The following is a 144,179-nucleotide window of genomic DNA, read 5'->3' as shown; positions in this document are numbered from 1 at the left end:
TCATCACCCCCGACCCGAATTCCTGCCGACACTGAGAAGTTAATGGCTTCTACATGGCGTGTCGCGGCCTCTTCCATCAACCTCTTCATTCCGTCCTGCCCTGTATTCAGTTCTAGGGCTCTCCGGGTCTCGCTCGCGTGCACCCGCCCGTTCCAGAGGTACACCACGTTGGTCCTGAGCACGTCAGCGAAATTCGCGCAATCCTTCCGAATGTGACCGATCGTGTCACACCACATGCACCGCTGCCCAGTCGGCGGCCTCCGGTCGCGAGGTTGTTCGCCGCTGTCTCTCCAGGCCTGTGCGATCTGTAGGTCGCACACCATTTGTGTCAGCTCCTCCAGAGTCGCTCCTCCGGATGGGCCTCTGACCACGTCGGCCAGATTCGGGTCTCTTCCTTCCTACCGGCCGGCACCGATACCGGCTCCTCCAGCCTCCTCCCCGGGACCGGCCTCGACCCCGACGAGCTTCCGTCGCTCCAATCGCGTCGTTTGTCGAAACGACTGCAGACCCGTTTTACCACGGCCCAGTCTTCCATGAGCCCTTCGTCTGTTTCCAATAGGGGACCCACCTTTTCCCTGTCGAGCGCGTCCACCGACTTGACAAACAGTAGCACTCAACTTGTTTCGAGCACCGTCCGGTCCAGTGTCGATAGCCGCGCGAACCGTTTTTCGAACTCCTAGAGGAGCACCGACGTGTTCCTCCCCTTTCCGGGGCTTTCCACCCACGCCATGAAGTCCCGCCTCGACAGCCGAAGCGAGTCGTCAAACCCGTACTTCTCGAGGAGCTGCAGCTCGAACTCCTCCCAAGTCTGGCATCCGGTCAGCACCTCGAGCACCTTTGCGTGGATGCCCGGCGTCACCACCCGAGGGAATCCGAACAGCCGCCTGTCCACCGGGATATCCCTCATGATCATTCCGGCCCGGTAAGCCTCCAAATAACTTGTGGCGTCTTTCCCTCCGAAATGGCCTATAGAGCCGACGATCGATTCAATGGCTCTGTCGAGGGTACCCGTCCCCTCACGAGCGCTCACCAGCCGGTCGACGGCCACCGCCATTGCCTCTGCTAGCTCCGAACCCCTCATCTTTCGACTCCTTTGCCGCCCTTTCACGTCGGGTTCACCAAATATGTCGCGTCGTTACGCGAGTACGTGTAGAAAGGGGCGGGACCACAAGGGTCTTGGACCAAGGAGCGAGAGAGAGAGAGAGAGAGAGAGAGAGAGAGAGAGAGGTTCACAGGCACGTAGAAGCGAGAAGGAGAGATATAGAACATAACACTTAATTACAATGACAAGAGATTACAAACTCCGACGGTTACAACCGACAAGGCGGCGATGGACCCGACACGGGGACCCTACTCACGCACACCGACGACAGTCACACGACTCGAAGAAACAAAAGGGGAAAGGGAGAGACTCTGCTGGAAGCACACGGGCTGTCCACGAAGCAGAGGCAGCGAACTCCCGACACCCGCAGAGAACGACGATCCGAGGAGAGAGAGAGCTCGACCCTCGGTTCTACAGCAACACTTCCTCTTCTTCTTTTTCCAACGCCCCTCCCCTTCTTCCTTTTTATATCCCCATCCTCTTGTCAATTCGCTTTATTCCCTGTCCCTCCTGACAGAGATACACACAATCCCCTGATAAATGTGTGCTTCTTAGTATTTTCACCCACCGATCCATTTATGAATCGGGTACAAAATATCAAGTCATGCGTCCATACGTGTAAGAGCCGATTCATGCGCTTTTCTCTCCGATTCCGCCTATGGCCGGTTTTCTTCACGACAACGCTTTGGTGCCGGAGTTTGCATCTAGTTTGAGATTGCGATCGAGCGGGGTTGCCGCAGATTTGCACTCAGCCATACCGAACTTGTATAACAAGTTGAGGATGTAGTGCCGTTGAGAGATCATGATTCCGGCCGGAGTCCGAATTACCTCGATGCCTAGGAAGTAGTGGAGCTCCTTCATGTCCGTCATCTCGAACTTGTCGGAAAGGAGGGATTTGACCTTATTGATGTCGACGAGATGCTCACCGCCAATTACTAGGTCATCCACATATAAGATGATGTTGATCGGACTTGCAAAATCGCTTCGTATGTAGAGGGAGTTGTCTGATTTTGACATACGGAAGCCGATTTGATGAAGATATTGTGTTATCTTCGAATGCCAAGCACACGGTGCTTTCTTGAGGCCGTAGAGTGGCTTCTTGAGTTGGCATACAACTTTCAGATGGGTGCTCGAGTTGAAGCCGGGCGGTTGTATCATGTACACCTCCTCTTCTAATTCGCCTTGTAGAAAGGCGTTCTTGATGTCCATTTGATGGAGATGCCACCCTTTCGCCGCAGCAAGCGCAATTACGGTTCGTACCGTCGTTATCTTTGCCACCGGGGCAAAGGTCTCCTCGTAGTCAACTCCGTGCGTTTGGGTGTAGCCTTTCGCTACGAGTCGCGTTTTGTAGTGGTTGACGAAACCGTCAGCGTTGTACTTCACTTTGTAAATCCATCTACAACCGATCTCCTTTTTGTGTGGTGAGGTGGAAAGGAGATCCCACGTCTCATTCTTGCGTAGTGCCTGCATCTCCTCGTTCATGGCTTCTATCCATCACGGATCCTTGGCTGCTTCGGAAAATGTTTCTCGACTATTGTACATGGCTTCTATTGTACATGTCGGCCCGTGGCTTTCTCGACTTCATTCTTGAATGTTTGGAAGTGTCCGAACACTTTGCTCTTTTGTCACATCAAGTTGATCCAAGTGTGCCTAGAGAAGTCGTCGATGAAGAGCACGTAATATCGACATCCGCCGAATGTAGCCGTCTACGCCGGTTCCCATGCGTCGGAATGGACTACGTCGAGTAGACCTTTGCTCACGTTCCGCTCTTTTGGGAATGGGTGTCGGTGTTGCTTGCCGAATTGGCACGCTTTGCATATACCTTCAATCTCCTTCTCTTTGAACGTCAGGAGTCCGATGACGACTCCTTTCGATTTCATTGCTTTGAGCTTTTGGAGATTTATATGGTCAATCCGCTTGTGCCATAACTCTATGTCGGAGTCAGCTTTCATGCCCTTTGCGAACATGGCCGATTTCATCTCATGTGAGTCGAGAATGAACGTTCGGCCCTCTCTTCGTCCGCATGCGATGAGTCGACCGTCTTTTTCGATGAAGCAACCACCTTGATTAAATCGAACTTGCATCCCTTGCTCTACAATTTGGCCAACGGAGACCAAATTCTTTTCCTTGCAAGACATTTTTAATGTAATTTTGCTTACCTTCTTTTCCGAACGGAACATTGCCGATGTGCCGAATCGGGTGCGTAGTGTCGTCTCCGGTTTCGACATAGTCGGGTCAGTCCGGCTCTCGAAGTTCTCGGAACCATTCTTGATGCGATGTCATATGGTTCGAGGCACCAGAATCGACGAACCATACGTCTTCCGGACCAGTGGCACTAGTTGAGGTAGAGGCCAACATAGAGTTTGCTCTATGTTTCATCATGAACATTCCGCCACGGTCGGAGTAGCGGAATAGATGTGTGTTATGTGTGTATGTGTGTGTGTGTGTGTGTGTGTGAGAGAGAAAGAGACACAGAGTATACGCAAGGTAGATTGTATTAATAAAGGAGAAAGACTCAACTCATACAAGGTGCGAGGAGGGTGCTTTATATAGTCACCCTCTCTCTTCATTAACTACAAGACTCATGGAGCATGGGGAATGTGAAAGCTCATAAGTTATGTGTCATAGAATATGATTCTATGACTCATACTAAATGCTAGAATACACAGTGGTGACATAATGGTGACTCTTGACCGTTGGAGTGTCTATTCACTCTCAAGGTGAGTTCACACACTAGACCAAGTTGAGCTTGATTCTCAACAGGGGGAACAAATTGTAAGGGGTTGTTGTCGATTTTTGTTGGGTTTCTAAACATTGATTGAATTGATTATACTTGTGTGATTCACAATTTTCTATCTCTCTTTTCCAATATTTTTTAATTTGTTATTAGGGTTTTAAATACTAATAAACCTAATACAATACACTCGTGAGATTCACAAGGTTCTATATCTCTTTATTACAACCTATTCACATTCCTATTTGCCTTAAATTCCTCCTCTTTCTAGTCCATAACCTCAACGGTTTCCGCTCGACTCACGCAACAATCCGACGCCGAAAGGCACGACAACGTTTCCATCATTTCTTCGGTCATATTCTTTGTGTTGTTTGCAGAGCACATAACCTACAGTCCTTACTTACTTCCGCGCATTCATTCCATCAAGTGGTATCTAACAATTCGCAACGGTTCAGTTTGAACCGAATCGAACCGCATAACTGCGACTTAACGGTTTAAACAGTTAGAAGCCATGGAGGAAGACAGGTATTGAACCCAAGACCTCATGGTCTCTATTTAGCAACCCTATCCAACTTCATGTAGTATAGATTGAACATTGGAAGTTTCTAGCTTGCACACATTCTCATGCATTCTCTATTGCATGCATCCTCATGCATATTCTATTTCTAGCTGGCTTACATAGCCCCACCTTCTTGTATAAATACTCAGGTGCACCTACGATTGCCCAATCAAACTCCACGCCAGTGAGCATCCCCTATTCGGTCCTGTCTATGGGTAATCTGAACCCAAACTTGAGGCTCTTCGCACATATCTAGTTAAGAATCTCGTGAAGGGCTTCATTCAACCCTCCAAATCACCGGCTGGGGCACCAATCTTATTTGTCAAAAAAAAGGACGGCTCCTTATGCTTATGTGTGGATTATCGGGGTCTCAACAAAGTTACGATGTGTAATAGTTACCCCCTGCCCTTAATTCCAACGCTCCTCGATCGACTCCGAACTGGGCATATCTTCTTCAAAATCGAGCTTCGGGGTGCTGAAAAGAATGGCGTGCGGAAGCAATCTAGAAAAAACGAACAACAGAAAACGCAAGTTTAATGGAAAGCTTAGGTTTGCACAGTATGCACGGGAGAGACAAAGAGAGAGTAAACACAAGAACTTAATTCAAAAATAATGCTCAATCTGTACATAGGATGTGCTCAGTGAGCACTTTTATACAAGCCCTGACAATCAAGCTGGCACAAGTACTGACAATACTTGACTGCTCATAAATGAGCCTCGATTCTTACTCCCAAAACTATTCCTTATGAGGAATATCTTTCTAACGGCCTTTCAGTTTACGCACCGATACGTCCTTCCTACACACCGGTTGCGTACCGTTTTACGCATCCGTTTTACGCACCGGTCCGGCCTAACCGATCGACACCAACCGATCCGGTCCTCGGCTTGCTCAGCCGATCCGGCCGATGTTGAGCTTGTCTCTCAACACTCCCCCTCAAGCTCAACTTGAGGCTCTTTGGGATCTTCCGTATCACCGCTCCGGTTCCTCCTGGCTCCACGCCTCGCTCGCGCTCCTCAGTCTTTTCGACTCCGTGCACTTCGACCCTTCCGGTCGGTACAACCCTTCACAACTCCCTTGTTGTCGTAGTGTTGGCGCTTCTCCTGCTGCCTTCTTTTCCAATTGGCCCTCGGTTGATTCAGTGTATCCGAATCAAACACTCGAACCGACTCGGCTACCTCCGATCAGTTTCGCTCTCGTCCGAGTTGGTTGTCTCCAACTCGTCTTCAGTCTTCTCGCCCTTGACGGCATCATCTCCCCCATGCTTGGTTGGCTTTGGCTCTTTCTTTCGGCTGCTCCCCTTAAACCGCTTTCGGACTCTTCCCCGGATCCGCCCTCGGCTTCTTCAGCCGATCCGAAATCGAATTTGTCATCCGACTCGGCGCTACGGTCTTTTCCGCTCCTTTCCTGCTCCCTTCTGTGGTCATCTGGGGCGTCTCTCCCCCTCAAGTTCGGCACGTCAAGGTGACGCAACCCAAGCGCACCCGAGAATTGCCGCAACTTGTCCAGACCAAGAGGCTTGGTGAAGATGTCGGTGGTCTGACGATCCGTCGGAACATACTGAAGTTTGACTTCACCAAAAAGGACACGCTCACGGACAAAATGGTAGTGCACCTCAATGTGCTTGGTCCATGCGTGGAAGACAGGGTTCTTCGCGAGCTGGATACTGCTGAGGTTGTCGCAATAGATCGTCGTCGGATCAGACACCTCCACCTACAGATCCTTAAGTAGCTGCTTCAACCATATGGCTTCGCATGTCACGACAACCGCTCCTCTATACACGGCTTCGGTGCTCGACAGTGCAACTGTCGGCTGTTTCTTGCTAACTCCACGCTATCGCGACACTCCCAAGAGAGAACACGTATCCGGACGTGGATCGGCGATCGGCGGCGTTGCCAGCCCAATCAGCATCGATGTAGCCAACCAACTGCGGGGCTAGACCGGTCCGAAATAGCAGTCCGCGGTCCTTAGTGCTGCTTACGTACCGCAGTATGCGTTGCGCACACTGAAGGTGCTCCTTGGTAGGTCGCGCCATAAACTGACTGATCACCCCGATCGGATAACTAAGATCGAGTCGGGTGATTGTCAAGTAAATAAGGCTTCCAACAATTTGTTGGAACCTCGTCGGGTCGCACACCTTTCCGGAATTGGGGTGGAGCTTGACAGTTCTATCAAGAGGAGTCGAGACGGACTTACAGTCTGCCATCCCGAATTTGAAGAGCATATTCAGCGCGTAATGATGTTGGCTGATCAGTATGCCTTCGGGGGTGCGGACCACTTCGATCCCAAGGAAGTAATGAAGGTCCCCCAGATCCTTCATGTCGAATGATGCCGCAAGCTGGAGCTTCACGTGGTCGATTTCACCTAGGTCAACGTCGGTGATGACCAAGTCATCAACATATAGTAAAATACTAACCGGCCCGAGTCGACCTTTCCGAATGAACAGGGAAGAGTCTAATTTTGACGTTGCAAAGCCCATCCGACACAGTTGCTGCGTGATCTTCGCGTTCTAGGCATGTGGGGCTTGCTTCAGTCCATAAAGGGACTGCTTCAATCGGCATACCGCCGAGGTGTTCGTTCCGTAGTGAAATCCGGGGGGTTGTACCATGTACACCTGTTCCTCAAGCTCACCTTGTAGGAACACATTCTTTACATCCATCTGATGTAAGTGCCACCCCTTTGCCGCAGCTACCGCGAGCAAACCACGAACGGTTGTCATCTTCACGATCGAAGCAAACGTCTCATCATAGTCAATGTCGTGTTTCTGCGCGTAGCCTTTTGCTACTAACCGGACCTTGTATCGGTTGACCGAGCCGTCGGTGTTATACTTGACCTTGTACACCCACCTACATCTGATCGGCTTCACACCCTTTGGTGCGTCAACCAGGTCCAGGTCTCGTTTTCCGCCAATGCGTGCATATCTTCCTTCATCACGGCGCGCCAGTTCGCGTCCTTAGCCGCTTCTACGTAGCTCTCCGGCTCACGCACTTCCGCTACACGGGTCATGTATGCATAATGATGCGCCATGTACTCGTTGTATCCGAACCACACAACTGGGTTCTTCTGGTGGGTAGATCGGCGTAATCGGTCTTTAGCCGATGTCGAGGTCTTCTCGACCGACGCGGACTTCGCTCTTGAAGACCCGTCACCGCTTTCCTCGAAGTCGGACTCGCGTCGGTCTGACTCGTTTCTATACGTGTCGGAATCCGACAGCTTTTTCTTCCCTTTCTCTTTGCACGTAAGCTGTCTCCTCGGCTTCCTGCGCGGGGAGTGTACGGCCAAGTCTCCACTACTCGCTAGCTCTTCATCGGACTAGTCGAAACGACTCAGTCATCCATTCGGTCCACTTAACCGAAACGAAATCGGACTCTCTTCGTGGGTCCCAATTTCAGGCTCATTCGGAGGCATCTCAGTCTTGCTGACCTCATCGTCAGAACCCGGATTGGAGGTGAGGTCCGGAGTCGGGGGCAAGTACCAGGATGCGGACTCATCAAACACAATGTCGCGGCTCACGCGCGTTTGTTTGGTACACGGGTTATAGCACTTATAACCCTTCTGCTCATCCGAATAGCCGACCAAGATACACTTCTCGGCTTTCGCGTCCAACTTCCTCCTTTTCTCCTTCGGCACATGCACATACGCAATGCTACCAAAAACTCGTAAGTGTCGCAAGTTCGGCTTCATTCCGAAATATAGCTTGTGCGCCGACACTTTATCTCCGATCCGATTTTGGATGTATACCGCGGTCCTTACCGCCTCGGCCCAGTAGAACTTGGGCAAGCTCTTCTCTTCCAGCATTGCCCATGCCGCTTCCACAACCGACCGATTTTTCCTCTCGGCCATGCCGTTTTGCTCCGGCGTGTATCTGCAACTAAATTCGCGTCGAATTCCCATTTGTTGTAGATAACTGTTGAATTGACCGTAAAAGTATTCTTTTCCGCCATCCGACCGCAAGCACTTGATCTGTCTTCCTGTTTCCATTTCCACGAACCCTTTGAGGTCTCGGAAACAGTTGAAGACTTCGCTCTTCCTCTCGATGAGGTAGATCCATGTGTGTTGTGTGTAGTCGTCGATGAAGGAGACAAAATATCGGCTCCCACCAAGACTAACATTTTGTGTCAGTCCCCACACATCGGAGTGTATCACGTCGAGCTTGTTCTGGCTCCGGTTACGCTCGTTGGGGAAGGGAAGTCAGTGTTGCTTCCCAAGCTGGCAGGCTTCACAAATTTGTGTCTTCCGGCCACTAAATTTGGGCAATCCGAACACCACTTGTTTCGATTGCAGGTTTTGAAGCCGCTGGTAGTTGATGTGGCCTATCCGCTTGTGCCATAAGTCGATGTCCGACTCGACTTTCTGTCCCTTCGCAAACATTGTGGTGCCACCATCAATAGAGTCAAGGATGAACATCCTCCCATCTCTGCGCCCTTGCGCAATAATACGGCCTTCTTCATCAATGAAGCACCCGAGGTGTGTAAACCGAACTTGCATCCCCTGGTCGACGATCTGCCCGACTGACACCAAATTCTTCGTGATGGTCGGGACGTGTAACACGTTCATAAGTTTCCCTTTCTGCCCAACATGGCTCAAGGGAACTTCACCGACATTCGCGATTGGATGCGGAGTGTCGTCTCCGGTTGCGACTACTCCTGGTTGCGTCGGTTTCTCAAGGTATGAGAACCACTCCTCGTGGCACGTCATGTGGTTTGACACGCTGGAGTCGACGTACCACACCTCCTCCGACTTCGGGGTGATCTTCTTCATTGAGTTTGCTTCGTGTCTCGTCACGAAGACTGACCCTTTTCCGGCTTTTCTGGATCCTTCGGCGTAGTGTGATCCCTGCCAGTTTCCTTTGTCGGTATGTCCGGAACCAGATCCGGACCCGGTCCCCTCCGACTCGGCGCGCTTTTTCCAACACTTGCTCTCCCTATGGCCTTTCTTGCCACAATACCAGCATTCCGCGGCGGATTTCCCTTGCCGGTTCTTGTCGCCTCGACTCTCCCTGTTTCCGGAGGGTCCGGAATTGCTGTCGGCATCACTTCGGTGCCTTCTTCCTTGATCCCGTCGGCCGCCTCCATTGCGTACCGACTCGCCTCGTCCGCCACGACCACGGAGCCTATCTCCCTCCGTGTACAACATCTTGCTATCGGTGTGCATGCTCGTTGACGCACCCGCGTGGTTCTCCTCTACCAAGAGCATCGATTGTAAGTCGAAAAAGGACGGTGTATTCTCCCGGGTACACACACCAGTTCGGAACGCACCGAACTTTGACGCCAAACCCCCGAGACAGACTTGGACCATCTCGCTTTCCTCGATGTTCACATCGATGGAAGCTAAGGAGTCGCATATGTCCTTGATCTTCGAGGTATAGTCAGCCACCGACAAATCGTGTTGTCGTAGGTTGCTCAACCCTTGTCGGAGCTGAAGCTTCCTAGTTGTGGTGCTTGCGGCGAAAATCTTCTTTAGATTTTCCCATGCACCCTTCGGCGTTTTTGCATCCCGAACGTAGCTTAACAGTTGTTCACCCACACAAGACGCGAAGCAGTACAACACTCTGCTCGCCGATTATTCCCACACCGGGAAGTCTTTGTGTGTCGAATCGGGTACTGTGTCATTTGCACCATTGACATAGCTCCAGTAACCGTGTCCAAGCATGTACTGGTGCATCTTGTAAGACCAAGACGCGTAGTTGTTTCTGTCGAGCTTCTCCGTCGGAAGCAAGCTAGCCATTCCTCTGTCCATCGGTTTTCTTGTTCTTCTTCATTGGTTTTTCCTTCAAGCAAAGTCGATTGCAGAGGTTCTCAACACTCGCGCTCTGATACCATGAAAGGAATGGCGTGCGGAAGCAATATAGAAAAAACGAACAACAGAAAACGCAGGTTTAATGGAAAGCTTAGGTTTGCACAGTACACACGGGAGAGACAAAGAGAGAGTAAACACAAGAACTTAATTAAAAAATAATGCTCAATCTGTACATAGGATGTGCTCAATGAGCACTTTTATACAAGCCCTGACAATCGGGCTGGCACAAGTACTGACAATACTTGACTGCTCATAAATGAGCCTTGACTCTTACTCCCAAAACTATTCCTTACGAGGAATATCTTTCTAACGGCCTTTCGGTTTACGCACCGATACGTCCTTCCTACGCACCGGTTTGCGTACCGGTTTACGCATCTGTTTTACGCACCGGTCTGGCCTAACCGATCGGTCTCAATCGATCCAGTCCTCGGCTTGCTCAGCCGATCTGGCCGATGTTGAGCTTGTCTCTCAACAGGTGCCTACAATTTGTTGCGCATCAAGCCTGGGGACGAGTGGAAAATGACCTTTCGGACGCGCTATGGACATTTCGAGTACAAAGTGATGTCATTCGGCCTTACGAACGCTTCAGCCGTCTTCCATCACATGATGAACGATATTTTTCGAGAGTATCTTGATCATTTCGTGGTCATCTACCTTGACGACATCCTAGTTTTTTCTTCCAACTGGGAGGAGCACACACACCACGTCTGGCTAGTTCACCAAACTCTGGGAATATGGGCTCTTCACCAAAAGTGAGAAATGCGAATTCGATAGGACCTCTGTCAAATTCCTAGGTTACATGATCTCACATACCGGGATCACAATGGATGAACGCAAGGTAGCCGCAATCACTGATTAGCCTCTCCCGACTCGGCTGAAACAGGTACAATCGTTTCTTGGTTTTGCAAATTTTTATAGACGATTTATAGAGGGGTTCTCTTCCCTAGTCCAACCTCTCATCCAGCTTACCCAAAAAGATACTCCATTTCTTTGGACTCCCGCGGCACACAATGCTTTTAATGCCCTCAAAGCAGATTTTCTCTCCGCGCCCGTGTTAGTCCACGCCGACTCCACCCTCCCTTTCTAGGTTGAAACCAACGCCTCTGACTTTGCCATAGGTGCGGTCTTGTCTCAACCTGACGATGATGGCCCCCTGCATTTGGTCGCCTTCTACTCTTGGAAGTTTACAGCCTTGGAAATCAATTATCCGGTCTACAACAAGGATCTTGCAGCTATCATCTCTATTAGAGACATGAACTAATGTAAGCATTAGATAAGGATAGAATATAGATCTAGATAGAAAGGAGAGAGAGAGAGAGAAAGAAGGGTGCCGATCCACCCGACCACCCCCAAGCGAAGGGATCGAGACAGACTCAAGCCTCGATCGGATTGCTGCTCTAGGCGATCACGATGCTTCCAAGTGAAAAGGCAAAGCCCAATGTAGACCTGCGATCATTGGCATTTCCAACCCAATTGGAATCCGTGTAATTGACTAATTTTTCGGGTACACCAGTCTGATATAGCAACCCCCTATCCTTAGTGGCGCTCACATACTGGAGTATTCGTTGCGCGCACTAAAGATGTTCTGTGGTCAGCTGAGACATGAATTGACTGATCAAGTTGACTGAGTAGCTAAGGTCTGGTTGGGTGATGGTCAAGTATATAAGGTTTCCAACTATTTTTCGGAACCATTTGGGGTCGCATGTCGTTCCAGATTTGGGGCAAAGCTTCAAACTCCTATCCAGAGGAGTTGAGACGGATTTGCACTCTGTCATTCAAAACTTGAAGAGCATACTCAAGACGTAATGTCGGTGGCTGATCAATATGCCTTCGGGGGTACGGATCACTTCGATCCTGAGGAAGTAATGAAGGTCCCCTAGGTTCTTCATGTCGAACTATGCAACTAACTCGGACTTAACGCTTCCGATTTCATCTGAATCAGCGTGGGTGATGACTAGATCATCAACATAGAGTAAAATACTTACCGGCCCATTCCGACCTTGTTGGATGAAGAGTGAAGAGTCTGACATGGATGTAGCCAACACCATCTGGTGCAGTCACTTCGTGTTCCAAGTACGCGGGGCTTGCTTTCATCCGTAAAGGAATTTATTCAATCGGCAAACAGCTGACGTGTTCAATCTAGACTGAAATCTGGGTGGTTGCACCATGTACTACTCTTCATCAAGTTCTCCTTGCATGAACGCGTTCTTCACATCCATCGGCTGCAAATGTCATCCCTTTGTCGCGGTTACCACAAGCAAGACACGAACGGTCGTCATCTTCGCAACCGACGCAAACGTGTCATCGTAGTCGATGCGGTGTTGTTGCACATAGCCCTTCGCCACTAACCGGGCCTTGTATCAGTTGACGGAGTCGTCGGTGTTGTACTTGACCTTGTACACCCATATGCACCCGATCGGCTTTACTCCCTTCAAAACGTCAACCATATCCCATGTTTCGTTCTCTGCGAGAGCGTGCATCTCTTCCTCCATAGCGGCATGCCAGTTTGCGTCCTTTGTCGCTTATGCATAGCTCTCCAGCCCACGCACTTCCGCCACCTTTGTCATGTATGCATAGTGATGCGCCATATAGTCGTTATATACGTATCGAACTACAGGGTGCTTCTGACGGGTAGATCCACGCAATTTCTGCTCTACCGATTTGATTGCCCTCTTGGCCAACTTTGACCTCTTCTTCAGAGGTCCATCTTCATGCTTTCTGGAGTTGGATTCACTCCGATCCGACTTTACCTTGTCTATGTCGTACTCCAGCATCTTCATCTTTCCTTTATCCTTGTGCGTAAGCCGTCTCCTTGGCTTCCGACGTGGGGACAGCACGGTCGAGTCTCCACTACTCACCGGCTCCTCATCCGACTGATCATTCCGACTTAGTCTCTCATTTGACCCACCGGAATGAGATAACACTCTCTTCTAGAGCTCCAAATTCTTCTTCTTCTAGAGGCATTTCGGTCTCACTGACCTCATCCTCAGAGATCAGAATGGAGTTGTCTAGGGTTGGAGACAAAGGCAAGTACCATGATGTTGACTCATGAAACATGACATCTCGACTGACCCAAACCTGTTTGGTTTGGGGGTTATAACATTTATAACCCTTCTAGTCGTCCGAGTAGCCGACGAGAATGCACTTCTCAGCTTTCGTGTCTTGCTTGTTCTGCTTCTCCTTCGGCACATGCACATAGGCAATGTTGTTGAACACCCTCAAGTGTCCCAGATTCGGGTTCTTCCCAAAATACAGTTCATGTGGTGACACTCCACCACTTACAGAAGTCTGATTCTGTAGGTAAGCAACCGTCTAGACTGAACTTAGCCGCTAACATGGAGTATTCCCTTCCGGAATACACATCCAAAGGGGTGGTCGGAGATATGGATGATGATTCAACACTCATACACTTAACACTATCCGGTTACTTTCTGGAACACATACAACGTATCTGACACTTAATCACACGCATAAGATCACTAGTTATCGCACAGACAACAAGTATACAAGAGAACATACAGATAGACAATGGAGTAGCAAAATTAATACTTAGCTTACATTACTTCCATAAAGATACATTGGTCCGGATCCTTTATATAGGCATCGGGTAGAACGATACGAAACGGTGCTTATCCGGCAATCAGCTACAAAATGGTGCGGATCCGGATCGGTACAACTATCGGGATCCATCATTTCCTTAATAATAATTATCGATATTAATATTATCCATCCAGCCTTAACTTTTTCCAGTCCACACCTCCGCCTCTGGCGCATACTCTTATAGGCCAACACATGGCACACCCGTGGGACAGTGCATTGCACGTCGAACCCATGGGTCAGCTCCTTCATTCTTCGTCGAGTATGTCCAGGATGCTTTGGTCAAGTGGCTCAAGTGGCTCTTCTTCCGTTTCCTTTTGTTGCGTCTATGGCTCCAGTTGCTTCTCTTTTGGCTCCGACCCAGGTCCCATTCTCTCCGTCTCTGTTTGTTGCTCTAGTTGTTGATCTGGTCGTTGAACTTGTGAGTCTGGTTGTTGTTGTGTGGAAATCCCCCATCGCCAAGAAGCCATCAATGTGTTAACAACAAAAGAATTGGTCTCATCCATACATTCACTCTGGTCAAGGATCAAGAAGTGATCATGGAGAAGAAGGTGATGCAAAGAAGAATATGGATGATGCAAGGTTGTCTCAAGAAACAACAATTTATGCATTGTCCATCCAATTAACCTGACAATTCTTCCACCCTCTCTGAATGATCATCCATTATCATTTTTGACAAATCCTCCTCTATGCTTGCGGCTATGCACACGGTGGCGACCTACAACAGGTCGGATGTCATCAGCAGCATTGTTCTGTCGGCAACAAAAGACAATGGCGACGGTGGCGACGGCGTTGGAAGATGATGAACAATGGAAGGAATGGGCCAGACAGAGAGACAAATGAGGAACACACGACATACGATTATCGATATGACGGCACAACAACAACAACCGGAGCAACAACAACAACATGAGATAGAGAAGGAACTGCTCGAACCATTGGATCAAAGTATATTGGACATACTCGATGAAGACTGAAGGAGCTAACCCGTGGGTTCAACGTGCAATGCACTGTCCCACCGGACGTGCCAAAATAGTGTTATATGTTTTAGGGTTAGGGTTAAGTATTACGATAATGATGATGATTGATGATGAAGATAGACATGGTGGGTGTGATGACGAGCGACGATAGAAATGATAGTTATTGCGGGGTGATAACATGATGTGCATTGAGAAGCATTGTGGGTGGGGGCTGGTGCCTAGAATGGCTCCACCCCCCTCCCAAGGGAGGTTCAATGTGAGAGAGGGAGAGAGAAGAGAAAAGGTGTCAAAGAGAGAGAGAGAGAGAGAGAGAGAGAGAGAGAGAGAGAGAGAGAGAGAGATTATATTATCGTCTTCGGAGGTCAAATATGACCTATGAGACCAAAAATATTACATTTCACGTGATACGTGTGAAGGTGAATAGCGACTCTCGATGTTCAAGAACCTTACCAATGAATGTTGCAATCGAGAGTGCACATCGTGGTTTGAGAGAAATTCATGCAAGGATTGGGCTCGATCGAAGAGATGTGGAAAGCATGGTCGAATATGATCAAAGGCAGAGCATTGTATCAAAGTGTGATACTCAGACTCTCAAACTTGTTTAGGGCAAAGTGTGCATAGTCGGCCACTCTTATCATTTGTGCCCCAACGCCCCGTCTCACATCATAATGCGTGCGAGCAAAGTCACATGGAAGCAATGGTTTGAATGGCAGATATCGGGATGGGCTCTAACATGAGAGAGAGAGAGAGAGAGAGAGAGAGAGATTAAGAGAGAACGTTGTCGTGAAGAAAACCGTCCATAGGCGGAATCGGCGCACCAAGGCGTGGGAACCGGTTCTTCACGCGCGCACGCTCCAAGTTGTACATAGAAGTTAATTGGGAGGATAATCGGCAGGAACGGGCCCTAACTCAAGTGGAGACAAAGACCGCGCGAACAGTCTTTTCGGTCGCGCGCGCGAACTGTACGAGTCGGCGGCGTAACTACGCGGATGCGTGAAAAACGGAGTGGATCCCTGTCCAAAAGGGACAGGGAATAAAGCTGACATGACGGCCTGCTCGTCGGGCTATAAAAAGAGGAGGAAAGAGCTGTTGCAGGCATCTCGCGGGGAGAGGACGAAGTGCTGTCGGACCGTTTCTGGACGCTTCTCTCTCTGTTTTCCTTCCTTCTCGAGCTCCATAGTTTTCTGTGCAGGGTTCCGAGGAGGCTCGCGCTGTTTCGAGGAACGCCCGAGTGCTTCCGGCAGCCCCTTTGAGCGTCGAAGTGAACAGGCATCGGCATCTGTTCGCCGGCCTGTTCGGTTGTAACCAACCTGTGCCCCGTCGAGGGTTGTAGTCGTGATTAGCCATTTTCTTAATATACATATTAAGTCATTCACATCTGTCTGTGTCGGTCTCTGTCCGCGTTCTCCGTGCTGAAGGGCCGTGTCCCTGTGTATCCCCGGTCCTGCGTAGCCGGTTCTCTCTCTTTCTCCTCCCTTGCTTGCTCTTTGGTCCGAGACCCCCGCGGTCCCGCCTCGATTCCACACGCACTTGCATAATATCTCGACAACGTATTTCTTTTTCATTCATTCCCCATAAGGGGGTTAAATAGTTGCAAGAGGGGTAGATACATAGGGATGCAGGCCCCCTTGGCCATTCACACTAATCATTCACTCACACATCTTCTTATCTGTCCACTCACACTCACACTTACATTCACACTCATAATCATACATACAACAATAGTAAGTTTCTTCACCCTCACTCAACTCTTTGTACATCGCGTACAATAACAAACGGAAGCCGGTGTTGCTTCCCGAGTTGGCAAGCTTCACAAATTTGGGCCTTCCGGTTACTGAATTTCGGCAATCTGAAAACCACCTATTTTGATTGCAGATCTTGAAGCCTTTGATAATTGACGTGGTCGATCCGCTTGTGCCACAAATCAATATCTGACTCGACTTTCTATCCTTTTGCGAACAAGGCGGTGGCTACTTCGTTGGTGTCGAGGATGAACATCCTCCCGTCCCGGCGCCCTTACGCAATGATATGGCCCTCTTCCTCGATGAAGCACCCACAATTTGTCCGACCACACCAGGCTCTTCGTAATTGTTGGAACATGTAGTACGTTCATCAGCTTTCCCTTTTGTCCGACATGGCTTAAAGGGACTTCTTCGACATGCTCGATCGGGTGAGGAGTGTCGTCTCCGGTTTTGACAACTCCCGGTTGCTCTGGTTTTTCTAGATATGAGAACCACTCTTAGTGGTTCGTCATCTGGTTAGACGCTCCGGAGTCAACATACCACACTTCCTCCGATCCGGAAGTTGTCTTCTTCATCGAGTTCGCCTTGTGTTTCATCACAAAGGTTAGCCCTTTTCCGGTTTTTCCGGTTCCGGATCCTTCTGCGTACTAGTGCGAGTTGTGTTGATTTCCTTGTCTGACCTTACCAGATCCAGATTTATCTGAATCAGCGTGCTTCTTCCAGCACTCGCTCTCCCGGTGGCCTTTCTTGCCATAGTACCAACATTCTATGTCAGCTTTCGATTGCCGATTTTCGGCGCTGCCTTGACTCTCCCTGCTTGTGGAGGGTCTGGAACTATTGTCGACACAATCTCTGTGCCTCTGATTCTGTTGTTGCCGGTCGTCGCTATTGCATGCCAACCCACCTCGTCCTGCACACCCATGGGGCCGATCCACCTCCATGTACAGCATTCAGTTGTCTGATTGAGTGGTCCTCGACCCACTCACATGGTTTTCTTCGACCATCAGCATCGATTGCAAGTCGAAGAAGGACGGTGGTTTCTCCTGGATGCAAATCATCATCCGGATTGGCCCGTACCGTTGTGCTAGACCACCAAGGTAGATCTGAACCATATCATCTTCATCCACCATCACGTTGATGGAACCGAGCACGTCTCAGATCTCCTTTATCTTGGTGGTGTAGTCGGTAACCGACATGTCCCTTTGCCGGATATTGTTGACCTCTTGCTGGAGCTACAACTTCCGAGTTGTGCTGTTGGCGGCAAAATCTTCTTCAGATTTTTCTAGGCTTCTTTCGGTGAATTCGTGTCACTAATGTAGCTGAGCATCTGATTGTGCACACAGGACGCAGGGCAGTACAACACTCTGCTCACTTCTTGCTCCCATGTCGGGAAGTCCTTGTGTGCCGACTCCGACGCTACTTCATTCACCCCCTCGACATAGCTCCAGTATCCGTGTCCGAGCAAGTACTAGTGCATCTTGTAAGACCAAGATGCCTAATTTCTTTTGTCGAGCTTTTCCGTCAGAAGCGAACTTGCCATCCCTCTATCCTTTCTTTTGTTCAGTCCGTTCTCTTTTCCGGAAGTTAGGTTTTCTTGTCTACTTAGCGCTTTTTGTCGACAGCTGAGGATTTTCAACCCTTGCGCTCTGATACCATGAAAAGAATTGTGTGCAGAAGCTTGTAGACGAAATCGGCTTCACCGGATAGCAATAGAAAATATATACAGGTTTAATGGAAAGCTTAATCACACACAGAGAGTGTACGTGGGAGAGAGACAGAGAGAGCAGAACAACTTAAACTCAATTTCAAAATATCACTCTGTACATACAATGTGCTTAGTGAGCACTTTTATACAAGTCCTTAAAGGGATTGACAGAAGTACTGACATGTACTTCAATGCTCATACGAGTGACTGACACTAACACCAAGAAATATGCCTACATCCTAGGCTAAGATCATGGGCCTCTAATAGCCTACCAGTTTACAATTTGATCCGTCTCTCCGATCCAGCTCTTGGTTCCGGATACCGATCCGGATCTGGTTTAGCTTATCCGCTCAACACTTACATTTGGGCAAGCACCATGCAGCTTTTCAGTCGCTCAGTCGTTGCACTTATTTTTTGGGATTTTAACTGAATTAATTCCTCTAGCTTCATCTGCCACTTGCCTCTTTCTTCACAATTCCTAATTGTTTTTTGAGAGTAAGGTCTACTTTACTATCAATGATCCTAGTTTCTAAAATCTCCAATATGTCTAAGGCTAACTTGAATGTCAAGATTGTTTTTTGCTTTGATTTTTCTTCTACAATTAATTTCTCTATTTCTCTTCTTTTCTGCTCCATGGTTTGGGACATTTGAGAAGTCCCAACTTCCTTCGTTCTTTTTCTCTTCGCTTCTACTAGAACTTCATGGGAATTCACCCCAACAAGTTTTGCAAATGTTGTTAATGTACCCATTGGGTCGTTCCACCTAGTACTAGTTCAAATCACATCATCAATGTTTTTTAAGTTCTATGGTCGGACCTTTCCTTTACTTGCATTATTAATCACCAATATCCAATATCCAATATCCAAAAGCCAATACCAATATGAATATCACCTACCTTTAACCGGGACATTGTCAAATAGTAAATAGATTGTATCCTCTTGGCTTAAATATCCTCCATTAACTTCTTCAATTTTGCATTTTCCTGAGTTGAATCTAAGAGGTTGTTGAGTTTCCGACAGATGAATCTTCCTACAAAGAGCCTCTTCATAACTCGTGTGGTCCATCTTCTCCTATTTAGTGTTATCGCACCATATTCATCGACATGTGAAATTTTCTTTTTGTCCTTCCTTAGGCTTTCGTTGACTCGATCTTTCAATTTTCTCTAACTTGGTGAACCTCAACTACAAATCCTTCATGCCTTTGATTAGCTAGTCAATTAGTGATTCTAATTCTTTTCCTTTTTCTCCTCTCACTTGAGTAGTTGATTCATGTGTTGGGCAATCTCTTGTAATAACCTTCTTTGAGCTTTTCGCAATGCCCTTCTTTGAAGTGTATGACAAGCCTCTAGGACCTTGGCCCAATTGGACACAAATCCAATTGTGCTTGTTCAATCCTCTAGAAAGATTGCTAGATCTTTTCTGAATGATTTGTTTGTTGTCCAAAGAAACAAATGTACCTTCTCTGACTGGAGAAGCGTTTGATCCCTCACCAAGAACTGGTTGTACTTATCCTCAAACTCTCTTAATAATTATAAATACTAAGATACTTTTCCATCCTTTCTTGGTCCATTCAAGAAATGTTAGTCACACTTTTTTTGTACCATTCGACTCATCACAATCATTATGAAGTTGACCATGTTCGAATTAAAACCACTCTCAGACATTTCCACTATCAAAGACTCCCCTTAGCCAATGCTTCACATCAGGTACCCTAAATTTTGTTGTGCAATTTACAAGTGAAGATCAATCGACTTGTCCTAAATTGCACATTATTTTGAGATGAGACAAATTACACAATTTTGGACCCGTAATTTACATATGGTAAAAAGAAAATAGGTAAGAAGAGCTTGGGGGGGTTATCTTATCGTTGATTTGATGTAACCGATTTATGATCATCAATAACATTGTCTTGGCCTCCCATGAACCCTTGTGATTCTTCCCTATCCAAAACCTCCCTACAAAGCAAAGCTCAAAAATCAAGTGACTAAAAACTTGCAAATCAGACTATGAGTGATCCCTTGTACTTTCATGAACACCTCATTACTTCAACAACGTTTTGCACTTCCCCCCTTGCCACACATTGTCTCATCATCGTATGGTTATAGTTCATCTTTCTTCTCTCCAAAGACATTAAGTTCATTTTAAACCCTTGCCCTTATTATCAAGGGTGCTTAACACTTACCATTAAGCTACCCTTTGTTGTTGACTTGATCTTTTTTCCATTTCTACTTCTTTTGGTGATTCTTTCACATAATTCCAAGATTTTTGTAAATCTTGCCTTGAATGTGTTTTTTTACCCTTTGAACGCGCCACAACAAAGACAATGTGATTATGTAATAGAGGAATGTGTAGATTGCTCGTTGCGAGAAAGAAAAATAATAAGGCTCAAGATGGAATATAATCTAAGTCTCACATGTTGTGATACCAAGAGGGAACCAACCATATGCATTGAATTGCAAATGCAATCGATTAACCTAATGTTCTAGCCTATTCATCTTTGGGAAGAACTTGTCATCAATCAAATGCAATTGTGATTCAATAATATAATTTTGTGAATCTATTAATAGTGATTAGTTACATCACATTGTTCCTTTTCACATACAATGTATTGTTTCTTTTATGCTAATTGAATGAAATTATTAAACATGGTTATTACATTCCTATTATATCCTCTGATGTATCTTGCTTTCACGTGATGGGTTTTACATCATGCTTTCACGTGCGTTATCTTGTTTCTATATTATGTCGAGTACACATTAAAGGGAAAATATTTGTGCCAAGATTAACAATAACACAACAATACAATAGTTCTCAATGAAGCATGAAACTCTGTAGGTTAAGAAACACAAGTTTAGGATGTGAATGCACAAAGAACAGCTATTAATTACAAGTGATAAGTGCATTGTGTTAGGTAGTATCATGAGCTTGACAAATGCAAGTCACACGATGAAGGTAATGATCATTTCATGATGTTCATGCAAGATGCAACATTGATGACATCATGAGATGTTTTTGGCTTTGGTCCATATGTAATGTTTCTATGAATATGAAACTAGTGGATTATTTCTCACCATGTGTCAACTACAAACACAAGAGATAAAACTAAATGAAGACAATCCACCATTCATGTTAAGTTATAATAAGGCGGTCTTCTACTTTCAAAGCAATCCAAGTAAAAAAGAATAAGTCACTTAAAGTTAATGGTATAATTGGAAGGATTCTGTGGATTAACAACGGAGGTTATACATGTCCATCAGTGTGGATAAAACTCACAAAATATATAACATGTACAAATTTCATAACCACAACATGGATGCTTAATATCAATAAATACAATATAAGGTTTGTTATATCATGAAAGGCACTAGAACATGAGGTAAATATAGGATAATATTACACAATTACATATATATCCATGAATCGAGCATGTCAATACCACTCCCTAGTTGAGGTAGCTCACCCAATTAGATGGCCTAGGAAAAGTTGTTATGCTTATGTGGTGCATATGTTACCTTTATCTATATCTTTAAGCCAACATCATGAAAACATATCCACACCCACCCACAATATCCAATATTGGAACTATACACCATTTAATGGTCATAAAAATTTCATATGATTGGGGTGAACTTCACATTTGAATATTTAACAATTGCATAAATCAACATGTATGTAAAGAAAACCCTTTAATCATACACTTTTCCCCACATCATCATACATCTTAACCAAAAGGTTAATATATCCACACTATATGCCATTGACTTATTCTAAAGGATCTACACTATTTCGTGAGCATATAGTTTGTCTTGTTGCACTATCTTACTTGCAATAGGTATACATTGCAAAATCGTGTGTGTAATGTGTGTGTTTCATTTTCGTTGGAAGGTATGGTAAGAAATAAACGTGATATTGTCTTTTCTAATGCTATTCTTGTATATTTTTCATGCATAACGTTTTGGTCTCAATGAGTGAATGTCGAGTGATTGATGCATGTCATCTTGTTCTCTTATCTTATCACACATTTGATTCCTTAAATCGATAAATAACTTTTACACAAACTTTTATTATGGGTTATGAATGGTATGGAAATGCTCCAAAACAAACGTGCATGTGGAGGAACATGGACTATGTTTCTTAGGTTGTTTGAATCGTTATACTTATCAGACTATTTAACCTTAATGTAGAAAGCAAAGATTCTTTGGTGTCTAATGTTTATTGATCTAAGCACCACAGAACATGTTTCTCAGCTTTCTTCTAATTTATTACTTATTTACATCTCTTAACTTGCAAGTGCATTTTTAAGGTTATTTTACCTTAACGTAAAGAATAAGGATACTTTTAGTGCATGGCATGTCTTTTGACACATGCACCAGAAAACACAGTTGTCGACTTCCTTCCCATTCACGAATCATATCAATGTGACCATCTAGAGGCGACCTTTGATATGCAAAAGGTTGTTTTGAAACCAATCTTGTGTTTTACTTATAATGGAAGGATTATTTGTGTGCCATGCCTTCCAATTCCATCGCCTTCATGTAAATAAATGCACGGAGATGGGACATGGATATAGAGATATAAAGATGGTGTCATAACTCAATGTAATGGATAACAATATGCTATCAATTATGATAGCAAAATCAATATTGACCGGCATCTTTATTATTGTGACGGGGGTGGGCACAAAGAGAGCAAGACGAGAGACCATGCAAATGTTTTTCTCCCATTTTGGACACAAATTATTGTTATGCGTTTTTTTGCATTGTAAATTTATCAATGGGAAGTAATAATATAGCTTTTGTGATTCTTTTTAGCTCCATATTACATGCCCATTTCATAGAATTAAATTGCACACCTTGTCAAATAAAAAGAGAGGAGTGATGATTATTATGTAGGCTAGGAGACATGGAATGGTATAACTTATAACATTGATTATAATAGGCTTTATTTGATCAACGAGGCAAACAAATTGAAGAGGCTTGCATGTGAACAAGTTTTCTCCATGCCTTTTTACAGACTTTTGCAATAGAAAATGAGTCATTTGCTACTCTTCATATCATCATTGGAATATGTTAAAAGATACATATCACATTCAAGAATTTTCTTTGTTATTTTGTCAGCGAAAAGAGAAAAAAGGTGGCATAAGATCCATCCTTCGAAACCCCATGACTTTTTATTTGTTTCAAAATTTGCTTGTGATTAGTGTCTGATTCATTTTGATTCAAGTTGCTTACAAAAAAACTTAATTTTCACTACCAGATAGACCAACTTACAACAAGAAATGTGATTTTTTTCCCCACATTTGATTGGGGTAATTGGTTGTTACACCAAACTACAACTCGAAAAGTATGTTGAATGCAACAAGGTATTGCCACTTTATCGTCCAACATAAGCAATATAATAAACCTTTTGTTTTAATTATGTCATAAACCAAACTATTTTCTACTATAAGATAGCATGATATGTGTTTGGTTGGGCCCTCTCTTTCTCTCTAACTTTGACCAAATTCCTTAACATGAACTTAACATGAATACATACGTACAACTTTATAGCCATGTGAGGAAGAGGTGGCAAAGTTGGTGAGCCGAGGTTACTTTGCTTGTCTAAACATGAAATATCAAGAAATCCAGAAATGGCCTAAAAGAAATGTGCATCATCATCATGCATGTATTAATAAATATAGAGCACAACCACCATCTACGCATTTGAAAACAAGAATAAAGTTCATCTTTGCTACCCAATTTGTATAGATTTTTAATGCGAAACATTAAAGATTATGTGAAAGATGAAGATGTGACCTAATCTATTGTTGTATTTTAATAGTTGGATTATGAGCAAAGCTGAAATGCAATGATAAAGCCTTGGGTTTGTGGCACTTGATGATGTCCTAAAACCAATTGATGTCTTTTGGTCATCAAGCCCATATAAACAAACAACTCTTTGCTTCAAAGTGTATTGGCATTTAAGTTAACATATCCATTCTTCGTTAATTGGGGAATCCATACAAAAAGAATGTTTGAAATTTATTAAGCCAAAACTAAACTTCTAAAATTTGTAAAACAAAAAAGATTACATGAATTTATGTTTGGGCGAGTTCGTCCAAAGTATTTTGACCTTTCGATTTTATGAAGCTCTAGTGTAGGCCACACACCTTTCACCTTCAAAGCATTCTACACATTGAATATGTAAAGTATTGATGAATACACGCGATTGGTTAATAACCTTTGTGTAAAAAGATTGTAAGTAAAGTATGCTCGTTATGTCGAGCATACTCTTATAGCTTTGCCTACATATAAATATGCACTTATATAACATGCACGTAAAGGTCATCAAAACTTTTGCAAGCAATGATCCACTCCGATTTCCCTCTCAGATTACAGTCATCAAGGAAGGAAATATTCACCTCGCATTTATAAAGTCGCCACCTATCTAGCTACTTTGTTTATGATTAGTTAAGTTGCAAACAAACCCGAAATTTCTCTATTGTATCGACTGAAAAAAAACATATTGATTTGTGTATTCTTTTGCATGAATATAAAGCAAAGGGGGAAAAGGAGGAACACGTGTCAAAAGAAATGGCCGAACAACATTTTAAAACAACAGACATGCGATGCTCACGAAATGCTTCAGAAGGGTTTGTGAAACAATGTTATGAAACGTCATGAACAAATTATAAATAAAACGAATATGCATATACACACTTCCGAAAAGGAATTTAAATCAATCTTATAAAACATTACAAACAAAGTATAAATGAATCAAACATGTGCATGTCTGCATACGAGGTGGCTTTCAAATATATTCGCATCTAGCAAAGCTTAATGCAGAAAGTCTCGAAGAGAGCTTGCACATCTTCTTGTAGATCGAGCATGTGCATGTGTTTCCAAGTTTTAATTCCTTTTAAGGATGTGTCACATACAATACAACGCTAACTGCAAAGAATACGGTGCTATAGTAACTCAAGTCCACAAACAATTGTCCGAAGTAGTGGACACAATTTGTGGCGCAAAATTATGCTACCCTTCATTGTTCCTCAAGTACTGGCCTTTTATGCGTAATGTGATGTGTGTTTACATGAATTGTTAATAGGCATTGTCATCCACAATGAAAGTGTCTTCTTTGGCATATAGTTCATGGTAACTATATTGTTTGGTAATAAGAAATAAACAATTAAGTCGCTATCAATGAGTTACAAACTTGTTTTTTGCACCTAACTTTTCTTTAAGCAAATGAATGATGGGATGAACTATTCCACATAATAATAAGAAAACATCCAACGTTATAAATCGGGCTTTTACTCCAACAATGTTGTACTTCTCGTGGTATCCATCTATATGAACCCTAACATCAAGCAACATTCTCATCACTGACATAAAGTGTATGCACGATAAATAGAACGTCATGAGTAGGAGACCCAAACATTTCGTCAATTCAAGGACACACTACACAATTCCTAGATGGTTTGCTCGTTATCGAACCAATCTTTTACGTAGGATTCAATTCCTTGATGGTTGCACATTATTGGTTCGAACTTTCACGCTAAGAAACAAATGTGGATGTCTTGATTTTTATAACATATACCATTGTCGGTATTAAAGAACCCTTTTTTTTAATTGTATACCCGAGTTAGTGGCCCACCAATTCTTTGGCGAGCTTATCACTTGCCCGAGAGTAAATGCTTATTGGGAAAAACAAAGCTTAAAAGGGTCAAAGTAAAAAGTACCATAAAATTCGATGCATTTCTCATAGTTGAAAGTAGAGGAAGCAAATGTGAGCTAGTTTTACCCTCCTCATAAGAGTGCTTTTACATGAGACTTTAATGAAAAAAATAATGTTTCATTGAAATATGAGAGAGAATCCATGTGAGAAGTTGTTGAAAATTAGCGTGGATTCTAGTGAAATGGGAGAGGGCTAGCTTCGTGGATAATAAGAAAAAAAACGGTACACAAATGCGGACAATTGTTTTCCCCAATCGACACGAAACGAGAGGCTTGTTTAAAGTAGTAATGTGAAGCAGCTCGATAATCGCACCCATAAGCAAAATCTCGACACAATTTATAAAATATATGGATACGACTTTGCAGTGTACTTCAAGGTTATGAATGACAAAAGAAAAAGAATCATGGATGGGATGTGTGAGTTGTTGAAATGCTTATTGCATGTTTGGTTTGGTTGAAAAGGAAAGAAAGTAGGGACATTGCTACGTCAAGATGGATAGGCTTTATGCCCCCAGATCTTAGGTCTGATGAACATATGGTTGAATTTCAATAACAGGTTGCATTACCACAAACAAAGGGATGTGCACACCAAGCAAGTGAGCAATAGGACAACATACCTAGGCATATCAATGATCATTTGTATATTTGATCCACCCATAAATAAAAAAGGAAGTGCTGAACATTGGGAAATAAGTAAACAATGTCTACATGTTAGACTTGCTTGGTAAATTGTCCCAAGGGAATAAAAAGATCTGAATTGGACCATGTTCACAAGAGGTGAAAGATATTCCAAAAGTTACAAGGAGTGGATACTGACGCATTGTATCGGAAGCATGCGAATTGAGGCGGAATAATCAACAGGGAGGCTAATGGTGAATTGAATCGAATATTTTACCAAACGGGAAGAAAACAAGAAAATGGGTGTGCCTAGTGAGCATAGGGCTTCTTATATGCCTATGTACACAAAAGTTCAGATATTTTTGAGTTTCCCTAAAAAAAAAAAGCTCAACATTATCATTCCTCAATATGTTAGGATGAGTTTCGGGCATTTTTCTAATCACATGGAAAAAGGGAGACTTCCGACATTCATTTCTTCTTACAAGCTCAAGCATCGTGAGTTAATGGGATGGGCGAGGTTCCACAAACCAATAAACGCGACAAGGTTCTTGCATGCAAAATTGATCCCTGGCATGGTGTTGGGCGTTTAAAGTTGGTCCTATAGACCGATTTCTCTAAGAGCAAAATCTATATTGCCATTTGCGTGTGCTGGTCGTGCAATGGTTCAACGCATCGAGATATTCTACAAGAGAGGATCCACATAGCTCTCTAGCCAAGGGTGCGGGCCTCTTGAAAGAAGCTCCGATTTCTACTACATTGGGCAAGTGCGGTTTTGCGCTCTATTGGCACATACACATACATACATACATACATACATACCTAACAGCATAAATGAAGGAGGAGGAGAAGAAGAAGAAGCAGCTCAATCCAAGGGCATACACATACACATACACATACACATGCACATGCACATGCACATACACATACACATACACATACACATGCACATACACATGCACATGCACATGCACATACATACATGCACATACACATACACATACATACATACATACATACATACATACCTAACAGCATAAATGAAGGAGGAGGAGAAGAAGAAGAAGCAGCTCAATCCAAGGGAAGGAAAAATATTAAAAAATAAAAATGGAGAATAAAAGGAGAGGGAAAAAGGAGTAGGGTTTGAAGGAGGAGCAGGGGAGGTCAGAGACAGAGAAGAGAGAGAGAGACAGAGAAGAGAGAGAGAGACAGAGGAGAGAGAAGAGAGAGAAGAGAGAGAAGAGAGAGAAGAGCAGGGGAAGGGAGGGAAGTCTTAGAGAGGGAGGGAGTGGCAGGGGAGGTCCAATCAGAGGAAGAGAGAGAATGAGAGAGAGATAGAACTGAGAGGAGAGGAGGAGGAGAGAGAGAGAGAGAGAGAGAGAGAGAGAGAGAGAGATGGGAGGGAACAGAGCACAGACTGTGTTATGAGAGAGAGAGAGAGAGAGAGAGAGAGATGGGAGGGAACAGAGCACAGACTGTGTTATGAGAGAGAGAGAGAGAGAGAGAGAGAGAGAGAGAGAGAGAGAGAACACAGAGACACAGAGACAGAGACAGAGAAGAGAAGAGTTCAGAAAGAGCGCTCTTATTTTTTTTGTTTTGTTTTTGTCATCTGTTCTGTACAGATTCACTTACTCACACTCACACTCACACAGAGAGACTGATCGAGTGTGCACTGTGGGCATCATCATCATCATCATCATCATCTTCTTCTTCTTCTTCCAGTCCAAATGGCTATGGCGTTTCTAGACCTGCTTTTTGATCCACATTCTCCCTCTCTTCATCTGTTCTTCTTCTTCTTCTTCTTCAGTTCCATATGGCTATGGCGTTTCTAGACCTGCTTTTTGATCCACATTCTCCCTCTCTTCATCTGTTTACAGATCTGTCACACATTTTTTAGGGTTTTTGTTTCTCCTCCCCCCTCCCCCCAAAATTGTTTTTTTTGAACAGTGTTTTTGTTAGCCTTCTTCCCTTCATTATTTATCTGAGAAATGCAGTTCCGCATTTCTCTCTCTCTTTTTAGCTTCCTAAACGCTAAACGTAAACACATGATATAATCATTCATTCCTTTAACCTATAGCTACAATTTCTTCCTCGACAATCCTAAGCTCCTCTTCATCTCTCCGCAACCCACAAAAAAGGGAGAGTCTTTCTCTCACTTCTAAGCTTAATTTTTGCAGTTTAGAGAAGAAAGATAGACTTTGTTATTCCTCTTCTGGTGGTTTGCTCACAGCTTTCTGTACCTCTCCCTCACAGCACCATTCCATCTGTTTCTCTCTCTTACGGTATATCATATGTATGTATGTATGTATGTATATCCTCCCTTTTTTTCTTACTTAATTAAGCTCTGTATTTGAACCCATGAACAATGGGTATTCTCAGAGAAGAAACATTCTTCTGGGGCTTTCCTGAACATTTTCCTTCCGCACATTGCCTTATTCCGAGCTTAAGTCCAAGAAAATTTCACATGAGCTCAACTGTAGATTCGTCAGTGCAGATCCTGTCCAAGTATTTTATGTGATAACTACCATGGATATAACCACCTGCATTTTTCGTGTTTGGGGAATGAACGGAGAACAAAATTTCATCCGGGTATGTCTGCTTATATACCTCTGGACTAGTTTATGCTTTATGCTGAGGAATGCTATTGGTATTATTTGGAGGAATGTGATTGTTAGTGGGCTATGGTTATGCTCTGGAATTGTGATAGATGGAATTGACATGGGGCATGCCTATGCTCAGGAATTTGATTGTTGTGGTTTATGTGTATTGTGCTCAGGAGTTTGATTCCATGGAATTATACTGAGGAATGTTTTGTGGTGGAATATTTTTTGTATGGTGGAGAATGTATGCTACATTGATCAATATCTAGAATGTTAATGGGGTGGAGGACATTGATTGATATAGAGAACGTCTATGGGGCGAAATGTGATTGTTGAGGACTGTGTATGCTGAGGAATATGATGTAGATTGATTGATTAGTTCCTGTTTATGTTCAGGAACGTACTGTAGATTGATTGACATGGGTTATAATTGCGGTGAGGAATGTGTGCTTTATTGATTGAAATGGGATATGCTTCTTCTAGTGAATGTATGTGGTGTATGCTGAGAAATTTTTGCTATATTGATAACATGGGCCATGCTTATGTCAACGAATCTGTAGTTTATATATTGATTGATATGGCCATTATCACAGGTCTTTCTCTTTTCCCTCTGTTGTTGCATTGCTGCCATAGGATGCGATTCTCATGTCATTAATAAACACCGTCATTATCATTCCGTGATAGCTAAGGAGGATAAAGCTCCTACATCTCATTCTTGTATACATGATGTGATTTCTGCCAAACGGCACTACTCCATCTCACCACAAATTTATGAAGACAATAGAAAAGGAAGAGCATTATTAGCGTTGTCTGAAGAGGAGGACACAAGACAACCAATTAGGATCTACTTGAATTATGATGCTGTGGGACTATCTCCAGATAGAGATTGCCATGCTCCTGGACAGATAGTAAAAGTGAGTACTTCTGTATGCTCAGGATCTATATTCTAGTTAAATAGGATTGCTTAAGCTCACTTGGTTTTCTGAAATTCCAGCTAGGAGAACCAGCCCTTCATGTTGAAAGTGGCTTTCCTGTATGTCATGCCCATGGAGATTCCCCTGTCTACGGTGATTGCTGGTATAATTGCACAGCAGAAGACATATCAGGAAATGATAAAAAGAAACGGCTTCATGAGGTAGAAATTTGAAGAACTCCCCATCAATACTACACATTTTCTTTCAAAGTGCAATTGCGTATGTTGTTTTCTTCTCGATTGGAGAAATAATATTGCAAGGGGCACAAGGGATGTATTAACGGCGTTTGATCACTACAGGCGCTGGGTGAAACAGCATCTTGGTTCAAGAGGGCATTGGCAGTAGAGCCTGTAAAGGGCCGATTGAGACTTAGTGGGTATTCAGCTTGTGGTCAAGATGGAGGTGTGCAACTACCTCGTCTATATGTGGATGGTGAGTCAACTGGCATTTTAAATTCAAGCTTTTCCTGTTTGTGAGTGCTCATGTGTCACAATCTTTATTATGCAACACCTATGCCGATGTTTGTTAAAACAAAGACAAAGTACAGAAAGACCAAGATTCAAAGTGATATTGTTTGTGATGTAGATGGAATTGAGAATGCAGACCTTGTTCTTTTGGTTACAACAAGACCTACAACTGGAAATACACTTGCATGGGCAGTAGCATGTGAGAGAGACCAGTGGGGGCGAGCGATTGCAGGTGAAATAAGCAGTTTCTTTCCCTAATGCTAATAATCATATTTCTTGTAAAATAAGAGGTTAGGTAGTTTATTGTGCTCCAAAAATCACTATATTTTGATGGATTTTCTGCTGTTCTAGGACATGTCAATGTAGCCCCTCGCCATTTGACTGCAGAAGCTGAGACTCTGTTGCTAGCTACACTTATTCATGAGGTGTTTAGTAAAGAATTTAGTCTATTCAATATGATAGTCCAGTTTTTATCGTTAATATATATGTGCCAAGTACCATTGTACTAGTGATTGGTATATAATGAAACTAAGTTGGCATTTCCTTCACAGGTCATGCATGTCTTGGGATTTGATCCACATGCATTTACACATTTCCGTGATGAGCGGAAACGGAGACGAAATGAGGTTTATATTTTTATACCCTACAGTTTTTTCCCTAAAGAATGTTTTGATTTTTATTATGTGGTACTGAAGTTCGTTCTGTATAGGTGCTTGTGCAGTCTTTTGACTCGAAACTCGGAAGATCAGTAAGAAGGGTCACACTTCCACGAGTAATGATGCATGCAAGAAAACATTATGGGGTATAATAAACCTTGTTTTAAAAATTTCACCGATGTATAATGGACCAAACCATATAAAGATGCCGAAGAGAGTTAGGGATAAGTGCATTTTATCTTAATGTTGTGAAGTAATGGATGAATTGTAAGAGTGTTTTGTTCTTTACACTGTTGTAGAATTTTGGGTGTAACTATCTTTTCTGTCCTGATTTCCAGGCATACTCGAAGGACTTTTCGGGTCTTGAATTAGAGGATGGTGGAGGAAGGGGTACAGCAGGTTATGTTATGAAGTCCCAAATTTCTGAAGCATACACATATAAAAAGAAGATTTTTTGGAAAAGCTTTGAGTGATTTAGTTCTGAAACATGCATGAAAATGAATGGAACAGGGTCTCATTGGGAGAAGAGACTTCTAATGAATGAAATTATGACTGGATCTGTGGATACACGGTCTGTTGTATCACCAATGACACTTGCCTTACTAGAAGACAGCGGATGGTATCGTGCAAATATGAGCATGGCAGAGCAGCTTGATTGGGGTAAAAACCAGGGTGTAGAATTTGTGACTAATCCTTGCAATCTGTGGAAGGGTTCTTATCATTGTAATTCTACACATTCTTCTGGATGTACTTACAATCGAGAAGCAGAGGGATACTGTCCTATCGTAAGATACCCCGATGAACTTCCAGAGTGGGCGCAATACTTTCCTGAGTCAAACAAAGGTAAGTGCATACTTTCTGAATAAATAACCTAGGAAGTATATGAAATTCAGAAGATTCCTGTTAAAACATTTTTTTTATATCAACCTATCTATATGTATGTAATCATATATTTACGTGCATATGTATAGTCACACACGTTATGTGTATAGAGTGATTGTCACAAAACACACCTCACACATATAGAGTGATATGTATAGTTCTGGTCAAGGTAATGTACTATATATACAATCATGCTCATGGTGATGTATTTTTAGGCTTTTATGTTCTATCGGTTTTAGATGCCTATGTTACCTTTGCACTGGATTAGCTTGCATACCCATGCTTGATTCTCCTTAGAGATTGTTACCACAATCTCATCTCCAATCCCTTCAAGGCCATTCTCTTTTCTATGGTTGTAATCTGGGTTTCATAATAATGTCAAGTTTCCCCTTTTGTTCTCAATGTGTCGCAAATAGAACACTGGTATGAATAATACTGGTTCTCTGTCTGGGTTGAATCAATGTTGGCAGGATAGGAAACATGTTTTGTCTCAGTCCGCAGAGTGTGCGTAGGTTATCTATTGTGATAATCCTATACAGTTCTTTTTCTCATCATCATTTGGTGTGTGCCTCTGTATGACATGCAAGGTCTTGGAAATGGTATGACAGAAACCTGTATTCTGTGTAGGAGAGACGGACAAAGAGAGATATGGAAACATTTGGCAATGTTTTAATTTGAATAGGTGGACAGTCGTCACTAGCAGACTACTGTGCATATTATGTTGCATATTCAGATGGATCGTGCACAGACCTGAATGGTGCCCGTGCACCTGATCAAATGCTAGGGGAGGTTCGGGGTTCAGAGTCAAGGTAAATTTTGCTTTTTTTTTGCAGGTTGGCATTTCACCAGTAAGTGAAGTGTTTGGATTCATTTAGTAAGTGAACAAGCTCCGCTCCCTTGATTTCATGCAGATGCATGTCTTCTTCTTTGATAAGAAAAGGATTTGTCCGTGGGGCTTTGACTCAAGGAAGTGGGTGTTATCAGCATAGATGCCATAATAGAACACTTGAGGTTTGTTCCTACATTTAAATCACAAGATTATTGTCATAAAGTTTTTCTTTCTATTGAAAGAGGGACATCTTTTTTTATCGAGCTTCAGGTTTCTGTTGATGGGCTTTGGATTACATGCCCGGTGAAAGGTGGTCCAATCCAGTTTCCTGGCTTTAATGGTATGTTGATATTTCAAGGGCTTTCCTCTTTTAATCTTCCAGAAGAGTCAAGTTTCGCTTGAATGCAGTATTAATTTTGTTGATTCAGGGGAACTGGTTTGTCCAACTTACAAGGAGCTTTGTGGTGAGGCTGAGCTAGTGATGCCAGGCCAATGTTTGAATGGATGTAATCTAAATGGGGAATGTGTCGATGGTGTATGCAAGTGTTTATATGGATTTAGTGGCAAGGACTGCGGAATACGTGAGCAAACCTTGCACATTTCATCTTACAATAATATTATTGTAGATATAGGACTGTTGCTTAATTCAGATTTCCATTGCATTTTGTTCAGGAAAATGCCCAGGAGACTGTAGCAGACATGGACTTTGTACATCAAGAGGCAGCTGTGAATGTGAAAGTGGCTATACTGGGGTTGACTGCTCAACTGGTAAAAATATGGCGGTTTAATATCGAAATGTTATTTTTCTGCTTAATTACGGCTTGGTTGTCGTTTATGGTATATGATAACCGAGACAGTGAGTCTAAATTGAACTCCTGACCTGTGGCATAGAAGGCAATGACCCAAAACCATGAGACCAAACCTCCTCTACATGGATTTTGAAGAACGAAAAAATAGTTTTTTGCTTGCTTTCTTGCTATGCATTATAACTGATAAATATGATGAAATTCTGGGCAGCTGTATGCGATGAACAATGCAGCTTGCATGGTGGTGTGTGTGACAATGGGGTTTGTGAGTTCCGATGTTCAGACTATGCTGGCTACACATGTCAAAACAATAGTGCATTATTATCAAGCTTGTCGATGTGCAGTGATGTACTAGTAAAAGGTCAAGGAGGTCAGCATTGTGCTCCTAGTGAACCAAGTATTTTGCAGCAATTAGAAGCTGCGGTAGTTGTACCTAATTTTAACCGACTTCTACCTGATGCAAGAAGTCTCTGGAGATTTCTAGATAATGGAAACTGTGCCAAAACTGCCAAACAACTTGCATGCTGGGTTAGCTTTCCATCCGAAAGTTTTGCTTATTTCTTTGGCTCATCGAATTTTTGCCTATCTTGAGTTTGTTTGCTTGCTGACCAATTGTTTTCCTGATGGTATCAGATATCAATACAGAGGTGTGACCAGGATGGAGACAACCGTCTGCGGGTATGCCATTCAGCATGTATGTCATATAATTCGGCTTGTGGAGCTCGGCTTGATTGCTCGGATCGTACACTTTTCAGTGGTTTAGATGAGGAAGGCTCCATGTGTACTGGCGATAGTGGGGTGCAGTCATGGTTGCAACATAATGTCCGGATAAGTGCCATTTTGCTATTTGGGATGATTGTGCTTTCACTCTTGATATGGGCATTAAGGCTGGCTCATACATACCTTCTCACAGTTAGGCAGGCCAATGACTGGCGAACTAGCTATTTGCCTTTACTAGATCAGAGACCAACATAAGTCAATACAGAAAAAACAGGGGTATATGTCAAATACCAGGAGGTTCTCATAGTGGGTGGACTGTTACTCTGCATACAGAGTGGGTCAAGTAAAGGCTTCTTTGAAAAACAGATACCTCAAAATTTTGCCCTAACCTTTTTGCCTTGCACCCCAGCCTCACTTGGAAAACAACACAAAAATGTGTTCATTCCTTAATACCGCAGTGATGGCCTTGATAGGAATGTGGTGCCAGAAAACCTTAAAACCACAGAAGAGGCCAACTAAATAGGAATGTAATTTTTGCTGTATCAGTCTTGTAATATAATGTTGGTGTTTCCCACCTTTCAAAATCTTCTATAAATATGCACATTTCCTAGCGTAAACATGCCCTAGTTGCATCTTGCGAAGCATGATACATCATAGAATGGCCTTCCATATGGTCATTCCCGGCTGTTGAGGAGTTATTAACTACAAAATCCCTTGTTTTGGCTAAAGGTATGACATATCAGCTATTTTTGCTACAATCTTTGTGCCACATCAGCCATTCTGGCTAAGAAGCTGGATCAGATATTATGGCTAGAACTTGAACGTGTTCATTTTGGCCAAAAGAGCATAAATAAATGACATTAACCATGGATGGTACAAAGATGTGCTGTGCAGCTTAGAATGCTCCCAAACAAGGGTACAGATTCATTTAGCATACATGGGGATTGGAAGTATTCTGATGTAAAATCCATGGATAACTTTTCCATGTGTTGTAAACTTAAATTGCACATTGCATGGGCCTTGACAGTAAGCATAATGGTGTTTTTGACATGTGACTGGGGATGAAGCATAAGAATAGTTTCACCCAAAGGCAATTTGATGGATGTCATGGATGGTTGATTTTACTTGGTGAAAGTTTGACTAGATTTTGTGGCTACACTTAAGGAAAGGAAAGCTCAGCCAGATATATTCTAAAGGAAGTGATGGGAAAAGTGTATGTAATTATAAGACTAACAAAATAGCCACCATTAGCCACCACGCAGTGGCACAAGGCAAAACACTCCTAGAATATATGATAGTGGGCAATAGAGTTATCATCCACTTGATTGCCTATTCACATCTTGCTTGTACTACTCCCCATAAAGTTATTTCAGCCTTACAATCTATCTCTGTTAACAAAGATCAAACCTCAAGAAAGTTGATAGGTTTCTTCCATCTCCAAAAGGTAAATTGCTTTTCGATGAGTACAAAAGGTAAAACTGCCTTTATACAATCCTTAAGAGCAAAATTTCTTCATTTTATATATGAATCAGATACGAAGAAATACACACGATTGTGATGGTACCCATATTGCTCTCCTCTCTTTTCTTCTTCTTTGTCATCCTCTTTAAAGTAGAATATATGTGAAAATAACACAAAAAGAACTAAGTTTACTTAATATTGAGGATATAATGGCAATGTATCAGTCGAATGTGCCATTTCTAACTAGTTGACATAAATGCAACTCCTTTAGGGGCGGAACAAAGTGGCCGAAGAGTTTTCTTGTTACAAGGACTATCAAATCAAATTTCCACTCCTTTCTCTCTACTTGTTTTTTTTTGTCTTTTGTCTCTCTTACTTTATTCTTCTTTGACTTCCCCTCAGACTTTTCTGTTCCTCTCTCTTACTTTCCTCTCCTCTAATGACATTATTAAATTGGTGCAGAGCAGTGCTTTACCTGTCCTGTCTTTTTTCACACCGTTTGCTTCTTCATCCTCATCTCCAGTTTCTCAAAATTTTAAATACCCCTCTTTTATTTTATATGAAAAGGCTCTCTTTCCACACGGTTTCTCAATTCAATGGCTTATGCCATCTTTCTAGAATAGATGGGACATTTCTCTTCAACAAGGTTACCAATAGTAAATATTTTTGCATCGAATTATCAGCCAGCGAAAATCTTGAGCTATAGGATGATGTTTGTGTACCAAGTACCAACTCAAAATTCATATGTTAAGGTTTATAGTTTTGAAGTTTGAATATCAAAAAGTCCACTATGCTTTGACTCTAGCAAGGACCTTCCTTTCTACAAAACTTGTTTGCATCAATCTTCCATTAAAACATATTAGGGCATTGACAATTTTGATAATTAGGATCATGTGGCCATGTTTTTATGATGAGAATCATGCATTTAATTAACTAGTTAATTGTGATTAACAATATAATTAGGAAACAATTAGGAGAAAGAGAAGGTGCACACAAGTGATACCCCTGGTTAAAGACCATAACTTACCTACATGAATGTTTCACCTACTGTTACTTGCATTTATTTACATTGTTTTTTGAAGTACATATCTAGTGATCATTTTTCTACGAGCTAAGACATGGATTAACACATATATAGCCCGAAATCTTCCGTGGTCTTTATTGTTGATTATATAGTAAATCCACCAATTTGACACCCTTCAACATTACTTCATTAGATGAAATAGTTTTGTATGAAAGCAACTAAAATGCTATTGTAATTTTCAAATTCAAAAGCTTTTGTTGTCCAGATTCTTGTATTCGTGGATAAAACTCAAAGGTTGCATTACACAATTTTCATACTAGGGAGATGGTTAGTAATAAACTCTCATGCAAGACCTTAGGTTACAAAGGGACGAGGAAGAAGAATGTGTTTGCTCCCCATCGCAAGATATCCACAAACTTAATACCCTCAAGTGTCAATGTACGGAACCACAAATAGAATGTAATTTACATTTGAATGCATAATCAATAATATGATCCCCAAAGTAGCTATAATAAATAGTGCCAATTTACATATTATACACAAGCAAGGCGATCAACTGTTGTCAATGATTACTCCCAAGAATTAATTCATATCGACTATCGTATTAAGTGCCTCATCTCTTTTGACGGTTTCATCAATGACATCATTATCCGTTGAGTAAGAAGATAATTATAGAGGGGTAATCAACATAGTGCTTCATTTGTGCTCTACAAAGGAGACATTTTTCTCACCCACAAATATATGACACATTTGCAATATAGCCTAAACTCCCATACAACATTATTAAAATCAAACACAACCAAACAACGGTAATGTTTTCAGCAGGATGATCATAATTTAATATGTAAATTTGCTCCACATTTGTGATATGGCTATGGACAAGTGATTCACCAGTCTTGGAGATGGATCAAAAAATTAAGTCCATTTCCGAGGCCATGCAAAACATTTGAATAAAAAAACCTTGTTGACAAGACTTTATTGGCTGAGATCTTCAACCAAGGTTGTGATACTAGAGAGAAATGGGGCCATTACAATGAAATAGAATTCATCCTGTTGATGAATATTACGCTTCTTAACAATGTAGTGCCAAGGGCATATGATAAGCATTGCAACTTGATGTTTGCAATGTTGCCACTCTTTTTGACTCTTGTGAGGTCTCAATTCTCCACTGTAAAAATGCAACATACTGCTATGACCTTTTGACGGCTACTCCATTTTTGTATAATTTCTCGGAGATTTGCAATAGATAATAGTGTATCTTTCAGAAATGCATCCATATGAAGCAGTGATCCAGAAAATTCAGCCTTTGCAGCTTGCTTGTATTCAGGATTTCATGAATTCATACTGACTTGCCTGAGTAATTTCTGGAATTCAGGAAGACTTATCTTGCCATCTTTATCAGTGTCAGCTTCGTCAAGTAAGTGTAGGATAGAACCTTTCAATCCAGTGAACTGATGGCAAAAGAAAAGCAACTTAAATAAAACATTCATGAAGGCTTCATGCAACAGAGTTACAACTCATTAAGACAACAGAAGATATACTTAATATATTCAATTTGACAATGAAAACATCCCAAAGGGAACCCTTATTAAGTTCAACCATTAACCATCCAAAATGCATGTTGAGAACAGAAACACAGACATATAAAATTGTATATAGAAAAAACACACCATCACCAAGGTGATAATCCTAACACACTGCCATAACGATATTCTAGCCATGCTAACTCCATTCATGCATTAGTGTGAATATAAATCCATATTTGACTAAGAATGCAAAAAACTTACGACTTCTAGTTCTTCGGGTGTTATAAATCCATCTCTGTCTGTGTCAAACATTTGAAAGGCTGTAAGGGTACGTTGGTTCCACTTGTCTGCATCGTTCTCTTCCAGCTGATGCACATGAAGTGCTCCAGCCAAAAATTCATTGAAGTCCACAAGTCCATCCCTATTACTGTCCATCTATATGAAGGCATAATGAGAGAGTTAAGCTCTGAAAGTTACCAATATGTCATACTATGATCGATTTGAAAGCGAAATTTTGAAAATGGACAAGAAAATCGATGCACTTGAAAATGAATTAATACTAGTTTTTTTTACCGCTTGCAGAATCTCCAAAACCTTAGAGTCTTTCAAAACCCAGGGCTGGTCTTTGTTTAATGCCTGCATCCATTCTGTTATGAATTAAAGAATCGAAATATGTCGTAGAGAACAATGCATGGCATGTTTACATGACTGCTTGTTGATGCTTAGCATTTTTTATAGGTTTGTCATGTGAAAGAAACAATGATAGTGGCTTATTTTAGGCACTATCATTGCTATGGTTATATAGATATAAAGTTATAAATCACCTTGAGAATCAACTTATGTTGTACTGACATTCATCTAAAACAAAACATATGTACCTGTCTCATTTCCTCCAATGTAATAGTTCCATTTTTGTCGATATCAATGGCATCAAATTGGTCACGGAGATAAGTGATTTCATCCTTATCAAGTGTACTTGCCAATGCCTATACATGATTCTAATTACTAGAGAACCAAAAACTAAGAAATGAAACAAAAAGGAATATCATGCACTGAACTGTTTCAGAACCCTGATCAGATTCATTTACCCTTAGAGCAATTTGTTTAAGTCGACTATACTTGACAAACTCACGCATATTTGAGAGAACGGATATATCCAGTGGTATGTCTGTTGCATCTCCACCCTCTCGCACCCAGGGATGTGCTGCAAACGTTAGGAAATGGTTACTATATGTTTCCTTTAAACAGTGGAAAGGCAGAATACACCATGACAAAATGGAAGAGAACCTACACAATGCTTGAGCAGCAGTAAGCCTTGCTTTTGGATCTTTGACAAGTAGTTTCTTAACAAAGTCCTTAGCACTGGGGCTTATGTTTTGCCAAGAAGTTGAATGGAATTCTGGTTTCTTTCTTAAGACCTGGAAAAATGAGAGAATTGGAAAAAGCATAGAATTGTTCCAATGTTGGAGTAATCATAAAGCTTGCCTCTCTAAAAATTCCATTCTCTGTTTTATCCCAAAAGGGTCGCCTGCCACATAGCAATATATATGAGATAACTCCAATGCTCCAAACATCGGACTCTGGGCCAGACTTTCTCTTCAGAACTTCAGGTGCAACATAATATGCACTTCCAACAACATCGCTGAATGTTTTACCTAGAACATATGTGAGACATTTTTTAATATCATGATTCACTATTCATCTTTCTATTGGTTCACCATTCATGTTTCCATTGGATCATGTGTCAAATGAATCACAACTTATTAGAAAAGAAGGGTAATTGCCTGGTTGAATGAAGTCTGACAACCCAAAATCTGTGGCCTTCAATGAGGAATCTTCAGATTGGGATTTGAAAAGAAAATTCTGTAAAGCAAAACATAACCTGTGAAGAAACTAAAAATCATTCAGCAATGAAGACGTAAAATCCAGATTTTGTTTTTCTCACTTCCGGCTTAAGATCTCGATGTACGATCCCATTTAGATGGCAGCACGCAGCAACCTTCAGCATCTGTCTCACAATTTTAGCTGCATCCTTTTCACTATATCGTACATTCTTCCTATACATAAACAAAAAATGCTAAAATCAATCGCATTTGCACATTTTTTCTTCAAGACATTACAACGCTAAATAATAAGCATGGATCATCATGGTCACTACTACAAGCTAGACAGCACTATACGGTATCCTTCTTGTTATTCACAAGTAAAATCATGCCCGATCCCATGCTTTACGCATTGGTTTCACACTATAATGAAATAATGCAAAAAAAATAAATCAACCCTCTGATTGATATTCTGACAAAGTCTAACCTCATCAACCGTCTGAGATTCTGGTATGATAAAATGCCTAAAGCCTCATTAACTAAATATTTCAGGGTAACATTCAATTTTCACACATAATGCATAAATATTAAAGACTTGGTGGCAGTATGTACTTGGCAAGTATACGATCAAGAAGCTCTCCACCTTCGCATAACCTGCAGATTATTCAAAAAGGAAGAAAAATTAAGCTCAAACAAATAATGAAATGCCATACTGTGTTTGATCTAAAAAATGTGATGGCAAACAAGATAAACGTACTCCATGACTATATAAACATAGTCATCATCCTCAAATGCCTCATAGAATTGTACCACATTCTCATTCCCAGATAACAAAGCCATAATCTTCACTTCTCTTTTCACATCCTCCACAGCAATAGGTAGAAGCATCTAATGGTATGCAAAATTAAGAAGGGTCAGAATAAAATATTATGGTATAGATTCACATGATGAGTAGCATTAGAATCAACAATGATCATGCAGCATATCATTCATTCTCACGTGACTCATAATATCCAAGGTGGAGTCATTGCTGGCAATGGGTGAGAGGAATTCAAATGGTAATACATATAAAGGTTCTTAATTATGAAAAATCTACCATAAGAACTTTTTGAGGGGTCAGATGGTCATATAGCATATTCAATGAAGACTTTCATTCCTTTCTCTCTATCATGATTCATCCTCAGAAAATCATATACCACACTCCTACCAGACCAATTCTGTAGAAACAATAAATTTTCTTCTTCTGATTTTGACATGCTTTTTCAATCACATTCAATCTATAATGGGATTTCATTGTCTCTCTATTTCATTAGTCATCATATGAAACTGTCAAGAACATGCTACTGAAAATCCTACGTCATATGGAAAAGAGCATTCTCAAAGAGGAAAAACCCTTTCTATTTTACATGTTCTTTAATCACTGGTATGCAGAATACAGAATGCCTTTACAATCTAGGATGAACCACTCACAACCACTGGTATATAATAATCAAATCCCCATGAACATCTTCACAAAGTTCTAAGAAAATCGACATATTAACAAAGAGGCAGAGGAAACACGCCTTCTTCTTTTCAATGATTTTGACAGCTACTTGTTGACTCGTAGAAATCTCGGTGGCAACATAGGTATATCCAAACTGTCCATGTCCAAGGAGTTTTCCTTGCTTGAATCTTTGCTTATAATCTGTGGAGTACCCAAAAGTGGTGGTTTTCCCCAGTGGGAGAACGCCATGGCTCTTTATCTTCAATTTCGCGGAAGGAGACAGGGAGGATTCAGGATTGGAGTTTGCGGCATTGTTGCCCTGTTGCGGAGATGATACACAAGCTCCCATGGCCAAACAATGCGTGCGCGCGTGAGTGTGTCTTTACAAAATCTGGGTGGGGATAAGACAGGGATGGGCTAATCTCTGGTGCAGAAGGTGGGTAGTGGTGTCAAATTGAAGAAGAAGAAGAAGATGAAGATGAAGAGATGCCATAGCCTGCAGAGCTTTCTTTCTTCTTCAGCTTCCAAGGAGGCCACATTGATCAGAAGCCTATTTCTGTAATTTCTCCTAAAAAACAAACATTCAAAATCCAAATTTTGGTTTTTCTGTTTTTTTTTTTTTTAGGGGGGGGAGAGATTTATGATTCTCATTCTATTTTCTTTTGATTCTTGTTTTATTTTAGATTTCTGATTCCTTAATTAATCAATTAATCAAAGACTCTTTTTCCTCTTAACTTGATCTCATTCTCTTTTCCTTCAAATGCTTGTTTAATTTGGGATTATTTATTTATTTATTCCTTAATTGAGTAATTAGCCAATTAATTAATCAAATCCAATCAAGTAATTAATCAATTAGATTTAGGTTTAGGTTTAGATTTAGATTTAGATAGATGGATGGAGAGAGACGGAGACTCTTATATAAAGTTTATTAAGAAAGCAAGACGTTTTATTTACGTGCAGAGCACACGATGAGTTCTGTTCGTCTGTCTGGTCGCCTCGTCTCCCCATCCGGACACTAAACTATGAATATCGCAATTGGCACGACTAAAATAACGAAGAACGAAAAAATAACCTAGTTCGTGGACGTAAAAAGAACAGGTAAAAAAAGAAGAAGACCAGTAAGCCTCGAGTCTAATTATATGTTCTAGTTTCATTGTTTACACAATGAAGACATTATCACACGACTTAGTTAGTTAGTTTCTCATCCTCTGCAAGCAAAACACGTCGTGCACACACTTTACATTGAAGGATCCAAGACTATGCTTTCAAATCGTTCGCATCGCATTAGAGTGCCTTTTCGGACAGTGCAAAAGAGAGGAAAGCAAAAGCAACAACAAACTACATTCTCAACATGGTTGGGTTTTTTTTTTTCTCTGCTTACGTGTCTCACATGATATGTGGTGATGTTTTCATGACTATATCACATCTTCCCACGCATTGTATTGTAGGGTCTGTCAATAGGAATGAGACCTGGGAATGTTTGAAGCAAGTTCTAAAGTAATTTATGTATCTAAACAATAGAACAACGAAAAGGACCCTTATCAACTAGCCTAACAATCAACTCTTTCTGAAGGGGTTGTAAGATCTAGGCCCCATTGATCATATTTCTTGGCTCTCGACAAATGGAAATATCATTCCCATAATAACCCCTCCTGTTTGGGCACACAACCTACAAAGCAAACGGTTTAAGACATGTAACGTGGACTTGTTACTTGAGCTACCCACACAATATGTGCTCATGGTAATAAAGTTTGAATCACAACCTTACAAATGTACTCACAACCAACGTAGAATGAGGATGCCAAAAATAATAACTTTCATATCAGCCCAAGACTTTGGCACGTCATGTCACGAGGTCCCTCTCTCTCTCAATGCCTGACCTTTCATAAAGGTTTTGTTTTTTTAATCCTTCATTCATAGGAAAAGATTGGTCTTGTTAAGGATGCGGGTGGTAGAGAATTTAATGATACATGACAAAATCAAACCAAAAAGTTACGAAGCTCATAGATTATTTTTCATAATAAAGAGTTATGTTTGTGAAAGATGTGCATACAATATTGTTTGAAGAACTAATATCCTTCTAGTCACAAGGGATATAATATTTCTTGTCAAAACAAGTTGAAGCTCCGATTTCTCAAAAGTTGTTCCTGCTTTCACTTCAATCTTTCTCTCTTGCGAATGTGCACACACAAACCAACAATCGAATATATAAATGTATTAAGTCTAGGGTATCAACAATAAGTGCATGCAAGTAATTCCCCACTATCATTCCCTTTGGCGACTACTCGATCATCTCCCATTTGTTTAAGATGATTATGAGTTGTCATCCAAAATCTATGGCTTAATGGATGCGAGTGCATAAAATTTGTCCTTGGATGAAGAAAGAAACGTGCATATAGATACTCAATAATGAAATGAATTTATCGATTGGATGACGTTGGTTGGTTCTAATATATTTTAGCACTAGCTTTTTAAGTGTGATATTATCATTTTAGTCATTATTATGAAAGCTAGTTTTCGGAGCAACCTCATTAGTGTATCCTACTTCCGATTATACGAAACGTGCATCGTGATATAAAAAAACATTGCTTTAGACAAGCCCACAATCCAAAAAGTTAGAAAATATGCTTTACCGATACACCGTAATGTGTTATGCACTTGAGTAGTAGTATTTCAACCAATGTAAACGCAAAGTCATTTTCCCAACAAGTTATTCTAACGACAACTATAAACAATGTATGTGAAACAACATCAAACCCATTGATTTATAGGAGCCCTCGACCAGAATGTGGTAAAATCATTGTGGATAATGTGAGCACTAATTTTTATGGCCATTCACAATCCTCGTAACCACGGTTTCATGTTGTACTTTGCTACTAGCACATAAAGCCTAAGCCTTGAGCAACTAAACAAAGAGAGAGATAGATATTTTTTAGTATTCATAGAGAATCCAATATTGACACACGGGACTTGAGTACACAATCTCTATTGTATGTGTTTCTCATTCCTAATTGACATTTGTATATTTTTCTTTATTCGTTGTCGGGTTTCACCTCACTTTGAGGTTTCCCACTAGTAATAAAAGTGTTACTAAAAAAAAAAGATATGCTTCTCATTCCTAAGAAGGGATATTCATACTTTGAAGCGCAAAGTCTTAATGCATGAATATGGCATACACATATGAGCTCAATCTTCTAGGTGTTCTATTTAGTGTGATGCTCAAGTCATCACCCCCTCGTAGTATGTCATCATAGCTTTCACGAATTACAGTATATGTTGAGCATGTAAAAAGCAAGGGATATTCACCCTCTACTAGCCTTTCCTTGCATACCTTGCATGCCCTTTATGCTTGACATATTGTGACACCATAATGCAACTTCAATACTTAGGTTGTGTGATTGAGTGAAAAGGAGTGTACATGAGTTATACTCATTTTAGTAATGAGACAAGGTTGAATGAAATCAACAAGCATTTTTGCCTTATATTGAACCCAACATTCAAGGTTGATGTTTGCCATGCAATATTCTATTTTGTCCTTTTTGCATCTCTCGTTTATTCCATAGTGGTTCCACTAAGCTTTCCTCAATAAATATATATTGCATACCATTGCTTGAAAGCTCTAATAGATCTTCCACACCTCATCTTTTGAACCATTTTTTGATTTTGATTACCCAAATAGATGAGATCATTTTGTTCTTTGTGGTTCTTTTGGTAGTTTACATCCAATAGTCTTAGCAAGACGTGGAAATCTATGATTTGGCATTTTCTAGACTATTGTAATATATCTATATACTATCCACACTGTCAACATCTCCATGGTTTAAAAACACTCGTTTCCAACAACATAACTTGGAGGGAGGTGGTGGATATAACCCCCAATCTTCTCCTGTTAAGCGTTGGAATAACAACACAACCAATCATGAATAAGAACGCATCAACAAGGACATAGTACGAAGAGGAAACGACAAGAGGAAAGGAAAGCAAAGAGACGGTCAAGTGTGAAAGGCCCATACCCTAAACTTGAAAGCTATATAAACCACATAGTAGTGGCTTTGTGGGGGTTCTCCCATTTGTAAAGATCTCCTATTGATTAGAGCTAGAGCTTCCTCTCCTCCTTCTTGTAACCTTTGAGCTTAAGAGAGATTAGTGAAGTGTTTAGTTAGAGAACACTAATCTCTCTCCTTGTTGGTGCTAGACCTCTTAACAAAGAGGGTTAATAATAGACATACTCTTCTTTCTTATTGTCTATATCTATTAATATATTGTCTATGAGAGAGAGCTTGAGAGAGTGAGAAAGAAAGAAAGAAAGAAAGAAAGAAAGAAAGATATATTAACGTCTTCTAAGGCCAAATTTGGCCCATGAGACAATTGGTTTACAACAAAAGGGTATTTATCCAGTCATCATAACTAAAATAAAATTAAGTAAAAAATAGAACTTAAACTAAAAGAGTTCTAGTAGTGTACAATACGTAGTATACTCGAAAACGACTATACATTAAGCCTAATTTTATTTCCACCCAAGCCTCTCGAAAAGAAGTGGGGGGTCAAAGGGTCTTGATGTGGGTGTGACCCGTGGTTCCAATGTAGAGAGTGCCCTAGCCATGGCTTCTAGGCGGTGTAGCTCACGTTCCCTTATTTTCAATATTGCTTCCACATCACATCGAGTTGCTTTGAAACCCGGCACCCGAGGACGTCTGGTTCTTCTCTGGTTTTCTGCCTTATCAATGGAAAGGCCGAGTGGTGCAAGTGTGTCGGCATTCGTTGTCTCCTCCTGTTCCTGAAAAACTTCATTTGTTACATGTTCGTGATCATTAGCAACATTATTGTCAACATTTTGTAACTTATTCTCTCTGTGTTGTTTTAGCTCTAGAATGTATTTGCCTAATTTCTTTATATCTAGAGTATCTAATAGTTTGGGGAGGGTGGGAGACGAACCAAGTATGTCTTGGTATTTTGCCCTTATCTCGGCATAGGTTTGTTGGGATTACGGTCCCTCCGGATGGGATGGTCAGATGTCCGGGAATCGGGAATGAAGACCCGAATGAGAAGACCCGGATTCGGATCCGGATGATGAAGACCCCGGCTACGGAGACGGATGACGAAGACCCGGTTTCGGATCCGGATGATGAAGACCCCGGCTACGGAGCCGGATGACGAAGACCCGGTTTCGGATCCGGATGATGAAGACCCCGGCTACGGAGATGGATGACGAAGACCCGGTTTCGGATCCGGATGATGAAGACCCCGGCTACGGAGCCGGATGACGAAGACCCGGTTTCGGATCCGGATGATGAAGACCCCGGCTACGGAGCCGGATGACGAATGTACCCGGAGAGAGATCCGAATGCGGGGACATATTTGTGAATATGTTTGCCAAAGGCCCTCGAGGCTATATTTGTAAATAGCCCGAAAGTCATATGTGTATAAATATGACTTAGGGCAAACAGTTTTTGTTGTTGCTCATTTTCTGTTTTCCACTTAGAGGGAGCGAAGTGAGAGCAGCCGAGAGAGAGAGTGAGAGAGAGAGAAAGGAAGAGGTCGACGCCTCTGTGTAATACCGCCGCCTGTGGTGAGGACAGCGAGCTCAAGGTCGTCGCCTTGCAGCTCGCCATTGTACATTCCCTGTGTATATTGATAGTTGGAGTCTTGCACTCCCGTGGTTTTTCCCGTCTAGGGTTTTCCACGCTAAACCCTGTGCATTCGAGTCTCTCTCTGTGTTTTGATTTACTTCTGCATTGATTCGTGTATCCTCGGTTGTGGCCGAGAGGTGAAGGTTTTGAAAGCGTCCATTTCCTAACAGTTGGACACTTGCATGTAAAGTGGTACTCATCCTCTATCTCTATGTGACATAACCTACATATCCTTTCCTCCCTAGGGACTCCACTAGTACGGCCATTCTCAATCTCAAGTTGGTGAGATGATATTCTAAGTTGTCCAATGGCAACCCTTAGTGCATGTGGTAAGAATACATCTAGATATTTTGGCCGTGTGATAAAACCTAACTCAGAGAAGTGCATGAAGTGTTTCTTATAGTACAACATTTTAGATGGGAGTGGCTCTAGTGGGGTGATCCATTTACACCGAGTGTAAATTTGCCATATTTCTTGGCGTATTACTTTATTGCGGTCCTCATGAGAGATTAAAGTGTTATCACTCGTGTGGTTGTACCTAAGGGGAGGTAGGTTATTAATGTCTAGACCATTCGCAAGAAGCCAACTCACCATCATGCCATACCATGAGCTAGTATAGCCGGACTCATACAATGATCGAGAGGCCTTAAAGGCTTGATGAGATATTCTATCATGTGGTTGGCTATGTATCCTGTGAATGAAGACTACAAGTTGAAAAAGTGCCTCTACTAACATTGGGGGTAACATGAACTCAGCCCTAATAATGTCATGTGGTACAGTCGATTTGCTTCGGAGTTGGCGTGATAGCATCATCACCAATGGTCTCTCTAATTGCGTCCACATGAAAGATGGTAATCCTGGAGCCCAAACTGCTGATGCATACATGAGGGAGGGGGTCACTAATGAGTCAAAGAGCCACCCTTTAATCCGTGGCTCTTGAAAGTGTGCTTGGTGGCATTGTCTCTTTAGGAGTGAGAGGGATGCATGTCCTCTCGTGAGTCTATCCTTCGCTGCCTGTGTCATCGAAAATTTACCTGAGCGGGCACTAAAAGTGACTCCGAGATAGACGTATGATCCAACCACCTCGACTGGGCTATGGGAGATAGTTAGGTGACACTTAGCTCTAACTTGGGCCGATGTGTGGAAGATAAGGACTTTCGTTTTCCCTAGATTCACTACCAATCCTCGTTGTACACAAAAGTCATCTAAGGCATTAAGGTGCCTTTGTAGGTCGTGTTCGGATTCAAAGAGCAAAACTATGTCATCCGCATAGAGCAAGATACGAACTTGCGTATCCCCAAGGACCACTCCGGTGCCTCCCTCACGAGCAATAAAATCTGTGATCTCATCAATGTAGATCCCAAAAAGTGTCGGTGATAGGGGGCAACCTTGTTTTACACCAATAGTGCTAGTGAAACGATTAGATAGGCCACCTAGGCATCAGACACACCCGGACACTTGTTCATATAGTGCGTAGATGGCCCATACCATATCATCTGGTATCCTCAAGCTTTTAAGTCTATCAAACAACCGTTCTCTAGGGACTGTGTCAAAGGCTTTGCGGAAGTCCACAAAACAACAATATAATTTCTTCTTACGAGCCTTAGTTTGGTCAATTAGGCATCTAAGTGTGAAGATATGATCAATAGTGGAGAAGGCTCGTCTAAAGCCAGCTTGTTCAGGTGCACGAAGTTTTAGGGTCTCCATATAGTCGCTAAGCTCTGCTTCCATTACTACACCATATAACTTAGCAAGGGTATGGCCTATCATAATGGTCCTATATGTATTTGGGTCCATGGGGTCCCCCCCTTTATGTATGGGGGCCACTGTATTCATAGTCCACTATGGTGGAAAACCCTCCGCAAGGGCACGATTGAAGATTAGAGTTAGCAAGGGAGCTAGGGACTCTCTCGCATATATAATGGTAAAGTCTCTCTATATATGTGTGCCAAGTTTCGGGATCTTCGATGGGTGTTTGTGGTCTTGGCTCCCGTAGTCTCTTCCATGCCATGGCGCAATCGCTACTCATGAGCATATGGTAGAGTTCCCAATATTGGGATGCCTCCCACGCTCGTCTCTTACGACGTGTCATCTTGCACATTTCTTTGCGAGCTTGTATGGAGGTAATACTACCATTGAGTTGTGATACTGTAAGTTGTCTATGTAAGTCCCTACAATCCTCGTCATACCATTTATTTTGTGGCATTGATCCTGATCTACCTTGATTTGAGTGTTTTGTATATGGGAAACTGCTAGCTGTTGCGGAGTGAAGGATGTGTGTGAGTTTTGTACTAAGGCTTTCTAACGGTAGGGAGGGATCAAGGGAGGGGGGATGGGCCTGAACATGTTGAGAGTATATGTCAGAGAGCTCATGTGTGAAATGTATTGTGGTGTGATGGCATGGTTAGAGATATCACATTTTAGCTCGAAGTATAAGAAACTATGGTCTGTGCCAATAGGGCATGGGGCCACTCGGAAGGAGTTAATCATGTGGGTAGCTTCAGGGCGCCCTATTAGATAGTCAACAGTTATTGTGCTTTCCCCTCCTCCATGTGGGAAACATGTGAGCTCTTCCGAGCCCGGCCACTTAGCTAAACCATTATATATGACCATCCGGTGCCGACTGCCAAGTTCGAGCAGATGATGGCCAAAGCTCGTGGCATCCGCACCTTGATCCTTTGATCTACGTGTGGTGCCTATGTCTAAAGGATCAACATTTACCATTTCTAGGTTTCTATTCATCTGAAATACTGTGCATTGTCGGGATTGGGTTCTCGCATTGAAGTCTCCTACAAGAAATACTTCTCCTTGGGAAGAATATCGGATTATGTCATCCGATAGGGGTTCGTATGGAGAAGGCCCATGTGGTATTCCTTCATCGACTAATCTCGCCAAGCCACCAATATTATAACGGGATCCTTTTGGGGGAAAGTAACAAATGGCGAAAAATACTGCCTGGTCTTTGCTTGTGGAGACTTTCACCCACATAAAACGAGCTTCTGGGTCTATCTTCATTATTTCTATCCTATTATGTAGCTCTCTACGAAACAGTATCGCGACACCTCCAGATCCCCTAGTAGTGTGTCGACGTGAGGTTTGTCTAAAAGCGGACTCCCAACGGAATCCTTCGACCTATGGGAGTCCTCTATTTGGGCTCTGATGTGTTTCTACCAAGAAAAGTATATCAGATACCTTTAGTATCTCCTCTAGGTGGCCGGGGTGTGCCCAGAGTGCGCCATTACAATTCCATAGGGTCATCCTAAGTGCACTTTCTGTCACATGGGCCACACGCCGCCAATTAGTAGCGCGATCATTTATGATCACTCGCCCGTCTCGGTAAAAGGTGCGATGGCCTTCTTTGTGCTCGATCATTTGCTAATCGTTGAGTGAGTGTGAGGCTCGGAGGTATTCGACAACCATCTTTGCTCGATTCGCCATCAAGAGGGTATACGTCGGTCCGAATCCCGCCACGATATCGAGGAGCTTACTCCATCGATACATAGATTCTTAACATCTATTTGGCGCCGCTGCCGGGGATACGACCGACACTTGAAGCCTATTTTTGAGTAGTCAAAAACTCGGAGGCAAACCACTCAACAAAGGAAGAAATCGCAAGAGAACCACCATTTTCTGTTTTTCTCATCATTTCATAGTTTAATTAAGTCCATTTTCTGTTTTTCTCATCATTTCATAGTTTAATTAAGTCCATTTTTTGTTTTTCTCATCATTTCATAGTTTAATTAAGTCCATTTTCTGTTTTTTTTCATCATTTCATAGTTTAATTAAGTCCATTTTCTATTTTTTTTCATTTTTCCATAGGTTAATTAAGTCGATTTTTTGTTTATTCGCTCGGTTAACATTAAACATTGTGGAGATTGGGCCGTTATAGGGCAAGTATAATCACCGCGAGTCTCGCGGCTTACGATCACTCCGCGGGTCACGAAACGACCGTTGGCGCCAAAAAGTTTGAATTTCCCATGCAAAGTTCGTCGAAAGAACAACCTTCGACAAAGATTAAGCCTTCGACGAAGATTCAACCTTCGACGGATATACAATCTTCGACGCATCTTCATCCTTCGACGAAGATTCAACCTTCGACGAATATACAATCTTCGACGAAGGTTCAACATTCGACTAATATTCATCCTTCGACGAACCTATAAAAGCTTGACCAGAAAACATGGCCGGATCCTCATGGACAGAGATGTTCAAAATCTGACCTGCACGCCCGGAGGAGTCCATGCAAACCAACCAGACCCACGATGTTGTCCCACCTAACCTAACTCAGTACCACGGAGGGTGGCTAACTCCGGGGATACTACCAAACATGAACCTCCCATTGAGCCCAGGAACTAAAGCAGTTCTCAACACACCCCCACTATAGGAGAGCCTAATGGCAGACCCACTCAGTGTAGAACGACATATACGAGAGACAACGCAAGAGTTACGGGTGATAGAACACGAAATCAATCAATGGACGACACAACTTGCGAAAGGAGGACAATTGGAAAGCACCACTTGAGATATCGAAGCCGCTTTGGCAGAAAGGAAGGATAGATTCGCACGAGTGCAACAAAAACTTCACCTCCTAGAAACATCATCGCACATGCACCGCCGAAGTCAGGAACACAGCCTCGTACCATGTTCGAGCACAACGGGCGATAGCCCGAACGAAGCCCGCGCACAACGACACCCGACACCACCACGCATGGGCGCAATCCCTACACCTGACCAAGCTACCCCTACACCTCCAAACGTCGAACTCGCACTAGCGCTACAATCCATCCAAAATCTCGTAGCATTGATGGAAAAAGAGCAAGCACCCACAAACCATCCGAGAAACCTCCCAAATGACAGTGGGAAGAGTGCTTCCATTTCTAAACTAGTACCCCGTTTCCTCGGTTTCGGCAATGCCTATGACCATGTCGAGAGGTTCAAATAGATTTGTCACGCTTATGAACCCCTCACAGAGATCACCAAGGTAGTCGGGTTTGGACTTGCACTTGATGACCAAGCCGGAATTTGGTTTCGAACCTTGAATGAAGACATCGTCGCTGATTTCGAGTACGTCATCGAGGATTTCTTGATAAACTTCACTCGCAGAGGGAATAAATGGAACCCGATTGACCAACTTTTTGCCCTCAAGCAAGAAGCAAACAAAACGGTCAGGGACTACATACGTCGCACGAAAAGCTTGCATCATTGTTGTAGTCTGAGCGACAAGATGTCGGATGACAAGTTGATGAGCCGTTTCATTAATGGGTTGTTCAATCCGACACTCCAAAATTTCCTAATTGCCAGGATGTGTCGATCGTTTGCTGAAGCCTGCACAATAGTGATGACCTTTGAAGATTCGATGAGCGGGTTACAAATACCCACTCACGCACCTACGAACAACCGCGAGAAATCCTCCAACTCCACCCCTGCACTACCCACACCACCGCAAACACCCCGTATAGAAAGACCCCAAGCATACGCCCAACGAGAAAATGTAAGGTGCACGATATGTCACGGCCACCACACGGGACATGAGTGTCACCTCCTTCATCAACGACGACGCAATACTGTAAGTGGTGCAAAGCTTTCGTGATGCATACGCAAGAGAACTGCTGGCAAGCTCCCACTGGAAGGTACGGCCAAACGCCAATGGTGGAACACCCACGCTCACCTCCACCACTTAGCCGCCCACCACTACCAACGATACTCGCTCAACAACCCCCACTACTACGCATCGGCGCTCGCCTTGCCGAACTGGAATATACCACAGATAACCAAACCTAGGTCGAGGTGAGCACCCCCAAATATGAAGACTCGTACCGGGAGTATGGCATTGAAGAAGAGGTGTTTTCCCATTTCGTGGACTTTGAAGGCGACCAAATACCAGTGTACGTCATGAGAGGGGAACAACGTGGACTCCCTATGGGATACCGCAACAACAATGGTCTAAGGAGGTCAGAATTGAAATGCTTCAACTGCCAAGGCTCACATATGGTTAGTGAGTGCCCAACCAAACATGAATACTACAACCGGATGGCCCAACGACCACGACACCTCCCACTCGACACGCCCCCGCAACCACTGGCGCAAGGTCTCACCCAATAGTCGCAAGACCTTATCGAATGGTTCCAAAGAGAAGCATCATGCCCAGGGTGCGGTAAAGAACACCTAGTACCTGATTGCCCAGAAAAGAAGAAAAGGGTCGGCACAAATATGTTGTCCATTCTACCATCCACGATCGGTGCCAATGTCATCACACGAGCCCAACGAGTAGCGTGCAATTTAAAATACCAAGATCAAGGTCTCCCCGTGACCGCACGTAAGAGATGCAAATCTAGAAAGCATAATTCCACACAGACCTCAAAACAAGATCAAGAACCGGAGGGAGACACAGAAACATTACTGTCAACCCGAATCAAGAACTACTGGCACACCTAGCGGCATACCCAAACGCAGTAGCTGAGAAACAAAAGGTAGAAGAATACATCAAGCTCATACACCACGAACAGTTTGAAAAATCACTTAGCCTCCCCAGCTTAAAATTTGACCAACTCGAAGAATGGGTAAACCCCTCACCTCCCCCCGTCGTCACACCAACCGACACCCCCACTTGCCATCCTACCCTGATCAAAGAGGTCAACACATCCGACCAATTTAAGATTGCGACTTACATTACGCGAAGTGCAGAGCTACATTGGCACCTTCACCACCGACTATCCCCTGCTACGACCTCTACTCGCCAAGGAAATAGAGTTCACGCTCGAAGAACTACTCAAACTCGACATTCAACCGTGGCACGACGTCCTCCGACGCCTCAATGGTGGCCTATCGGCAGGATATGGCGAAGGGATACACATCCACACTCCTCACACGTCCACACTCCTCAAACAACCCGAAGGACCGCCAATCGACGTCCACGAAGTTCACTTCAAGAGTGATGACACTAGTTTCACTCTACCAGTTTGCATCAATGGTAAGACGTGTGACGCCATCATTGACACTGGAGCAGGGGTAAGTATCGTCAGTTACGAATGTTGGTGTAAGTGGGGGAGCCCAAGAATGCTTCCTTCCGATGTCAAACTACGAATGGCAGATGGGTCCATCCAAAGACCGGAAGGCATGATTCCTATGCATCACTTCACTATCCACGGAGTGGAGTTCAATCTCACCTTCGTCGTCACAAGATCGTCCAACCATGTAGCCTACGAGTGCTTACTAGGAAGGTCATTCCTACGTATAAGCCGCCTGGTAATTGTCAGAAGTCTTGCCATATCATGACAGTAATGGATCTCGGGAACGATATAATCTATATGCGTAAGGACAACAAAACCTTCTGCATCAAAGCATACACGCAAAAAGTGCATGAACAAGAAGGCAGCCCTCTCGTAGACGATTAGTTAGAAACCACTGAGTTCGAGACCAACCTCCTAGCGTGCAACCCCACAAAGACAGTTCAACTCTTGACCAGAGGCCAACACTTTCCTCAAAGCCTCACCACTTCCAAAGAGGAGAACACACGTGAGAGAGACGACCAATCCGTCGCTTCCGAGACGTCAGAGATGAACTAGGTGCATGCTCTCACCACAACCGATGCAATGTACCCTATAGGTACAAAGTGTTGTGAAGAGGACGGAGAAACAATCTCGTGCTTCAACGTCACCACCCTGGGACCCCGATGAAAAGAAGTAGACGTAAAGGACGAAGAACTGGTACAACGGGTCACCCATCCAGGTGAGGTCACGACCACTCAGAAGACTGTGACGGAAGCGGACTTCCCAGAGCATTTCAAACTCTATGAACAAGGGAGTAGGGCAGTGGCTTGTAAGATACCACAACGTACCCCCCAAGGCCTAGGAGAAGTCTATGATGGACCAGCAAGGGTAAAAGAAATCAACCTCGGGAAAGGGATAGACTCCAAACCGGTGTTCATAGCCGTAGATCTCCAGCCTGACGAGGAGGCGTCGTTGATCACCCTCCTCACGGAATTTAGCGACGTGTTTGCATGGTTGTACGTCGACATGAAGGGAGTCCCAGCTGAGGTGTTCACCCATAGTATCCCCATGCGAGCCGACGCCCGCCCAATCCAGCAAAGGCCACGTCCAATGAACCCTAACTACGCCCAACAAGTGAAAGCCGAAATCAACAAAATGTTGGCTGCAAGCATTATCTACCCAATCGAACGAACTACTTGGGTCTCCCCGATTGTAGTCGTCCCAAAGAAAAACGGCAAGATCCGCATATGTGTCGACTACCGCCAAGTTAACGAAGCCACTATCAAGGACAATTACCTGGTACCCTACATTGAACATCTACTCAAAAGAACCGCGGGAGCGGAAGCTTATAGCTTCATCGACGGGTTCTCCGGGTACAACCAAATCTCGGTGGTCCCTGAGGATCAACACAAGACAGCTTTCGCCATGGAATTTGGTACGTGGCGAATTTGATCACGAGTGCCTTGAGCACCTACCAAAGAGCGGCGGACCATATCTTTGCAGCAAGGTTACGACAAGGGGTGAAGTCTTATGTTGATGACTTATGTTGCAATTTGAAATGGCATGACCACTTGGGGCTACTCCGTTTGACGTTCGAAAAATGCAGGACCTATCAACTCTCTCTCAACCCACTCAAGTGTCAATTCTGGGTCAAGCACGGAATAATATTAGGACACGTCGTGTCTGGCCACGGGATCTCGACCGATGAGGCAAAAGTAAAACTCATCCTCGACATGCCACCCCTCACGAACGAGAAACAACTACAAGGGTTCATGGGATACGCAGGTTACTATAGACGCTTCATTAAGATGTTCGTGGACAAGGCTAGACCACTCTACACCCTATTAAAGCAGTTCGTGTGGACAGAAGAATGCACACACTCCTTCAAGCTCTTGAAAGAGGGCCTAACTAAGGCCCCCATCCTCTGGCCTCCCGATTGGACCAAAGAATTCCACGTTCACACTAACGCTTCCGCCTTCGTGATTGGTGCAGTGCTAGCTCAACCCGGTGAAGGGGCACTTTACCTACCGGTCACCTTCGCTAGTCGCCAACTAAATGCCGCGAAACGAAATTACTCCACGACGGAATGGGAGGCTTTGGCCATGGTTTATAGCATAAAGAAATTCCGCCACTACCTTTTGGTGTCCCGGTTCTCGGTTTTTGTAGATCAACTGGCCCTACTCTACTTAGTAAACAAAACTCACGCCACCGGACGCATCTCACGATGGATCGTAACGTTACTCGAGATCGACTTCAAGGTGGTAGTGAGAAAAGGGAAAGACCATGTACTCGCTGATCATTTCTCCCGGATTCCCAACGGAGAAGAAGCCATTGGGGTCGACGATGAAACACCAGATGCAACATTATTCGTGATCGACACCGTACCAACATGGGCATCAGACATCGTTCGCGTCCTAACTGAAGGAGCGTCCTTCCTAAAACAAATACCACGGACACATGCGCGTGTCTTGCTAAAGAAATGTGGCCCCTTCACGATGCTTCGTGGCAATTTGTACCGTCAGGGTAACGACGATCTACTTTGGAGGTGTGTAACAGACCATGACGTCGTCACCACCCTCGAACAAGCTCATTGCGGGAGTGGAAGTGGTCATTTCAATCACGAGACCACTGCGCGCAAGATCCTCCAGTTTGGCCTATGGTGGCCAACACTCTTCAAAGACGCATACGCGTACGTACGCCGCTGTGACGAGTGCCAACGTTTCAAACACCCGCTAAAAGCGGATTTTAATATGTTAAACTCGGTGGTGGCATGGCAACCATTCGAGAAATGGGGTATCGACTTTATCGGCCCAATCAACCCAGCTTCCAACCTCAACCGATACATAATAACCGCCACCGACTACGTCACCAAGTGGGTCGAAGCTAAAGCTTGCGTTAACGCCGACTCGCGCAGTACTGCCAAATTCTTATATGAAAATGTCATCGTACGGTTTGGATGTCCGCTTGAAGTCATTAGTGACCAAGGCTCGCATTTCCTAAACGAGGTGATAGCACATTTACTAGGCGAATTTATGATGACACACCGCAAAAGTTCTCCTTATTACCCTCGATGCAACGGACAAGCGGAAAGCACGAATAAGGTGCTATCTGCAGTGCTCACAAAGATAGTCGCCGCCTCACGATCTGATTGGAGCACCAAACTCCAAGCAGCATTATGGGCTTTCCGTACTTCCTACGAAGTCACAACTCGCCACACACCATTCAAACTAATGTACGGGCAAGAAGCAGTATTACCCATCGAGTTCCTTGTCCCCAGCCTCAAGATCGTCGTACAAGAACGATGGGATGGGGACCCCCTCCCGTCACACCTAGAGAACCTAGAACGACTGACAGAAACCCGCCTTCTCGCATTCCAGGCACTCTTGGCAGAGAAAGCCAATAGAAAGGTTTGGCACGACAATAAAGTCAAGAACAAAGACCTCGCTGAAGGCGACATGGCCCTCAGATTCTCCTCTCAACGACACAAGAAGAAGCTTAAGTTACGGGGTGAAGGCCCGTATGTGGTTTCGGAGATTACCAAGATAGGAGCATGTTGCCTACACACGCTCGAAGGTTTTGACATCCCCAGGTTCATTAATGGGAGCAAGCTCAAACGTTACTATGGACCCCTCACACTCGAGGCTCTACTCACGGCTCGGCAACGAGAGGTAGAGGCCAAACTTAAAGCCTCTAAAGGCCGAATGGCCCGGCTCGAAACCGACTTGCGCAATACGCAAGAGAAATTGAAGCGATAGGGACACGCCCATCTGATAGCCATGGCTCAGGCAACCAACCCTAATGACAAAACAATACAACTATGATGTTGTGTCAACGACATGCCTTTGACGGTGGTAATCGACACCGGAGCATCGCTAACCCTTCTCTCCTTCGAAACATGGAGACGTCTAGGTTGCCCAGACCTCTAAGTGTGCAACGACAACTTCCGTGGCTTCGATGGGTCCACGTCATGCTGCCTGGGAACTTTCGGGTGTAGCATCAAGACAGAATACAACGCGCACTCAATCCAAGTTCGGGTACTCCCACCCGGAGTGATGTACACACAATGCCTCCTCGGTTTAGATTGGTGTCGCACAAGCGAATGTCTCTTATCACCCAGCAAACACATCGTCTCTTTCCAAATAGGAGATGAACTGAAGTCCGAGGACCTCATCGCAACAACACTCGAATCACATCCCGTTGTCCTCACTGATCCCCAAAGCGTGGAGTTACCCAAACAAGCAACACACCAACACCCACGGGTTGTCCATGGCCAATGCGACACCAACATTAGAACACAGACACCCAAACCACAAGAATGGGTGAATGTCCACGCAATTTTCGCTGAAGGCCCACGTTGCGGAGAACGTGCGGTGTGGCGAGTCAGAAAAATACTCACAACCACACAAGGTTGGCACAATGGCGCCACTACCTTCTGGGTTCCGAAACGAAATCGACTCCCCGCTCGCGATCGAAACACCCCTGCATGGGACATTGATGAACCCCTAGGCGCGGAGTCGCTCAACCAAACCGAATGCCAACATCCATTGGCCACCCAAGACCAGCGCGACGCTAATGTCAGAACACAGACGCCCAAACCATAGGAATGGGTTAACGTTCACGCTGTTTTTGCGGACTGACAACGTTGCGGAGAATCTGCCATTTGGCGAGTCAAAAAGACAGTCACAACCGCACAAGGTTGGCACAAAGGCGCCACTAGCTTCTGGGTCCCGAAACAAAGTTGGCTCCCTAGTCACAATCATACCACACCTATATGGAACACCTGAAAATCACGCACATCAGTCTAGTATCCTGCCCAGGCTAAAGCCACAGGAATCGACAAGCCTAAACAACTGAGAGACCGAACACCCCGTAGAAAGGTTTCACAAATCCTCCCCATCCCCTTAACAAACATACCGCAGGTTTGGATCCTTAAAAGTCACGGACCCGGAACCTCACACGATACCCGAGTGACACTCCCTCCACAGTCGCACCCTCAAGGTTTCTCAAAAGCTCTTAATTTCTCCAATCCCCTACCACATTCCCCGTAGACCCCCGTTCAGACCTCCCGCCCGTATGCCAACCTAGCCACCCCGCAGTTTCTTAGTCATCATCGATATCCGAATCTTTTCCATCGATTCCTCCTTGCCCTTCCGACCTCGCATCCCCATTGGTTGTCCCTCGTTGCCGTGGTTTATGTTTTATTATTTGTATTTTTTATTTTTTTTATTTTTTTATTTTTTTATTTTTTATTTTTTATGATCTTTATTATCATTTTATTGATTTAATTTATTTTTAATGACTATTATTTTCATTTTTATTTTTATTTATCGGTTTTTTTTATATTTTATTTTTATGATTTTTATTATTTTATTTTCTATAACGATTATAATTTTTATATTTTTATATATTATATATATATATATATATTTTTATTTTATTTTATTTTATTTTATTTTATTTTTCGTGGTTTTGTTGTTTTATTTTATTCTTTGTATTATTTTTACTCTTTCTTCTTTCTTTTTTCTTTCTCCTTTTTCTTCTTCTTCTTTGCTCTAACACGTTGTTCGAGGAGCCCAACCCCTCGAACCACATAGTGTTTGAAAGGCCCAACCCCTTGAACCACACAGTGTTCGAGGGGCCCAACTCCTCAAACCACACGTTGTTCGAGGAGCCCAACCCCTCAAACACGTAACTCTTCGTTGTTGAGTTACTACGTAGTTAGGACTCCACATCCCGCTCTGTTAAAATAAATAAATAAATAAATAAACAGTGTCTGAGGGGCCCAACCCCTCGAATGTAGTTCGAGGAGCCCTACCCCTCGAACCACACCCAGCCCAACTCCTCGAACCACACGTTGTTCGAGGAGCCCAACCCCTCGAACACGTAACTCTTCGTTGTTGAGTTACTACGTAGTTAGAACTCCACATCCCGCTCTGTTAAAAAAAAAAGATAAAAAAAAGAGGAATCTATTGAAACTACCCGAACTTACTGATTCGTCACCAAATTTAACTATACTAATAATTTTCCTCGCAAGTTGCAAACGATGACGTCTCCCCAATTCATCAAACTCCTCCACGCATACTACCCCGACGCAGGGTGCGGTTCCTTAGTCATTCTAGCGGTGTTCAACAACACCCGAAGTACTTACCGGGTCCCCACAGCCGCCACGCAGCTTAAGTACCTCGAACCCGACGTGTTCGCCACCCTCTCACGACTTGGCCTCAAGTTCTTCCTTGGGATCAGGCCGTGGGGCGTCCTACCCGAACTGGTCAATCGTTTCCTCATCGGGTACAACCCCGATACGAACCACGTCGATATGCAGCCTTTCGCGGACTCCCCCCCCGTCGCATTCCAGTTCACCGCGGCCGACGTTTGTGCTACGTTGCATTTACCACTCGAGGGCGCCCCCTTCCGCACCACGAGGACCCCTGGGGTTGTCCCTGGCATCATTCCTACCACCTACGCTGAATATTCTAGACGCGAAGGTTGGCATTACACTGAAATCCCTCTCCATCTCCACGACCGTTGTAGCACAATTGCCCAATTCGGCGACACCGCATCTACCAATGCCACCGCTCGTATCACCGGCGAGTACCTCAAGTGGGCACATGAGCCGCAACCAGTCCAGTGGGCTCACGAGCTTGTCCACCGGGTTCGAGAATAGCACACACGGCCCAAATCGACTGTCAATTTCGCGTGGTTCCTCACCCGCTACTTGTGCGCAAAGTTCAGCATCAGACCCCCCGCCCCTCCCTTCGTACGCTGCCAAGAACACTTCCGCAAGATCACTATTCCAGGCCAACTCGAGCGCCTTCACCTCCCCGAACGCAACTTTTTACGACAGGTACACCAAGGCGAACATGCACGACCACCGGTGCACAAACAACCCCCGATCACCCACGTGTCAGCCGAAGATAACCTCAACACCCCCGAGGATATCACAAATCGTGTCAAGGAATTCCAGACACACGAGTTCACCCCCACGAAATCCAGGCCTTGTCCACTACCTTCCATTATGTGTCACATCAGAACACAACCACGACTCCGCGTACCCGCAGCTGCACCATTGAGTCAATCTTGCGTGACCAACGGAACCCGCTAGCCCCGCCTCCCCCCACCTCGCCAACCCCTCTACCCCACGCATCCTCTCCGCCCGCCTCGGCCACAACTACCCTGCCTTTCCCGTCCACCACCACCGACGACACCCCGCAACCTCAACCCCATAAACTCGCCCGCCACACTGCTCCTGACACTGAAACCCCCGACTGGCCCTCGGCCACAACCCCAACAGTTCCCCTCCAACCCACCCTCGCCCCCACCCAGATGGCAACCCCGCCACCGCCACCGCCACCCCCACTCCCGACCCCCCCTGCCCAGCTCGACCTCACGCACTGCAGTTAGTACTCACCCTACCCCCTCCCTCGCCGTCCCCCCCAAACCCTTAACCAACATGGTGACCGACCTCCTCAAGATGAATGCCGTCGTTACTTCAAGTTCATGCACATGCCCAACAGACCGCCACCGACCAACACGAGACCTCTACACGGAACGAGATCTTGGCCGTCGAGGTACGGAGCGCCCTCCATACCAACGCGTGCCAAGCAGCCGCCCACGACCTCCTCAAGCAAGAACTCTTGACAACGCAAACCCGCCACCAACAACTCGCTGACGAATTCCAACAAGCTCAGACAACCTGGCACCACGACCAGGAACGCGCAGCGCAAACACATGCCGAACTTTCGGCCGAGTACGTCCGCCTCACCACCCAACACCAACTGACCGAGGCCCGCCTCGTAGCCATGACGGTTTATCTCTCCGAACGATTCGAGGCCTTGGCCGCCGCCATGGCCACCACTCACCAACTCACGAGCGAGATCACCACCCTCAAGGCTGAATGAGACGCCATGGTCCACCAAGTCGAAGTTGCCAATGAACAGAACCGATGTCTCCTCATCAAACACCGCCGCCAATGCGCCGACCTCGAAAAGGACATCCTCCAACTCCACACATCCAAAGCCGCCCTTGAACACGCCCTCACCCCCGGCGTGACAGACCCCTCCACCGTTCAGACCCCTCTCCTCCCCCCAACTGGCTCTCTGAATATGATCCAGGCACTCTCGGTGTACGTGACCTCGACCTCCCTGTTCTCTGAACTTTTCACTGCACCACGCACCCTCCCCATCCAAGCAACGTGCGTCCTTCGGTCGTTAGCCGCCACACGTCGCGTATTCTTTGACGACACCACACCCCCAGACCGGCAAACCTTCATCCGAGTACTCCCCAAAGACAATCGGGCCCTTGCCCTCTTCATGTTGTACCAGGAAGCCACCGAAGAACCTGACCCCCCAGCCAGCAACCTCTTCCCCCAACACCTCCCCATTTTGTTCCTTGAAGGTATGGCCTACCTTCACACCGCCCTCACCCCTGACTTAGACATCTCCGACCTGATCTATTTCACCTACCCTTCTGATGTCACGAAGCAAGTCACTGAAGACCAACTAGCCCACCTCTTCGCAACATTGGTGCGCTTACACCACATCGTCGACACCCTCACCCGCACCCTGTTGGAAAACACAACGACCTCTGTACCCCCTTTCGGTTTCCTCTGGCTAATACGCGCTTGGCAAACCGCCTGGGACATCAGGGTTCGTACCCACATATTCAGCATCAAATATGCCACGTTCAACTGGCCCACCGACCTCGAGGCTAACGATATCAACTCATGACGTTCGATGAGGCTCATGCTCGTGCCCTCCTACCCCTGCACCCCCCTTCTCCCCCCGCACCCCCTCCGAAGATCGGACTTGGAGTGGGATCCACGACTCACCTGATGAACCCGACACCCAGCCGCCTCCTCGCCCTCACCCTCCCTCCTCCCCGCCTCCGGGTCATGCGAAAGATTCCTACATACATACCTCAACGTCTCGGACCCCGACATTCAAGCCAGCTTCGTTTTCTACAACTTCTACTCATTTTCCTTGACTCTGGCCCATACGAAGCCCCCCCTTCCAACGGCACAACCACCCAATGTGGGGCCTCACCTTCGATTTGAACAAAGGTCCAACTCGCCGCCAACTAGTCGGCCTTTGGACCGTGTCAACATACTCCCTGCCACCTACAAACGGATTTTGAAACCATGATCGAAACGCGTTTTTTCCCTGCTTACATAAGCTTTAGTCGAAACCCCCCTTCTCCCTTCACTCACCACAACACCTGCACTTGACTCACCGGCCCCAAGAAAGATTTCTTCACAACAACCGACCAACTGCAAGAAATCCGGCTACCACCACTGAAACATCCGCCGTCTTCGCCATCATCTCCGCGCCACCCACCCCCGACGAACCCCCTACTCAATCTACTCACCCCCGACGCCCGAAGCTCCCACTCCCACAGTGCACCCGGGAGTGTGCACTCATTAGGTTGGGGGGGATGTTAAGTGTTGGAATAACAACACAACCAGTCACGAATAAGAACGCATCAACAAGGACATAGTACGAAGAGGAAAACGGCAAGAGGAAAGAAAAGCAAAGAGACAGTCAAGTGTGAAAGGCCCATACCCTAAACGTGAAAGCTATATAAACCACATAGTAGTGGCTTTGTGGGGGTTCTCCCATTTGTAAAGATCTCCTATTGATTAGAGCTAGAGCTTCCTCTCCTCCTTCTTGTAACCTTTGAGCTTAAGAGAGATTACTAAAGTGTTTAGTTAGAGAACACTAATCTCTCTCCTTGTTAGTGGTAGACCTCTTAGCAAAGAGAGGTTAATAATAGACATACTCTTCTTTTTTATTGTCTATATCTATTAATCTATTGTCTATGAGAGAGAGCTTGAGAGAGTGAGAGAGATATCGTGCACGATCATTTGCTAATCGTTGAGTGAGTGTGAGGCTCGAAGGTATCTGACAACCATCTCCGCCCGATTGGCCATCAAGAGGGTATACGTCGGTCCAAGTCCCGCCACGATTATCGAGGAGCTTACTCCATCGATACATAGATTCTTAACATCTCCCTTAAAAACATATTTTGAATCTTCTCAATCTCATTCTACATGAAGAGGGATAGTACCTCACCCCAAACATCTATTCCATAAAGCAAGACTCGAAGGTGACTTACAATGGCATTAAATAACACTAGTTTTAGTTCCCATCCATCAATATCGCTTTAGTTGCATTGATTCTCCAACACATAATAACTTTTCCGGCAAGTTTGAAGCCTAGACTCAAAGCATAACGCCAACAAAGCACATAACGCCAACAAACGACCCAATAAAAGACTACGAGCTTCTATAAATTCCCCTACTCGACGTCGTATTCTCCGAATCCGACGAAGCGCCAACAAACGGCCCTAGCAAAAGACCAAGGGCGCCTTTAATATCTCCAAAACTCTTGTACTCAAATAAAGACAAGGTAACTTTGTCGGATGCCACTCTTTATTCTAAACATTTTAATGATTATAAAGTTAAAATCATAGCCGAGTTTAAATCCCTTTATCGACGCTCTAAGAAAACCAAAACTACTTATACTCGTATTTTAAACCTAAATGAACACGATCTTACACCTCCTAGCTTAAGAACCAAACCACCTAACTTGAATATAGAACATGAGGAGTTAAATATTAGTATGCATAATGAGTTTTAACTACTATCACTAAACAATATAATAAAGAACTAACTCGATGTTATATTAAACATCTAGACTTACTCGCTCATAGCTATGCTAAAGACTTGGATGATTTTCCTAATAAAGTTATATTAGATATAAGTAGATGATCGTTGAAGTCATTCAAGAGCCCTTATATTCGCAATCAATATCTTCTAATACTAATAGTAATACTTTTAAAGAAAACCTTAGCATTTATGGCAACAAACCTTTGCTATAGAAATTTTACAAGCATGTGATGATTTTGCAATGAATCACACAATCGAAACTGCCATACATTTAAATGCTACTAAATATAAAGAAAAATCACTCACAAACAATGAACTCTTAGAAAAAACACACATAAGTATTGCAGATACGTCAAAGAAGTTAAACATTAGAAAATAGATATAGAGATGAGTGAAGAGAATGACTATGAAGATTATTATAACAGTCCATCACACTTTACAACTCTCTGATAACACTAGTAGTGCTAAACATAACAGTGATGTGCATGTCCGACCATTTGGTCCTAAAAAGATACATCCTAATACTAATCATAAGCTTAAAACCAACCCTATTACTAACCCTAACAATAACCCTAAAAATAACACCAACCATAAGCCTAACCCTAAAAATAACACCAACCATAAACCTAACCCTAAACCTTTGCAACAAAAGCCTCTCCGGACCAACCAATCATCACTCCCTCCCCCGATTTACCTGCAATATTGCCACAAACGAAGTCAGTAAGAACTTCGGTCCCCCCCCTTTAACCTTAATGGCCCGAGGGTTACATTTATTAACCAAAATAAACTTCCCTCACATCCCTATACCACAACCAACGTCGGCGACACCATCCACCATATATGTCGGATCCACATACTCGAGTACCGACATTCGACAGGAACCAGCCACCCACTCACAAACGAACGCCAACACGACCGGTACCATTCACAATACAAGCATGGCCGCCACTCCATCTTCGACCCGGTAACGACCATATCTATGGAAATGGAAACGGAAACCATCATACGTACCCGTTCTCCCCCTCCAATGTAAGGCTCCGGACTGTGTATGACAGTCGGCCTATAGGATCTACAACCTCCCCTCCATGGCATGATGCACGGGACTGCACAAGGCAGCGGCATGGATACATGCCCCCTTCTCCTCCCAACCCCACACATGTATTATGAAGAAAACAATGTCTCCCACCTACGTAACCCTAATCTTCCCCACTCCTCTCGCCCCCCACGCAACCTCTCTGCACAAACAGCTCCCTCCTCCTCCTCCCCCCCCCCCCCCCCCCCTCTCCCCCTCCCCTCTTCCTCTACACACGTTCCCCATCCTCCTCCTCCTACCCCCTTTTTACTTTCTAAATATTACATTGGATACCCCCTCCCCCTTTTTTGTCTAATTCTTACTCTACCACCCACCCCTTATGTTGAAGAATTCCATTCAAACCCCCCCACAATTTTCTTCCATTTATCACTCTACACCTCCCCCCATTATCATCTAATTTTCATAATGCCCTTCCCCACCTTTTTTCAAATCCTTACCCTACCCATACCCCTTTAATTAGTCCACATCACTCTCATTATACTTATCATTCCCCCACAACACATCCTCCATATTCAACTCATCTCCCCCCTACACATCCTCCATATTACACTAACCCCCCCCCCCTTTCTTCCTAATACAAAAACCCCCAACTTTTATTCTCACACCCCCTTTCTTCCTAACACAAAAACCCCCAACTTTTCTTCTAACACTCCCTCACATAAAAACTATAAACACTATAAAAATACATCAAAACCTTGTCCTCCCCCAAAACCACTAGGAGACCCACAACCTAGTAGACCAAAAAACGGTTAGCTAGGCGTGCCAAATGCGTTAACAAACGGTTTAGACACGTCGTACACCCTAGCAAACGTTTATTCTACCTACTTAATAGATCCCCCTCCACCCAAGACACATATATGTGGTTTGGGGGAAAACAAAAACTATTTCCCTTCCTTTCACACCCCAAATCCCGAAATAAAAAACCTAGAACCAACTTCTGGAAACCTCTTACTAGTACACAAGTAATTCATAGTAAAATCCATAACCTCTCTAAACATAACCTCACTAAAAATGAAACACAATTGCTAAACCTAGGCCTTAAGTATATCCTACCATCCCCACCTCCCTCACCCAACAATATCCTAAAAGAATTCACCCACCTCTCTAGATCCCTCAAGCTAAAACATTTTTTTAGAAATACACCTTCACTTCCTCTCAACCCCTTCAAACTACCTAACCCTAGTTGGATGCCACCCACAGAATATCCACCCCTAGTCTCCATAATAGAAAAACACCAACACATCCTTAACCAAATAGCACACAACACTAAGCCCATAAACACTAGAATCCCATACCACCCCTCTAGAGCCTTTAAAAGCCTCTAACACAACAAACACATTATCATCCTCCCAACCAATAAAAATATGGGAGTATGTGTTCTAGATAAAGACACATACTACACCAAAGCCATAGAACACCTCTCGAATTCTACCACCTATAAGAGAGTCAGCCACTTCCCCTTGGAAGAGTTACTATACCGCCTTAATAACATAATAACAAACCACTTAGGTACACTTCCCCAATTGAAGCTAATTTCATCCTCCACAAACCCAAAAAAGGATATCAAGTATCCAACCTCTATTTCCTCCCTAAATTACACAAAACACCTATGGGTTTCCGGCTCATTTGTTCATATAATAACTCCTTATTTGAACAAACATCGAAGTGGTTACACCACCAACTTCTACCAATCCTCCTTCTCCAACCACAATATCTAAAAGACTCTCACACACTAATCCAATCACTAGAAAACCTACACCCACCATCTAATAGTTTCTTATTCACGTTTGACGTTGAATCTCTCTATTCTAGTATCCCCCCTAAGTTAGGACTCCAAGCCCTACGTAGTCTAATCACCCCCCACTTTTCCCCTTCGAAAACAAATCTCATCTATACCCTTAGTGCCCTTATTTTAGAATATCACTATCTCACTTTCGATGACGTAGTTTACCAACAAATAAAAAGGTACGGCCATGGGTAGCAACTTTTCAGTCGTATATGCATGCCTCTTTTTAGTATATCTCGAAAACTTACAACCATCGCCTCCCCATCTCTTCTACTTCACCCGCTATATTGATGATGCATTTGGGGTCTGGACAGGCACCAAATCTCAACTTTTAGAATATCTCGACTTTTACCCTTTACACACAAATAACTCCATCAAGCTTACCATTCAAACTTCCCCCTTTCGGCTACCTTTTTTAGACATATGGATCAACCTCGAAAATTCATCTTTCTTATTCAATTGTTTTCAAAAACCTCTCAATTCATACCAATACTTGCCTTTTTCATCGGATCATCCTTCCCATACGAAACAACACTTTATCACTAATGAAGTGAAGAGATATCTGATTAGAGAAAGCACCCCATTAGGTTTCTACCAAATGAAAAAACTCTTTTTCAATAGACTAGTTAACCGTGGTTACCCTCCGTCCTTTATACTAAAAAGCTATAAGAAAATACCTTTTAGTCTTAGAAAAACACTCCTATATCAACCCAAAACTATTACTTCCCTTAACCCCACAATCTTTAAACTTAGATACACCAAACATACCCCAAAACTAGGCATTCATAGTTTTCTAAAAAATCTCTATAATGACTTAATGTTAGATCCCGAGCTTACAAGCATCTCACGCCCTTTCGTATGTTGGACAAAATCTAAGTCCTTACATGCCCTCCTAGTTAAGACTAAGTTTTCAAAAAATCCACCAAAATCCCCCACTTAAAACTAAGTTTTCAAACAATCCACCAAAATCCCCCACTTAAGACTAAATTTTCAAACAATCCACCCAAATCCCCCACTTAAGACTAAAGTTTCAAACAATCCACCCAAATCCCCCACTTAACACTAAGTTTTCAAATAATTCACCCACATCCCCCACTTAATATTATCCCAAATCCCCCTTTTTCATCACATTAAAAACTCCCCCCTCACCATCATCATTATACTAATTCCCCTTCTCTCATTCCCTATCACTTTCCTACACACATTTCTCTCTCTCTCTCTCTCTCTCTCTCATCACCACATTCTATTCTCTCTCATCTACTACACAAATCAAATCCTCCCCACTCCTTTTCTCTCACTCCCTCTTCCTTCCCACCCCTTTATAAATCACATTCTCTTGTTGTAATGGTCTTTGCACTGAAGAGCTCCACTATTGAGCGAAACTAGTTTGCCTAAGACCACCACCCTCTTTGAATTAAAAACATCTCTCTCATTAAAAACATCTCTCTCTCTCTCTCTCTCTCTCTCTCTCTCTCTCTCTCTCTCTCTCTCATTAGTGTATGTTGCCTACTTTCTCTTGTTTAGCTTAAGCACCCTCTAATCGTCGTGTGCCTATCTCTACGCACTCCTTGTTTCGACCATTTGGTCCTAGTAAGATACACTCCATTGTATATTCTATTAAAAAAGCTCTCCTAACTAATAGGAAATTAGCTCCTTTCTTGGGAAAAAAGTAGTATGAGAATCCATTGTCAGTTTTAGTTTGTATCTAAATTGCTCTTAAAATTGTGCAAAACTACTCGATACTCTTAGGGCATGACGATTTCCACCATTTTATTGTAAAGTGCACAAGGGAGTTCTTTTTTTTAGCAATACACTATAAGTATCACATGACCTTCAACGTGCAAAACCTATGTGTGAAACGTTACTTAATGAAATACAATGATAAGATTTATTTGATCGTAAAAGGGCACAAAAAAGAATTACACAAATTTTTGCAGGGTAGGGAAATAGAAAGAATAGAGAAAACTTCATCAAAACTTTCCTAGAAAACAATAACGAAAATCAAATAGTTGAAGTTGAACGAGGTGAGCACTTTCGATCGAAAATCATCTACCACGAACTTTCTCAAAGCAAGGGAATTTGCAAGTATTGTGCCATGTCTTCTACCTGCTTTGAAGGATGATTCTCTTTATTTTATTTAGAACATGCACTACACACCAATAGTCTAATATAACAACTAAATCTCCAAAATTTTCTCCTAAAGAGAATTCTCTTCTAAAGTTCTTTGTGTGCTTTAACTCTCCCTTTTTTTATACATGAAAATTTGAAAGCTTTGTCCTAAAACAAGTCTTCTTATTCCCTCTCTGAATCATACTTATTTTCTTGTGGGAATTCATTTCCCAACTTTGGATTTTATTACGACCATTAAAGTGGCTCCATATTAGTGAGTCTTGGTTGATATTGATCAAGCATTGGCATAATGCTCTTATTAGGTGGCATCTTAATTCCTTGGGTGTGTTGGGGGTGGGTTATGACAAAACGAGTGCATACAAAATTAGATGGCATCTTAATTCCTTTGATGGATAGAGTGGATCATTTGCATGGCAATCTAGGATGCTCTCTTGTGGGGCTTCTTGATCGTGAATCATTGTACTTCATCATTATATTAGTCGATGTTGCGAAAAATTGTGAGTGTTCACAATTCACCCGATTCATCGCGCATCACAAAGTGTTGTCACTTCTTTAGTGGATGTTTTCATACATAATTAGAGGTCATTATTTGCCCCGATTAAATCCCATGTCACCACTTGTGTTTCTAGGTAAATCGATGGTGTGATGCTCGGTTAGAGTTCATCCAATTAATCTTGCACTGGTAGATGGAGTCATCATATCATCAATTGTTGTGACACTTCGTTACAAAGCTCACGATTCACCCAATTTAGACCCTATATTACCATGACATAATACCAATTGATATAGAGCTAAAGATTCACCCAATTTTGGACCCTATATCACCACGAATATAGGACTCACAATCCACCCAAAAATTTTATAACAAAACTACACCATAGTTTCCATTACCAATCCAATAAGTGTATACAAAAGCATATAATGATACAATCTAGTGGAGGGAGGGTAAGATAACAGAGAAAAGGTATATCCCCCACTAAGTCATAATTGAAACCAAACTCCACCTATGGAGGAAACAACCATCGAGAGGGGGTACATATTGCCAAACCATTTTGTCATTTCTCTCCACCCAATTAGAGGAATGGCAATTCACAATCAGTTGTACATATATGGGGTGAATTGTGAACTCAACATATTGTACCAACTGATGTAGAGTTCACAATTCACCCCAATTCAGACCATATATCACAATTCACTTGTTGACAGTTAAATCATCAAATTAATCTCGTGTCACCTAGGTAGATGCTGGGACTATATCGATCGGGTTTGTGACAAATTGGCATTATGTAATATAGAGTTCATGAACCACCCGATGGCAATCCCGTGCCCGGCAGTTCTCGCCATTACATCAATCAATGACTCGGATATCGGATCAGAGTTTCCGCGGACAAGACATATGATTTAACAACAACATTTCATTTGTAAAGAAAAGGCCCTTCTTTCATTCTTTGTCTCTCATCATAGTACTAATCCCACAAACACACACACACACACACACAGAGAAAGAGACATGGCTCTGTTGCCATTGCCCAATGCATCATCATTCACTGTAGCAGCTATGGAAAGCCCTGCTTCTGTTCAGAGGAAGAGACCACCCATGCTTCAGGAGGCTCCCTACTCTCCCCCTTCATGGGCCTCTCACCTCCATCTCCCCACCAGTTTTGTCTCCCTTGGGCAAGTAAGTCACTTCTCTCCCCTTCGTCTCCATTTACCCCCTTTCATGTTGAAAAGGTCGTCTTTTTTTTTTTTTTTTTTTTGGGGGGGGGGGGGGGGGGGGGGGGGTGTTTCTATGGTGCCAGGTATGTGTTCAATATGTAGATGATTCTGGTGAAGTTAAGGTTTTGGTCAACAGGAAAAAAAGAAGAAAAGCAAAAATTAAGCAAATTTATGTTATTGGAAAAGAATTTCTGTTTTTCTTGTTTTTTGAAAATATTTAAATTGTTTTGAGGAATGGTCCTTTCCTGCAACTATGGTAGTTAGGATGCACACTTCGACATTGTGATGTTGCACTTTGATATGTCTGTTGGGTATACATGAACACATGTTTGTACAATAATATTATCACTTTGAAGCTGTCTACGATGAGTTCAGCTCCATCAAACTTTGTTTGATTGTAAATATCCTGAAAGATGATTGAAACCCCATTCTGTGCCTACTCTTGGCAATCATACTCTCTCTCTTTTATAAATGTACTTTATGTAGATGTGATTAGCAACTCCCTTGTTTCCCTTTTACTGATGAAGCTACCTAATAACCTTTTCTAAAGGCTGGATGGATTCACACTACATTGGTAGAAGGAGAGAAAAGTGTCTGATTGGGAAAAGAACACTCACTTTAGGTTAGTCTCAATACATGTGTTAATAAATGACACAGCATTTTCTGTCTTCTTTAGCAAAAGTATTCTCTGTATGTTCTTTTCACCTGGTTGCAACATTCTCTGGAATGTTATTGTGGCAGCAAATGAACAACAGAAAAGTTATGAGTGAAGCATGATATTTAAGCTGGAACAATTAGATTTATGACTATTTATACACCATAGGTGATTGATAAGATATTTCAGCCTCAATTATTATTTATATTGCAGTTCCCTACACCAATACACCGGTGGGAATTACCAAACTTGCCAGAGAGTACTGAGTTATGGATAAAGGTGAGCACTGTTTTGTTGGAATATATGCACAACATTGGAAAGAGGTAGACTTACCTACCTTGATTGTAGAGAGATGACTTGACAGGAATGCAACTTAGTGGCAATAAAGTCCGGAAACTTGAGTTTCTCATGGCAGCAGCCAAAGCAGAGGGTGCTGACTGTGTCATTACCCTAGGAGGGATTCAGAGTAATCATTGCCGAGCAACTGCCGTGGCAGCACGATATCTGAACCTCGATTGCTACCTCATTCTTCGAACAAACAGAGTAGGTTCAATTTAAAGTGTAAAAAGCAAAATAGCGATGTAGTTCACAGTGTTCATTTTGTGATTAACATATATGTATTCTTATATCTGTTTCTGGGACTGCAGTCTTTGGTTGAGGAAGACCCTGGTCTGATGGGTAATCTACTTGTTGAGAGGATGGTTGGTGCCCATGTGGAATTGGTCTCAAAGGAGGAATACAAGCAGTATGGTTCAGAGGTAAATAGTTTATTTAGGCATAGAAACAGTTTTTGCACTGTGTTTGTTCCTTTTAATGTAAGGTTGAATTAAACCAAGAATGAGAACAACTGTGAAGTATAAAACAGAAATAAAGGAAAGGCTATTAAATGAATGGGTTCATTTATTTGTGTAATTGTACTAACACAATCGGAAAATGTGAGGGAATGCTATTTGTTATGGAGGGTGCGATGTTTTGATAAGTGTAACTGTATGCAGGCTCTTGGTCAAATGCTAAAGGAAAGACTTATTCATGAAAAACGATCTCCTTATTTAATACCTGTTGGAGGCTCAAATTCTTTGGGAGCATGGTTTGTATTCCTTTTTCTTCTCTGGAAAATGAGAAACATTCACTTAATAACGAATTATTCTTCATAAAGGGGCTATGTTGAAGCAATAAGAGAGATTGAGGAACAAATAAGTGAAGGACTTTGTGGACCTGATAAATTCACTGACATCGTGATGGCGTGTGGCAGGTTTATTTATTAGAATTCACATTTCATTATAAAAGCTCTTACAGCATGTGCTCAACTAAATATAGTATTTAATCTTCTTTTCCCCTATTTAGTGGTGGCACAACAGCAGGGTTAGCCCTAGCGTCACATTTGAGCTCTTTGAAAGCTCGGGTAAGCACTGTGCTTTAAGGTAACTCTTTCATATCAGTTATGGTGATGTATGGTTTATAGGATCTCCATCCTTCTCTGGTATGATTCATGAGCTGAACTGGAACCTTTCTATATCTAATTAGTGTCTAGAATCTACACATCATGAAAGTTGGAAGCCTCTTTTTTATAGCATATTTCTGATCCTTGATGACTATTTTGTTGCCTCAAGATTTTCTGCACTACAAGAGTGCACAAACCTCTGCATGGGCTTCCATTATAATTTGTTAATCAGACTTCCGATTTCTAGTTTCTGCGCTGTGCAGATGAATTACCAACTCATGAACAGACATTGGATGAATCTTCCTTTGAACATCTCTTGCCTTATAAAGAAAGAGACAATTTTCTTTTTAAAATTACCAAACCAAACAAACTTTATTAAAAAGAACATTCTTGTTACAAATCTCTGAGAGGAACCTGAACCAGCAAAGAACAACTTGGCCAAGCAAAACAAGTGACTGAGACACCTAAAATTTTCAGCCTCATCAGCTTCCCTTTAGGCAATGCTTGAGTATAAAAGTCGAGAGGAGTGAGAACATGGAATTGTCTCAAGGCATGATGAGTACAGTACATGAAAGCTTTCGTAAAGAGAATGTGCATGAGAGCCTGGTAGTTGGTTTGTCATGTAAATTGAATATATGTTTCGTGGGATGCATAGATCTCTCAGGTGTATCAGTGGAATATGTTTTCTCAATGTCGTTGCATATGTAAGTTTAGGTCATTATTAATTGTTCCAGGATCCAGATTCCTCCTGACGTCTTCTACATGTACATTTATGACTACATTGGGGCAATCCTATTTTGAAGCTCGTATGTGGTTCTGCAGGTGTATGCATATTCAGTCTGTGATGATCCGGACTATTTCTACGATTATATACAAGGGCTCCTTGATGGGATGGATACAAATGCCAATGCTCGTGACCTTGTCAATGTTGTGGATGTAATCTCACATGGCTCTCATTCAGGATTTTATAAGATTTTCATTTTGTTCAATACATAGATCCTTCAAAACATTTTGCTGAATGATGTTTGTATTAGCTTTAGGTTATTTCTAAGGCTTAAATTTTATTTTATCCTTACTGAACCAGGCAAAAGGTCTAGGGTATGCCATCAGTAAAACTGAGGAACTCCAGGTGATTAAAGAAATTGCAGAAAAAACAGGAGTGATTCTTGATCCTGTATACAGGTAAGCAACATTTGCATTTAGAATAATTGCACTGCTTTGCTTTCATGCATACATGTCCTTTTAGGATTTTTTATGGTGATGGAAATTTAGCATTTGAAGATGTGATAGATGATGGATGTTTTTTTTCTCAGTGGAAAGGCTTTGGTTGGTTTGCTGAGGGACATGAAGCAGCATCCAGAGAATTGGATTGGAAGGAAAGTGCTATTTGTGCATACTGGCGGGCTTCTTGGTATGTATGACAAGGTACAACTACTGCAACCGATGATTGGAAAATGGCAACGATTTCAATTACCTGCTTCTGTGCCAGAAGACAGTATAAAGGTTGGAAGAATGTTTTAGGCTTGATTATTTTTTGAAGATGGGGTAGATACAGATTCTATGAACGAGACCAAGTTGCTATTGTAACTGATTTACAAATAGTGGCAATAAATTGTATTTGAATAATTGCTTCTCAAATATGCTGGCAATAGAAGATATATGAATGAGACCAAGTTGCTTGTAACTGATTAAAAATATCTGGCAGAGATAATAAAGTTGTATTCAAATCATTGTCTCTCAAATAAGATGTTCCCAAGTTGGAATTGGACCTTTGTAACTGTTTTTTTAGTTTTGATCAATGCCTGATATGGTTTTGTTAACTGGATATTCTTAGGACAGTTTCAAGACAGACCACCTTTGATCCAGAATATTTCTCAGGACCTCAAAATTTGATTGCAAGGAACTCTGCTCAGTCTGTTCTCTGGTTTAATTGCTAGGGGTAGGTCTTAAATTGTCAGCAATAAGTCTAATACAGCAATCTGGCTATCCATATGCATCCACATGGAATTTCATGTTAGGATAGAAATAACACAGATTTGTTTGATTCCACAATTATTACAGAAAAGACAGTGAAATCTCATTTCGTTTGTTATATAGTTTTCGTTGCCAATTCTGACAACCAAATCATATCTTATAATAAGAACTTTGTATCTACAGTTATGTATCTAATACGAAAACTCCCAAAGAACAATGAATTTTTCACTATCGCCTCCCTCTTTGACAAAATAAAAATCTACTGTGAAAGAAACTAAGCACAAAGTCATTCTCAGTACATGCGTGATTTGCAAAAGGATTGATTGCCTACTCACATGACTAGAGATCAAGACAATCATAACAGCCATTATTGGAAGAGTTTCAACGATATCATGGTAGTAATAGTTGTTTGGAATCGACTATGACACTCTCTTTTTTCTCTATGCATGACATTATAACTTCTAGATTAAATGACCAAGACCTGATAGGATTGCTTGATAGGGCTCGAACTACAATTAATCTGAATCAATCTACCATTTTAACTGTTGCATTGAATTAAACCACATGCTCCATCACTTGTGTGGGCCCCCATCAATTCCTTTTGAGTTTCCAAGAGCCATGTAAAAGCCGTCATGGTTATGACGAGTGCACAGCAGCAGCAGCAGCAGCATATGTTCTTACTTGCTTGGTCAGGTTCAAACTTACAATTAATCTGGCACTAATCTACCGTTTAAACTGTTGCATTGAATTAAACCACATGCTCCACCGCTTGCATGGAACCCTTTAAATTCCTTTTGAGTTTCCAAGAGCCATGTAAAAGCTATGACGAGTGAACAGCAGCATCAGCATATGTTCTTAATATTGCTTGGTAAGAGTTCGATTTAATGTGTGCACCAATCTACCGTTTAAACTGTTGCATTGAATTAAACCACATGCTCCATCGCTTGTGTGGGCCCCCGTGAATTCTTTTTGAGTTTCCAAGAGCCATGTAAAAGCCATCATGGTTATGACAAGTGCACAGCAGCAGCAGCATATGTTCTTAATATTGCTTGGTAGGGTTCGAACTACGATTAATCTGCACCAATCTACCATTTAAATTGTTGCATTGAATTAAACCACATGCTCCACCGCTTGTGTGGGCCCCTGTAAATTCCTTTTGAGTTTCCAAGAGCCATGTAAAAGCCATCATGGTTATGACAAGTGCAAGCAGCAGCAGCATATGTTCTTAATATTGCTTGGTAGGGTTCGAACTACGATTAAATCTGCACCAATCTACCATTTAAACTGTTGCATTGAATTAAACCACATGCTCCACCGCTTGTGTGGGCCCCTGTAAATTCCTTTTGAGTTTCCAAGAGCCATGTAAAAGCCATCATGGTTATGACGAGTGCACAGCAGCAGCAGCAGCATATGTTCTTAATATTGCTTGGTAGGGTTCGATTTAATCTGCACCAATCTACCGTTTAAACTGTTGCATTGAATTAAACCACATGCTCCATCGCTTGTGTGGGCCCCCATAAATTCCTTTTGAGTTTCCAAGAGCCATGTAAAAGCCATCATGGTTATGAGTCATGACGCATATACTCTATAGCAAGGTCGATACCTTCTGACCAAAAAATTCCAGAACCCGAAAATTTGTTAAGGCATGTCACATAAATCTAAGGCACGTAAATCTACAATACCCAATATACATATTATATTAACTCAAGAGTGATCCTACAAAATGTATTGCAAGTAAAAATATACATATTTCATGTTAATACACACCGAGCTTTTAAGCTGTGTTAATGCTACAAAAACGTACGACTGCCATTTCCAAATGGGTCAAAGACAATCAACTATCATATAAGCCATATTCTCTCTCTCTCTAACAAGTTACTTGGCCCCCAGTGTAGGAAATTCACCAGGATCTTCAATGCGAGGGGCAGCTAAAGCTTCTCGAGCATTTCCATATATACCTCGATCCCCACGGCCTCTGAACCCTCCACGATCACCGCGGCCTCTGAAACCTCCACGACCTCTGCCATCACCTTCTCCACGTCTACGAGATTGGACATGGAACTCTCCGTCCACCGGTTTCAGAAATTCGTTAATGCTCACAGACTGAAACAAGTAATGATATATACAGATATCATGATTAGAAATCAAGACATTTGTAGAACATTATCATTCAGTTATCAAAAATAAAAAAGATGCACCTTTCTTGCTTTATCTTCTTTGTCCAAAACTTCTTTCTTCTTGCCTTTATCAGAACCCTGCAATCCTCGCAAATTTGTTACTACAGTAACATTCTCGATGACAATTTTACAAAAGGCAATTAATCGCCATGTGGAGTTTTTAATTAAGAGGCAACTAACCAGCTTCAGAAACACCTCATCAGGATTTTTCTTATCCACTAACTGCATGGAATTGAATTCGTTATCAAGGACCACCTTTCTTTCCTCTGATTTCAAGGCCTCCAGTGCTTTTCTTTTCTCAGTCAAAATTAACTCATATTCCTCTAACGTCATTTCCTACATAGTACATATTGTTGAAAATATTCAGCAAATCCTCATAACGCCAATCATAAAAAGAATTACGATGTTACTATATTCATAAATTAGGAATTGCAATCACTACCTTATCTTCTTCCTCGGCCTCTTTCTTATCTTCTGACTCTCCATTAACCTCATCCTTGGGTTTTCCTGATTCAATTATTTTTCCCTCTTCCAAAACATTAGGTTCCGTTGAGACTCTGTTATTGCTGCATATTAACAATTTACAACCACCAAAAACTTTATGGAAACCCTGAAAAAAGGACATCCCCTCCTCCCCAAAAGGTAAAATTCTCAGGCAACAAATTACTTACTGTATGGCAGACTCATCAAGCTCCGTACCAGGGCCATCTTTGATATCACTCCTATAAAATAAAGAAAATGTTTGTAGCTAGATCGTTTGGCAAAATGTCATAGTTGTAACTGTACAACCTAAATAAAGAAAATCACATACCTATATCGTGATCCACTTTTATGATCATATTGGTGGTGTATGGGCTGATCTATTCTCCCATTCCTATTAGATATAAAAACAAGGGAAAATATAGGATGTAATTTTAAATTGGTTATTGTATTAGTCCACCAGGTTTCGATATCTAATGAAACAAATTATATCACATTAAATTGTATACCCATATCCTGATTCATTTCTGTGATTGTATTGGCGGCGTCCAGGCTGCTCTTCTCCATTGTTCCTGCAGAGGAAGCCAGTTATTCTACCTTATCCATGCTCTAACAAAACAAAATAGATCATCCTCACATCACATACCCATACCCAAATCCACTTCTGCGATCAAAATGAAGACGTCCAGGATCCTCTTGTCCATCTTTCCTATAGAAGTACAAACAAAACAAATTAGTAATAATTGCCTCATTCGGCAAAAAAGGTATAAATATCAATTCAGTTAAGTGAGTTATTATAAATTTCCGTCCAGTTCAATATCTACTCAAACAAATTACATCACATCAATTACCCATATCCAGCTCCACTTTTAACATTATATTCACTGGGTTCTGGCTGCAGTTCTTCTCCATTATTCCTGTACCCAAGCAAAAAAATTAGCCCTTGAACAGTGTAATAGATTATAATTCTGGGATTTGGTAAAATCAATTATTAAAGCTGTCAATCTGGTTAGCTAACAGAATAAATCACATCACTACCCATATCTGGTACCACCTCTAAGATCATATTCACGGCTGCAGGCTGCTCTTCTCTATCATTACTATAAAAGTGAGAAAAAAATAACTATCGCTGTCTAGTTTAGCAAGGTTGATTATATCTATGTGATTCAGTCAAATCAGTTATAACTAAAGGATCAGGTTAAATAGGTTTATCATAACTGTTAGACCATTCCATCTAACAAAAAACACATAACCATATCCAAATCTACTGCTGCAATCATATTGGCAGCATTCACACTGCTCTTCTCCATCATTTGTACGAATGATCGATAAAAGTGAATGATAAATATAGGCCTTGGACTAAATCAGTTATTCATTCCCTAATACAAGCTATTAGCCTTACTCATTACCTAATGAAATATATCACATCACCTACCCATATCCAGATCCACTTCTGCGGTCAAATTGGCGATGTCTGGGCTGCTCTTCTCTGTCCTTCCTATAAAAGAGAGAAAACTAAATTATAAATACCTCACTATGTCTAAGGATTCGATTAAATCAGTTACTATAATTGTTCAATTCTAAAGGAACACAATGCATAAGAGCAAAATCAAATCACATACCCATATCTAGGTCCACTTCTGTGATCATATTCGCGGCTGGCAGGCTGCTCTTCCCTGCCAAAGTTATGGCCTCGGCCACTACCACTACCACGCCCATACCCGTGACCTCGTTCTCGTCCACCATCAAAAGAAGGCTTACTCTCACCAACATCTCGAGGCAAATTGTAATCTCCTCGGCCACCACGCCCCCTCCTGAAGCTTCCCCTGCCTCTTCCTCCATCCTGAACTTCTCTCACTGAATCAGATCCACAACAAACAAACAAACGGAAGATAAGAAATGATAAAAGTTGAAAATACTTGTGCAAGGTTTTTCTAAGTATATATTGATAAACTTCCAAGCATATCATACCAGATAGACACTCTCAACCCTCTAATGTAGCACAACAAATAAACACATGTAAAGAACATAGACTTTGTTGGCAGGGCTGTGCTGAGTATATAGTTAGAAAGCTAACAGCAACTTCATAACATCATAATTAAATATCACCCTGACTATGGGAACAAAAAAGACATAAGAATGACAACAAAACACACAATGATTTAGTTGAAGATGACTGTACTGAGAACCACTAACACTAGAACTCGTAGCTTAACAATCTTGCCAATCTTAACCCCCTAGACTTAAAACCAGATCATACGAATAACAAATAAATAATAAAATAAAACAAATTTCAGGGTAAAAATAATAAGGGTTTAGTTTAATATGGTTGTCCTGTGTCTAATGCAACTGTGAAATCCTAGCTTCAGACTTCAAAAGCTAATCAGATCGTATACATTTTTAACTATCACTTTTGCTTATCTTGATACATCCGGCCCAGGCTATGCAATTAGCAAAATACATCTAGTAAAAAGGAATAGGACGGGAAGGCAGACCTCAGAGCTGATCAGATCAGATAGTCTTTTGAAATATCTGTAGAACGTACGCCTAAGGACGAAACAAGGAATGATAGGCAGATAGGAAGAGCAGAGATAAGATCAAAATGGGGGAGAGAAAGATGTTTGGGTGTACCTGATTGGGGATGGGGAGGTTGCTTATTGGCGATCTTCGGTGCCTCCTCCTGCTTCTTGGTGGCAGAAGAAGCGGTGGATGCGGCAACAACGGCGAGGATGGATGGGTCGTCGTTCTCCTCATCCTCGAGAAGGGCGAAAAAGTTCTGAGAAGCCATGTGGGAGGCCTTCAGAGATACGAATTACCTCGACTGTATGTATGATATAATACAGAGAGGAGGGGGGGGGGGGGGGGGGTCACTGACAACTATGATGAGGTAATTCGTTCGCCATAGCCATAGCCATAGCCATAGTCACAGATGCTCTCTGCTCGCAGAGACAGAGACAGAGACAGAGACAGACAGACTACAGAGACTAGGATGACTTTCTTAACCAGGGTTTAGTTAACTAGACCTTTCTTAACCAGGGTTTAGTTAACTAGACCTTTCTTAACCAGGGTTTAGTTAAATGGACCTTTCTCAACTAGGGATCTTTCTTGACACGGTATACATAGTTAAATGGGCCTTCTCAACTGGGGTTTAGTTAAAGGGACCTTCTCAACTGGGGTTTAGTTAAAGGGACCTTCTCAACTGAGGTTTAGTTAAAGGGACCTTCCCAACTGGGGTTTAGTTAAATGGGCCTTCTCAACTTAGGTTTAGTTAAAGGGACCTTCCTAACTGGGGTTTAGTTAAATGGGCCTTCTCAACTGAGGTTTAGTTAAAGGGACCTTCCCAACTGGGGTTTAGTGAAGCATGTTCACTATCACATATGTATGTTATACACGCACAAATCTGGTTGTATGAGAGAGAGAGAGAGAGAGAGAGAGAGAGAGAGAGAGTGCGTGTGTGTGTGTGTGGGTGTGAGTGAGTGATTGACTGACCAACCAACTAAAGCATTACCAACCCAAAGGCGCAAAGGACATCCAATTTTGGACATCTTAGCATCTACCCTCGACGATCACGACCTTCGTAGCATCAGTAGAGAACTCTGATAGATTAATTGATCCCCATCTTTTCAATTGTTTCATAATGTCATGCACCTCGCTAGATGGAGTGGATTTTGCTATTTTTAGTTTCTCTGCACCTTCAACGCTATGTTCGAAGCATGTTTTGGTAACCTGAGATTGGGCATGTTTTAGTACCTATATACTCTTTGCATGGCGAGCACCTTTATGCCTACACCATGGTACAATACCAAAGGCTTTCATGAAGTCCACAAAAAAAACTTTCCTTGAAGTTGACTTTCTTTGGATTTCTCGTAGCATAACCAAATGATCAACAATGGAACGTTTTGGTCTACCGCTTGCTTGACCCACGAGTTAAACCCATGAGTCTATCCGTAGTTCCGTGATAGTGTGGTATATCTTGGTTGGCCATAACCTTGATAGTTGGATGCTAGTCTTTATGGCCTTTTTTAATCCAATTCATGAACCAATCTTTTAAAAACATTTATTCATGATACTCACTATCCATAGTTGAGTTTGTGGACTTGTTCATTTCAAGAGCCGACTCATATTAAAATTACATCTATCACTTTGCCATTATCTTTTTACCTTATTTTGTTAGCTTGGATAAGACCCCTAAAGATATTTAAATGAGTGGATTTGGATTAGAATTCCACATATGCACTTAGTCATCCCTTTGTTATTCATTAATTCTCAATAAATTCCTAGTAATTAGAAATGACTTCTAGTTTGCAATAATTAAAGATGAGAACCACTAGCCTTTCAATATCACTATTTTATTTCCCTTCACAAATAAATGGTCCCCCTGATAAACTGATATGGATGTTTTTAATGATCATAATTCAACATATAGTTTGCAATAATTAAAGACAAGAACCACTAGCCTTTCAATCAATATCACTATTTTATTTCCCTTCACAAATAAATGCCCTCCTGATCAACTATATGGAGGTTTTTAAGGATCATAATTCGACATATAGTTTATTTTGTCACATTGCGCATAAAAACTTGATGATATAGTGCAACCAACTAGTATGTCATACTTGGAAGACCTTGTATTTTTGTTTGTATTTTTTAGCAGAAATGGCGGACCACACCTATGGTGATGCAAGGCGGGAGTGGCCCGAGGTGGAACTACCAGCCCCCCACGTTGGTTGTTTCCTACTCACTTGCCACCCTCTCTTCGTTGTAGGCCCCAAGAGCCGACTCGTACTAGGCAACATTGAAGGGCATCGCCTTGGATATAGGTAGCTTCTTACATTAAGTTAGGCCGCAAGGCATTGTAAGTAGGCTCATCTTCTTTTACTTGATCGGAGGAAGACTCCCCGATGTGTGTATAAGTCTCCTTGTAGACTCTCTATGTAATAATCCTTCCTAACTAATGGGAAAGTAGCTTCATTTTGAAAAGAAAAGAAAAAGTTGAGATTGAAAGCACAGGCGAAGATCTAAGCCTATTATGTGAAGATTTGAATCTCAACAAGAATCATCATTCTTTACTAGCGTGATCCTAACCCACAAGAACCATCATTCCCTATTAATGTGATCCTAAAATTGATTGATTGTAACATCAAACAAACTAGATTCTTTAACTCCCATGAAGGAATTCATATTTGAGCAGTTTCCTTTATTCCAATAGACTTCACATTTATTCATGAAGCCACAATTTATATTGTTAACCACATTGTTCAACTATAACATTTAGCATATGAAACTCTTGTGTTAATGGTCAAGCAATAATAAGTTGTTTTGTGTCAAATTAATTTCTTGATTGTAGTGTGATTTACTAATTGCTAACAACAATGGGTGCACTTGAGGTGAAGAGCTTAGTTAACCTGGCTACTAACAAGGCTCATTACATTTGTTAGTAAAGGTTGATAAACAATGATATCATATTTCAAAACCTTTCGTAAAATATGCGACCATACTTGCTCCTTGTGAATCCCTCACAATAGCAAATGCATCTTCTTTCAACTTGAAGATCAAACCATTGGTTGTGTCAACCAACATAGGTAACTTCCAAACCGCGTATTTGTTATCTTTCGCGACATATCCCTGAAGTCTTGTATTTACACATGCATCATCATCAAAGATGCACGCTTAAACATCTGATGATTTTCCATTTGTTGCATCCACGGGAGCAAAATTCTTTAAAATGTATAGAGCAAAAGTTTCCTATACCATGTAGAAGAGTTTACAGGACCTGGTTAATGATGGTTTACCAATTATTACAGTTGTATCACAATCCAGTGCATAAGTTTCATTGTATCAAAATATAGCTTTTGTCAGTTGATATTTTCTTCATAACAGCTCAATAAATACATCTTTCATAGAATGCAAGAGTGAAATCCTGGGAAGAAAAGATTTGGTGCACTCTTACTTGAGGTAGTGAAATGCTGTATGAATAGGTTCAAGCTATGAGAAGACGAGGGTTCTTGAGATCGAAACAAATTGATGACAAGCAACAAAAGAGAAAATATGTTCAGCAAGTGAACTCTCTCCTTTTATTGTTTGAGATCTCCTTTAATCTCTCACACTTCGTAACGTTAAATTAAACCTTTCCTCTTCCAAATGGCTGTAGTACAATAGACAACTCTTCTAACCTTCGTTGTCCAAGTAGGTGTGCACTCAGCTCGAGTAGTCCCTCCAGTGCAGCCACTCTCTCTTGATTACGTAACTTCACATCATTGCTCTCCGAATTCATCTCCTTGTTGCCGACATTGCCACCATTGTGATGCTCAGCCATGTGTTCACTGGTGAGGACAGTACTTGACCGTCGGGTGGTCAAACCATGGTCAGATTTTGGTAGGTCCAAAAGAGTGTTGATATCTAATTTGTAGTGAGATCCACTATGCTTCCCTTTTCCCCCACCCGTATGGAATGTGCTATGCCTAATCACATGTATAATGTCATATGCTGGATGTATCGCCGGCGCATTTGTATTGACATTGATAGTTCCTTTCTCCTTAGTCTCATCATTAACATGTGCCGTAGAGTCCAATCTAGCAAGCTCATAAGATGGCATGAATGACTGCATGCCGTGCCCAGTGGTAGGAGTCGAAGGTTGTTTACAATGGTCAACAGTGCTTCTCTTCTCACTGTGTCCGGGTTTCTCTAACGAGAAACCTGTTTTTCCAATGGAAAGGCTGAATTTTGGAATCAAATCCATCCTTGGTGTATTTACAGATACATCAGATGAATGGTTCCCCTTGGATTGTGATGTCATTGGAATTCCAGACAAGTCTATATAATTGATGTTGGCATGATGTTTATTGTTCATGGGTTGCTCTATCGAACATTCAATGTTCATTGTAAGGTGTGTTGGACTGCCAAGATCTACTGGTTTCTTGAGAGAATTTAGTGGTGAAGAACTTCTCCTAGGAGAATAAGCAAGATTGGAGGAAACCAAAAAAGAAGATCTTCCTGAAGCAATTTTGGGCGATGTGCTCACCTTATGTTTTTCAGAAACAACATTCTCTTCTGGTCTTCCAACTTTTATCCTCGTGGAACTACTACTAAACACCGGCTGCATGAATGAAACAAAGTAGTAAAATGAGTCACTTTTAAGCACAAATTCAAAAATCTAGAGATGAGACATTTTTAGCTAAAGCTTTGAATCTACTTAACGTCGTTTGATGGTGGTGCATTCATTAGTTTCTCTTGCACAGACTTCATTGTCGATTCAATCTTGTGATGAGAAGTAGCCACTTGTGCGGCTCTCTTAGGTGTATGCTCTGGAGGAAGTGCTCCATTCACCCAGCTAGTACATGATTGGGGGGATTTAACTTGAACCTTATCAAGATGAGGTTTTCTAGACCTATCTAATCCTTTGTGGTGACATCCGTCTGCATAATATAACTCAGCTTCATTACTCCATGTTCTGTTGGCCTCACATTTCGAAGGGTTTTCCTTGGAAGAACCCTCACCCATGTCTCGTTTACAATCAGACACTTCAATACCATCATTATTTATGGCCAAATTACCATGAAGGTTTGTTATGTTAATATCGCCTTTATCATGTGATTTCTTAGAATTTGGTTTTATACTTGTAATGTAGCTTGTCCTGTCATTGCCATTGAGTTTAATATCTCCACCGATATCTATACTATTCTCATGATGGAAACTATGTAGAGGCCGTTCAGGATTTCCAGCCCGGATAAGACCACTTTGAAGCCGACATTGAGCCACAAAAGGTTTTAAATGCGGGTTTTTGAGAATATCAGAAGCCTACAAACCAACAAGTGCAAATAAGTTATTACACACCAAAGCATTTCTTCAGAAAAAGGATGAGGTTATTAAGAGTGAAATTTGTTAGCATCACTCACTCGAATAATATACACTCACCATAGGACGATGTTCTGGATTTTTTTGAAGCAAGCTCTTAATCAGATTCTTACTGCAACAAAGAGCCATGTATAGAAGTTAAATTTGCTTTTCCTAATTTGAACCCGTGGAATCTAACAAATGAACTTACAACGCATTGGAGTACATGCTTGGCAAAGGACCAATCATAGATTTATTGATCTTATTAACCAATCCTTGCATATCCTGTGTTACTAAATATCAATCCATTTGGTTGAGGTTTCAATGTGAATATCTTGTAAGAAGTTCTTTTATGCTTAAACCCTAAACCCTATATATAAATATATATAATATATGTTTACACATGCATCAAACCACACGAACTTATACATAGCGAGATCAACTGCTTTTTTACTTAAGAACTTGTTTTGGTTGTTATTTCTTTTTTCTTCCTGAAGAGCAAGTTCCCTTTTTACGCTGGAACCCTTTCTTGTGAATCATAACTCACTAGAGTTATATAATTGAAGTCAATGTGGAGTGTGTGTTTTCCTTGTAATATCTGAGTATAGATATTAAAATACTTACAAAGGCTTTGAATGGAGGTCTGTGAGCAGCCATTTCATACATGCAGCATCCTACAAAAGAAATCGGATAACATTGACAAACATAGAACATGAATCCATAATAAGAAGAAAAAAGAAGAAGAAATCAGAAAAAGTATAGTATCAGACAGCATTTTTCACCTAGAGACCATATATCAGATTTTAGTCCATAAGGAATTTTTGCAAGAAGTTCTGGACACATGTAATTCGGAGTGCCCACTACCTATGGAAAAATGGAGGAATCGCTATCCATTTAATGGGAAGATCATATATGTCACATTTGTCTAAAGTGTTGATAGATTTACGCTTCAAAAATATCAACTTGTTGTGGGCTGAATTTCTTACTGATGATGTAAAAGAGTCTGCTTTGAGCACCTTGGCAAGCCCAAAATCTCCTACATCCATGTTCGAGAAATGTCGATATATTAAGGAGCATGTCCAATTTTCCACAATTAAACTTCTATATAATCTCTATTAAAGGTGTGTATGTATAATGCCAGAAATATTACCAAGCATAATGTCTTGGTTCTTTGTCAAGAAAATGTTTGAGCACTGTTCACATCAATTCACCCAACATTAAGACTAATAATGGTTCTCTACCCCTTTCTTTCTGATAGAAACACCTTTTTATGTTGATCTCTTCTTATCAAATTGGACAAGAGGGAAATGCAAAATTTTCATTCTTCTCAGAACCCAAAATCAACATTACAGTACTTTCAAGTCTCGATGGACAATGTGATTTGAATGAAGATAGTCGACAGCTAACAAGATCTGTGAGAACCAGATGCAAAGTTTCTGCACGAAGACAAGTGCTATTTAGTGAGTCTACATTTCATGAAGAGGAATTTGAAAAAGCAGGTAATATAACTACCCACCTCTTCTGAGAAGTAAACTCCGTTGGCTTTCCGAATGAACTCGGCCCTGAGTCAACCATCCATGTAAGCATATGTTATCAGCTTTATGTCAACCCTATAAATAGCAATATATTATCCTAATCATGTTTCCAATGCTGATAGATTGATGTTCAACTCACATATCACCACCCTCACAATAAGTTGTCACAATGCATACATTGCTGCCCTGTAAAACAAAGACATAAGATGCTTGCTCTCTCTCTCTCTCTCTCATTCATTCATTCATTGTAATTAGCTTACCCTAGTGGTAAGTTGTTACACTACTAGCACTATGCCTTGGGTTCAAAACCCAATTTTCTCACTTCTCGAGTAACATTTACAGGGCCTAGGTTCTCCGTATGGGAGGCTACTTGTGCCCGACTTTCTCGCCGATATGTAGCCCTTGGTGCTCTCGAGAGACAATGTGCACATTTGCAATTCCAAGAGCCACGAACTAAGTTGTGGTTATTTGATACACTTGTCAAACCAACTCTACTCTATGGAGTAGAAACATGGCGACTGAGTCTTAACAAGGCGAATCATTGGAAAGATTTAGAGAGACCATTAGTGTCAATGATTGCCTGCATGATAAGGAGCAAAGCATCGGTACCCCATGATATAATCCGGGCAGAGATGGGAGGAGCACCTATAATCACTGAGGCATTGTTCCGATCAGTGACATGTATCCAACGTCTTTGGGAGCTCCTAAAACAACGGTACCCAAGGTTGGCACTTATGTCATCAAGACAACTGGCTGAAAATGGAGACATTCATTGTTGATATGCTGAAATGCAGCAATGGTTCGAGTCACATGGCATGAGTATAAATGCACTACCCCCGTTCAAATATAGCTTGGACTCTCCCCATCTAAATATGATCAAAGTGGAAAAGAACAGAGTGATCCGAACTAATATTATTAACTTGGAAAACAAGATAGCATGGATCAGTCCCAAAATATCACTTGGTACGAAGATGGCCCACTACATACACACTTCTTACACACATCAGAGGATGGATTAATCATCAGGCCACCTTATATGAACATACATCTATTCTATGCGTTGCACAATCTGATAGGGCATCTGAGAACTTCATCACATCCGTTAGAGATCGAGGTAGGCAGATATACACGTATACCTGTAGATGAAAGAATTTTCCAATTGTGTCATCAAGGAGTGAAATCTGAAGAACATTATGTTTGTCACTGTAGTGTCTTTTATGAAATCAGAGGGAGATACCATTGCCTCTTTAAACAAGGCTTTGGCCCACTACACAATGTAATGGAATATGAGGATCAACGGTGCCTAGGACTTTTCTTGCTACAAGTCACTCACAACTTTCTTTAGCCCCATCACTCCTACTAATGCTACAAGTCAATCACGGGATACACAAATGGGCTCCTGATCAAGACATAACAAAGGGGTTACAATTGATTGGGCAATAGCAATTTGTCGTGCACATAGGCCCCGACCCCATGGACCACGACCTCGACACCCTTGTTATCAACAAATAAAAGCCATTATCTCCCGCCATCGCAAGTGCTTCCCTCGCTTCAGAGACATTTCCATTCTGGACCGACCTATGCTAGAGATCTTTCGAAGACAAAAGATACACTATATCTAACTTGAGAATCTGACATGTGCCGAAAACCAGATTCCCTCATCTGTTTTTACCTTATATACTTTTATATTTACGGAGTATTATTTACTTCTTCTTTTTTGATTTGTTGTTCTCAAAGACGAGACAACATTTAAGATGTAATCTCTTGTCTGGTCTTATAGGCCATTTTGGCCTCTTAAAAGACGTTAATCTCTCTCTCTCTCTCTCTCTCTCTCTCTCTCTCTCTCTCTCTCTCTCTCTCTCTCTCTCTCTCTCTCTCTCTCTATATATATATATATATATATATATATATATATATATGTGTGTGTGTGTGTGTGTGTGTGTGTGTGTGTGTGTGTGTGTGTGTGTGTGCGCGCGCGTGTGCATGTGTGTGTGTGTGTGTGCGTGTGCATGTGTGTGTATGTATATGTATTCTTATTCTTATTGTAGAGCAAAGTTCTTTGTAATATATCAAAAATTTGCACATGATCATACCTTCTCCACCCATGATTCTTTATAGCCAATGATATAAGGATGATGAACACTAGAAATCACAGCCAACTTTTATAACCAAAAACAAGAAAAAAGGAGCATTTTAACTTCAAGAAAGATACCATGTACTGAATTAATTTAAGACAATAAACATTTTGTGTATATTCCATTCTTTCTACCTCTTGGTGCGCTGATCTCTGGCATCGCTCTGTTTGGCGGGAAAGTCTTATCTTTTTCAGGACATATCTAAAAAGGAATTTTTTTAAAAAAACTGCATTAATTTTTACAAATCACTTGTTTTCAGTAAGAGAAATCTTCAAAATGAAAACAACAGAGTTCCCTTTCTCTTCTTCTAATGGTACCTTTCTAGATTGAATTTACCTTCTCTGAATGGTGATCAGATTTCCTTATCTTTCAATGTATATACAACATAACAAATATATAAATATACATATTTTCTCGGCTTCATTGCATAAACAATCAATCAAAAGGAAATTTCACAAACTTGGGAATTTCTATACAGTACTATGGCCATGCGTACTTCTTCTTCTCGAGTTTGTGATAGACAAGAATGGCACGTCCAAATGCTCCTTTGCCTATCTGTTCCATGGTTTTATACTGATCTATTCTAGACTCCATGGTTATGTGTGTACAGGCTCCTAGTCCCTCGAGAAAAATAACAATAAGCAGCAGAACAACAATGCAAAATGAAAACACTGAATTGCTCAAAATAGATACCTGGGTTTAAGAAAAAAGAAGAAATCTATTTCTTGGTCCTTCCATTGGCAGGGATGAATATGAATGACACCTAGAAACGATCAGGGTGAGCTGTAGCCATGGCCGACCACAGAGAAAAACAGAGCACACCCTGCTGCTGCACGATTCTGCATTCTGAAATTATTCCATCCATTATTATATCACCAAAAAGGATGCCATCAATTTATGTATTCCCAAAGTTCATTAAAAAAAATTTGATTTGACACCATTTGGTTGGGAGGGGGACTTTTAGATCGATCCGGAAAACATGTCTTGCTTCTTCGATTGCCGCCCATCGTATGATTTGTTCCGTCCGCATCTCACAATTGAATGGAAATAGGGCGAGAAATGGTTGTGATAATGATTATTACAAGTATGTAACTAACCACATGGGTATACTGAACCTGAAGTATTGTATCCTTATGGTTCACAGGTGTGAGGTTGTCTGTACCGAATGAAACATAAGGATTGAATTATAACTTGATCCTAGAGTGAGAGATCGTATTTCATCGCACTTCATTGCATCCAATGAAGCGGTGTATTGTGATAATAATTAGGCCTAGGGAGTTTGAGCATGTAAAAGAATGCAACCTTCGTGAAAAGGGGACAACAATTACTACATGGAGACTCTGTCAGTGTGGCAAAGTTTTAACTGCATTAGGAGTTGGCAATGCAATTCAATTCGGCTCGGTTCTAGCTTCAGCCTTGCAAACCTGGTTTTAGATCAATCTAGTTCAAGTATGAAAACTCCTAAACCGATTAAGACTTGATCAGACTTGGACAAGGCCAAATCTGTTAATCCAAAACCGAACTGTTGTTTATTCCTAAGCCGCGCATGCATGTTCCTCCTTCAAACCCAAGGCACGATCCCTCGTCACTATTCGATACAGAACCATTAAATAGTGAGAGTCCATGAATCTAAGGCTTGGACAGCCTTGAACTCATCTCCGGAATCCTAGACGATCTAGGCCTTTGATAGTTAATCATTTGTTGGCATGTTGGCAAAGTATGTTGGATTTTGTGGAATGGCATCCTCCGCAAAGAAAGGGGATGTGTCAATTCATTACAAATGGAGGTTTTGGCGACATCAAAGTTGTTGAGGTGGGAATGTAAACAAAATCTTAACCTTCAATTTAATCAGATGGCTAGATTGGGTTTGGTAATAGTCAAGGATGTTATGTTAGTGTGCAATGAAGATTAATGGCCTTTCCAACAACAAGGTCAACAATTCATATTCCAAAAGGTTATACCTTTATTTGGGATAAGTTGCAGAAAAAACTAATTTTTTTTTCCATAAAATTATCCTCCATTGGTATTGTGGTGTGCATGTGTTCCTTTGCACCACCCTTTTAAGCTCACCCTTTTAAGGATGCACGTACCCAAGTTGACCCACCCTTTTTAGGTTGCGTGTGCCCAAAATGACCCACCCTTTTAGCACACCCTTTTTAGCCAAGCCAACCCAAATGGGTTCCATTGTATCAACTATAAATTGATTAAGAAGTAAGAAGCTAAGTAGGTTGGTTTTGATCTCTTATGTGCATTTCACATATTGGAGCATCTGATGGCAGGTTTCAAATGGAAATCCATGAATGATTCTAGTGCTCAAAAAGGGTTGATTTATGCAACCATCTCGTGTTTAAGGGTCTTGTTGAGGCGTTCGATGAAGATGGCGTGGGGATGTGAACATCTACGGACACGTAGTTGAGTTGCAACAACATTAAGGACATCCTTGTGGAACTGTTGGTCTTGATAGTTGGATGGGGCTAGTGACGGAAAACGAGTTATCAATCGGCGAATAGAGATCAATCACTCTTGTGGACTGAGGGCCACCTAGACTTTGCTGAGGTGGGGGACAGTAGGGCTATCGTGTCGGAGGGGGATTGAGGAAAGATCATATGGCGGCGAAGATCAATCGCTCTTGTGGATTGAGGGCCACCTGGACTTGGCTGAGGTGGGGGACAGGAGGGCTATCGTGTCAGAGGGGGATCGGGGTAAAGATCATTTGGCAAAGAAAGATCAATCACTATTGTGGACTAAGGGCCACCTGGACTTGGTTGAGGTGGGGGACAGGAGGGGGATCGAGGAAACTTGTGGGACAATAAGTTAGTGGGCAACCTAAGGTGAGGGGGAAGAGGTGGATACTTAGACGTGGGGGACTGGTACCCGTCATCTCCACCAATATGTGAAATGCACATAAGAGATCAAAACCAACCTACTTAGCTTCTTACTTCTTAATCAATTTATAGTTGATACAACGGAACCCATTTGGATTGGCTTGGCTAAAAAGGGTGTGCTAAAAGGGTGGGTCATTTTGGGCACACGCATCCTAAAAAGGGTGCGCTAAAATGGTGGGTCAACTTGGGTACGTGCATCCTAAAAAGGGTGAGCTAAAAGGGTGGCACAAAGGAACAAATGCACACCACAATATTAAAGTTAAAGTGGCTAAAGGCAATATACAAAATAGTCCACTATTACAATGTACATTGAATATCTTATTACCTTTTCCCATATCTCTTGGACTACCACGAGGCTTCAAGAGGCCTATGAAGGTGATAATGTATGGGGAAAGGCCCCCATTTTACAACAACTTGAAATAAGTAGAGCCTCGTGAACTTGATTATTCTGAGTATACCCAGCCATGAGCACGTTTGAAGGGACAATATTTCGACGAGGAAAACCTTTCATCAAATTCTCTACTTGTGCAAGCATCCCACATATGACATACCTATCCATGAAGGTGTTACCAAAAATATTATCCCCCTACATTAACTACATAATTATGTCATGAATTGGTTGTCCTATGTGCATTGTTTTTGTTCTTCTACAAACCTTCAATGTACAAATGAAGGTGATTGCATTTGGAGAAAGCCTCTCACTTTGCATGTGTTAAAAAACGTACATGACTTCATAACATTGCCCTAGTCAGCCATGTCCTCCTCCATCCATCGCTTCTCTGTGTCTGAAAAAGGAACTCAACCCAACCACCACCAATGTTCTTCCATAGAAAGATGAACCCAAATTAACCTACGACTTAGTTGAAAGTTTTTGTGCTTCAACACATGCTTCATCTGCTGCATTTTAACACGAAAATTCCCATGATGCTTCGGCAACAATTTTCTTCAACATGTGTCGACTTAGCCTTATGCAGGCTGACCAAAAGCAGATAATTGAAGACCCGTACAACCAAAAATAGAATGAGTCTACTCTCCTCATCCCCTCATGAAACTATCTTCAACCCCAACATCATCATCCCTCATCCTTATCAAGAAATAGAAGTATGAAGATATGCTTCTTTTTCCACATCCACCCTCTTGCCAAATAACATTGATGTACCTACAACAAACAACACGAGTATAGTATCCTCATTCCCTCCTAAAAAAATATGCTTCAACCCCCGACACCATCTTCACTCATAAAAAATAGAACTGTTGCTTCTTTTTCCCACATCCACCCTCTCGCCAATTCACACCGAAGGTCTTTACCTACAAAAATACCAAAGTGAGTATACTATCCTCATCCCCTCCTTAAAATATGCTTCAACCCCAACTCCATCTTCACTCATCCTTATCAATAAATAAAAAATCAGCTTCTTTTCCCACATCTACCATCTCGCCAATTAAGGAAATATTATCTTTATATGAGCCAAATCCTAATTTAGATGGGGAATCTCAAGAGCTTGATTGGAGGATTGTTAGAAACAAGAGATTGACTATGATCTCAACAAAGGTTGCTTATCACAAGCTAATTGACAAACACAAGTGGTTGGAAGAAAGGGTTATAAAGATATGGGATTTTCGTAAGCCCATTACTTGGTGGTTTCATGTGATCAAGGCAAGTTGGTTGGTGTTCTCGATTGATGCTACAAGCTAAGGTATTTATTTAGAGAGTTATGGTTGGAGCTTTACCATTGGGGGATGCTTTAGATTCACGAACTCTCACCATTTAATGTTTTCTATGTCAAATAATGACGAGGAGGCACAATCTATGTGCATACTTTGTGGTATGGGATGCCAACAAGGGACTGGAGATCTATCTCTCACCCTTGCTAAGGCGTGCTTAGTGATCTAAACCCATTCTTCCTTAATTTATTACTTTTACATTAATTGAGATTCCTACAATGATGAATTCCATGTACACTTGTTTTGGTGACGTTGACTCACATCCATTATGTTCATCCAACTAATTTTGGTTATTGAGTTTTCTTTCACCAAATTTTGTTTAAATGCCTACATGTATTGTACATATTTTCAGAGCCATCATACTATATGTTACAATTGATTTTTGTGCATATTTGTAGAGCCAATTGTTAATAGAAATCATCAATTAGGTTTTTTGCATGCACACACACACACACACACACACAATGCCTTGCTTCTTAATGATTTTTATTGCCTTTTGAATCATCAATCTCTTTTCTTGGGTGTGCCCATGGTGTAATTGCTCTTCTTACTAAGCAAATACATGGTTTTCTATTTTCTTTATTTTTGTCGCAATTTCACTCACATTATTTAAACCCTTTGATTTGTAAACATGGTTTTAAATCTCGCTTGTTGCATTAGGTTTCTATTCCCTATAATTTGTCACATGGGGGTGGGGGGGGGGGGGCTATCCATGCGGGTTCTCCCTGAGATCGAACCCATGTAAAAGGCACTCGATGTTTTGGTCGACATCTTCCATGCACAAACCTCATTCAGATGGAGAAGCCAATCCCTTTTCTCGTGAGTGTTTTCTCGGAAAGACTCGGCGCTAAAAACATGCAATGGACCCAGAAAAAAACAAAGAAGGAAGTTGGCATGCCGACCGCCCTTAACCATGCAACGATCGTGCTACGCTCTCGGAGCACTTGTTAGATACAATATATACCATACCCGACCGACCCACCGGCGGCCACGAGCTCCAAGTGTGAAACCGCCAAATTTGAATTTGAATTTGAATCTGTAAAATTGGCGGGATTTTTCTTATTGTTCTTCTTTGGCTTCTCCATCCTCTCCCTCTGCTTCCTGACTGTTGCAGCCTGCGGAAGCTTTGGCCGCTCCTGCCATCGCCAGACATCGGCTCCCCGAAGGAATCGCCATACAGGTACCGCTCCTCAGCCCCTCTATAACTAAAGGAAGCAGCTTCTGTATGGTCCTGATGCCTATCGCGCCTCACATGGTTGCCATAGCCATCGCTTCCACCGCCGAAAAGATTAAAGTTTCATGCCTTTTTTTTTTGCATCCTCTGTGCGCATCTTCCTATCCCAGAAAGAAGTCGTGAGCTCTGTGATTACTTTCAAAAAAGCTTTGACTGTGGGATGATTCTATACCTTATTCGTAGAAAGGGCTGCGACTCTATTTCATGGGACTTCCATTTGCAGGGATGAATACAAATGACACATAGAAGCGATCAGGGTGAGCTGCAGCCATGGTCGACCACAGAAAAAAACAGAGCACACCTTGCTATGGCACGAATCTGCATTCTGAATTATTTCTTTCGTTATTATATCACCAAAAGGATACCATCACTTTATGTATTCCCAAACTTCATCAAATTTTTTTGACTTGACGACATTTTTTGAGGGGGCTTTCAGATTGATCTGGAAAACATCTCCACTTGTCTGCTCCTTCAATTGCCGGTCATCATATAATTTGTATCTTTTGTGTCTTGCGATTGAATGGAAATGGGATGAGAAATGGCCATGATAAGGATTATCATGAATTCATAACCACATTATCTCTCATCTTAGTTAGGGTAGGTCGGGCAATCTACACGCTTTCTTAATTATTTTATTTGCTCAACATTAATTGAGATTCTTACAATGATGAATTTCACTAGGTAGGTATATCTTAGAGCTAAAACAACATAGAGAGACTAAGTTACAAAATGTTCTTTGTTAACCATAACCTTTTTAATATTCACCATATAACCACTAAAATGTTTCAGGGATGGGCAGGCATGATGAACATGAACACAGCTGCACCACTTGGCCTCTCCCTCACTGAAGCAAAACCAATGAACAACCAAACGCTCTAGGATATTGGGCCTCAAAGTCATGCGTGCAAAAGTAATTAAGAAGCTATATTGCCTAGAAGCTATGATCGGGACACCTGTTACATTGGGACCAAGGGTGACATCTTCATTGAAACCTTGTGACCACTTGCTCTTTTCCAAGAGACTTGGATGGAAATGAAATTAGTTCATGCCCATAGCCATTTCCTTTATAGGATATGTTACACCCCATGTCATTTTTTACCATACTAAAACTCCTTTACCTATTTTTTATTTTAATTTCATTCTTCGGTGATTGGGTACACATCCCATTGTTGTAACCAATTGTCTCATGATTTTCATGGTATGTCCATGGTGTAATTGCGCTTCTTACTAGCCAAATACATGATTTTCTATTTTCTTAATTCATTGCAATTTTACTCATGGTATTTAAACCTATCCAATTGGAAATATGGGTTAAAATCTCATACATTGGATTAGGTTACTATTCCTTCTATCTTGTCAAATGGGGTCTTGTGCTACCCATTAGGGTTCTCCAAGAGATCCAACCCATATAAAACACAATCTGTTTTGGTTGACATGTTCCATTCATGAATTGTATTCCTGGGTGGAAAAGGCAATCCATTTTCTCACAAATGTTTTCTCGGAGGACTCGGAGCTCGTACATGCCTATGTGATGAGGAGTTGGGGCGAGGGTGTGGATTGCTACAAACCCTGAAAAGAAATAGAAAAAAAGAAATCTTGACATGTTGCTTGCTTGTAACCTTTCAAGGATTGTGCTACACTCTCGGTGCATTTCTTGGATATACTATACTATACTATACGGCTGGAAACAAACACGTTTGAAATGGGAAAAATACGTGCTCCTTTTTTTTTCATTTTTTTCATTTATTGATATTACAATTCAGGTTACCCTAGTGGTAAGGAACCATGCTATTGCTGTCTATGTCTTGGGTTCGATTCCTAATTTTTTCATCTCTTTCTCTCTCTCTCTCTCCTTAGTACCATGTCATAGCAAAAATTTATGTTAGTGTTATAATAGTTTTTTTCTTTTATTTTTTTATTATTAGAACTAAGCACAACCTCGTGATAAGTTGCTGTGCTACTATTACTTGTGTCTTGGGTTCAATTCCCAACTTTCTCATATCCTCTTGTTAGGTGTCATGGCAAAATTTTATGTTAGTGTGATGTTCCTTTTTCTTCTTTTTCTTACTTTCTTTGTTATTAGAAATTAGCTCACCCGAGTGGTAAGTTGTTATGCTACTATTGCCTATGTCATGGCAAAATTTTATGTCACTGTCATGTTCCTTTTTCTTTCTTTCTTTGTTATTAGAAATTAGGTCACCCTAGTGGTAGGTAGTTATGCTACTACTACCTATGTCATGTTTTCTTGATATTCTCGAATATACGTCTTATGAGTTTTTGATCGTTTCTTTTTTTCTTTCTTTGTTATTAGAAATTAGGTCACCCTATTGGTAAGTTTGTTATGCTACTATTGCCTATGTCATGTTTTCTTGATATTCTCGAATATATGTTTTATGAGTTTTTGAACGTTTGATTATAATTTATAATGACATATTTTGATTCAATCTCTATAGTTCATACTTATTTTTTTGTAAAGTTCTAAAGTGAGGATGATAGAGATGTCTTGATTCACATCCCAAAAGTATGCATGTGATACAATGCAAATATTGCAACCATACTTATGTTGGTGGTTCACAATGGATTAGAGTCCACTTATTAGGATTGAGAGTGAATCAATATATAATATAGAACCTAGTCAATGCAATCCAACTTTGAGATGATTTACCATACACGTTTGATTGAATCATTCTTGAATGCGAATGCACGTATCATATGTATGGTTCATTCTATGGTTTTGATGCTTATCTTGCCTTACATGGCTGCCACAACCACGGTTTCCATTGTCAAAAGATAAAGTTCCTTGCTTTTTTTCTTTTTTTTTGCATCCTCTATGTGCATCTTTCTACCTAGAAAGTAGCTGTAATGTCTGTGCTGGCTTTTAAAAAATCTTCAATTGTGGGATGATTCTATACCTTATTTGCAGAATCAGCTACTATTCTGCCCATGCCCTTTGAAGAAGGGCTTTCTCCCACATCTGTTAATGAAGTAACGAAGGGACTTGTATATCTCACTTATTTCAGAGAGTATTATGCAAAAAGGTTTAGAAAGGCTTTCATGAATGCCTTTATTTCCCTTATCATCCTTACATGTCTTGTTGAGGGTCAAGGGTTATAAAAACTCTCATGAATGTCTTTATTTTGATGTTTTGCCTTTTGGACGGCTTCATTCTATCTTTATGGAAGACGATGTAGTAACTCAAAGGAGTAAGTTGCCTATTCGTATATTGTGGACGAATGGTAAATAATGGATGTTGAATCTACAACCAAATCAGAATAAGTCCATTGATGTTGGATCCAAGTGAATGGAAATGGCCAATCATATCAATGCAAGGGATAGTAGGTAAGCAAATTCCTTTTTTTTAGTATTCTGTAAAAATGGGTAGAGAATTAGGAGGGGTTTGATTTTTGTGCCAGGAGCTTCCAAATTTTGGAGATTGGGTAATGTACAAGACACTTGGTTGGGCACTTTATTGGAAATGGCTATGGGCCATGCAAATTCCTAAGAAAATTGCATTGTTTAGATGGTTGTTGTTACATTATGGGAGCTTTGTGAAGTCATGGATGTGGGGGCATCACCATGATTTAAAATGTGAAAGTTGTGGTCTTCTCATTGAATCAATTCACCATGTCTTATAGGTATGTCCTATTGCTAGAACAGTTTAGAAAAGAATGTTGAGAATTTTGTATCTTGTTTATGGTAAACAGGTGTACCCATGGGGTTTTATGAGATGGGGGTGGCTGGCTGAAGAAATACAGAATTATGAAAAGGAGTGTCTTTGATGGAAGACATGTCTGATGGAAGACATGTCTTTGATGTCTCTTATACCACACCAATCAGTTGTTTGGTAGAGGACAAGGTTTGGTCTATGATATCTTCTCTTGTAGTTTTGGGTATTGTTGAAGGCAAGATGTTAATGTGTATATTAGAATGTCAAACGAAATGCAGTTGAGTTAGTCAAGGAGATATAGTTGATGCTTTTGCATACTTTAAGAGGTCAATATGAGGCAATAACGGGTGAGCCTAATGTTGTGTTTCGTAAGCACCAACATTTTATAGAAATGTGGAAAAAAGCAGAGGTCTTCACCTCTTTTGGGGACAGAATAAAGTGGAGATATGCTCTACTGAGATGGCTTTTTCTGCACCCTGTCAGGGAAGGACCTTGATTTCATGCTCAGGTAGATGAGCGAGGGCTTTTGCTATTTGACATGTTGGTTGATCAGGGTATGATGGTTATGTTTTCCTGTATGAGTTGTTTGTTGCCTTTGGGCATCTTTTCGTTAATATTGAGGTGAATCTTTTATCAAAAACAAGAGAAAAGGTTTAGAAAGAGCACTGGAATGACAATTCATGCTGATATGGTGCAAAAATCACTAGTGGCAACAATTGTTCATGGCTAACAGTATATGGTTCAGATTGAGTGGCCAGGCGCAAATTCATACTAATTTTACACAGGTGCTGGACCACTCGCTGACATATTACCGATCAGATCAAGTACACAGCTGAAGATCCACACTGATGTGGCACATTGCAATTTGATTGCAAGTCTTCCGGACACTCAGACATCCTTTATTAGGCTAGGGTCAATGCTGGTAATCCATGCTGATGTTGTGCAAACGGTCGGTCTCAAAAAATGTGGGATGAATAATGAAATACTTTAAGATTTTAGGAGGTTGTGAAATATTATTAGAGCAGGAAAGAAAGAGACAAATGCTTCAGAATTGTCTCTTGGTATTCATTGATAGGTATGAATGATGAAGGATCAATCTGTCTGCATTGTAGCACAAGAATTAAAATTTGGCATTTTCCCTGATCTAATTTGCATGATTCCTTTCAGTGCCCCAACAGTACGAGCTCAGTTTATTGTGCGAAAACGTTGAAAGTTTTGTCGTAGATATGTTGCTATTAGGAATTGATTGGAGTTCATATACAAGAAAAAACTTACATCAAAGCTGTGTTTTTGGTGCATATTTAGGAATCGGACTTAGTATGGTGAGCTCAGAGTATGAAGAGATTCGGAAACAGAGACTGGAGGCAAACCAAAGACGTTTACAGGTAAAGGCTTTTAGTCACTGAATTTACAGGTAAATCCATGTTGCTTATGATAGATCAATATTTCAGGAACTTGGAATATCAAAGCTTTCTGAAAGCTTACTGCAGAGTGGTCAAACAATAACTGTTGTGAGTTTTCCAATTGTACTTTATTTTCTATCATATATATATATATATATATATACCAACTGTTCAATTTATTCTCTGATCAGAGAACCCCACGTGTACTCACATATGATATATGTATACATATTTATACATCTAGATATATTAGGCACATTTGTTATGCATTCATCATGCCTCATATGCTTACATTAGATCTTGCAAACAATCAAAATTCGTGGTTGATATGTTTGTATACTTTGCAAGCTTTCTCGTCCTTGTGTATATACATCCTTTTGGGTATGCTCTGAAACACTGATATTTGTTTTTGTTTAACAGGTTAAAACAAGCAAGCCAAAAGTTCAAAAAGAGGACTTTCCTATTGAGGTCAGACGCTCCTCACGTGTTGCAAGTGTTCCTCAACCTGATTATCGAGAGGTAGACACTGGCTGTCATGTGCAGAATGTTGAAGAGTGTGCACAGTCTCTATTGAGATTATAATATGTTACTGGGTTGATTGTCTGTTGGCAGAAGGCGAATGATTTTCCAGGTCTTAGAACGGGGTAACAGTTTGATTCATTCTTGCTATTGCATTGTTGGTCAACTTTAAAGTTGAATTAGATATCTGACATTAAAGCATATTCCAGTTATAAGCGCGAGCATCAGCTTCCTAGAAGATATGCATCAGATATTGAAAGAATAAAAGCTGCAGATCAAGCCAAAAAGGTACAACAAGAACTAGAGGCAGGATATCCTTCTTTTGTGAAGCTGATGCTTCCCTCTCATGTCTCACGAGGATTTTGGTTGGTGAGTTTGTAAAAAGCATTAATCTTTTAATCATGTTTGTAGTGCTTTTTCATCCTCAGTGTTTTAAATAGTTCTGGGCTATGCCCGGACTTAGTGTGATATTAAGAGAAGTTTAATGGTAACTATGTGTTTGGCACTATGTAGTAGCAACGTTCTCTGCTTGTCTTTTCTCTGAAACTATATTTTTGGCGTTCATGTTTTAAACCTTGAAAAGTTTAATCCCAAGCAACACTTCCCTTCCTCAATTCTTTTTTGTCAATAAAGAAATTTTAATTGCACATAAGAATCATGCGTTAATTAAGAAGAGAATTTCATAAACTGCAGAAAATTTCTCGCATGTTTTTAGACAACGAATTGCAGTAAACAGTTTATTTATCATTCCCATCTTGCATCTGCTTTTGGAGTCAGGATTTTCTGATCAGAGAATAAATTGAACAGTATCCCTTGCTATACTGAGCAGTATCCAATTTCTTTTTGTACAGCGGATCTAACAAAAGATTAACCCGAAAGTAAGAGACTTTTGAAGGCTTGCATTTCACAAAGAATTTACATGTATATAATAGCCATTGAAGTATATAGGAATTCTATCCTGTGCAGTGTATAGACTCCCAGTTACAAGCAGACATAAAAGACTGTTTGAACTGATATTCTAGCTGGGGGCGATTCAGGAATATACCTAACCTTCAATACTAGGCCAATTCTGCAATTTTAGATTTGTTTTCTATATGATTGACAAGTTAACGGCCTTGTTTCTCATTCAAGGGACTGCCAAACGATTTCAGCAAAAAGAATCTGCCAGAAGAGGATGATGTCATTGCCTTGCAAGACGAAAGAGGTGATGAATGGGATGCTATCTTTATAGCACGTAGGACTGGCCTAAGTGGTGGATGGAGAGGGTTTGCAATAGATCATGACCTTCAAGATGGAGATGCAGTTGTATTTGAACTGATTCAACCCAAAAAATTTAAGGTTAGAAGAACATTTGTCTTAAACCCCAAATTTTCTTCTTGATCCTTTAAACCTAAGCATGTGTCTATGCGTATATTTCACAATCAGCTTCACATTGTGAGAGCAGAGAATATGAGTAGTGATGGGAAGAATATAGAGAAAAAGGATACTGCAAACCCAAAACAAAGCAAATCTAAAGAAACTCCCAAAAGTAAAGGGTCAACTAAGCTTCAGCATCGAAAAGGTTCTTCCAAGGTGAAGAAGGGAGAGAATGGTGACCTCTCCAGCAAATCGAGTAAGTTCTCAAGCCAATCTGGTAAGCTTAAGAAGGCCAAATTGAAGTGACTTCTTGTAGAACCAAAAGTTTGACCCATGCTTATTGTTAGAGGCTTCACTTAAGAGTAGAAAAATCATGTACTTTATAGGTTTTTTATTAATTTTTGAATGGAGCGAGGCTGTATCCTCATCTCACCATTTTGCTTGTACAAAAATGAGAGCGATGTGTAAGAAAAAGATAATAGGAATTCAATGATGAAGTTTACAAGTTTCTTGTTGACAGAGTGTATGAATGGGTATACGTTCACTTGAAATCCCTCCATGGATTGATGTAATGAACACAATGAAGATATGAGCATAGTTAAAAGCTGTACAGAATGCTTCCTTGTGCATTAATGCAAATATCTAACGGAATGTTTACAAGTTTCTTGTTGACAGAGTGTATGAATGGGTATACGTTCACTTGAATTCCCGCCATGGATTGATGTAATGAACACAATGAAGATATGAGCATTGTAAAAAGCTGTACAGAATATATAATGATTGTGAATAACTTCATCATGAAGATAACATTGTTTACTACTTCAAATCTGCTCATATTAAAGTGACATTCCAACTCTTAGTTCAAATTAATCTCTAAATTGTTAACAAATCTCTTTAACTTTGTGTATTTAAACATCGTTACAGTATATTTTAAATCTAAATTGCCAGCTAAGTAACATTATATTATAATTATGGTAATTGCTTTAATGCCATGCAACCAAAATTTCATGAAGGGGTAAATGATGACTTGAAATTCTTCTATGTATCAATATAATGAACTTGGTGAGGCTATGCAGTTGAAAGGTGTATAAAAGAATGTACAAAAATGTGAATTTGTAGTTGACATCATAAATATGACATGCCCAATATTGAGTCTTTGGTCTAATTTGTTGGTCAAATTGAACCTTAAAATACATCTAGATTGCTGCCTAAATACTTTGCATTACAAGAATGCAAACAACATTACATTACAATCATGGCAATAAACACTCCCCCTCCATTCTTGGAAATAATATTTGATTGTATATTGCTAATAAAATAGCTCCACTTGCAGTACCACATGTGTTCAAAGGTTTGTATTTCATTTTCCCTTGTCATTTAACACCATTCCTTGAGAGTTATTGGCTGAAAATTGATATCAATACAAAACAAATTTGAATATAGTCCATTCCACTTGTATCACAAGTAGAAACTTGGTCACGAAGAAAATGATGGGACATGAGAATATCATCACTAAACAATGCATACCACATAATGGGGAATGGGTAATTGATTCTGCAATGCAATTCAAAAGGAAGCAATATGATACATAAGAACACATTACATGGAAGCACACAAAGGAACTGGTTGTCTTTAAACATTTTTTCTAACAAGGCTCCCAAAACATAAAGTGTCCATATTTGCATGCTTGCACAATACACAAGGTGCTTGATGGTAAGAAAAGGCTTACCAACTCTCCACCTCTAGCCATATTATGTATACTCTCATACTCTCATGAGGGGATGAGGAAAAAAGACTCAAGTATTGTTGTATGTGTAGGATTTTGGTGGTATTTGGGGAGATGGATGATGTGGACTTAATGATGTAGAATTTATGTTTTGGATAAGGATGAGTGATGATGGTGTGAAGGTTGAAGCACACTTTCATGAGGAGATGAGGAATTTAGACACATTTTATTGTTTATGTGGAGAAATTTGGTGTATTCAGCGAGATGGTTGATGAGTACTTAATGAAGTAGTTTTTATGTTTTTGGATAAGGACGAGTGATGATGGTGTGGGGACTAAAGAATAAGCACATGAGGAGAGGAGGAAACTTGACTTAATTTGTTGTTGTATGTACAGGAATTTGGTGGTAATTTGGCAAGATGGTTGATGGGGAAAGAGCAAGCATAGTTGTTGACTTTACAACCACGAATGTGGAAAGTGGTTCTCTTGAAAAACCAAAGAACGTAGTTGATCGCCTTCAAAGCCAAGATGTACAGGTTGAAGAAGTATTGAATGTCTCATAACTATGACCTGAGAGGGTTTGTTTCCGAATAGAGCTACTTTCGTTGTTGCCTATGGATATGGATACCTTGCAATGTGTCTACGGAATAGATTGTAATTGCTGGACTGTTTTCTCTATGTTGGAGTACATAGATTTGTTTCCTCAACTGTTGTCTACACAAGACGGTCTTGGGAAAGAATACTTTGTATGATGTAACCGTTATGACCTTTCTTTATAACTAATGGAAGGATAATTTGTTTGAAAAAAAGAGAAAAAGAAAAAGAAGAAGTTATTGAAACATGATGGTTAAAAATAGCAAAGAGTAACAAACTTAATGAGCATCCTTGTCTAATCAACTTAATGAGTTGGGCAATTTCTCCATTATGCATGATATGAGAAATAAAACCCTCTCAATCTATATGTTAATTTTGACATATGCACCATTAACTCCCTCACAAATGACCGATTCACATTATTATTGACATTTCTAGATCTAAATGCATATTGATCACCTCTTATTTGGTTTCCTCGACAGAATCCATAACCATCTTTACATTTAAACTGCTATGTAGAATATCCCTTCCTAGTTTAAAATCATATTGTGCTTGGTGAAGGATTGTGGGCAAATATTTCTATAACCTAATAAATAATGAACTTTGACTCATGCTAAGGAAAAGTTTGTTAAGTACCTTTCACATGTAGCAGACTCCATGAAGACGCCATCATTAGCATTGGTACTAAAGACTAAGTGCAAGAACAAAGAAAGGGGAATGCAACAAACTTAACTATAGAGCTTTAGGGCTAACGACTAACCCAATGTGAAAGGCGACAATCTCTTTGTAAAGAGGCTATACAAATCATTTTTGTGAATTTTTAACTCTCATTCTTGAATAGTAAGTCTTCAAGCCCCCTTGTAAATCTAAGCTAGAACTCTCTCTCCCCCTTTCTCTCATATTTGTGAGTGATTGGTGTTAAGTGCTTAATAACCCTTAACATTAATATCTCTCTCCCTTGCATGTGTTGTGAGTGACTCATCTAATTGGAGTATGGTTAGTCTTATTACTTGTAATCTCTTTTGCTCGTGTAAGTATTTAATGTTGAAGCTTATTATGGATTAATGAGCTTCTTAGTAAGGTTAGTGCTTTCGAGAGAGGTGAGTGAGAATTGGTGAGATTAGCCTAACTGAGGTTAGTGGCTCAACAATACTTGATAGCCACTCTTGCTTGATTTTCCATGGTCTGGACCCCTTAGCCAACGATATTGGCATGGAGGCAAAACTACGCCAGTACAAGGATGTGTGCTTGGTGTGAACACGTTGGCCCAACACAAGGCCACCCTTGAGTAAAAGATGATGGACATGGAACTTTCGGCAAGAGCTTTATCAAACCAATCTTCCATGATTGTGGCATCAACATCAACATGTATCGTGCATCTCAAACTTACTGAAACCTAATGTGATTTTACTTCTTAAATAAATTGTTTGTAAGCCCATCCTAATAAGGGTTTTTATCATTCGACAAATAAACCATCTCTCACTCCACCTCATCCTATGTTAAATTCATCTAAGGATTTCAACAATCTCTTGAGGCACATGATTCTCATTCCACTCAAAACTATTACGAGCCAATGTAGCATATAGTGAATGTTGGTGGATGAAGCAAATAATTCTGTGAATCGATATACATTTGTATAGTTACATCAATAATGTTGTGAAATATTTCTCACACCTTGGCACAATGAATTGTGGATCCAAGTGGTACATTAGTTCGTTTACTTCTACCCTTGCCACATTGTATCTAGCTTGTGATTAATGTAAGGTATGGAAAAATTTATGCGATTATCAATTATTATCCTCTAATTCATGCCTCATCTTACACATCTAAGGTTGTTGATAATTGCACATTTGCAACCCTTGCAATGAGCTCATCAAATTTCTTTGAACCTCCTGAAGCACTTCATCACGTGGCCAATCATTTAACAAATGATCACATCTATCCATCAAAATCTATCATGGCAATTACTTTTTGTCTTTTGATTGAAGCATATTATATTCCATAATGTCTACAAAAAGAATTCACTACTTGAACAATGCATCCTTCAACTTGAACATGTTCTATAAATTTAGACAACAATTGTCCCATATATCTGCGGAACCCTTCATGATGGAGGAAAGATGAATTAAGTCTCGTAAGATGTGGATTGATTTACATATTGCATACATTAAAATTCCCCTTGAGGATCCCTAGACACTCATGACATAATAACCTCCATTTATGAGATATATTGATGCATATATTGGAACCAACCATTGCATTCTTCTTCATATAAACATTCCAACACAATATATGTACCACGGGCATCTCTTGCTACATTCCACGGTTGGAATTGGTCTTGTATAAGCATCAAAATGCGTGAATAACTACCTAACTTTTATCCCACTATAACATGCTTTATAACCATTTAAGCAAAACGAAGGGCCTCACGTCTTTATGGTTATGCTCCCCCATTGCACATAATACATCCCATTCATTTCGTATCAAAGTACATATGCCATAATGCATGCATATTAAACTGTTGGCAAGGTCCCCTATACATATTCCAGGCAAAACACTTTACCCTCATTAGTTAATGTTTTTGTTTGACCTTATCAGATGTCTCCATAATACATATATCCATTACAACCTCCCCCCCTCCCCTAAACCTTCGATGGCACTTGTTCAGAACCATGGAAAGAAATCACCAGAAGTTGCACAAGCAATGGCTTCGATTGATCGTGCAGTTTTAGCGAAGCAGAAACGGAGATGGGGAATCACGTGAGTGTGGAATCTGCGCACGATTTACATCCGCGGGCATATCGATTTACATCCCGAGGGAATATTCACCCCCTAGGAATTTTCACACCCCCCCCTCCCTCCTCTCTCCTCTTGTTATATGTATTGGAATGTTAAATAATTTCTTTGAGTAGTTTGTGTCCTGTTGTTTGTTCCATGAAATAAAACACATACTCTGTTCCTTCTTATCCTTTTCATGAAATACTCTGTTTCTTCTTCTCTCTCTGTTTCTTCTCTGTCTCAGGCACCAGTCCATGGGGATCCTCTCCAACAGAGTGAGCCGCGAAGATTTGGAGGATGGAGACCATATCTACTCTTGGAGAGCTTACTACACATATGCCCATCACGGTATTTTTCTTTTCCTTTTTCTGATTTTTTTTTTTTTTTTTTTTTTTTTTGTTCCTTGCACTCCATCCTTCTTTCTTTGATTAATGCTCTGCACTCCCATCTTTCTTTCTGTGATTAATGCTCTGCACTCCATCCTTCTTTCTCTGATGTTTCTTCACTCTGCTCTACAATATGCTGTTTGGAGGGTCCCAAACAACCCTAAACTATGTGATCTCGATTGTGAAGGACCTTATTCTTCATCATGGTCAATCCAAACAACCAAAACTAAGTGATATCAAACAACCCTGCTCTACAATATGTTGTTTTGAGGATCCCAAGCAATCCTAAACTATGTGATCTCGATTGTGAAGAACCTTATTCTTAATCATGGTTAATCAAAACAGCCAAAACAATGTAATCTCAAACAACCCTCCTCTGCAACCTGTTGTTTTGAGTCTCGATTATATAGAAACTTACTGTTCCAAATATCCCTAAACTATGTGATCTCGATTATATAGAAACATACTGTTACATGGTTAATCAGTCTTTTTTGTTATCGCCTTAATCGCAGCATATTGAGTATGAATTCTCTTCATTACATATAGGAGAGATGCTGATGTATAAAGCATTCTGTTGACCAATTTCCTTGTCCCTATTCATTGCTTCTGTCTGATATTTGGAAAATTTGTATTTTCTTAGAAGAGATGCTGATGTATAAGCATCCTGTTGACCATTCTCCTGTCTCGATTCATTGTTTCTGTCTCATATTTGGACAATTTGTATTTTCTTTATTCCTCAACCTAATGACCATGCATTAGCAAAAGTGATGTGAGTGAAACTAGTAGATTTTTGCTAATGATTTGGTATCAATCCTGTTTTATCACAATCATTTTTCTTTCTAGACATGAAGACAGATGCATAGGGTTGTTGTTTATCAGGATTTGGCCTTCTTCTGGCTTTATACGAAGTAATCACGTGAAGTAAGATGGTGGATTTTTATAACTGAGAATCATATCAATAAGTGCGTCTTTAGATTGGCGCTTTGCGGTGGTTTGATGGCTTTCACTTTTGTTAATTTTCCATGTGTTTCAGATGGGTTGTGCTGATTTTTTTACGTATATTAAACTGATAAGATCACATACTAAACTTGATTTTTGCTGAAATGCCGAGAAAACTACGCAGATCCACCTGCATGGGGATATTAAAACTTTCAATGTCTTCTTTATTTCTAAGTTCGATACGTTTTCTAACCATATATTTCCTTTAGATAAGAACTATTTAGAATAATTTGCACATTTTAGCACTTCCTAGTGCTCATTATATTTGCAATGACCAACTCTGCCTGTTCTTCCATCCGCATATGCCTTCTCTATGTCCATGACATTATCTCCTATTTCCTACAATGACACCTTGTTTTTCGTTGCTTTCTCTTCATGTCAGGAATACACATTGGTGATGGGAAGGTAATACATTTCACACGGGGACAAGGCTTGGAGGCAGGGACAGGGACCTTTTTAGACAATTTTCTTGGAAGCCGGACGGCACCTCAGTCAACTCGCTTATGTGAGGAATGTAGTAATCACACGGTAAACAGTAATGGAGTCATGGTATCATGCATAGATTGCTTTCTAAATGGAGGCCCACTCTATAAGTTCGAATATGGGGTAGACACAGCAATTTTCCTTGCAAAAGCGAGAGGAGGAACTTGTACACTTGCAAAGTCAGACTCGACAGATCAAGTCATTCATAGAGCATTGTATCTTCTCGAGAAAGGGTTTGGGGGATACGATATTTTCCGTAACAATTGTGAGGATTTTGCCATGTATTGCAAAACAGGGCTTCTTATACTTGATGAGACATTACCAGGGAGGAGTGGACAAGCAGTTAGCTTGATGCTCGGTGTTCCAATGGTTGCATCATTTCTTAACCCGTCGCGCTTGCTAGTGGGAGCTGGAGTTTATTGTTTCAGTCGCTATGCAGTTGATCTAGGTGTCCGAAAAGACACTGTAAAAATTGATGTTGAAGATTTGGCATTAAATTTGGATTTGTTGTCGTCGTCGTCATCATCATCATCATCATGACAAGCTCCATTCTTGTGGAAGAACTGGGTCCAAGATTTTTTCAATTCTATGCTGTGTATATGTTTACCTATCCAGATTTAATGTGATTTGTATAAAGCAAACCATTCATTATAGCACACATTGAATCGGCACCAATCATTGTATGTACCTGCATCTAGATTCTTTTTCCTTGTCATCATCTACTTTGTTTTCCCCTTTGGATCTAATGGTGATGATGCAATGGATGAACAAAAAATATAAAGATCTGCTAACATTTAAATCTTTACTATAGGATCTAGGAGAAGACATTTGCGAAGCAGTAAACATGTATTGTATATTCTTTGGTATTGATTTTTTATATGCGTCTTTGATAAAATATGCCAATTTCCTACAATGCTACGTTTACTTTCCTTTGAGGTTTCAGCTGAATGAATCTCTGGACCTGTGTTTAAAAGAACTGGCCTGAGTCAATTCATGACCAATTCCTTATTTTTGGAGTGATTGTATGACACGGTCTTCTATGTGCAATGTGATTGTTGCTTGTCATTATTTTTAAAAAAAGTGTGTTGAGATAATGTAAAGAATAGTTGTTTATTCACTAGTTTGCAAAGTATCTCTCTTATTCTTTTCTAGTCGAATTATGTCTTGTTGAGGAGTGCTTATTGTTATAAGAGTATTTCGAACTAAGCCTTTTTAGGAACAATGATACATTCAGTTTGACATGAACTCACAGAAAAAGTGGTGTCTTCGGATGATGTCCAGGTTCTTGTTCCTATTTGCTTATTGTGACTACCTTAACTATATAGGTCTAATGATATGAGTGTAGTTTTTTTCCTTTCTTTCTTTCAATATTAACCTACATGTCCAATGTTTTTTGTTATACTCAAATGTTTCTTAATTTTAAATGAGCTTCCCCATAATTGACCTCTAGATGTTGTCTTAATTCCCCGTAACATGAAGTGTTTTATACATTGGATTGTGGGACAACCATGTCAACATTGATTCATCTTGCTTCACTTGAATAAAAGACTATTACTCAAGACACACGCTACATAATAAACCCTTGCATCATGATGCTCATTAAATCACTAGTGTTATAATGCACATTCAATCTCAAATTGATGTATGATGGTATGTGTAATGTTATGATCATGGATTATGTATAATAAAACCTTGCATCTTGATGCTCATTTAACCACACTAGTGTGTTATTATGCACGCTCAATCTCAAATTAATGTATGAAAATATGTGTAATGTCATGGATTAGTACTTGTATAGACAAGTAGTTTCAAACTTTGTCAAATTGTTTCATTAATCGGATTTCATGATTATAGACATTAGAAGCATATAATGTACATGTAGCAAAGCTCTTAATCAAATTACAAAAAGATAAAAGGCAACTCACAAAATATCTAACCTTTCGAGTCAAGCTTAAAATTTACACCTTCAGCTTAAACAATATTGCTCAACATTTTTTGTTTACTTCTGACATTTTAAGCTACACATGGTTTCCATCAAGTACGTGAAGTTTTTAATATTTGAAGATACAAAATGAATCCAAATGCTTGCATGCAGAATATTGAACATTAGCGATCCAATGATTGGATATAGCATAGGATTGAACAAAGCAGATAGAGAGCATCTCTATGATATCCACATAATCTTACCAATGGGTCATGTCGCACAAGAAGAAACAGCTACCATGATCACCTGTCTGTTTTTCCATGGAGATGTTTTGGCTGACAAGAACCATATTGATCTTTCTCTTTGTGATAAAGCATTGAGGAGCAACAAATAATAATGATCACTTGTAGCTCTCACTCATGAGTCATGTTTGAAAGAATACCAAATTGGTGGACAAGAAGGTGACAAATGCTTCAGCCCATAAGATCTTGCAAGAAGGTTTTCCGATGCATCCATTCTCCATCAAAATGTTTACACCTCCACTCTCTCCCATAAATATAAAGACTCTTATGTCAGATGTTTTCAGGGTCTGAGGTCAATATCCGGGAGGTTTAGGATTTAGATTTAGGTTTTGGTTTAGGGCAACATAACTGCCAGGCATTATGGCTGTGCACTAAGCTTGAAAAGGATAACTAAACATGATGATTCTGCACTAGCAGGCTTGAGCTCTTGAAAACGATAAACTGCACGCAATGACTGTGCACTGGCATCCATGGTTGAGCTTCTCTTGAAAAGGATAACTGAATATGATGATGGCTTTGATTGAGATACCAATTACCGATTATTATACATACATGGTTTGCCCGGCACCTCCCTTGCCTCGGCGATCCTGTCCATATTATTTATAGCCACATATCTGAGCACAAATTACAAGTAGGGTCTTCTTAATTTACTGAAGCAACATTCAACTCCTTGCTTGGTTCATCAAAACTTCCGACTTGTGAATCTTTCAGTTCCGCTGCTTCACAATCTCGGGCCTCTTCATTTATTTCAAGTTCTCTTAGTGCTCTTCTCCCATAAATTGTGCCAGCAATAGTGACACTGACCATCATGCACAAGCCCACCACATTATACACAATTTCAAGTGTTCCCATTTTCTGACTAGAACTCTTGATATCAGCCAAAGACTTCAGCAGCCTGCCACTGCCATATAATAGATTTTTTCTACAATTATTACTACACCAGACTGAGCTCACAATATAAAGTACAGAAGTATTGTTCTGAATATACATTACCTGTAGATAGTAATAAAGGCTTCAGGAATCAAAATTGCGGTAGAACTACAGACGTAGGGTCCATATTTGACATTTGTAGTAGCTATAATATAGTTGAATACTGAATAGGGTATTGGGGAAAGTCTAAGAATAAACAGAACTTGGAATTGTCGAAGCCAGCTCCCTTGACCAGCTAATCGAATTAAGGCTGCCCATTTTGGCCATTTCTGTATCCATCTCTGCATGCCCAACATTAAATTGGTTTAAACATCATTGCTTGAATTATCGTCCCAAAAACATAACCAGTGTTACACCATGATCTTTATAGTGATCATTTTGAGTAAGGAAGGTAAGCCTTAAGCTGCTTCTGAAGTCAAAAAGTCTACACACAATTCTCACTTATGGATGAACACATCATGTTCCCATGTAAGATTACCAAGCTAAAATGCCTTCACTAACAATCACATTACAAAAAATCCTTGTGTTTTGGGCATCCATTAGAATTATAATATGATATGCATATCGATGAAATGTCGAACCTGAATCTTTGCTTGTAATACCCATCTGCCAAGGAAGAAGGGAAATGATGTTCCCATCAGTGTTCCAGCCATTATAATTAGGAAGCCAAACCCATAGGCAAAAACCATCCCTGAGAGCCACATACAAGGCATCGTTGGGATCAAAAGAAGTGGTAAGCCTGCCATCGAAAGAATTAGAACCAGTGCAAGGACTGGCCTACTGAAGTTTCTCACCTCCCATTCCATGGTTGGAATAACTACCTGCACCAAAATCAAAGAAAGGTGAATAAAACAAGGAAAACTTTGGCTTATTATTGAAGAGCGATTTTATTATTTTCAAGTGCTATTTATATGTTCAATAATTTAGCACTCTTTTGCACAACGAGATTATTCAATATGTTTAAGTCAATGTATTTTATTCGTGTTGTAAACAATTGGGTTCAAGCAGAAGATCCCTTCCAGTTCAAAATCCACAATGTCATCCATATAGCAGACACATCATATGGCAAACAGATGCGCATAGAAGTGTATAGTTCAGATCCTAGGGATAGTGCATCCTAAAACCTTGTAGAACATCACTTACACAGCAATTTAAAACAGAGCACCATGTAGTACATAATCGACTCTAAACATTTTGCGGACGGACCAACTTTAAGACCCTTAATTTCATATGTTATGTGCTAGATAAAAATATCAATTCAAAATGATTACCTCTATTTTCACACCATCATCATAGGCTTGAATTTGTCAAAATAGATGTCTTGAAGAAAGAGGATGTGGGAGGACAGATGAAATCGCAATCCCGTGCATTTCATATGTAAAGAAAAAGGTATGGCTAGACCTATAAAACAATTTCTTTCAAGCTTGCTCTTGCTTATTCCAAGTTCCCAGATTGAAGGCCTTCGTTCTTGCCTCTACTTCTTTGCAACTTCCATCATTTTTCATGTTCCCATAACCCAATTTCTAGACTATTTTTTTTCGTTCATCCTTCCAACATGCCTAACGATACCTGCTAGGCAACAGAGTTTGAAAATTCTAAAGAATCCAAATGTGAACTCTATTATATCTCAGTTTGTGTGCTTTGGTCTATTGTCATAATTCAATACTTTTAACTCTCAAAAATAGATTTCGGCATGCTTTGCAGTCTAAATTTCGACCACCTATTGTTAATAGTACTCCACAACCACCCTCCAATAATAAAGGGGGCATTAATCTGACCATGTTTTCACATTAGACCGTACATTGTAAGACTGCACATTGAAATATCTACCAGCATAACAAACTCTCACCACATGCATATTCCAATATGTAATTGTTTTCTCCAGCAATCCTAAGTTTCATTTATTATCAAACCTCTGTAATTGATGGATTTCACATACAAACTCTCAACCCAGTAATTATGTTAGATCATTTGGTTCTTCGGAAAAAGGGGCGAAACATCATACCTTATCAAGGAATGTTGGAAGGACCCACATGCCAATCGCACCGGCGACACCAAATGCAAGAGCGAACCAAAACAAGAGTTTGGCCCATCTCCATAGCTTCTTTCTCCGCAAAGAAACCCCCGAGGGTAAAGAAAAGCTCTCAAAATCAGCCAAACCTAGTTCTTCCACCGGACGTATTCTAGAATACACTGAAGAAGCTCCATGCTCATTTCTGAAGTCGAGACCATCTCCATGGGCAGGCATACCTTTACCCCCTTCTCTTCTCTTCTCTTATCCCAGGCACCACTTGGGATTTTATTTTATTGCAAATACGTGAGGCAGTCCTTTAACCCAAATCCCTCCCCAAAACCAACCACAAAAAAGAAGAAGAAAAAACGAAACCCTAGCTTGTCAGAGATAAGTAACTGAGGAAAACATGGATGTGTGTATGTATGTGGGTGGGGTTTCATGGATTGTATTTTGTATTTAAAGGAGAGAAACTCAGGAATTGAGCCTGTGACTGCTTCAACCAAAAGCTTTAGATCCAATTTGCACACATGAAGTTCCTCTCTCTCTCTCTCTCTCTCTCTCTCTCTCTCTCTCTCTCACACACACACACACTTCCCTGTTCCTCTCTCTCTCTCTCTCTCTCTCTCTCTCTCTCTCTCCCCATTGTCAAGCTTTCTAGAATCCACATGGAATATCCGTGTGTGTGTGTGTGTGTGTGTGTGTGTGTGCGTGTGTGTTTACCCTCACTTTGAGCCTTGAGGTGTCCTTAGTGTGTGTCTGTGTCCGTGTCTGTGTCCATGTTCGTGTCTGTGTCTGTGTCCGTGTTTGTGTCTATGTTCGTGTTCGTGTCGATGTCCATGTTCGTGTTCGTGTTCGTGTATGTGTCTGTGTCCCTGTCTGTGTCTGTGTCTAGTGCCTATGGCAAGCTTGTCGAATTATCAAAACCTTTGTGCTTGATTGTATATGCAGGTGGTAGTTCTTGTGTGTGTGCGTGTGTGTGTGCATGTGTGTCTGTGTCTGTGTCTGTGTCCAGTGCCTATGGCAAGCTTGTCGAACTATCAAAACCTTTTGTGCTTGATTGTATATGTGTGTGGCAGTTCTTGAGTGAGTGAGTGAGTGTGTGTGTGTGTTTGATGTTTGTGTTTGTCAAGCTTCTAGATCTACCAAAGTTTTTGTGTGCGTGTGCGTGTTGAGCTTCAGGAACTATCAATCGGGGCACACGTGTGTGTGTGTGTGTGTGTGTGTGTGTGTGTGTGTGTGTGTGTGTGGTATCATTACTAGACTTAGATTTAGAGGCCTTGACCACACTTGGTCGAAACTTCACATTGTGTCACACCACAAGCTCAAGGCATCACCAGTTGACCATCGGGCGCATGTGCATGTGTAGGTATGCTAGTAAGTATTACAATATTGGGTTCGGGGAACTCGACCATATGAAGCTTGAAACTTACCATGTGTCTGGTTCATTTCGTTGGCCGTGCGTTTGTTTTGGTAGTATTATAAGAAAGACTCAGTCGATAAAGAGAGCTCCTTCGTAGAAACTAAGAAAACCATTTTCATATATGGTCACATGATACATCACATGTGCATGGCTTATGTTAGTTGACCTTTTCGCGTTATAAGATGGACATCTAACTGGATTATAAATACGATAATAAACAAGTGCAAAATAAAAAAATTGTTTTGCTACTTTACACATGACTGTATTAGAGAAGCCTAAAAGCAACGGAAAAGAGGAGAGAATTGCGAGGGGAAATGTGACACTAGATTAATGTTAGTGTAAAAAATCATAAATGATAAAGTGGTAGATTTGTGGGTGAGACGTTTAAGCTGCAAGTGTAATAATTAACCCAATAATTTATATTTATTAGATTAAGAAACAACGATTGTAACAATCTGATGAATACATAACTATCTAAACTCACAAAAAAAAGTCAAGGACCTTTCTCTAATTTCACTCAAAAACATATGTGACAATAATAAGTTGCCCTTCTCACTTGAATTTTGAATATGAGAGAGAGAGAGAGAGAGAGAGAGAGAGAGAGTCCCAGTTTCCTTTTATTTCCGGAAAGTCTACTTTACGTGGTCCTACTTCTAGGTCATATAGACCCTTCTGCTTTGAAAAGGCAATTGCCAACCACCGAATATGTGAACATACTCCTACAATAATGAGCCACCACTGTTGACTCTCCATCCTTATGAAACAATTGCCTATGTATCCACAATGTAGCCAAATTTCTTTGTGGTGTGTTGAAGGAAAACAAATAATATTGTTTGCAAGTGGCGATGGATGTGAGAGGCTAAGAGAAAAGGTTTATAGATAAATGTTCAAAGTTGAGTTCAAACCTCACTTGGAGCAATGTTAGTATGAGTTTGCGTACAAGTTTTTATTATTGTATAACATTCTATTCTTTCGAATCATTGCATCCCACGATTTATTGATGGGAGCCTCAGTTACCTCAAGCTTACTTTATTGCAACCAACCATTTTGTACCATGCGAGCAAAAAAGCCCCTTTTCCAAGGCTTCATCACACTCCCCTTGAAAACAAGTGAAGGTTTAAGCAAACGTAAGCCCAAGGAAGGGTTCGGGACTAACTTGACTACGCACAAATAATTTATTTCTACCTTCACAAATCAAGAAACCTGAAACAAGGGTCTAATGTGCTTATTCCTCGTGTTGATCCCATTTGTCTTCACCCTCAAGAATATACATGTTTTGGACAAGATGAGAAAGGATATACAAGAATTTTAAACATGGAGGAAGACACCAATATATATGATCTATGGGACGGGGGAAGGACAAAGAGGGAATTTGACCTTCTTTTCTTTCGAGAGACTCTTTCGTTCCAATTTAGCTTGAAACTCTCCTCTGCATGCAATGGCTCTTCCCTTTGTTCATGTAGTCTAAACTCAAGAACTAATCCCAACACACACACCCATTCCTTCATCCTGTCATGTGAACCCAAGAACCGATTTGATGAAAGTTGAAACACCCTTTCCTTCGTCATGTCCTGTGAAACCCAAGTACTAGATTTGACAAAAAATCCTTCCTTCGGCATGTCATATGAAACTAGGAACCCAACCCCATTCCTTCATCATGTGCCGAATCCAAGAACTGACCCAATGGAAACCCTTTCCTTCGTCCTGCAAGCCCTTAGATTCGGCCGACCGGTGGCCTTCTGTTGTCGTGAACTGACACAATCAACACTCATTTTGTTGGTCGCCCGTACGGAACAATGGATTGATCGAGAGGGACCAATGAGGGCTAGCATATATGCATATGTCTTTATGTTTGTATGTATCATGTATGTATGTAATGTATGTAATATATGTATGTGTGTATGTAATGTATGTGTATGTATGTATATGTATGTGTGTATGTATGTAATGTATGTAATAGATGTATGTATGTATGTATGTATGTATGTAATGTGTGTGTGTGTATGTATGTATGTGTGTATGTATGCATGCATGCATGCATGCATGCATGCATGCATGTATGTATGTATGTGTATGCATGTATGTAATAATGTATGTAATGTACGTGTGTATGTGTGTATGTATGTATGTATGTATGTATGTATGTGTGTATGTATGTATGTATGTATGCATGTATGTAATAATGTATGTAATGTATGTGTATGTATGTAATGTATGTATGTATGTATGTAATGTATGAATGTATGTGTATGTATGTATGTATGTATGTATATGTGTAAGAAGAAAAGGAAGAGGTCTAATGAAACTGAATATCAAGGGTTGATTGTCTGATGCTCTGTTTTCTGTTCTTCTCAGTCTAAACTCTAACAATCCCATGGCTCACATCGATTCCATACTCTGCAGATCTCATCTAAATCACCCCATCAATCCTCGACTACCCCTACCTCTAACCCTAACCCTAACCCCATCCCTCCCCTCATCCTCATCCTCATCATCATCACACCATCGCCATCTTGTTCCCCTCTCTCATTCCCCTCCTTTGATGAGAAGGCCCTTGTTGTGCGCCACGCCTTCTCCAGATTCTGCTCCGTTTGGTGATGACCCTGAGCATGAGGATGGTGGCGATGGTGATTTTGTGAATCCCGTGCCCTCGGATCGTGCAGAGGACCAACAGCCCGAGATCGATCGCGCCCTCCATTTGGACGGACAGATTCCACCCACTTCCGATGGGTTCCTCAGGCAGGTCTCATCTCGCGCGTATGATGTGCGTCGACGATTCGAGCAGAGCATAGACACAAGCAGTTATGATGGTTAGTCCTGTTTTTTCTGTTATTTTGTGTCAAAATTGCATATATAGAATAATGCTCTTCTTTCATGTGAGAATTGACATTATTTACCAACATGGAAATATGAATTCTGGTGTCCACTGAGAAAAAAAGATACTCAACTAAAGTTATCAATGAGATCCCCACTGATAAGGTCCATTGAGCTCATCATGGATGGAGGTCTCCAATCCTATGGATATGGTGCCCGTTAGCTTGGCATATTGTTGGCCTGGTCTTGTCTCAGATCTTATGAGGTTTATTGGATCAATCACACCAACATTAAGAAGAAATATCCATATCAGGCTTTGAAATGGACTGAAAACCCCCTTTTTGAATTTGGTTCCATGCTGTCTGGAACTTTAATAGATGCCACCATTTGTATGTCCACTAGATCATGATTGATGACCATTCAAAAAAATTCCAATGTCTGGTCTCTGGACTTTATGGTATTGAGTTGATGTACATATTGGTCAATTCATTGGATTTAAATACATATGAGATGTATGTGTATGTGATATCTCTCCCTTTTTGTGATGGCGCAATTGAAAAACAAAATCAAAGTCCTCATATGTCTGCACCACTCATGCATGAAATCAACGGGTCATTCAATTTGTCGGTATGCATCGTGACAGTCATTCTATACACATCCTTTTGTTTTGTTGTCCTCTCATCACATTTTTGGAGAACAAAATCCAACTTCATATGTTTGAATCACGCATAATTTGATCTGTTGGTATACGATGTGCATGCATCATGATGTTCATTCTTCTTACATGCCTTTTGTTTTGTTCTCTCATCAGTGCTCGAGTCAAATCCTTGGAGAGGTAATTCAAAGCCTGTTTATGTTCTTGCCCAAGAGGAAAACAAGCTTCTGACGATGCGAACAAGGCGAGTGCGCAAGTGAGTAGAAAAGGAAAAAGTTGTTATGCGTGTAACCTAATTCGTGCCTTCATTTTGTTTCTTTCATGATTTCATTGTTATGATCATGTGGGGATATTCCTTCCAGTGAAGTGGAGAATGAGCTGAATCTTCTTTTCCCGAAACGGGACAAGAGAAGGGGTTCTTCAAGTGGAATCCTCCGATCGGCTTCTAAAACTTCAACGGCTCTACGGGAAAATCACTTCTCGATGATCGTAGAGGACGTTCGTGAAGGAGTACTGGTAATACTCCTAAGGTTTTCTTTTCTTTTCTTTCAGAAGTAGCTAAAAAAATTTCAGTATATATAGTTTGATCTTATTCTTTGCTTTGATTTTGTTAGGTGTTTGAAGATGAGGAGGAAGCGACAAAGTATTGCAACTTATTGGATGGTGAAGGGAAGGGCTGTATGGGTGTAGCTGAGTTAGATGCCTCTGATGTAAGTTCTAATATTCCCCATTTGTGTCCACAACTTTAACATTTAAAGCTTTGTAAAGAAGGCAGTAGGAATCGGCAGCAACAGCTCGGCTGCAGCCTACACCGAACTGTTTGGCGGTTTGGTTTGGTTCGGCTTAGGCTTGAGCTTCCTTAACCGGTTTGAGCTCGGTTTGGGATGGCTGAAGCTGAACCAAACCGATTTGGGTCAAACCAGTTACCATGCCTGTTAAGGCTTAACCGGTTTGGCCAAACTGGTTTAGGAACCGGTTCGGTTCAGGTTTGGAAATTCCCAAACCGGTTTAGGCTTAACCAGTTTTGTTTGGACAAGGCCAAACCGGTTAAGCTGAAACAGATCTGTTGCCGATTCCTAGAAGGCAGGTAAATTGACTGGGCTGATTCGGTTTGCTTTTGATTTCTAGGTCTTTGCATTGTGCAACAACATTAAGGCTTTTGCGGTTCTCTTCCGGCGCGGTATAACTCCTCCATTACCGGAACGCTTACAAATGAATCTAAAGGCGAGAAAGAGATCGTTGGAGGATTGAAAGCTGGGCCTCGTTGGAGTATTGTCGATAATGTAACATTAATAACTGTAATATTTGTATAGAATTAAGATTCAAATCTATGTAAATATATCCTCTACATGGCTGGATCATTGCTATAAAACAAATCTTCGTCGATGCAAAATCATTGTTTTGCATCAAATTCTTTTCAGCAACCTTTGAATATAAACTGCAGAATAGAATACCCTTTTCTGGATAAAGAAAGAACTAGGGAGAATGTGGAATCTATTGCTTCAAAAAGGCTTTTTGAAAAATATAGTATTCAAATCATATATAATCAAGCTGATGTGAGTCCTCTTGTACATACAACAAGTCTGTGTATATATCTGTGGATTGGATTTTCTGGCATGCATACGCACAATCGATATATTTTAGAGAGAAGTCTGTAAATGGCACGATAATCTGCTATATCAAACCAAACATACAAACATCTCATCTCGATGGGCAAGTGCTTAAGTTAGTAGTATCTACTATTGCAATATCTTATGTACAAGTGTCTAGCAAAGCCAAATTCTGAGTTGATTTGATGCCTTGTCATTTGAAATGAGCCCATATTTGCCCATTGGAGAGATGAATGTGGCAACATAGGAGGTTCTATAGCTGGCTTTCGAGATGGAGAGTATGTCTATAGGGTGTTCAAATAGTCAAAAGGTGGTGAAAAATAGCCCAACCAAGATATTGCTCTCTATTGTGTTCGATTTGACAAAATATGGAATGTAAGACTTACATATTGAAGGGAAATACCCTAATTTGTAGTGTGTTTATATTCGAATACCCTCTATGGTCATAGTGAATTGTGTACTAAATTGAGGTATCATGGTATCTTCGGGGATAATTTTGAGTTGTGTTTCTTATGCATTAAAAGAGCTAGGCAATGTTATGGATCTTCATAAATCCTAATTATTTGCAATATATGATGCACAAGGATGTAGCACTAGTACACTATATCATACGGTTACCTAATGTTTTGTTAGAAGAATCCTAACCCTTGGCACCCGCAAGGAGTTACAATAATCACGATGTATTAGTGAACTATTAAAACCCATACTTGGAAATAAAGAGGCTTAAATTTTGGTTTTCAAAACCTAGAAGCTATTATAAATTCACTTCAAAGAGATACGTGGAGAGTGTGTTGAAGTGAAGTTGTATGAATTGAGGTTCCTTGTGAAGACAAATGGGGTACATACTCATCTTCGCCTATCAGGTATTCATTCCATCATATGCCTAGTATTACTTTGATGAACACAAGAAATTTTGGAACAACCATCCTACATGGATATTATTTATCATTCTTTGATGTTGCAACCATAGTACGTAATATTCATGTTCGTTAGCCCAAACATTCGCTTTCATACATCTGCAAACGAATGCGTATGTTATTAAAACATTCTTCTTCTTCTTTTTTACACTTTTTACCTTAACTTTTTTACCCTAAAAGAAATTTCCTTATAATAAATAATGAGTGCAAAAGTATGGTATTTACCATACTTCGAGGGTGTTTTTCTTACGCGAATGATAAGAATGTTCACGAATGCGAATGTACGAATGGTACGTATGCTTCATACTATGGTTGCAACCAACCACACTCAATGCACTTTTCAAATAACGCTTTGAATAAATCATCAACCGTCAAACCAAGACTTCTGATATTATGTAGAGTTGATGACATTTGTGACTTCTAAGAGAAAATAATACAAAAATCTCACGTATCATGAAGATTAACCATTTAATGAGCAACTTTTTTGCGCCATTAGATTATCTAAAAGTGGGTAAGGCTAAAGTATCCATATGACATCAACAATCATTACTGTTAAGTTTTCGAAAGGAGACTAAAGCACTAATCCCACAACCATGTCATAATTCGGCCTAGTGTCATGCATTATCATCCAACTATCACAATACAATAAAGCAACACATTATCTCCTAAAGCCCAAAGTGAAAGAAAGCATTGTCTTTATATGTCATGGAAGAGACATCCCCACAATTTATTGCTTGTAGATTCTTTTTCTTTTCTTTCTTTTTTTCCAAAAGAAAAACTCCCATTAGTTATAAAATTTTACTGATGAGAGCATTATATACAAATCCCTATAGGGACACAATAGTTCCATCTTATGTGGATGCCCATTGACTCAACAAAGGGAGAGAACGACCATTGTTGGATGAAGGCTACTCATTGTCTTTCAACTCCATCGGAGCCACCCTTGAGGCCATTGTATTGGTTCTTTAGAGTGACGATAACTTCACTCCATATCTCTTGCATTAACATTAGTGGATGCACGTTTTGGTTGGAGAAGACCCCTTTACACCGTTGTTTCCATAGAATCCAAAGAGTTATTGGGCTGACCACTTCCAACACAACTTGAGACTTGGCATTAATAGGAATTGAGAGGATATTGCAGATGGTGGAAAAAATAACCTCTTGTGCTTTTATCACCAAAGTCATCCCCTCCTCTTGATGCTTGTACCTATCAACTAGAACCTGCCATGATAACCAACATACATTTCCCCACTTGATTGTGCCTTGCACCTGACATAATTGCAATAGGCGGCCAACCCCCCACCATATTCAATGGGTCTTTGGGCAGTCCCACAGAGTGTGGGATTGATTCTGTTGCATTTGGGCATATTACACAATTAGGAGAGCTAAGGTTCTCACTCTGCCATGCTCCAACCGGTAGTGACTTATGTATTAATAGCCATTGGAATGTGGTAATTCGCTTCGCATGTTGTTGTTTCCATATTTTCTACCAAAACTTGGTGATAATTGTGTGAGGAACATGATATGCGTGCCAAACCTTTGCAGCAGCCGGCTCTCGGGCGGTTTGAGCGGTTAGAATGTGGCGACCCAATCTAGTTGTGAATTGGAAGAAAGGGATGACTTTGCTTCCTTGACCCGCATAAGGATCACGACATGTCCATTGCAAAGGGTCCCATTGACCTTACATAGTCATGTGTTTTCATGAGTACATATGTGACATTTTGGTTGTACTTTGATCGGATTGGGATCTACAATCCATTTATGATTAGTATATGTGAGTACTCGAATTGCCATATTCAATGTTAGTATCTCATTGTCTCGCATTTAAGAGGCTTCGAGCCTGTCCGGAGTTTCCCTACCTCTTGGGATCAAAGAACCCTCCTCATAGCCTATCCATTTCTCTATTGTTGTCCTTTTATTAGCAACTTCCCTAAGTAGTAAATCGTTAATGATTTCCAATTTCATAGTCCATCCGCCCCTGGTTCCATGGAGTATGTTGGCTTGATCTTGTACTAGCAATGACATAAACTGTCTCCAACATTCTATATTTTTTCCTGGAGCTTTTGCAATGAGTCCCCATGACAACCCCTTACTTTATCCAATTGATCAAATTCATCTCTGATACATGGGTTCCATAGGATACGTTGATTGAGCTAGGTAGGTTCAGAATTAAGTTGATCGCACTTGAGTTGTCGTCTAATGTCACACACGCCTTCCACATGGATGCACTGAATCTATCCTCCAATTGTTGTGAGAAACTAGGTTTGAGATCCATGTTTAGAATCCATCCCATTTGGGGGGCCCAATTGGCCCCTTTTTGTGGCCTAAAGTAACCGAAGCGTAATCGTAGCACCATTTTCCAACAGTCATCCCCTAGTTGGAGTCCTTGCACCACAAATTTGGCGAGTAGGGCTTTGGATTGTGAGAGGGGATCAATAAGACCCAATCCTCTTCTCGGCTTAGATTATGTGAGTATAGGCCACACCACTTTGGCCTGAACTGCATGATCTTCCTTACCAAACCAAATATAGTTGCATACCAGTCGCTGGATTTGGTGTATACTTTCCTTGGAGGTTGTCCAATATGATAGGCTGTACCATGGTGTTGTGAGTAATACCCGGTTTGCCACTATGATGAGACCCACTAGTGAGAGTTTTTTCGAACTCCAATGTATTAACTTTTGTCAAATGGAGTGAATAATTAGTGCAATCATAATCTCTTGAGGCATGTTGAATCCAATTTAGAAACCCAAATATTTGGTGCTTGCTCCTTGAGTGTTGTTGGTACGCTTGGCACGGGCTAGTACTTCCCAAAATGAGAAAAGGTTGTTTAGGATGCTCTGATTTCTAATGAAACTTGTCTAGGATGGATGAATGAGTTGAGGGAGAAGTGGTGCTAAGCGGCGTGCCACGATTTTTGCAAGCAACTTATAGACAATATTGAGAAGAGTTATGGGCTGCCACTTACTAATATCATTGGCACTCCCACCACTTTTAGGAATGAGATGTATCATCCCCTGTCCAAATTCCCCTGGCATGTTTCCAAAGGTGATGATCTCCTCATATGCTTGGAGGAGGTCTTCTTTAATAGTGTCCCAAAGGTTCGTGAAGAAGTGAGGTGTGAGGCCATCGATTCCGGGGCAGCTATCTGCATCCAAATCGGAGAGGGCCTCCCATGACTGCTAGGGGATGCTGAGCCATGTATTCATTTCGGTAGTGACTTTCTGGGGTATGTTCTGGAGGATAATATGTTCTCTTGTGTCTTCCCCTCTGGCCATACTATCTTCAGTAAGTAGTCAATTATAGTAGGTTGTGATATTCCTCATTTCATTGCCATCCTCACTGATCGTTGCTATCCTCTCGGTTGAGGTTGTGCATCACTGTTCTAGGGTGCCTCGGTCCCTCGAATCGGAAGATTTCCTTCTTGGTTTTATCCCCTACTCGAATCTAGCGACCCATGCTTCCATGAAGATCCATGTCATAGATTTCTTTTTCAGCCATGATGAGTTCTTATTTGCCCATGGCAACTTGTCCCGCGATCCAACTACATGACGAGTATCTCTGTTGGAGTCGTTGTAGGGCAATTAGTCCCCATTTTGTCCTCTGTCGCTTTTCCTAAGCATCCTTACTTCTGGTCTTGACGATCTCGTGTAATAGATTTGAAGCTCTTGTTAGTTTAACTAGAAGTTTGTTGGATCTTGATGAGTCATTGACGGGTAATGACCATTAGGTGGTGAGTTGTTCCTTCACCTTTGTAACTGTGTAAATAGTGTGCGGAATTCGAGGTTGGAATGGACCCCACTTTTGGTGCAATTGAAAATGATTGACCAATGTGCAAAAATGTGCCTTGCCAAGTATAAGTGATTCTTGGTGTATTAAGCCTTAAGCTAGATGCTCCTGAATCAAAGAGCAAATACCACCATGATTTCCATCCTCCCCTATTGTTGGCTCCCACATTGTTCGCCACGATCCTAGTAGAAGGTCTTTGACTTCCTTTGAGCAGGTACTATCGAGGTGGTGTTCCTGCAACATGATGATGTCAACAACACCCCCTAAAATATACTCCTCAAGTTCCCTTCACAGTTTCCATCTATTTTGTTGGTCTAGTCAACTCTTGAGCCCTTGCTTGTAGATTCTTTGTATCATCAAATTAAAAGTGTAAAAAAATATGCTATAAAACAATAAGGATGTAGCTTGGTGGAGCAAGCATTTGATGTTGCATTCATTAATAAAATTGCTCACAAATTTAGTTAAACAGATCACAATGGTTGTTCTTGAAATATTTCTCCAATTAAACAACATCGATGACTTTTTTTCCCAATCAAACAACACGGTGACAATGTATTCACTACAAATATCATCCCTAAATCTGTCTCACAAGTTCACTATCAACAAGAGAAGCATTGAAATGCAACATCACCATAACCTTAGCGCCCATCAACCCAAATGTGGCCATGCAAACTATTAGAACTTTCATCATCAAGAGGTATGCCTATCATATCAACATAACCAACATTAGAACAAAGGTAAAACATGAATCATCATCTTCTTCTTTTTTCTACAAACCCCCCTACTCCCAAGATCTCACTCCATGATCCTCACAGATGTCCTAAAAGTTGATACACCAATTCATCTTTATTCTCACAGATGTCCTAAAAGCTGATACACCAATTCATCTTTATTCTCACAGATGTCCTAAAAGCTGATACACCAATTCATCTTTATTCTCACAGATGTCCTAAAAGTTGATACACCAAGATCTCACTCCATGATCCTCACTGATGTCCTAAAAGCTGATACACAACATTTAGGAATGAGAGTGAAGGATTAAGAGATTAATGAAGCGCAGGATTAATTAATCACGAAGGAAGTACGAAAAAAGAGAGAGGTTAACGGTTGGGTTTGATCTTATTAGTCTTAAATATTTGCATTGATTGCCATTAGGCTAGGCCTTTTCACACCTTCTAAGTATATATGTATCTTCAACTCTATTTTGTTGACCTTTACCTTTCCATGCCTTCTTCATTATCTTTATCTTTTAGATGTTTTTTTGTTGCACTTGTTTCTCAAAGTGATGGAGATATTGGAGTTTTAAAACAATCATAAGGATGAATGGGGAATGAGACCATTTAAAACATCTTATTGTGGCCTAACTTCAGTAAATCAAGGATATTCATTTTAACTCAAAATGATTTGGAACCTTTAAATAAACTCCAATATCTTAGTTAGTTTGCATTCATTAATAACCTTCTTTAAAGCATATAATATATGTTAACAGTTTAATTTGCATTCATTTGTTTCCTGTAGTTTTGAAGTTGGAAGTTCCAAGAGTACAAGGATTTGATAGGACTCTGGAGTAGGAACTTTTTTGGTTAGAACATTATTTGAAGTATAGAATAGTAATAATGAATCTAAAGGTATGTACTAAGGTGATGTAGTTTGCATTGCAATTTTGCAGCTCAACAGATTGAGTGATCAATTGGAATATGGAGGATGGGTGAAGTATAGGTGATAATCATCCGATGCCCATGTACATCCAACAACCTTTCTCTCCCAATGCAGTATATACAGAGTCACTTCAGAGAGGCAAAACTCTGATAATGCCTTTCCTCTGTGATTAGGAAGTTATCCGAGAGCAATACGCCCTAAATGAGTGATTTGCTTTTGATTGATGCTCATCAAATCTGCGAAGGAAGGCTACGTGAGACATTCTTCAGGATTCGCATAAAAGTAATCCTCTTCTTTCGGCCTATCCGGAACTACATTTCTCCTTGTTGGGGATCCTGTGTATTTGTCATGGTGTTCTTTTACAGCTAGAGAGAAACCATCCCATGTCAGCTGATTGCTTTGGTATAGATCAATGAGCTCAATTAGTTTTCTGCGATCCAGTAACAAGGTTTTTCTGTAGCCCAAGTATCTGTACATGTTTACAAGATGTTCAAATCCAATATATCAATCTACCTTCATGCCACATAAACAACAATGACTAAGATGATTGGATCCATGCCCATAAATCTACCCTAAACCCTAAACTTCCTAAAAAGCCCAAATAAAACAATGAAAAATGTTCAAATTCATATACATTAATCAATCTTAAATCCTAAATTAACCTAAACAACCCACGTAAACGATAACCAAGATGTTAAAAGTTCAAATCCATTTACATCAAGCCACCCTAAACTCTGAAACCTAAACATTAACTAAGATGCTCAATTCCATATACATCAACCCATCCCAAAACCCTAAGCTCTGAATAGTCTGTCCACACACACATTGATTCAGATTGTTACCTGCGATGGCCTTCGACAACTTTTGCCATGTTTCCATCATATGTGGGGATAAACACGTCACTTTCCACTGCTACTAGATAGTCCAGTGCAGCCATTTGTGAAGAATGGTTTTGGAAGTGCTTCAGCTCTTCTGGACTTAGAAGCATCTCTTTCTTTACCTGCAATAAGAAAAAAGATGGAAACATGAAAAAGCTGACAATGGCAAACACTCTTTAAACTTACAAACTGGTCACCCTTGTGTTTTCTATAAATAAATAAATAAACAGTATTTAACCATTGCTATGATAGACAAAAAGAATCAGATGAATAAACAAGAACTCTACATACTCAAGTCTCTCAAAAAGATGTCAAATAATCAGTACAAGCCAGGTAAAACTAATAGGAAGGTATAGAATCCTTAAACTCATGTCATTACACTACTTCAATGCAACTGACTCTTATTGTATACTCTTTTGTCAAGGGTTATAATAACATAATTGCATAGAGAGTATATAATACTACAGTTAGGTCTTCTTTAAGCATGTTAATCTAGTCTAGATATGCAAATGTGAGTAGGTGGAGCATATATACAATATTCGGAAATGCTGCACGCAATGGGGCCATCCTCCTTTCACTCCCATATATATCGCCTGCAGCAATGTATATCTGGGTTTCTTTTCCAAACCCCAATGCTCTAAGAACAAGTGCAGTCTCCTCGGGGGTTAATGGACATAACCCATCTATTCTTTTCTGAGTTGAATTTATGACTTTCTCCTTCCACCAAGGATACTCGTACCTGGAAAAGAACACAGCAGAAGTAATTAAGAATATGGTGTAGACATATTGGGAAAAAAAAACTCTCAAATACCAATTTTCAAAAAATACCCCTAAGTTTTCATTAATTCCCAATGTTAACCCCATCTTCAGCAATTATAAATGCTATTTGTCGAATTCTATGCCCGATTTATCCCCTTTCTCTTGTTTGAGGATTAAATCATCCGGGAAAATAAAGAAAAACTCAAGAGGTATTTCAATTTTTTGGCAATATGTATGTGTCTCTACTTAATACCTCATCTTTGTTAATTCATCTGTCTCTGCATCAGTACAACCATGGGAGCATCCGGAAAATGCAAGCATGTCCATCTCATATCTTAAGTGGAGAACAAGAAATCCTCCTTTCTCCTTGAGGATCCTTACTACTTTTTGACCTAATTCTTCAATACGAGGAGTGAATTTGAGTGATTCATAGTTAACTCTACATCGAAGCTTCTGCATTTTCAATGGCAACCCATTATTTGCAAGCCGTGTATCTGTTTTGTTGAAGTGGATAGCTTTCTCCTTCTTCACAAGAGGAAGAATCTGACAGAAATAACAAGCCAAGTTATATTACAATTTGCAATCGAATATAAAACAATACGGATAACACAATACAATGTATGATGTGTATAGTGTACCATCAATTTTAAACCATTTCTTATGGACCAAATACCATTACATTTTTCTTTATTGACTTGAATACCCCCCAAGTTTTCATAATTCTGCCCAATTGCCCTTAGATAGACCCAAAAAGATAATAAATTGGTCACATATATGTTCAAACAGAAGTATAACAGGATGAAATGGCCATACAATTGCTCTTTCACCGGTTGACCAAGGGCAAGTAGGGAAATACAAAATCTGAAAGGCACCAACAGAAAAACATGGGGGTATTTTGGAGTTTCCCCTTATTCCTTACCCGATCCATGTAGTAAGATTCATTGGACCAGCTAATCGGAGGCATTGACATGATTTCTCTTGCCACATGTTTTTGATGAATTTCAGCAGGAAGTTCTTTGATTATTCTTACTTCATCTTTTAGCGACTCAATGAAATGATCAACATCGAAAATGTCCCCAAAATCGCTGTGAAAAACATAGTGATGGTTTCAAAATACTGTAATAATCGGTACACAAGCATATTAATCAACCAAATTAATGCAAACCCCCACAGGATAGATGAATTGGTCACATCAAACTAAGATGAAACGTAATGCCTATCCAATTAGGTTAGCTGAACAGATACACATGTTTTATGTTGTGATATAAATAGTGTCTGTTTGTTAAGTTTGACTCATAATTAAGGTTATGTATGTGCAGACAGGAGCATTAAAGAGATAAATTGCCATTGTCTCCTATGATATGGTGCATTGATCCATAGATTTCCATTTATCAAAGGAATGAATAGATCAGTCCATCAATTTTCAATTATCTATAACCATAAATTAGTTAAGATTTATTCTTATCTAGTGATGAAATCTTCCATGCATTCAAATCGCCCGATCATTTGCCATTTCTTTTCATATCCATCATTTGATTGCAAATTTATTCATTACTATCGATCAATTGGCATTTATTCATATCCATCGACTCAGAAAGACATAACTTTTCATCTTTTTACTGGAAAAAAGAAGGCCAAACTATTCATGCACTCATACCACACATCACAGGATAACAAAAGATGCATTCAAAGATCTTCATTCAGATAGCTTCAGTGAAGTTAAGCTAATCAATGGTAAAAGAACAGAGTAATTGAGAGAACCTCATCACATATGAGTTTAAATTAGATAACAGAAAGAAAACACAAACAGAATTACATCCAATTCTTCGCATTTGAGATCATAAATGAACCAAAAAAAAACATTAAAATATTTCAGATTACATGAAAATTTTACTCTGTTCACCTATGATCAGCCCAAAAAGAAGATTTGTCGAGTTCGGGAATAAACAATGTCAAGTTTAAATGGCTGGCAATGGCAACCATGTCGCATATCTGCAGAAAACGAATAAATGTGTGTTATAAATTAGGGTTTCCAAAAGACAGGTTTTAAGAAGAAAGCTTCCACTTTTCCATACAGATCACATTAACGGAATGGATGGAGAACAAAAGACAGAACAAGAGAAGGGTTTATATTTCTTACAGCTGCACGCATCTGGTTGAGTCCTCCATTACAAGAGATGAGCAAGATACCATTGCTTCTGTAGAGATGGCCTGTTAATCATAATAAGAATGCTATTATTCTTAAAGCAATAATGCAGGAGAGAATCATGTCCCTTATGAAATCTGAAACAGAAGAAACTCTTGCGAATCAGGCTGAACTAACACGTACCAATGCATTCATGAAAGTGTTATCAGAAGAAAAGAAAAAAAACCTAAAGAATTGCAGCCTAAGAATAGTACTACAATTAAGTATTAAGTAGTGTGGGACCGAAAATGAATGAATCCATGGAAAGCTCAGAGGAAACCCTAACGAATATCAAGGCCAAAGAGACGATCAATAAGCACTGGGTGAAAGAAAGAATCTATGTACATTGAAAGATCGTATCAAGAAACCGTGCTGCCGAATATCAAAATCACAAACAACAAATAAAAGTGCTGATCGAATGGATCCATAAAAAACGTCTGAATTACGGATCTTAGACGAAGAAGGAATTGAAGAACAGAGAAAACAAGGTAGGTATATATTGTAATAGAAAGCTTACTGGCGGGCTTACGCGAAGGAGAACGAAGATGATCCATGGAGATGATGGTAGGATTAGACAGATCAGGATCGACAGATACAACAGTAGTAACGGAATTGTCACGTTCGATCTGATAGACAGGGGTAGAAGGCCTTTCTGCAGTAATGGGATGAACAGTGTCGATTAAGCAATTACGAGGGGAGATGAGTAAATTGGTGGTGGCATGAAGGCGAGGATGCCATAGCTGAACAATGGAAATGAGCTGAATGAAGCAGGTCCAGAGGAGGATGGCGGTGCTGAAGCGAATGAGCCAGAGATGGAGAAAAGGACGCGAAGGTCTCGTCAGAGTTCGCAGGCGGGAGAAGCTATGCTTACTGAGGAGCTCCTGAAGGCGCCATGGCTGCAGGGTTAGCCTGAAGAAGGGAGGGGGAAGAAGAGGTGAAGGAGGAGGAGGGGGAGGAGGAGGGGGGGGAGGTTTCATGGCGGCTGCTGGATGAATATCGGATCCCGCCGCAGGGATAAGTATGGTTGAGATCATGAGAGCCTGCAGTGCTGATACAGAACGAAGGAAAGGAGGATCAAGCAGAAGAAGAAGATGAAGATGAAGCAGAAGAAGAAGATGAAGAAGATGAAGAAGAGCGGAGATAACAGTAAAAAGAAGAGGTTTGAGAGAAGGAAAAAAGAAGGAAGGAGCAGGGGCAGTGGCTATGGAGATTAAGAAGAAGAAGCTGAAGAAGAAGAAGAAGAAGAAGAAGAAGAAGAAGAATGGCTATGGCTATGGCTATGGTGGGGTGAAGCAGGAGGAGGACATACCGCCCACTACCATCCCTCAACCCCCAAATGTTGCGGCCTCTTCTGCTATACATACATACTTATATATATATATATATATACGTATACGGTATATATGTACTATGTATACGTATATGATTATGATTTATGTATATGTATAATGTATATGGTATATGGTATATGTATATAGTATATAGTATATGGTAAATGTATATGTATATGTATAATGTTTAATGTATATATATATGTATATTTATATGTATATGTATTTGTATAATGTATATGTATATGTATATGTATATGTATATGTATATGTATAATGTATAATGTATAATGTACTATGTATACGTATATGTATAATGTATCATGTATACGTATAATGTACTATGTATAATGTATAATGTATAATGTATAATGTATAATGTATAATGTATAATGTATAATGTATGTACTATGTATACGTATATGATTATGATTTATGTATATGTATTATGTATATGGTATATGGTATATGGTATATGGTATATGTATATAGTATATGGTAAATGTATATGTAGATATGTGTATGTATATGTATATGTATATGTATAATGTTTAATGTTTAATGTGTATGTATATGTATATGTATATGTATTGTATAATGTATAATGTATTATGTATTATGTATTATGTATTATGTATTATGGAAATCCATCTTATCTTCTATGTGACGTATCGATACAAATTACACACTATACCATACCATACCATACATACATACTTATACATACATATATGAGGCACATGGATGGGCAAGCATTATGTACATAGATACCATCCATCCATGAAGCCACAAGTTACCCAAGCGTTTCAGGACCCCATCCATCCATATGTCCGTCCGTGTCCCACACACATACACGCACACACGCACACATTATATACATATATATATGGTCTGCGTGCTTATGCTTCCATTGGTTGGCCTCTCTTTGGTCTGGACTCTATACAAGTGACTACAATGCCATTACCTAACCGAAAGCATTTTGTCACCTTCGCCTTTCTGGAAGCCAATCAACACTTCAGCATGTCCCCTATGCTGATCGAGGCTCCTCTATCTTTGAGAGAGAGAAAGAAAGATATATTAATGTCTTCTAAGACCAAAATTGGCCCCATGAGACAATTGGTTTACAACGAAAATGGGGTATTTACCCATTCATCGAAAGTAATAAATAAAATAAAAGATGTGTTAACATCTTTTAAGACCCAAAATTGGCCCATGAAACAAGAAATGGGATATGATAACCCGGGATCTTACAAAATGCCACTCATGAACCTCCTCTTCGCCTGCTCGTAACCACTCCCTCTTTTGTGGTGTATACACCACATACCAAGCTTGTGCTCCATTTCATTCCTTGTGTATACACTTCGTCGTGATCTTAAACTACCCACATTTGCCGGAAACAACCTACCATAAAGGGAATATGCTTCGTTGAATCTAAATGCAAATTAACCACAGGATATCCGGATCGTAATAGTAAATTGTAGGCCTCTCGGAATTGGTTTGCGTACAGGTGGAAAAAGGAGGAAAATGTGATGTGGTGACAAATCATGGAGCAATCTATTCACGTGAGGTGAATGCTTTTTGGGTTGAAATATTACACGTGGAACCTTGAGAGGGTAGTCGGTCAAAAAAGGGATCAGAGCTAAACTCATTTCAATGGTTCAAAATACAAACAAACACAACAAGAACAAAAATAATTGACGATTTTTTATTTTTTATTTTTTTAAAATGCAATGTTGGTTTTAAGAGCATGTGCACAAGTGAAGCACCAACTATGTACGAGTAAATATGAATGGTAGGATCGGCTGGTGTAACCAATCATCACCTCTCAGGCTCTCACCATAATTAATCAGCAAGAGTTTAAATTCCGTTTCAATTATTGGGTATTAATCCATAGATCAAATAGCAAGGTGTTGTATGATGGTCGGATCCATGAACTTATTATTGGTTGAAAACAACACAAGGGTTGAAACCATAAATAAATAAAATCAACACTAGTAAAGAGTGTAATCTATTTGCTCTTGAAAAAAAGGCTTCTTTACAACACTTTCCACACAAACCCAATACCAATGAAAGAAAAGCCCATGGTGGCAATAATAAAGGGAAATATAAAATCCTTTTACCTACAAAATATTTGATGCCGACGTGAAATCTTGTTACATACGACAAACAGATTGCAAGTAGGGAAGCTACGGATTTTAGTTCAATTTAATGTATACATGATTTCTCTTCTTGGGACTCCCTTTTTTCAATTAGCCTGCTCATGGAAAGAAAGTAAAAAATAAAACGCATTACACATTTTCATTCCATTTGGAACACCGTCGGATTTGGACAGCTCACCCTACACGTTATCGATTCCCAATCATAAGGATGTTAAATCTCAAAGATTAGTCGCAACATTAAATCTTGTAAGCTTTGTCTAACAATAGACAAACCACGACCTCAAATTTTTTTCTTCTTAGCAATGAATAATTTAACTTTAGCCTGCAAGTATTGGAAGATAGCCATGTGTGAAAACTTACGAAGGTAAAGGATTAAATTTTCTTTGATTAGAAAGTTTAGGGGTAAGTTTTTGAATACGACAAGTGATTTTAGTACAAGGAAATCTTCACAAAAGAAAGATAGTTGTTGTGAGGTAACATATGTCTCCGACTGAATGCACTATTTGTCCATGACATTTGCAAACAATTTCTCCCTCTACATTGGGTGCAGCATGGTGGGAAAAAGACTCCGAAGATGTAGTGTGAAGTAAATCTATTATGGCCATACCTATTGAATGGTCAAAGGAATATATATATATATATATATTAATTGCATCATCGATGCCCTTGTCATGAAGGAACATAGATGTGCTTGTCTTAATGGTAAGAGGTTACGAAGTTGATGAAAAGTTTTAGTTGTGCCATCGAGTTGTTTGTTGAGGATAGAGATGTAATGAGGAGGGAAGTAAGCGATGGTAGTATACACTTGATCAAAACAAAAGATTAGTAAATACAATACGCATGTTTAATCGAAAGTATCATCGGTTCATGATGATCCATCCATGACCATGTGTTAAGAAGTTTGAAAAGGAGGAGGCTCAAATTGTACGAGAAGAGACTAGGCCCGACACACGTCTTTGAGGCGTATTACTTGCGACAAACCTACGCTTCAAGTGATTAACGTTGAAAATACCAAGCCATTACTCGCATGATTTATATCTCATTCATAACTACTCGTATTCATGACAAAGACAAACCTCATCACCTCATAACCTCCCCTTATGTTTGCAATGACTATGGTCAAATTTTCTTCTCTAGAAAGCTTGGCCCATTGTCCCTCTTCCCGTATGTACTTGCCTTCTTTTCTCTTTGAATGTAGCAATATAGTGAAAAGAAACATCGGCGTGATAAAATATAAGTTGTTAACATTGACTGGTCGTGAAACGTTTATCTATGTTTTTTGGTATATCGAGTGTGATTTACTGAACAATGTGAATATACAATAATACATGTAATGACATTTGTTTAAATGCGCTTATTGTATTTCCTCATTGAAAACTTAGACATTCATGATACGTTAATTAATTTGTCGTAGCACAACGTGGATATTTAGTGCTAGAAGATTGATTCTGTTCAAATATGCACGTCGTGCGCATTGTTTTGTCAACATATATAATTTTTGTCATTAAATATGTTCTTCTCTCGTTCAAGCATAGATAAATTCCTTTACATATATATATTCCTGTCTTACTATTTTGATGGAAAAATAAATCGATAAACATGTTAGAGTAATGCATATATTGATGAACTTTAGTCACATTGATATTGCCATTTTATCATCCTTCTTGCAAGTACAATTAGATCGATAATATTCGTATGCCTTTCCAATACCATCAACAGGAACCCAAATATATGAATTGACTAGTAGATTTTAAAAATTATTTCTATTCTCCATTCAAAATGGCAATTTCTTGGTTGCTATCTTTACTACATGCACAAACGATGAGATAAATGACAAGAGGAACTTGTGTATACAAATCTTTTTTTAGTTCCAATATGAATGCCTATGACCACTATGGTGAAAAACAGTTTGCATGATTTCAAATAGACAATTGGACGAGAGTTGAGATAAGTGAAGTTGATTTCTAGATTCAACTTTTGGAACCGTGAGGTCATAAACAGCCCTAATATGACACATCGTATTAGGAAGGGTTATGTTGATATTGTCTAGAGGAGTGAGCATGTAGTTATGTTGGACTCATGGAGCCATACTCTATGTATAGTCAAATTTGGCATCTAGTGTAGGGATGACTATGTAATATTCTTGGAAATTATATGTGGGAAGATTCCAACAATTATTACTAGGCTAGTAAAATGGATGTAGAAAAATATCGTGACGCCAACAATAGTCAAGTAAGATTAAGAGTGCCACACCACCGACACCTACTTTATGTATGGAGTGGAATGATTTAAAGAACCATTCCAATTTATGAATGAATAAAGATGTGATATTATGTGGCAAATTTGAACCCATATCATGCCAACATATCATTTATGTGTCATTTAATGTAGTAATGGGAAGGTTGTGAAGAGGAGCTATACGACGAGAGTAGTTTAGGAATGCATAATGATTATGTCAAAATAAGATATGGTGATAGTGGAATATACAATACCACAAGAGAAATGCATCAAAAATATGTGTGAGGAATCGTGCGTAGAACTTTTCTCCATGTTCATATAGAAGGTTTGGTGTTCCAATAGAAGTTCATTGGAAATTAATAGAAGACCCCATTGTCCCACCAACATAGAGTGAAGGTGCCCATGTTTATATTGTAAAAGTAAGCATGATTGGACATTGTACAAACTATAAGAGTTTCCAAAATAACGCAACTTTACATTAAGGCTTGAACAATGAGTACATAAATAAGAGACTCAAATGTCCCACCTAGAGTAGAGTGACAAGACTCATATGTAGATAATAAGGAATTGAGATCATCTTTTATCTTGAAAGAGTAAAATGATTTCATTGGACATCCATCACATTACTTTCTCTTAGAGTTCGTATTGTTCTTTAATTCATTATCATCACACTGTATCAACTATTGAGGATTTATAGGTGATGTAGTTATTAAGAGGAAACAAGTCTCATCCATTCAAAGCAAACATATAACTATAACTTTGTCCCAAACCATAATGCCAATGGTGATGAGTATGGGCAACCTATACAGGACAATTATTAAGTGACGTTGTCTAAACAAACAAGGGTTTACTTAATTAGTAAATAGCACCAATGAGCATTTGGGTAAAGATGGGCTTCAAAATATCACAAATGCAAACCATTTCAGATATGTACTACAATAAGGGTGTGTTTCTAGTCAATTTTTGGAGGTAACACAATGGATAACAAAGCAATGCAGTTAACACACGAGTTATGAGCATGTAACTTGCAAAAAACATATTCGGTAGGTAACACAAAAGTATGGCATACAACTACAAGATTAACATTTTAGATATGAAAATGAACAAGCGAAAGATTATAACATATTTGAACCTCATGTGCAGATCGTGGTACTACAAGTAGTAAATAAGCAACAATTGCAATTTGACAAACGAGATCAACATAAACGGTAGATATTTCCAAACAACTGTGGATGAGCAAAACATAGTACTTAGGATACAATTTAGTTATCGTACCCCCCTCCCCCTACATTTGTACGAAATAAAATAAAATAAAACAATATTCGAATTTGAGATCTAAATGATCATTTACAACAAAACGAGACAGAAAATAGCAAATTATCTTTACAACCTTATTTCTAAAATTATCTTTATATATACCTTATTTATGAAATTATCATTCTGCTTAGTATCACATATGAACTCCTCTTGATCATATAGTCATCATTAACGTAAATTAAGTGCATCATTATGCTAATTGCATTCTAGACACAAAACTTTTGCAAATTAAATGTACTTACATTTTGGCACATCCTTGCTTTCTAATAAGAACCGTAATTAACTAAGTTTTAATATTCTCATTAAATGTGTTAGGGGCATTTCTCATTTTCAACCTAATCAAGGAGCTTATCCAAGATTGTTGTGATTTGGAAGATAACTTTGACCACACATACACATGTAGTTTTGAATATATCTATTGGAGCACGCATTATTCAAATTTCCAATACACATACACATATTTTCCAGTAAAATAACACTTAATACAAATATACATATATATAAAAATCAATCCTTTGAGATATTCTTGTTATTAAGTTACACCTTACATATTTTCTCCTTCTCCAATTTGGTCCACTTCATGAGATGCACACCTTTTTTGTACATATACATTTTGAACCCTTTGTTATTACATACATCTTTGAGATTTGGCTTTCACTTTCCACATTTTGGTCGTCCATTAATAATTTCAACATGACACCCTTTGTGTCTGTTCATAAAGCTTTCACCTTGCGTAAAAAGCAAGGAATCAATGGAAATGTCTTGCTGTATGACTTCTTTTCTCTTGGATTAACAACTCATCACCAAATTCTTCAAATTTTTATCTCATCTTAATATACATGCATTGTCAGATACATGGATAATAGCAGAAGTACCTCTTCTATGTCAACGTAAACCAATTCATCTTATTCTATTAATGTGAATGGAGATAAATCTTAGTAATTTAAGAGCCAAGGATGAAAGACCAAGATATGTGTGTTATAGGATTCTAAGTACATAAGTAACTAATGACTTTTAGTTACACAATGCCAAAACACCATTGGGTTATGGAATTCTAAGTACCTAAGTAACTAATGACTCTTGGTTACACAACACCCCGACACCATTGGGTTGCTAAGTTGAACGAATAATAATTTCTAGCAAGAATGTTATATGTTGATGAATGTTATGTATGAGTTGCATTGCACATGGAATAGATCTACCTCGTGTTTGGGATGTGTGCAATAGGTGAGCGATGCTAAGAGGGAAGCCAAGTGGAAATGAAATCCAACCCCAATGTCTTCATCTCATTGGCTACTTGAAAACTAAATTTGACCAAAGAAACACTTAAGAGTTAAATCTAATATAATGATTAAAGTTCACTTGTTCTATCTATTGCCGATCACCAAAAAATGAGGGACTACCTAATGTGGCACAAAGTCATTAGTGAAGATCGATCAAAAAACAATGTGTGTTTCATTATTGAGATGAGAAAATTATTATGATGGATGACAAGCAAGAAAAACATGTGATATAGATCAAACAAAGTCAATACTAGATGTTTTGAAATTGAGTTTGCTAGACATCAAGAAAACAATCTCAAGGACACACCTTGAGTGTGAACACACACTCATTGGTGTATATATGTGTTAAAGTTCACCATCGGTTTACTGAATGGGAAATGCCTTTGGCATCTCATTCTCTCCCATTATTACTAGATTGATGATAACATCCATGTGTACTTGCATTGAAGTTCTATATTAATGAATCCTCCATCTTCAAAGTATAAGATGCCCTAATACCTTGTTTGACAAAAGTATTGGGGTTATATAGGTAAACTTAAGGATATACTTAACATAGTGTTTGCCAACTATGTGGACTTACCACAAGGTGCAAGTCATGTGATGTATTGTCTTATGACATGCATCCATGACCACATACTTAGCGGATCATATAAATACTAAGAAGGGTATTTTGCAAAAGTACAACTTAGACTTAACATACCTTTCAATTATAAAATTAGGATGTCACTTAGTGTAAGGTATGGGCCACTTTGTAAGAGGAAGGTAGCTAAGAAAAGGCGTTGCTTTATGAAGCTCACCATCAGTGTATCGTCTCCCACCTTTTCCTCCATAAACCTTAGTTTAGGGCTTTTTTATTGTGCTTGTTTGTTTAATGGTTGAGATAGAGGAACCCTAAGTAGTAAGCTTAGTTCTTGAGATCAAATTTACTATCTAACCATTGTATTATCTATTCCATTAATCAAGAGTTCAGTCATTTGTGTATTGCTTTGCTTCTTCTTACCTCTTCTTAAGTACGTGTTGGTTAAGTATGAGGTCCTTACCATTTCCTTATTGTTAGCAATGTGTAAGTTTTGAGGATGTGAGTGTTCGAGGATTTTATTCTTCCCATTTTGGAGTGGAGGTTGAAGACTCCATTACAACCACTTCAACAAGAGCAACATGAAATTCATTGGGTCAATTAAAAGGCACAAGCGTATGAGAGAACAAATTGTGGCACGAGTGAATTGATCACATCAGATATTAAAAGCTATGAATGATACAATAAAGGGAATTCATCTGTCTCTAAATTTTCAATACAAATCCTGTGAATAGTATGTGCAAAATGTGTCAATTCAGAAGCACTCTACCATCTATTCCTACAAGAGAATTAACTTTGGGAAGCCATTCACTTGGATACTCTATAGATGTCAATATTATGTTACCTTAAGCAATGAGAACGTTCACCAAATGTGGGTCCACCCAATGTATGAAATGAGAGGTGTTCTTGCATTGACAAGGATACTCTACAAATATCAATATTGTGTTACCTTAAGCAATGAGAACTTCCACCACATGTGGGCCCACCCAATGTATGAAATGAGAGAAGTGTTCTCGCACTTCCAAAAACTCATCAATCCTCTTGAGAAAGTGATCAACGTGTCTTTGGTTTGACATTGGTGGGGAATACTTCAATGAATTATGAAATTCCTCCAATGAATGTTATTCTGGTCATGCATTGTGTGTAAAGAGAGAAAAGCTAAAAAGGTCAAGTTTTAGTCTAGGTTACAAGTATCATCCATGCAAGTATAAGGATAAGGACAATCATATGTCGAAAAGGAAAAGCAAAGCTACATGTTAAAAAGAGGGGATACTCCACACATGCTATATAATGAGCAAAAGAGCTCATTATCATTTTGTTACAAAGAGCAAATTATAGGAACTCATCACACCTCAACCAAGGATCTCGGGGATTACTAGTTAGAAATTTGGTGGAATGATAGATTTGACCCCTTGCTTCCAAGTCTTTGATACTATACCACCTAGTCACTCCCATGATGATTCCATCATTTAAGAATTTATGATGAAAAAATCCAAAACTAGAAAACTTGTTTCTTCCCTTTTAAGAGAAAGTGAAGAAAGTGGGGCTGGTTGGCGTTGGTACTTTAATTTAGTCATAAATTGATCCCCAGAGTCATGATGATTTTAGCCCACAATGTGAAATCACCTATATAGTGGAAATAAATTGCAAAAATAAATAAAGCTCCAATCAATCCAAAGAGATGTATTTTGTGGAGCACAAGATTTGAATACATTTTTACTTTTATGAGGCTTTGTAGTAACCAATAGGATAATCAACCGTCAATGAAATAAAAATAGAAATGTCACATGTAAAGGTAGATCTATTAGCTTTGTTTATTGATCATAGCTTTTCTTTTACACAAATTGGAAGCTCACATAGGATATATGCATGTAGCCTTTTTTTTCACTCAAAGGAGAAGCTCCCCTAAGATATGCATGTAAAGTTTTTTCAGACAAATAGAAAGCTCTCATTGTCATGATGTGGTGGGTCCTTGAGTAAAAAAAAGGGAGAAAAGAGGGGGGGTAGGGTTAAGGGACAACCACAAAAAATCATGTACATATGCAAATATGCAAATAATAAAATTAGTTAATTGCTTAATAGTTAAGGGTATTGATTGTGTGGGAAAATATATACGGTTTGAACCTTGGCACATGCATGTGTGATAATCTACCCTTCTTTTTTATATATTTTCATGAAAAGGGGTAAGTGTGCATTTATTACATTGGGTGGACCTTTCTTCTCATTAAGAGTTACCAATAGCTCAACTCAACCAGGGTCACTTATTTTTAAACGGTTTGATGGTTGGGCTGTTTGATTTGGCTTAGTTTAGGCTTGAGCTTCCTTAATCGGTTTGAGCCCCGCCAAATCAGTTTCGAAACCAATTTAGGCTTAATTTATTTAGGGATAGGTTTGGTTCAAGTCTAAAAATTCCTAAACTGGTTTGGCTTTGTCCAAGCCAAATTGGTTGAGCTGAAATAGATAAGTTGATGATTCCTATCTCCCATTAGAAAAAGGAAGAGGGAGGCGTTGATGACTTATTTTGAGGTTTGATCATTTTGGGTTTTGACATTTTTGGGAGAGCTTGTGAGCTTCTTTTTCTTTTAGTAATTCAATTCTCTTTGGTATATGTACCCTAGGAACAAGAATTGACTTTATGACTAGTTAAATAGCCAAGTTCTTCCAATGGCTATAATACATTAACGAAGGATATCTCCTCCAATATATTTTAGTAATTCTTCATCATCTTCAATAATCAAATTCGACCTCGCCATCTCCACTTGATTGTTGAGAATCTTGTCTTTGAACACAACTTGTGGGATTTCTCTTTCCTAAAGTAATTGCATTTTAAATCCTTCATGTTGATTGCAAGTCCACTCAAATGGAACCATAAGATGCATATTAACTCCTACTTCATTGTCCATGAACCATAATATCAACAAATTATTGGCAACCTTATCTACTTGGTGATCATCGGGTCTGAACTTAGGTAAATGGTTAGCCTACTTTAGCAAATTCTTTCTGTTGAGAATCAAGCTCAACCTAGTCTAGTGTGTGAACACACCCTTTGAGAATCTATGAGCACTCAAAGGTCAAAAGTCACCACTACTCTCTGCACATTAACTATGTGTCATAGAATCATATTCTATCACACATAACTAATGAGTTCAATATTCCCCATGACTAATGAGTCTTCACATTCCCCAAAGTTATAGAGAGAAAGTAGGTGTTGTAGTAAGTTAATGATGAGAGAGGGCGACCTTATATAAAACACCTTCATATAGTGTCGGTTGTTGCTCTTGGTAATGCTACATTTTTGTACTAAATATTCTCCTTGTTAATATACACCTTGAGTACTTCATTTTCTCTTATCTATCTTTGTCTCTCTTCTCTTCTCTCCTTTCCTCTTCTCTCTCTCTCTCTCTCTCACACACACACACACACACACACACACACACACACACACACACACACACACACACACACACACACACACACACACACACACACACACACGCCTCTTCCATTGCATATAATCATATCTGATTCTTTACACTTTCTAAGAAGCGTGTTTAAATACCAAGTGTAGTTGAGGTTAATATGATCAATGCACATGTCCCTTCAAGCTTAATTGTGCCATATTAGGATGAGAC

At 40.5% G+C, this 144,179-nt stretch overlaps 10 protein-coding genes across 16 annotated transcripts; 5 read left to right on the top strand and 5 right to left on the bottom strand.

The window, feature by feature from the left end:
* Positions 1-28,902: 28,902 nt before the first annotated feature.
* LOC147854338 (metalloendopeptidase / zinc ion binding protein) lies at positions 28,903-35,063 on the top strand. The gene is made up of 17 exons (XM_087331041.1): positions 28,903-29,134; positions 29,739-30,059; positions 30,140-30,280; positions 30,419-30,551; positions 30,705-30,818; positions 30,938-31,011; positions 31,138-31,212; positions 31,296-31,388; positions 31,581-31,641; positions 31,753-32,085; positions 32,807-32,933; positions 33,036-33,135; positions 33,224-33,293; positions 33,382-33,534; positions 33,626-33,721; positions 33,971-34,287; positions 34,393-35,063. The coding sequence occupies exons 1-17, from the start codon at positions 29,072-29,074 to the stop codon at positions 34,732-34,734; spliced, it is 2,613 nt and encodes an 870-aa protein (XP_087187167.1). The 5' UTR covers positions 28,903-29,071; the 3' UTR covers positions 34,735-35,063.
* A 2,706-nt stretch (positions 35,064-37,769) lies between these two features.
* Positions 37,770-42,348, bottom strand: LOC147854337 (calcium-dependent protein kinase 28-like). Of its 2 annotated transcripts, none has more exons than XM_087331568.1 (12): positions 41,876-42,348; positions 41,071-41,201; positions 40,926-40,967; positions 40,436-40,547; positions 40,275-40,353; positions 39,976-40,145; positions 39,782-39,908; positions 39,549-39,694; positions 39,369-39,476; positions 39,064-39,126; positions 38,752-38,925; positions 37,770-38,415 (listed from the first exon to the last, which is right to left on the bottom strand). In XM_087331568.1, the coding sequence occupies exons 1-12, from the start codon at positions 42,143-42,145 to the stop codon at positions 38,296-38,298; spliced, it is 1,542 nt and encodes a 513-aa protein (XP_087187694.1). In that variant the 5' UTR covers positions 42,146-42,348; the 3' UTR covers positions 37,770-38,295. The 2 variants fall into 2 exon arrangements, with proteins under 2 accessions (XP_087187694.1, XP_087187695.1); XM_087331569.1 differs by having other exon boundaries at positions 39,579-39,694; positions 41,876-42,346.
* A 29,218-nt stretch (positions 42,349-71,566) lies between these two features.
* D-CDES (D-cysteine desulfhydrase) lies at positions 71,567-75,627 on the top strand. The gene is made up of 10 exons (XM_087331600.1): positions 71,567-71,765; positions 72,672-72,737; positions 72,807-73,001; positions 73,106-73,216; positions 73,454-73,545; positions 73,615-73,710; positions 73,803-73,860; positions 74,722-74,835; positions 74,984-75,081; positions 75,213-75,627. Exons 1-10 carry the CDS (start codon positions 71,598-71,600, stop codon positions 75,418-75,420), a joined length of 1,206 nt encoding a protein of 401 aa, XP_087187726.1. The 5' UTR covers positions 71,567-71,597; the 3' UTR covers positions 75,421-75,627.
* A 1,914-nt stretch (positions 75,628-77,541) lies between these two features.
* Positions 77,542-81,427, bottom strand: LOC147854335 (uncharacterized). Of its 2 annotated transcripts, none has more exons than XM_087331570.1 (13): positions 81,162-81,427; positions 80,153-80,387; positions 79,966-80,028; positions 79,382-79,447; positions 79,177-79,239; positions 79,040-79,102; positions 78,862-78,924; positions 78,722-78,772; positions 78,493-78,616; positions 78,231-78,386; positions 78,072-78,128; positions 77,746-77,976; positions 77,542-77,711 (listed from the first exon to the last, which is right to left on the bottom strand). In XM_087331570.1, the coding sequence occupies exons 1-12, from the start codon at positions 81,316-81,318 to the stop codon at positions 77,749-77,751; spliced, it is 1,326 nt and encodes a 441-aa protein (XP_087187696.1). In that variant the 5' UTR covers positions 81,319-81,427; the 3' UTR covers positions 77,542-77,711; positions 77,746-77,748. The 2 variants fall into 2 exon arrangements, with proteins under 2 accessions (XP_087187696.1, XP_087187697.1); XM_087331571.1 differs by having other exon boundaries at positions 78,493-78,607; positions 81,162-81,426.
* A 2,835-nt stretch (positions 81,428-84,262) lies between these two features.
* LOC147854334 (serine/threonine-protein kinase Nek5-like) lies at positions 84,263-90,875 on the bottom strand. Of its 4 annotated transcripts, none has more exons than XM_087331302.1 (14): positions 90,727-90,875; positions 90,168-90,234; positions 89,992-90,057; positions 88,038-88,084; positions 87,880-87,925; positions 87,719-87,799; positions 87,514-87,556; positions 87,350-87,399; positions 87,146-87,227; positions 86,988-87,037; positions 86,575-86,648; positions 86,445-86,496; positions 85,728-86,327; positions 84,263-85,626 (listed from the first exon to the last, which is right to left on the bottom strand). In XM_087331302.1, coding segments are annotated over exons 4-14 (2,055 nt in total). In that variant the 5' UTR covers positions 88,040-88,084; positions 89,992-90,057; positions 90,168-90,234; positions 90,727-90,875; the 3' UTR covers positions 84,263-84,651. The 4 variants fall into 4 exon arrangements, with proteins under 4 accessions (XP_087187428.1, XP_087187429.1, XP_087187427.1 ...); XM_087331303.1 differs by having other exon boundaries at positions 89,992-90,040; XM_087331301.1 differs by lacking the exon at positions 90,727-90,875 and adding an exon at positions 90,530-90,719.
* A 4,868-nt stretch (positions 90,876-95,743) lies between these two features.
* LOC147854333 (B3 domain-containing protein Os06g0194400-like) lies at positions 95,744-103,179 on the top strand. 2 transcript variants are annotated; one of them, XM_087330883.1, is made up of 8 exons: positions 95,744-95,823; positions 100,850-100,929; positions 100,996-101,055; positions 101,368-101,466; positions 101,560-101,591; positions 101,676-101,835; positions 102,598-102,804; positions 102,892-103,178. In XM_087330883.1, the coding sequence occupies exons 2-8, from the start codon at positions 100,864-100,866 to the stop codon at positions 103,126-103,128; spliced, it is 861 nt and encodes a 286-aa protein (XP_087187009.1). In that variant the 5' UTR covers positions 95,744-95,823; positions 100,850-100,863; the 3' UTR covers positions 103,129-103,178. The 2 variants fall into 2 exon arrangements, with proteins under 2 accessions (XP_087187009.1, XP_087187010.1); XM_087330884.1 differs by lacking the exon at positions 95,744-95,823 and adding an exon at positions 100,190-100,619 and having other exon boundaries at positions 102,892-103,179.
* Positions 103,180-108,127: 4,948 nt separating this feature from the next.
* LOC147854332 (protein LEAD-SENSITIVE 1-like) lies at positions 108,128-110,696 on the top strand. Its single transcript, XM_087331680.1, has 2 exons — positions 108,128-108,267; positions 109,687-110,696. Exons 1-2 carry the CDS (start codon positions 108,174-108,176, stop codon positions 110,325-110,327), a joined length of 735 nt encoding a protein of 244 aa, XP_087187806.1. The 5' UTR covers positions 108,128-108,173; the 3' UTR covers positions 110,328-110,696.
* Positions 110,697-111,815: 1,119 nt separating this feature from the next.
* Positions 111,816-115,270, bottom strand: LOC147854331 (uncharacterized). Its single transcript, XM_087331651.1, has 4 exons — positions 114,949-115,270; positions 113,525-113,764; positions 113,007-113,224; positions 111,816-112,914 (listed from the first exon to the last, which is right to left on the bottom strand). The coding sequence occupies exons 1-4, from the start codon at positions 115,189-115,191 to the stop codon at positions 112,656-112,658; spliced, it is 960 nt and encodes a 319-aa protein (XP_087187777.1). The 5' UTR covers positions 115,192-115,270; the 3' UTR covers positions 111,816-112,655.
* Positions 115,271-118,699: 3,429 nt separating this feature from the next.
* Positions 118,700-121,392, top strand: LOC147854330 (plant/protein). The gene is made up of 5 exons (XM_087331778.1): positions 118,700-119,187; positions 120,003-120,102; positions 120,209-120,362; positions 120,461-120,556; positions 120,975-121,392. The coding sequence occupies exons 1-5, from the start codon at positions 118,752-118,754 to the stop codon at positions 121,095-121,097; spliced, it is 909 nt and encodes a 302-aa protein (XP_087187904.1). The 5' UTR covers positions 118,700-118,751; the 3' UTR covers positions 121,098-121,392.
* Positions 121,393-127,579: 6,187 nt separating this feature from the next.
* LOC147854329 (rhamnogalacturonan I rhamnosyltransferase 1-like) lies at positions 127,580-132,619 on the bottom strand. Its single transcript, XM_087331529.1, has 8 exons — positions 132,160-132,619; positions 131,598-131,668; positions 131,361-131,449; positions 130,377-130,542; positions 129,711-130,000; positions 129,233-129,437; positions 128,663-128,820; positions 127,580-128,289 (listed from the first exon to the last, which is right to left on the bottom strand). The coding sequence occupies exons 1-8, from the start codon at positions 132,617-132,619 to the stop codon at positions 128,070-128,072; spliced, it is 1,659 nt and encodes a 552-aa protein (XP_087187655.1). The 3' UTR covers positions 127,580-128,069.
* Positions 132,620-144,179: the final 11,560 nt, after the last annotated feature.

Source organism: Azolla caroliniana, unplaced genomic scaffold, assembly GCF_043228905.1.
Source record: "Azolla caroliniana isolate FFs.n. ecotype wild unplaced genomic scaffold, voAzoCaro1.0.p SCAF_15, whole genome shotgun sequence".
NCBI lineage: Eukaryota > Viridiplantae > Streptophyta > Polypodiopsida > Salviniales > Salviniaceae > Azolla > Azolla caroliniana.
Note: the sequence above shows the minus strand (reverse complement) of the source record. Positions and strands in the feature narration are given on the sequence as shown.

Coding starts and splice junctions, on each gene's coding strand:
- LOC147854338 (XM_087331041.1), top strand. CDS start 29,072: ATGGATATAACCACCTGCATTTTTCGTGTTTGGGGAATGAACGGAGAA. Junction 29,135..29,738: donor GAGAACAAAATTTCATCCGG/GTATGTCTGCTT, acceptor CCATTATCACAG/GTCTTTCTCTTTTCCCTCTG. Junction 33,294..33,381: donor CCAGTTTCCTGGCTTTAATG/GTATGTTGATAT, acceptor TTGTTGATTCAG/GGGAACTGGTTTGTCCAACT.
- LOC147854337 (XM_087331568.1), bottom strand. CDS start 42,145: ATGGGAGCTTGTGTATCATCTCCGCAACAGGGCAACAATGCCGCAAAC. Junction 41,202..41,875: donor AAATCATTGAAAAGAAGAAG/GCGTGTTTCCTC, acceptor GCATACCATTAG/ATGCTTCTACCTATTGCTGT. Junction 40,146..40,274: donor GTCAGACTTCATTCAACCAG/GCAATTACCCTT, acceptor CATATGTTCTAG/GTAAAACATTCAGCGATGTT.
- D-CDES (XM_087331600.1), top strand. CDS start 71,598: ATGGCTCTGTTGCCATTGCCCAATGCATCATCATTCACTGTAGCAGCT. Junction 73,546..73,614: donor TCAAATTCTTTGGGAGCATG/GTTTGTATTCCT, acceptor TTCTTCATAAAG/GGGCTATGTTGAAGCAATAA. Junction 73,711..73,802: donor ATCGTGATGGCGTGTGGCAG/GTTTATTTATTA, acceptor TCCCCTATTTAG/TGGTGGCACAACAGCAGGGT.
- LOC147854335 (XM_087331570.1), bottom strand. CDS start 81,318: ATGGCTTCTCAGAACTTTTTCGCCCTTCTCGAGGATGAGGAGAACGAC. Junction 80,388..81,161: donor ACCTCCCCATCCCCAATCAG/GTACACCCAAAC, acceptor GATCTGATTCAG/TGAGAGAAGTTCAGGATGGA. Junction 78,387..78,492: donor AGGCCGAGGAAGAAGATAAG/GTAGTGATTGCA, acceptor TGTACTATGTAG/GAAATGACGTTAGAGGAATA.
- LOC147854334 (XM_087331301.1), bottom strand. CDS start 90,627: ATGGAGTCTAGAATAGATCAGTATAAAACCATGGAACAGATAGGCAAA. Junction 90,058..90,167: donor AGAGATCAGCGCACCAAGAG/GTAGAAAGAATG, acceptor TGGTTATAAAAG/TTGGCTGTGATTTCTAGTGT. Junction 85,627..85,727: donor ATGCACCACCATCAAACGAC/GTTAAGTAGATT, acceptor TCATTCATGCAG/CCGGTGTTTAGTAGTAGTTC.
- LOC147854333 (XM_087330884.1), top strand. CDS start 100,864: ATGGTGAGCTCAGAGTATGAAGAGATTCGGAAACAGAGACTGGAGGCA. Junction 101,592..101,675: donor TTTCCAGGTCTTAGAACGGG/GTAACAGTTTGA, acceptor AGCATATTCCAG/TTATAAGCGCGAGCATCAGC. Junction 101,836..102,597: donor TCTCACGAGGATTTTGGTTG/GTGAGTTTGTAA, acceptor TTCTCATTCAAG/GGACTGCCAAACGATTTCAG.
- LOC147854332 (XM_087331680.1), top strand. CDS start 108,174: ATGGGGATCCTCTCCAACAGAGTGAGCCGCGAAGATTTGGAGGATGGA. Junction 108,268..109,686: donor CTACACATATGCCCATCACG/GTATTTTTCTTT, acceptor TCTTCATGTCAG/GAATACACATTGGTGATGGG.
- LOC147854331 (XM_087331651.1), bottom strand. CDS start 115,191: ATGCCTGCCCATGGAGATGGTCTCGACTTCAGAAATGAGCATGGAGCT. Junction 113,225..113,524: donor TATTACAAGCAAAGATTCAG/GTTCGACATTTC, acceptor TTGGGCATGCAG/AGATGGATACAGAAATGGCC. Junction 112,915..113,006: donor GCCTTTATTACTATCTACAG/GTAATGTATATT, acceptor ATTATATGGCAG/TGGCAGGCTGCTGAAGTCTT.
- LOC147854330 (XM_087331778.1), top strand. CDS start 118,752: ATGGCTCACATCGATTCCATACTCTGCAGATCTCATCTAAATCACCCC. Junction 120,103..120,208: donor CGAACAAGGCGAGTGCGCAA/GTGAGTAGAAAA, acceptor TATTCCTTCCAG/TGAAGTGGAGAATGAGCTGA. Junction 120,363..120,460: donor ACGTTCGTGAAGGAGTACTG/GTAATACTCCTA, acceptor TGATTTTGTTAG/GTGTTTGAAGATGAGGAGGA.
- LOC147854329 (XM_087331529.1), bottom strand. CDS start 132,619: ATGAAACCTCCCCCCCCTCCTCCTCCCCCTCCTCCTCCTTCACCTCTT. Junction 131,669..132,159: donor TCCTTCGCGTAAGCCCGCCA/GTAAGCTTTCTA, acceptor TATGATTAACAG/GCCATCTCTACAGAAGCAAT. Junction 128,821..129,232: donor GTGCAGCATTTCCGAATATT/GTATATATGCTC, acceptor TTCTTATTGCAG/GTAAAGAAAGAGATGCTTCT.